Source organism: Hydra vulgaris, chromosome 02 (assembly GCF_038396675.1).
Source record: "Hydra vulgaris chromosome 02, alternate assembly HydraT2T_AEP".
Taxonomy (NCBI): Eukaryota; Metazoa; Cnidaria; class Hydrozoa; order Anthoathecata; family Hydridae; genus Hydra; species Hydra vulgaris.
The window spans coordinates 59,228,839-59,352,367 of record NC_088921.1 but is presented as its reverse complement, the minus strand read 5'-3'; the positions used below and the strand labels follow the sequence as shown (position 1 = coordinate 59,352,367).

Genomic DNA, 123,529 nt, shown 5'->3' with positions numbered 1-123,529 from the left:
TAATAATAACAATACATGCCATACCAAGATTTTGAATGTTTTCTTCGCTGAGCTGCTTTCAGAAGTTAATAAGCAAACCCCAAACTTATCAAGCAGAACTTTTAAAGTTCAATAGTTTCTTTGTGTATGTCAGTATCGTTAAACCCAAGTTCGACTACGAGCTTTGGTATTGAGTTGCATAGTTCGAGGATACTTTTCATCTCATAACAATTTTTAGATAAAATAAGTTATGTATGTCAAATTATACTTTCAATTTACACTTTTTTCATATATATATTAGATATATATATGCATTTAAGCAAATACATACTGACCATACCTATATAAATATACTTTTTTTAAATTTGGAATAAACGAATGTACTACTTTATATTTAAGAACTATATAATTAGTTTACCTTTAACATTTTGTTAACATGGTTACCAACAAAAATTTTCCCATGGTATGCTTGTCTTTGCGCTCCTAACAAATTAAGTACCTCGTCAAGTTAATTTACTAGTAGACCAAATAACATCTTTACATGGTCAGTTTCATTCATTATTTTCAATTCTGAGATCTATGAATATAAATATGGCGATTGATTCTCATATAAATACAAAATACAGATATAAATACAAAATAGCAAAACATAAAATGTTAAAAATGACATATCTATTAGGATCCGAGTAAAATGTATTGTTTATGATTTATATTTTTAGTGAACAATAAAGTTTAAAATGTTTACCTTTCCTTTTTTTTTCTCTTTAAAGTGAGTTATGCGTGGTTCAAATACTAGCTTCATATATTCTTCATTTAAAGGGTTAGATAATATGTGAGTTTCAAGTGCTTCTGTTATGATTATGTTACGTGTTTTATCTTAAAGATCCTGATTGCTTATCTGAAGTTGAAGAAAGGTTACGCATGTTAGTCGGTAAATAATTATTTAAAGCAAAGTACCTGATCAAGTGGCACATTAATTAACCTTTGGTCAATAACATTATCACATAACTTGGCAAACTTGGGATCTAAACCATGTTTTTTATATTTATATCGCTTTGTCTTGTGATGTGTAATCACAGAATAAAAATACGCGAATCTGTTTTTCCCTACATTTGATAATAGTTATATAGGTTCAAATTAATCCCAAAGAACATAAATAATTTAGTTTTAAATATTTTGATTATTTAGTTGGTTGTAACATACTCTTACCTCCAAATGGTATTTTGCAATAAACCGATTTCTGATTAAATCTTGACAGTGAAAACTTCAGATTTGTTTTACAATTACTTGCCTCAAATATGTTAAAGACAGTTGTGTTTGGTTTTGCATTAGGTTTCTCTACGTTCACTACTTGATAAAACATTTTGAACGAGCCACCTCCATGGTTACCTCCTATTTTTATATGGATTTCATTGCCTTTAATATTTTTGCTCAATAGTTAATTGTTGCTAAAATGTATTACAGAAGTAAAATTAAAATGGAGAACTGATTTTTTTCTTTATATTGAATGTGTGCCAAATAAATTTAGTTTGTTAAATATGGATAGTATATTAATAGTATTTTTTTGTAGTATTATTAGAAAGATATGATCAGAGGCGATTCTACAAATAAGATGAGGAGGGGGGAGGGTGGTGAAACCTTACATAAAAAAAAAAAAGATCCTAAAAACGAAAATTTATCCGACTAAATTGTATGAAATACCCGACTAGCCGACTAAGTTTGTAAAAAAACCGACTATAACTTGAAAATCACTTTCTATGGGGGTGGAACACCCCCTCCCCCGTAAAATTGTCTCTAAATATAATATAAGGGCAATTCCATGTGAAAACATCCAGGACATGAAACTCTATGTCTCAAATTTTGCTGATTTTTAAACCACTTAAAAGTTTTAGTAATTTATGAACAACCTGAAAATTTTATTGTCTAATTTCAATCGGTTCCTAAGATATTAAGTTTGCCTTCAACCAACAAAAATCCGTTTTTTAAAATGGTTTTGGTCCTTGTTTCTGTTAGATGTGTATTGGAAAGCTGAAACTTTGTACCTTAACATAATTTGGGCTAACGAATCCAAAATAACTTAAAATATTTAAAAACGAACATAGCACCTAAAATTTAAACGTTTATCACAATTTTACTGGGGCGAGTCCAATCACAAAAATGCTGATGTAGCTCAGTTGTTGCTTTTTTTTTAGAAGTTGTCATGAATAGTTAAGTTATAGTTATTACAAAGAATTGGAGAGCGTTCTTTTCCAAAACAAAAATAAAATATGATCAAATCTACTTAGATTTATTGCTTAAAAGACTGGTATTTTGATAAATCAAAAGAAAAAAAAAAGTGGCAGCTTGACAGTTTTGTAACTGAAACAGTTTTGGCTGGATCAAACTATTCTTTTAGTTGTTTACTCTGTTTCTATTTTCTTTGTAATTTTATAAAATCTTATCCTAAAAAATTATAGTTTCAAAAGGGAAGAATTATGTAAATGCAGATGTACATCGCAAATTTAGTTTTCTTTTTTCAGAAGTCGTATTAAATAGTTAAGTTCAGCGCTGGCAAGAACTTTTGACGCAGGAGCCGCATATAATTACTGACGTGTGTCGAAGAGCCGCAATAAGTATGTTGTTATGCCAACTTAAAAAAAAATTATTGGCGAGAATTTTTAGAACTTTTTAATGGAAATTGTACTTTTATAAATAAATTTAGTATGTGCAAAATTTATGTTTAGTATTTAGTTTTTGTGACAAAAAAGAATTTAAAAACTATTCTTTAAATGTAAACTTGGCTACATGAAATCTGATTCCATTTTATTCACACTAGAAAAGCATATGTAGAAAAAATTGAGAAAGCATCTCCAGATCATAAATTTTTTTTAAATTTACACAATTACAACAAACATAACTTTTCTTCTAAAGATAATTGGAAGCAAGATATAAAAGTCTAAAGAGTTAAATGTTTCTTTAAAAAAAATTATGCTAATTTATTTGAATTAAACTTGCTTATAACCACTTAATAGCCTAAGTTACTAGAAAATGCAAAATACCAAATAAATCACTACAAAAGTAAAACAAATTTTTCAATGATTTACAATTAAGTTCAAATTACTTTTATTTTTTACTATTGAAGAATGAGCTTTCATTATTAAAAGACCATTAGAATATTCTTCTTGCATAATAACTTGCATAATTCACTATACATTTATTAGGCACTAAGATTTTGAACACTACTGGTAAGTTTTAAAAAAATCTGGTTTCAAGCTTGTAGTTGATATTCTAAGCAACTCTAGCACATATTTTACTATAACACTACTTAGATTGGCACGATACTTTGATTTAACAAATTTCATTGTTGAAAATAAAGACTAACATGTGTATGTTATAATCATATATAAATGATTAAAAGTTTTTAAGATCTTTCTGAAATAGAACAATATTTTTTTGAAAACTAAAAATAGTTTGAGCAAGATCAAATGTATTTTTTTCTTTTCCCTGAAGTGACAAGTTCAGATTTTGTAAATGTTGCATTACATCAGTTAAAAATAAAAGTTAAAAATTTTAAGTCAAAAATTCACATCGTCAAAGGCTTCAAATGTCTTTTACTTTTCAAGCAAAAAAAATTTAATTGGTTCTAATAGTTCTAAAAACCTATAAAGAACGCCATTACTTGAAAGCTATCTTACAGCACAGTAAAATGACAAGTCACTTGGTCTGTCAGCAAGTTCCAATTCCCTAATGAAATTTTAAAACTGTCAGTGATTTTTTTCATTAGATCGAATATAGTTTACACTCTCCAGCACTAATTTAAAAATAATTGGAAAATTAAAATGTTTTGCTGCTAAATGTTTTCGATGAACCACACAATGAACTGAGATGAACTCTGGATACGTTGGATTACTTTTTAGTATACCAATAAGCCCAACATGTTTTCCAACCATTGCTGTTGCATCATCTGTAGCAACACTAACAAGCTTGTTCTTCGGAGCATTCACCAGAATAGTATCAAGGGCTTCTTTTAAATCACGAGTTGTGTCTTTTAGCTATACTAAATCTAGCAACTCTTATTTCACAAGTACATCTGATGTTACATATCTAATAAATATTGCCATTTGAGGTTTATCTTAAATATCTTTTGATTCATCCAATGCCAAATTGAATCCTTCACAATTTTTTAAGTCATTTAACAAATGCTGTTCAACTTCGACACTAATCTCAGATATTTTTCTTTCAGTTGTATGTCGAGAAACAAAAATATTTGAAATTAACCTTAGAACTTTGCTATTATTAGGATCTAAATCTGAGGTAAGAATGTTTACTTCTTGCAATAATCCAAGCTATAATAAAACTTGCTTCTGTAGTAATATATTTTTTTATTTTTATTTTATGTCTTATTATGAGCAAGTTCAGTATTGGAAATTAAACACATAGGCTTAATTTCTTTCTCAATAAATGCGTATTTTTCTGTCCAATCACGATGAAATAATCTGTTCTCATCCTCAATTTTTTGTTTCTTACTTTTATTGTGAAGTGCTTTATTGTCACCTTTTGCTATATTAAGGTGATCATACGTAGGTACGATCACCCTAATATAGCAAAAGGTTTGTGTACGCGTTAATATTAAAAAAAAGCAAATAAAATTCTTTTAAAAAATATTATTTGAAAGACTAATGATAAATGAATTTTCTAAATGAAAGATAAATGAATTTTCTAAATTACAATTAAAAAACAAAATGAATAAAATTCCAATAAACTTAACTATAAAACACCAATCTAAATGAATTTAATTCCCGTAAACATTAAAAAAAAAAACTTCATTTCCATTAGAGAAAGGAAAAAATTACTTCGAAAGATTTTTCAACTACAACAAAGAAAATGCGCTCGTTTTACGCAAATTTTGTTTGCCTTGCAATGTCTTTTTTCCCAAATTATTCTAAATAACGCTTTGCAATTTATTTTAATAAGAAGTTCATAAAAATCAGTGTTCATAAAAGTAAGTGTTCATGAAAAAGTAATTTAAAGTTTTTATAACTATTTATGCATCAAATTCAAAAAATGAATAGTAAGAAGAGAAGGTTAAACACGTTTAATGATAATTTAAAGAAAATGTTTCCTTTCTTAACGCAGATTAAAGATGAGCTCCTCAAATGTACTATTTATCAAACCCTATTTGATATTAGTAGTCGTGGACGGTCTACAATTGAAGATCATTGCAAATCTATCAAACGCAAAATGGTATTGGATGCTTCTATATCGTCAAACAAAATCACAAAGTTGATGAAGAGTCAGACCTTTGGTCAAATTGAAAAAATATTAGCCATTCAAGAAGGAACAACTGCATTCTACACAATCAAATATAACCACAGCTTTAGAAGTGTTGATTGTACATCAAAGCTAATTAATAAATTTTATAATCCAAGATTTGCTTGTGCGCGTACAATTATGTGAAGCAATAATTGTAAACCTGTTCAAGAAATATTGTGAAACTAACTCAGAAAATGCTTTATTAAAAGCATCATATGTGTCAATTCTTTCTGATGCATCAAACCATAAGGACGTTAAAATGTATCCAATTTTGGCTTGTTATTTTGATATTAAAGAGGGAGTGCAAATTCAGCTGATTAACATGGATTGTGTAAATGGAGAAATGAGATATTTTATCAGAAGTCTTTAAATGCATTAGAGCTAACAATATTTCTTCAAAAGTTTTGGTTGTTTCTGCAGACAGCACCAATACCAATTTCGGAGGTTTAAAACGAAACAATAATAACAATACTCACAAAAAGTTAATCGTTAAGCTAAACCATGAAATCATTGGTATCGCTCATATTTTATCAAATGGAATAAACACTGCATCTGATTGTTTATCTATTGATGTGGAGATAATTATTCCTCGAATTTATTTATTTTTGTACCATTTTACTGTTCGAGTTTCTAGTTTAGAAAATTTCTGCGATGAGGCCGGTGTGGAATATCAAAAATTATTAGGATTCTCAAAAGTTCGTTGGTTGGTTGGCCTTACTTCCAGCTATCGAAAGAGTGCTTAAGTTATACCAGCCACTAAAATCATACTTTTTAAGCTTAGAAAATTATCCTTAACTTTTATTTGACTTTTTCAATAACGAAAGAGTATTGTTTTTTGTTCACAGTCTAGCCAATGTTTTTTATAACACGGTAAAAAAAGTTGAGAAAGATGATATTTCTGCTGCTGAAGTTGCCGTAGTATTAAAGGATTTGAAAGACCAGATAAAATCTAGAAAAGAAGAAAAATTTCTACTTTTCATGGTAAGACAGCATTTGCAAGTTACCGAAGAAAGTAGTCATCATTTGAAAAACCAATTTCTGAAAGAAGTAGACATTTTTTACATTGTCTATCTAGAGTATATAGATGAGTGAACGCGTCACTTTAATCAGGTTGAAGTTTTTAAATGGTTTTTACTTAACTGTAAAATTGAATGGATTAAAATTATTGAAACTATAACTTTTTTGAAAAAATCAATAAAAATCACATTCGATGACAATGAATTTTTCGACGAAATTCGGAGAACTAATTTATATTGCACAAAAAAGTTTTCTTCTCGGTACTCACAGTCTGTTGAATGTGACAAGCGGTGGGTTGAAATTTTTTCTCATTTCAAAAATAATCACGTTCTTTTTAACAATTTGTTAAAACTGGTGGAAGCCGCTTTATGTTTGCCAGGAACAAACGCTTCCGTAGAGCGATTGTTTTCGATTACCAATGATATTTGGACGGAAGGGAAATCCTAACTTACAATGAAAACTTTAGCAGCTATTTTGTTCATTAAATTTAATTTAAGAAAATATAGCTGCTCAGAATTTGCAGAAAAATCGAAAAAGATGACATGTTGCTAAAAACAATTCATTCTTATGAAAAATATTTGTAAATTAAAAATGCAAATATTGTTTAATATTTTTTCCATAATTTAGTTTATTCACATGCTATTTTAAAATAAATAAACGAGTTTTCAGTAAAACCCATTTAAACCAGGCCAGTAGGCAGGGTGGGAGCGGAGGAGCCACGTGCTCCCCTGCGCTTTGTTCTGTTCGGCCACTAGAAAATTAAAATTAAACATAATTTACTTTATTTTTAGCCTCTTGAAAAAGTGCGAACCCTTTAAAGAAATGGTATTTAAATCAGGCTACGAGCCTGATTTAAATACCATTTGTATTTTATACATATCAAATTTATTCCTTGTACGGTATTTTTCAAATATGGTCACCTTAGCTATATCCATTTTTCAAACAATATGTCTTCCGGCTATTTATAATTCAAGTTTTTATTATCAGTAAATCAATAATACTTTTAAAAAGAGCCGCTATTTGACCATCCCTGGTTTAGTTGGAGTTATAACAAAGAATCAGATTGTGGTCTTTACTAAAACAGAAATTAAAACATCTTCAAATATACTAAATTTATTACTTATAAAACATTAGTTTCATATTTATCAAAATAAGACAAATAAACTTAAAAAACAAAGACTTCAAAACAAATAGAGCCGTTGGAAAAAAGTTCAAGAAACAAAAGTAATATGAAAAATTTAAAAATTTATTAGTTATAGTGTTATAATCATTCACATCAATGTTATATGTTCGCCCTAATTTTGTTGTTGGTTGATTACTGCAACCAAACTCAATAATGGTACTCAACAGATATTATCTCTCTGCGGCCAAGTGAAGTTTTGAGAAAGACCGTAAGGATGCATAAAATTAATTTGAATATCATTTGTAGCAATATTTATCTCTGTAACCATGCCTACCACCAAAAGGAATCGTACATGCATGCAACAAAATCATTTAGATTTGGTACAATTACAACACCAGACATTACTGCTTTTGAAAGTATAAATCTGTCAACACATTGTTGCTCACTCGTTTTTTCAAAACTAATTTCAAATTTTAAAATGGGTATGTAATGATGATAACTTCTGGTACCTGGAATAGTTTTGTCTGTTTCAAATTGCTCCTTTAGTTGCTGTCGCCTTGCAAAAGTATTTCTTTTGTATTTTTATGAAATACGATTTTGTTTATATAAGCGATGCAAAATTCAAGCATATCATCAACTGTCAGTATTTGGTTTTCTAACAGTCTTTGTAAACTTGCTCTGGCTGTTATTTTTTTTTTAATGGTACTTTTGCCATCACTAGTGGATTTTCCATGGTTGCAAAAAATACCCATTCAGCTGTAATTTCGAAATCTTCCCTATGGTGGCATAGATTTATAAAGTTTTTATAGTTTTTATAATGAGCAGAACATCCATTAGAGAAATAATAAATTTTATTGATAAGCAACTAAACCAACTAAACAAGATAACCAACTAAATGTTCTTTAATGTACTCTACAATTTTCTTTTGAAATTCATAAACAAAGCATGAATCATGATCATTGTTACTACTTTAAAAACAGAACGACTTATGCTGAAAATTTGTTTCAGAAATTTCTTAAAAATATATAACAACTGGATGTATTGTACATTGTTGTTTATTCTACATGTATTGTACATTGTTGTTATTTATTATATGATAACTTTGTATTTCATCCTGTATAACAAATTGATAGTTTGTACGTAACATTCCATTAGACAGCATTTACAAGCAATATCGAGTTTTGATGGTGAATACAAACACATACACAGTGTGTACAGTTTGGTCATACACTAATACGTCATTTTAGACGCAAGCTACAAAACTTTGAAAATTTCAAAATTAGGGTAGTTACTTTTAAAATCAATATAAAGTTCATGAAAGTTGATCAACAATAATCTTTTTTGTTGTGGAAACTATTAACCTTTACACAATTTTTTTTACCAGGCATAATTCTAGAATGTTCATCTTGTTGAAAAAAATCTTAAACCAAAGCTGTATGAAAGTCAGGTATCTTAGTATATAATATATATATATATATTATATACTAAGTAGTATAATATTTATTTAAATAATAATTATTTGTGTATATACAAAATATATATATATATATAAAAATATATATATATTATATACTATTACATATATATATATATATATATATATATATATATATATATATATATATATATATATATATATATATATATATATATATATATATATATTATATACTAATATATATTTATATACACATATAAACAATATTTATATGTAAATATAAATATACAGTACTGTATATTTATATACACATATAAATATTGTTTATATGTGTATATAAATATACAGTAGTATATAGTATATATATATAAATATGTAGTAGTATATAATATATATATATATTTATATATATATATTTTGTATATACACAAATAAGTATTATTTATATGTGTATACATATATATATATTATATATATACGTAAATATATATACGTAAATATATATATATATATATATATATATATATATATATATATATATATATATATATATATATATTAATGGATCAGAAAAATAGTCTACAATATTTTAAAAATTTTGGATATTTATTAGGTTTATAAAATGTTTTATGAAATAAATTTTGTCAATGAATCATTTTGGTCATCTTTCCACAACTCTAAGCTGTTTCTATATTTATAGAGAATTTCATTTAAAAAATACCCATTCCATAACAATTTTATTTTTTAATTCCATCTGGATTTGCACTTAGGATAATCAACATCAATGTACAAACCTGAGACAGAAATGGAAAGATTTATTTGTTGTAGAGACATCGCATTCAAAAATTTATATTTTGCAATTACTTTCCATTTTAAGATTATAGTCTGTTGGAATATAGAAAACAATTTCAGAATATTACACTATTTGATTTATAAAGACTTGTGAGGGGTTATCAATATTTGCATTGTACCCCATTTTATGAACAGTTTCAGTATTTTATAAACAGATGCAGTCCAGCCCTGTGGATTTTTCAAGAGTGTTTTTCCTTTAAGTTTTAGAAAAAAATTAGTATTAAGTTGATTTTGATGAGATTTCATAAACAATTTGAATAAAACTTTTGATTCTTCTGTAATTTTATCTTGGCTTTCGTTAATAAGCAATGGCTCATAATGAGCAGTAATTGGTTTAGCCTGAACTTTAGAAGCAAAGTAAAGCTCATTTTCATATGCAGCGTCTGTTTCATTACAGTCTCTGTTTCATCAATTTTTTTTTTTTTTTTTTTTTTTTTTTTTTGGTGCCCCAATAAGTCAAAACGGTATTTTCACAGAGCACCGCGGAAGTGCATTTAACCAGGAAGTTCACGCCTCCTTCCTTACCGTGACGCGAAAATATGTCCAGAGCTCGTTTCGAACCTGGATCTCCTGCTTATAAAGCAAGCGTTCTAACCACTGCGCCACGGCCGCACAATTTACCAACTAATAATTTTAAAAACAACAGCTTTCAATGCTAATTTATGTAAACTTTTTTTTATAACTTTTTTCTATAACTTAGCTGGGACCCAGCCTGGGTTGATAGAAGTATAAATTATTAGAAGTATATCTTGTTAATTTTAAATTTATTTTACTTTTAAAAATTGGAAAAGTATTTTTTGATACTGGTTAACAAAATTTGACACATTTTAACGCGCTAGTTCCAATATAGTGCGAGACTTTTTCTATTCACATAGTTTACTTGTACAAACTTCACACTATAACTTTTGCTTACTTTGCTTTAGCTCCAATGTTTTGCCTGTCGTTTTTTGCACACGCGCTTTAGAATGTAAACAAAGCAACCCGTCTATAGTTATCTATATTTACTCCCCAAGCACTTTCTACTCCTTCTTTTATTTTTGTGTAGGCTTTGACTAATTTTCTTTTTGCTGTTACAACTCGTTGATGCTTTGCGACTCTATGAACTTTAATTGGTGAGACTCCAATTGATATTAAAGAGTTGTCTAACTTTTGTTTATTGCAAGATTTACCTTTAACAAATGATACATCACCATCAATTTCACACTCCATTTCATTATCAGAAACTCCATCACAATTTGACAAAAACTGAATACATGAGCAACAAAATTTCCATCCTGGTTAACAGTCTAGATTTTTGGATTTAAGGTTACGAGCCATTTCAAGAGAAATGATTGTTTGACCTAAAATAAAATCATTTTTAATAAACATTATGCGCTGCTTCTAAATTTGAATATATGTATATATACATATATATATATATATATAAATATATAAATATATACATATATATATATATATATATATATATATATATATATATATATATATATATATATATATATATATATATATATATATATATATATATATATATTTATATATTTATATATATATATATATATAAATATATATATATATATATATGTATTATAAAAAGATCATCCCATGACCATTTCTTAGGCACGCATCTTTGTTGTGCGTTTGAAGAACAAATGACAATCTTGGTTTTCAACCACCTAAAACAATAATGGATTTGATTTTTCGGAACGTTTGTGAGTTTAACTCAATTCATTTTTTCTAGATTTTTATACAATAATTTCAATTTGTGTACCTAGATAATATTATCATATTAGCATAAGTACTGCTCATGTTAGCTTGTAAACTTATTATTTCTTCAGCAGATATTTTGGTTTTTGAAATATTTGAAATACTTAGAATAATTTCTTGTTCATTTTCATTGAACAATTTCAAAAGAGCAGTGGTTTGCGTAATCTTAGACCATATGCTTTCACCACAAGTTGTGCTTATATAATCGTTTAACTGTAATTGTTGTTTGCGAACTGTGCGTAAAGATGTTTCTTTACTTTCCTTATAGGCTTTTGTTGTTGATGTGAAGCATAAAGGCTAAAATACTATGTAATTAATGAACATTTTATATTTTATTATAGCTTATTAACATACAACTCAAAGAACTTTGTAATATCAATTTTATAATTCTCTGTTTTTACTAAAATAATCTTACCGTTGGTCCATCCATCTAAAATTATATTACATTGGTTATTGTTTGCAACATTTTTTGTCTAATAATATGAAGTGCAGCAGCATCCCTTGTGATAACACTTGTTTAATTTAATGCAAATTTATTTGATAGACTTATTTGTGATGATGATGCTGATAAGATTGAGGAAATTTGTATTACATTTTGACGAATATTTTGACGATTCATGAAGTTGTGACACTTGAAATAATCTACCACAACGTTGATTACATTCTTCTTAAATATAATTTATCATTTCAATGACATTGCTAGAAGAGGTTAATCCATCAATTGAAATTGAAAAGGAGCATTTAGGGTATTTTGTTTTAGATAATAGTTTATTGATAAGTGCACATACATGGTGCACTAAATGAATGCAAATAGTTTTTTAAAATAACTGGTTTATACATAACACCATTACAAATATAACAGACACAAAGATGTACATGTGGGTTGAAGTTTTGGTTAATATATTGCAGTTTCAGATTTAAAATTGGTAGAGTTTAAAGTTTAGCTTGTATGTTATTTATTGCTTGTCTAGTCCAAATTTGTTCATTGGCAATACTTAAGGCCTTCCCTTTACAGTTTTTTTAGGTTTCCTTCTTTTATTTTCTTTGAAGCAATTACATTCACATTTCTTGCAATTGCTGATCTAGGTTCTTAATTTAAGATTAGTACTTGAACCTTTTTCATTAGTATTTAAACCTTTTTCATTATTTTTCATTATTGAAAGCATCTGCAATATATCTTTTGTGGGTGCATCTTTGGGTCGTCCTTGTCGAATCGACGAGGACGACCTATTATATCGAATTGCACTTTTTTATAGAATTGCATTTTTTTATACGAATCAACATTATCGATTCGTATAAAATATTTTGTGAAACAATACATTTTCCAAAGCCATATTTAAATCAATTTAAATAATGGGATATCAATTATACATCTTTATAGCAAAACTTTAAGCTACTACTAGGAAGAAACGAAACGACTTAAATTCGAAGCTTGACGCCAACTTGCCCTTTCGATATGCGATTCGTGGAAACGAGATTGTGCGATTTAAAAAACAATTATAGAGAAAAAAATATAAAAGCGAAAAAAAGCGAAAATTTATCGTATTTATCCTGTATATATTTGAATGCCACTTCACTAAACAACAAGTTTGAGGAATTTAAAGTATTGTGTCACCTGAATGAACCAAACATAATCGGAGTAACGGAAACATGGTTTAGTGAAACTTCAATTACGTGTGTGGAAAATTTTTGCTTATATCGTAGCGACAGAAAAGATGGCCGCGTGGGCGGAGGAGTTTGTATTTACGTGAATAGCGAAATAACGTCTTATGAAGTAAATGAAAAATGGCTATTGACGACTGACTTAGAACAAATCTGGACTGTACTAGTTTTCGGGAACGACAAATATTTGGTAGGATGCATATACCGACCAAACGATGTGGTAGATATGGAACTGTTCAGAAATGTTTTCAGAACTGCAAGAGAATATGTGGACAAACGGGGTTTTAAAGATCTTTTAATAATGGGTGATTTTAATTTTCCGAAAATTGAATGGTCAGATGGAGCAGTTCATGCAATAAATTCCAGTGAACACTCGATAGAACATCATTTCTCGGAAATAATAAACGACGAATTTCTAATTCAGCACGTCGCGATACCTACTTTTCAACTAAACGAATCAACGTACGAGAATACATTGGATTTACTGTTCACAGTAAACGAACAAAGATTATTTCAAGTTGAGACAAATGCGGTATTAGGGAATATAAGCAAAGGACATCTTGTAATTTGCTTTAAATATGCACTCAATCACTATGAGACAAAAACTGTAGCTAGCAATCGGAAATATATTTTAAAAAAAGCTGACTTCGCAGGAATGAACAAATTTTTTACAAATACAGACTGGGTAAACATTTTTGATGCAATTAATGTCCAGGAGATGTACGACACGCTCATTTTTTATGTTAACGAAGCTTGTCAAAAATATATACCGTATCACAGCTCGAAAAACAGGACTCGTAAAGGAATTTTTTGGATTGACAATGAACTAAAAGAACTTGTGAAGAACAAAAGACGAATGAGACATTTAAACTGTTGCACAAATTGGAAAAACAAAAATATGGTAAACGAATACAAAGCATTGTGTAAAGCAGTTAAAATTGAAACGAGAAAAGCCAGAAAAAAATACGAACGCGAACTGGTCTACAAATCGATTAGAAACAAGAAGACGAAAATTTTCAAAACTCTTTCACTAGAGAGGGCGACCAAGTATTACCAGAATTTGGATCGAGATGTGGGGGTAAATATTTAGATTTTGACGAGAGTGCAATTAATTACAGTGACGTAGTAACAAGATTAAGCAAATTATCCATTGAGAAATCATGTGGAGTTGATCAATTGAGTACTATCATTTTAAAAAATTGCGCTGAAGGACTAGCAATGCCAATCACATTGATATTTATGTCTTCGATTGATAAGAGCGAACTACCTAAGCAATGGAAATTTGCGAACATTACCCCAATCTTTAAGAACAAAGGCAGTAAGGTAGAAGCGAATAATTATCGACCAGTATCACTTGTATTACAGTGACTTCAGTGCCGTGTAAAATTCTGGAGAGCATAATAAAAGACTCACTTTTGGCACATTTTACGAACAATAAATTTTTATCGAAGTGTCAACATGGATTTGTTAAATCTAGATCATGCACGACAAATCTCATGGAAACTGTGGATTATTTAACAGAAAATATCGCAATGAATCGTCCGGTAGATGTGGTTTATTTAGACTTTGCGAAAGCTTTCGACACAGTGCCGCACAAAAGACTCGTTTTAAAATTAAAAGCGTATGGAAATACAGGAAAGCTGCTAAAGTGGTTAGAGGAATTTTTAAAAGATAGAAAGCAACGCGTAGTCAACGGTGATACTGTTTCGAGCTGGTGCGATATCTACAGCGGAGTTTCGCAGGGATCAATAATTGGCCCGATATCGTTTGTTTTGTTTATAAATGACTTGCCGGATAGAATACAAAATGTAGCCAAGCTCTATACAGATGACACCAAAATAATGATCGATGTGAACTCAATAGAGAAAATAAACAGTCTTCAACGAGATATAAACAGTGCTTGGGACTGGTCTAAAGAATGGTTAGTGAAATTCAATAAAGAAAAATGCGAAATAATACATTATGGAAGTAACAATCCAAAACACGATTATTCTATGGATAATGTTGTCCTAGGACAAACTACTATTCAAAAAGATCTAGGCGTATTATTCTCAGCAAACATGAAATAGAGACAGCAAATTATATCTTGCAGCTCGAAGGCAAATAAAATGCTGGGAATGATTAAAAACACATTTGTGAAACTGGATGTGCAGACTCTTAAAGTCTTTGTTCGCCCAATAATTGAATTCGCGGTTCCAGTGTGGTCCCTTCAGCTTAAAGGAGAAATAGAACTGCTCGAGAAAGTTCAACACAGGGCTACGAGACTCAATCCGACTCTGGCAAAAATGAAATACGAGGAAAGACTGGAGATTCTTGGCCTCAGCCCATTATGTGAACGCAGACTTCGTGGAGATTTGATCCAGACTTATAAGTTATTAAATAAGATTGAAAATGTGGACTTTTTAAACGGTTTCAAGCCTAATGATTTTCAATTATCTAGAGGAAACGGTGTCAGGTTTGAACGCGAAAAAACAAAGTGCAACTTAAGACACTCATTTTTTACTAACAGAATAACAAAACCATGGAATAAACTACCTAAAGATGTAGTCAATGCAAAATCAGTAAACAGTTTTAAAGCACAATTAGACAATTGGCTCCTTTTAAATAAAATTAATACTGACACGGCTGTCTAAGTGTGTTATTAATACACACACTCGTCGTCTTCGGGCGGCTACAGCATCTACTACTACTACTACTACTACTACTACTACTACTACTACTACTACTACTACTACTACTACTACTACTACTACTACTACTACTACTACTACTACTACTACTACTACTACTTTTTTAGGATATGGTTAAGAAATAATTACTAAATAAAAAGGAAACAGCGATAAAAACGAAATAACGAAAGTGAACTTGGAGAAACTTTTTTATACTAATCTTATTGAAACTTAAAAAAATAATAATCCTTTTCTGTAATGGAAGTTGAAATTGATTTATTCTCGGAAAATATTTATTGTAAAGAGTACAAAACTTTATTTGTAAGATTATTCAAGTATTTTCTTTTGTTGTTGATTAAAAATAAAAAAATTAGAACTTTTAAACATAATTGAAGAAGTTGGAATTAATAATGTGAATTTTCAAGCTCTTTTTGAAGCTGAAGCAAAAGAAAAAAGATCATCAATGAAGAGCTGTCCAATGTGGAACTATCACAAAAAACTAGACTTTTTATTCTGAAATTTAGAGTAAAGCATACAAAGCATACTAGTAATTTTGTAAGACTAACTAAAGTAGATGTACTCTGTTTAGAGGGTGAGTTATTCAAGAATAAAAATGCTGAATCTAATTTAGCTTTAAAAGGCGAAAGACCAGAAAAAAAAATGGACAGAGTATTCATTAAGAACAAAAAGGAGGAAAGTTTCAAGGTAGTTTCAACTTTAATAGTAATTATTGTGTTTATTTTTAAAAACCTCTGATTTAAAAAAAAGTTAAATAAGAAAAATATGTAATAAAAATAAAGGTAAAGCAGGTTAGGCATGGATGGATCTTTACAAAGTATTTACTATCAAAGATTTGATGATACTGATCTTACCAGGGACGCCCAAAGCATTTTTTGGTTTTTGCGATAGCAAACTTCCAGACATGGAGCAAACTCCAAACATTAATATGTTTATACTTATGTCAAATAAGGATGCTTTGCAAAAAATTGCGATGATTGGAGCAACAAAAACACTTTTTTTTTGTTAAAAAAAAAGTGTTTTTGTTGCTCCAATCATCGCAACTTTAAAAAAAAAAACTATATATATATATACATATATATATATATATATATATATATATATATATATATATATATATATATATATATATATATATATATATATATATATATATATATATATATATATATATATATATATATAAACATATATATATATATATATATATATATATATATATATATATATATATATATATATCAGGTCTTGTTAAGAAGCGTTACGCAGCTTGCATTTTGCTTGCGAAAAGGCGATTTGCCTACGCGTTCAGCAGTTTTGCGCTACGCAAAAACTTTTAGAAACAAAAAGTCTTTTAGAGTCTCTAGTTGACAAAAAATACATACAACACCACCAACATACAACAACCTCCCCAGGAAAACCTCTTCTGGACAACCCTGATCAAGAATCTGAGATAAGACCTCATGTTCTTCATGAAGTATCTTAACCAGCTTAAAAAAAAAATAAAAGAAAAACTAGATTGTCCGTCAGCGATACAATAGGTTATGGAGGTGAATTGCCTTGACTCATTTTATTGGCAGATTCAACTCGGTTTTTATGGAATTTTAGGAAGTATTAGGAGACTATCGTTTGTAATCCAAGTTCTACCAGTAAAATCAAAATGATCTAATACGGGAACTGAATTTTTCAAAAACACATTCTCAGCTTTTCAGCACAAACCGTTTCTTAAGATACACTGTAAAACTTTACCGTGAAATTCACGGTACTATACCGTGAATAACACGGTATTTCACCGTGAACGCATTTTGCGGTACAATACCGTAATTATTACGGTATTTCGGCCGCGAACACAACTCTTAACTACTTCACGGTATACTATCGTAAAATTTTTAGACAAATTAAGTAAATTGGGTTGATATTTGAAATATTTGTATATGTCTAAATAATTGATCCTATAATTTACAAAATAATATTATTTGTTTCAAAGTCATTTCTTATTGCACTTGATTTTATGATATAGCTTATATGATATCAACGTGTTTGACATCAAATATAAAATTAAAGATTGAGTATATAAAACGTGTTTGATATCAAACACGTTGATATCAAACACCTGAAGATATCATTAACTTCAGCTATATCTTACTAAGACATAGCTGAAGTCCATGGTATCTTTAGGCTGAAGACTTCAGCCTGAAGATCACAGCTAGGTTATCTAGTTGTGTTTTATATCATACCTTATATCCTTTTAATCCTATAAATATTATAAATCCCAATAATTATTATATTATATGTATATTATATACATATAATATATTATATACAAAATATATATACCATTAGTATATATATTTTGTATATATAATTATGTATATATATATATATATATATATATATATATATATATATATATATATATATATATATATATATATATATATATATATATATATATATATATATATATATATATATATATATATATATATATATATATATCAGGCCTTGTTAAGAAGCGTTACGCAGCTCGCATTTTGCTTGCGAAAAGGCGATTTGCCTACGCGTTCAGCAGTTTTGCGCTACGCAAAAACTTATATCTTTTAGAATATTTAAATTACCTTTTGATTGTCGTTAAGTTGACGTAACGTAACGTTTATTCAGAAGAAATAAAGTCGTTAGTAAAAGCGTTTAACCGCAATTGTAAAGTAATAGATTTTTTGTTAAAGAAACAGTTTGTTTCATAATTTTTTTTGTTGTTGTTAAAAATTAGTTAAAAAAAATAAAGTCTTTTAAGTTTTATTTTAAGGAATTAAATATATAAATTCCTTTTAAATATTAAAATTATTTTTAGTCATAATAGTTTAAAAAATGCACGATTTATTTTGATGTAAATATTTTATTGATAAGATATTTTGTTTATGGTTAATTCAATAACGTAAAGTTTTAAAGACGTTCGTTTAATTTATGAAAATAAATTATGATCACGAATATGTTATCGGTAACTGATAAATAACAAAAAAAAAACTCTTTATTGTTTAAAAACGTTATTAAAAAGAGTTCACAAATTAAATAAGGCAAAATTTATTAACAGTTAATAAAATAACCAAAAACCAACTGTAAAATCATAAGAAAATAAACAAACATTATTTTACGTTTCATGAAAAAAATATTTTTTTTCAAAATAAAATTTAGTTCATATTTGAAAAAAATAATAAAAATGATTTTTTAAATAAGAACTTAGATTTTATTTGTAACTTTTGTTATAGTGAGAAAAAAACATACTTTTAGTATGATTTTTAACGCGTTAATAAAATAACTTTAATTACAATGTGGTACTTGAAAAGACGCTAGTGACGCAATATAACTTCTAACGATGCAAAATATTTTTGCTGAGTTGAGTTACTTATAAAATCGTTACGCGTTTTCGCTACGCAGCGAAATCTCGTAACAAGGCCTGATATATATATATATATATATATATATATATATATATATATATATATATATATATATATATATATATATATATATATATATATATATATATATATATATATATATATATATATATATATATATATATATATATATATATATATATATATATTTTTATATATATATGTATATATATATACATACATACATACATACATACATACATACATACATACATACATACATACATACATACATACATACATACATACATACATACATACATACATACATACATACATACATACATACATACATACATACATACATACATACATACATACATACATACATTCTTCCTGATGAACCTACTGATGGTGAAACACAGTGTTGAAGAAATCAAAAATTAGAGAAGTGTTTTTACTAAATTATTATTGCTCTGTTCTTTTAGAACATTGAGCACTCTGTTTGTAGATTGCACTAACATAATTTATATATATATATATATATATATATATATTCGGGCTGTCCAAAAAAATTTTTTTTTTCAGATTTGATTGCATAGTTGTTTATTTTGTGCCATTTGACATAGTAATTAACTGTGCAAAAAATCTTTCCAATCAGATAATGTTTAGGGGGTGCTCAATGACCATAAAGTTTTACGAAAAATGTGAAAAACATGGAAAAAGTAACAAAGTTCCACAAATTTCTAAAACCCGGTTAATTAGATTTTTCAGATTTGATCAGTTTTAATTATCTCTAAATATTAAATTTTGAATGCAAATTACAATCCACATCCACTTTAGACTGGTTTATTAGCAGAGAAATTAATGAAATAAAATACTGCAATACGACTAAAGTTCTGCGGTTTTTGTTATATCAGAATTTTTCCAAAATAAAACACTAGGATTTTTGACTCTTTGTCATTGATTAAAATACGAATTATAAACAAAAAAACATATGAGCAATTAACATTTAATTATCGTAATGTTATAGTTCGTGCAATGTTAATGCTAGCGAGGACTATAACTCTTCAGAGTACACTTTCTGGCATCTGGCACTCGCTTTCTGTGATCCTCAACCACCTGAATTAACCTCTGCATTTCAGATTCATTCCTTGTAATCGATTCATTAAACATCGACATTAAAGCCACAGATCGTTCGGCAGCATCATTTACTACTTTCAATGAATATACTAAATTTTTTCCTTCTTGGTATTCTGGGGAATCATTCCAGGTAGCTGGATCGTTGTTGAACAGAAAATCAATATCAACCTTCATTGACCGCAACGCACTTGCTGAAACTGATGTCACCAGCATGTCCAGAGATTTCTTCTCTAGACTTTCAATGTTCTTTAATTTGATCAACCTTTCAGACCAGTTCTCACCGTGAAATTTCATGTTGGAAATCATTTTTCGCTTCTCTTCCGTTTGAAGTTTGTTTGAAAACAAAGCTAGTGGGACCAATTCTGGTGAAAGGTACCACAAACGGTTTTGAAAGTTCTTGACTGCTGCTTCGGAAATCGTTTTATTCACAACTGCAAACTGCTTAAGTTGCTGAAACAGAAACAAGTCATTAACTGGAGCATCGCTGGCATTTGTGCATGATATCCAAGATTTTACATAAACCAGACTAGCAAATAAGCAAAATTCACAGAGATTTTTTTCCTATTTTGTGGTCAACTTGAACTCTTCACGAAATAAATAAATCTTAAAACAATAAATAACCTTGGCCATCCAGCGAGCCATGTGATAAGCACCAGGGATCTTGAAATGATAATTTTTCTCTTCTTGATCAGGCAGTTTTCCAAGTATTAACAGACAGAGATCCATGATTTCTTTGTAGTCATCCCTTGGCATTTTAACATGCAGGTTTTCTTTGAGGAATGCAATCACTTCATTTTGTAGTTCTTGCACCAGGGGTATTTTCATTCGAATGTCATCCAGAGGTTTAAAATTTCCTTGATTAACTTTGGACCAATATTGCTGAAATCTCTGGAAAAGAGGTATGTTGGGACCAGATGATGGTCCAAATAGTGATCCAAACACTCCTGCTACTATGATCTCATGAACATGGTGTCTGCAAGCGAAATATAACAAATTTCTACCTATATGTTTCTCTAGAACTACACATGCACCATTTTTGGAGCCAGTGTTAGAGGCTGTAGTATCAAAACTCATTCCAATAACATCACCAATTATGTCCCAGAAATTAAGCAGATGAATAACTGCTTTTGCTTGGGCTTCTCCAGTTCCAGCTGATAGTTTTGCTATTCCAAGTATTTTGTCAACATTGTGACCTGTCACACCTACAGATAGCCGGTCAACATTTGCTTTAGGGGCTGCAGAATTTGTACGATCTATCATCAGTTTGCCATCCCAGTGGACGATTAATGGTGGTTTGTCCAAATCGCAGAATTCAGTTCGAACAGTGGCTTCAATATTTGATCGATGATAGGTTCGTTTTCTACGGACTGTAGAACGTGACAATGATCCATCATCGAGGTTCTGTCCACCAGCCCTTACAATTGCTGCTGCTAGTATAGTAAATTTTGTGTCAGATAGATTAATTCTGTCTAATGTTGATGAAACATCAGGCGAGTCAAGAATTGTATCTAAGATACATTGTCGTTTTGGAGTACTTGCTAAACTTGATTCAGCTGACCCTGAAGAACTTGCTTTACTGACTTGTTGTCTGTAATAAACAGGGATTTCTATCTCAAAATCTCTATCAACCATTTTGTCATTATCAACAGCATCGTTATCGTTGTCATCACTATAACTTTCGTCATGTAAAGGTTCAATAACAGGAACTATTGCACTCGCACCAGATTGTCTTTGCTCTTCTTTTACCTTTCGTTCTCTCTCTGCTTGTTTCCTTGCTTCATTTCTTTCTTCTAATTTTGAAAGTTCTTTGTCCTCTCCAAACATCACCATTTTTCTCTGACATCTCTGATCCAATAAAAATTCTTTATCTTCTTCAATTCTGATCATGGTTTCAGCATCCTTGTGGGCAATGTCAAAAAGTAGGCCAATGGTGTCTGTAAATGATTTCTCTCTCGATTTCTGAGAATCTGACAATCTGGATTTTTTTTTTTTTATTAATTTAAATTCCTGGACTAAAGTTTTCAACTTTAAGACTACATTCGGATGAAATGCTGTCGGAATACGGGCTTTATTCCAAATAATAATCAGTTCATCAACAGTTGTTTTAAGACTTTCAGGCACTGACTTTTTGGTTGAATTAAGATGATAAAAAAATGTTTTTAAAACATCAGATGTTAAGGGAAGAACTTTATCTGGAAGATTTGGCTCTGGTTGTCCAATTAAAAAGATTTTGGTTTGAAGTCGTTTAGAGATAGCAACACGAGATGATGCTGCCATTTCAATGATAACTGAAATATTATGAGAAAATCAAAACTCAATACCATATTATACAAACTTATCATTCAGTTGTTGGTTTATGCAGCTGCAGCAATATATTATAATAATTATTACTAAAGAAATTAAATAAATATTTTCAAATTAGAAATTATTATTATCTGCACTTAATAACAAACAATACACTACCAGACTACCATGCTAGTTTTCTGTAATAGGTTACTAAGGTTAGGTACTATCAAAATATTAATACATTTGTTGTCAAACTGAAATTCCAAATAAAAATAATATTTATACTTGTAAACCTTTTTATTCTGTTTGAACAAATTCTAAATTGAGTTAAATAATAGTATTAAAATTATGAATACAAATTTTAACAAAATGATATAAACACAGTTGTTTTAAACACTAGCAGACATTTTTTAGTCTGGTGCCCTGATGACAGTTAATCTGCTGCACTTTAATTAATCTATATAGCACGCAATCAGACAATATTTCAGTGGAAAAAATCTAACTAACCAGGTTCTAGAAATTTTTGGAACTTTGGAACTTTTTACACGTTTTTGACGTTTTTCGTAAAACTTTATGGTCATTGAGCACCCCCTAAACATTATCTGATTGGAAAGATTTTTTCCACAGTCAATTACTATGTCAAATGGCACAAAATAAACAACTATGCATTCAAATCCGAGAAAAATTTTTTTTTCCTGTGTTCACATGAACAGCCCTAATATATATATATATATATATATATATATATATATATATATATATATATATATATATATATATATATATATATATATATATATATATATATATATATAGTTTATAAAAAAGATAATGTCTAAATTGGATTTAAAAGCATGCAACCATTGTGGCAAAAAAATGAAATCTTTGCTGAGTTATATGATTCATTATCAAAGCCATCGCAATTTAGCTAATATTCAGTTTCTTTGTTGCATTCAAAACTGCAGAATTATTTTCAAAACGTATTCAACTTTCAAATTGCATATAAGAAAAGAACATAATAAAAGTATTATTGAAAATAGACCAACAACAGAAATAAATAACATTTTCCAAAGTTTTAAATGTGATATTGCACTATGTAAAAAAGTATGTGCTGGACTATCTCAGTTTATCTTACATCTTAAATTGCATCTTGATTCACTTGACCGCGTTCATTGTCCTTACATGAATTGCAAAAGTTCGTACACTAATCGAAATTCATTTGCATCTCATATAACAAGACGACACAAGCAATGGGATTCAAGTTTTATCATGCCACTGTATGTTGTACATAGCTTAAATTATTCTAATTTAAACAACAATAAAGATGTTAACACCCTTGAACAAGAAAGCATTTCATGTGGATCTTTAGAACACTATGAAAATAAAGAGTTTCATGATTGTATTGATGATATTTCTTCTGAAAAATATTTGAAGGATCAAGCTCTCTTTTTTTTAAAATTGCAAGTAAAAAATATATTTCCAGCTTCTTGTGCTCAATCTATTTTTGATGAACTTATGGTAGTTAATAATTTGAGTACTCAATTCTCTGTTCAAAGTCTGACTTCTGCAATCTCGAATCAAAGCAGTGATATCTGTGAAAATATTTTAAGTGAATTTTCTAAGTCAGAACAAATAAAGATAAACAGTTTGTACGCTTTAAGTACTAATAAAAAAAGGAAAGCTTATTTTCATAAAAACATGAGTTACATATCTCCAATAGAATTTACTTTAGGTTTTGATGCCAATAAAAAATTTAGAACTGTTCATCATGTTCCAATAAAGGACTTGTTAAAAATGATGTACAATAAACACAGCAATGAACCTGGGTTTTGGGTAAAACATGAGGAAAATTTTGGTATATATTCAGACTTACTGAGTGGATCCCTAATTCAAGATATTGCAAAGTCTGATGATAAAATTTTATATCTTATTCTATATCAAGATTCTTTTGAAATTGTCAACCCAATTGGATCAGGAAGAAAAAAACATAAAATACTTGCGGTTTACTTAACATTAGCTAATATTCCATCACACAAGAGATATGCATCGGAGCAGCTACAGCTGGTACTTATGTGTAAAGATGCAGATTTAAAGTACTTTGGCCTCAGCAAAGTATTTGCACCAATTTTTTCTGAATTGGCAGAAATATCTGGTTTTGTTCCAGTTTCTGAAACACTGTGGACCAGAGTGACCGCCAGGTTAAGTTGTTCCCCAGGTCTGATTTTTCTTTTTCAATAGTTGGGTATACATTAGTAGACACCATTTATGACATTAAAAACTTCTGAGTGATTGGACAAAGTCAAAAAAAATTTGCTCAAAAATATTTATTTTTAGCCATAAAAATCTTAATAAATTAGGTGAAAACTCGGTTGAAAGTCCGCGAAATTATTAAATTGTATATACAATGGCGGACTGTTTACATAAAACGTGTGCTGTTTGTCTTACACAGTTCGGGAAAAAGTCATCTAAAATTCAAAAGATCACTCCAGCAATTGAAACAAAGATAAAAACTTTCGTCTGGAGTCAGTATAGTTTAGATGTAACCAACTATCCCAAGGTTATTTGTAACAATTGCCACAGAAACCTCTATGATCTCGACAAGAACAAGGTGGAGTACCTAGGGAACTGGATAGTGAAGATATCCAAAGTAAAATTCATGTTAATCTGTTTTTTTATGTATAATAATTATTATTAATTTCTAGTTAATACTTTGTTATATTTACAATCACACAGTTTCTTAACTAAAAATATAGAACAGATTTTTTTTAATACATGTTATTACAACATTTACTTAGTACATGTTATTAATACATATACATGTATTTAAAAATAATACATGTGTTATTAAAAAAACTTTCAGTTTTTCTATTGTATGCGTAGACTTAAAATGTATATAACTTTATATATTATATATACAGCACGATAAGTATATGTATATACATATACTTAGTTTAAGTATGACATGCATGGAAGTATTTGAGTATAATATGTATGTATGTAGACTACATACATACTACATACATACTACATATATACTATATTGTAGTATATAAATATTAGTTATACAAAACATGTATATAAGGTTGTATAAGATAAACAACTAATTACTATTTATTTATTAACTATTTATTTACTGTTTACGGTGTAAGCTTAAAATTTAATTATATAGTATATATAGTTAAACTTACATAGTGTATAGTAAAATACCATTTAGTATGCTAAAATAATATCACTTACTGATCAATATTTTTTCCATTATTTTAGATTGATAGATTGCATCTTAGAAGATCATCAAATATCAAAGACATTGTTGATGAAATCAGTGCTTCTAATGATTCTGAACATGCAAAGTCTTCCAGACTATGTTCAACATGCTTTGGCTTTGTAGGTTAGAATTTTATTATTATTGTTGTTTTATTTTTTCATATATATAATGCTTCATATATATAATGCTTCATATATATAATGCTTCACATAACAAAATTTATTGTACTTAATAAAATATTTAGTTAATTAAAAATTTTGTTCATTTGTTTTCAAACAAAAATATTTAGTGCAAGGAGTGGCTCATATCTGTACAGAGAGCAGAGCTGTGAACAATCTCATTGAAGCGGCAGAACAGCTTGGACCTAAATATTTAGAACGGGTAGCCTCAGGCAAGTATATTAAGCTGTTCTTTAATATAAATACATATTTAAAATTCCAAATAATAAACATATTTTATTTATGTATGTTGCCAGGTATACTTAAGCACAAGATGGAAGCTGAAAATATTTGTAGAGGACAGAAGTTTCAGTTGGCTACTCAAGGGTCTCCTTTGAACATTGTGGTTGGAACTCCTGACAAAAAAACTGACCGAATTGAGCTGAAACAGGTGTCCTTTGGTACTGTTATGGAGTTGGTTAAATCTCTTGAGCTTTCAAAAAATCAAACAAAGAATTTTTGTTCCAAATATAGATCTAGTATGGGAACTCAAACCTGTATTGAAGCGAACATCTTTGAAAAAATTGAAGCTCTCCATAACCGTATAGATGAATTTTACACTTCTAAAGAAGTAGGTTTTATGGATGGAGAAGAAGCCATTACTAGAACATTGGTTCATGTAAAAGATACATCTACATTTATACAGCACGTCATTACAGAAAGAGGAATAGATCCACATGACTCCATATTGAGAATAGCTATGGATTCAGGTCAGGGATTCCTTAAAGTTACTGTAAATGTGTTTAATCCCCTGGAAAAAACTTCTTCAGATTCAGAGCTAGATGATGCTGGAGTAAAAAGATCCTTTCTTATAGCAATTGTTGAGGGGGTTTCTGAAGCTAACGATAATCTTTGGAAGCTTATTGAGCCCCTGAATTTAAACGATGTAAAGTTTTACGTTGCATTTGATCTAAAATGTGCAAATTCAGTGTTTGGAATTAGTAGTCATGCTGGGAAATACAGTTGTTTATATTGTGAGGGATCCTGCACTCTTGAGCCTGGAATTAAACGAACACTTAGGTCATTGGATGATCATTATAACAACTTTACCCTTGACGGAAAGAAGAAGTCAAAAATGTCACACTTTAAAAATGTTACAAATCCAAGACTTTTGTACAAAGAGGAAGATCCTGAAACTCTTCTCGAAGAGTTGGTTCCTGTTCCTGAGCTCCATGTTCTAATGGGAATAGTAAATAAACTTGCAGTACTTCTAGTTAGTGTATGGCCTTTGTTTGAGAAGTGGTTACAATCAAACTACATCATGTTTCGAGGATACCAAGGCATAGGGCTTGACGGAAACAATGCAAGCAAGTTCCTGAAGTTGGTGGATATACTTGAAAGAGATATTATAAACAATGGAAAATATGACTTACTACCAATAGTAAACTGTGTTAGAAAGTTTAAATGCCTTCAAGCAGAAGCATTTGGTATGGTAGCAGGGGATAACATCAGCACTGCTGTTCTGGAGTTTAAAAAGTCCTATGCAGATTTGATTGAATACGTGCATGCCACATTTGAGGGTATCAAGCTCAGTGTTACATGGAAAGTTCACATAGCAGTATGTCATATACTTCCTTTTCTTCATTCTACTGACTGCGGCCTAGGAGTTTACTGTGAGCAAACAGGAGAAGCTATTCATCATGAATTCAAAAAAACATGGAATAGATACAAACGAAGAGTTAACCATATAGATTATGCAAAACGACTAAAATCCAGTGTTGTCGAGTTTGCATCAAAAAACATTAAATAAACTGAATAATTATATAATTTAATTTAATGTTTATAATTTCAAGTATATATTGTAAAGTATATTATTTATAGATTTAGACTTATATTATAACTAGTTAACATAAAGCTTTTTTACTTTGTGCTTTTATTTGTATAGGATAAGTTACACCTATTTTTTAATTTTTTTTTTTTAATTTTTTTTAGCACCCTAGAAGTTTTAAATGTTATAAATAGTGTCTTCCCAAAATGTTATAAATAGTGTCTTCCCAAAATGTTAGAAATAGTGTATACCCAACTATTGAAAAAAAAAATCAGACCTAGGGAACATTTTAATCTGGTGGTCACTCAGGTCCACAGTGATAAGTATAGCTATTTTTTGATTTTTTTGTCTCTTTTTTTTTTTGAAAATTCCAACACCCCAGAAGTTCTAAATGTTATAAATGGTGTCTACTAATGTATATCTAGCTATTGCAAAAAAAAAATTAGACCTGGGGAACAACTCAACCTGGCGGTCACTCTGGTCCACAGTGGAAAGTTTATCTATAAAAACAAAACTTCTATGCATACTAGCGGATAATTTAGGATCACATTCTATAGGAGGCTTTTGTGAAAATTTTAGCACAGTTTCACACTTTTGTCGATACTGTTTAGCAACACGTGCAGAGTTTGATTTTAACCCTCAATTCTGTGGACTAGATCGAACAGAATCAAGCCACAATAATAGCCTGTTTCAATTAGCTCAGAATAATGGTAACAATTTTGAAGGAATAAAATTTAATTCACCATTTAATGGTTTATGTGGATTTCATGTGTCTACAGGTTTGCCACCATGCTTAGCTCATGATATCTTCGAAGGCGTTGCTTCACGAGATATGTATTTATTTGTTAAATATTTTGTTAGTAAGCGATGGTTTTCATTTAACAACATCAACAGAAGAATTAACATGCAGAAATATTTTGAAGGAGATGCCTTGGATAAACCTTGTGAGATGAATAAAACTTCAAGTACTGAAAAGTTAAGTGGTCATGCAGTTCAAAACTGGGTGTTTTTGCGTTTGTTTCCCCTTTATATAGGAATTTACATTCTAGATTTTGAAGATCCTGTGTGGTTATTGTATTTAAGACTAAAAGAAATTGTTGAGATTATATGTTCACCTAAAATTGACATTCAACATATTGCTTATCTGCAGGTTTTAATAAATGGTTATTTGTCTTCTCGTAGAGAATTATTCTCTACTTCTAAACTATTACCAAAACATCATTATTTGTCCCACTATCCACAGCTAATTTTACATTACGGGCCTCTAATGCGAGTTTTCACTTTAAGGTTTGAACAAAAGCATTCTTACTTTAAAAAATGTGCCAGAAATTTTAACAATTACAAGCATGTATGTAAAACCTTAACAGAGACACACCAGTTGTTGCAATCATACAATAATTCAAGCATACCAAGTTCAAAAATTTATGCGGTCAATACATTTTCATTCAATGTCAAAAATTTTAGTTCTACCATTTCTGAGGCAATTATAACTACATGTGGACAACTGCCGGATACATTTTCTACCCATATTGTCTATCAAGGTACCCATTACAAAAAAGATTTATTCTTGATTTTTGACTTTACAAAGGATCACGAACTTCCTATTTTTGCAAGAATTTTGTTTCTTTTTTTTGATACACATGGAAACGAGTATGCTCTTATTAATGAGCAGAACACACAATTTGTGCATGAGCTTGGTATGTATGAGGTGTGTGGAGAAAATAATGAGATTCGATGTATAATGATTGCTTCTTTAATAGACTACCTTCCGCTACCATCTTACAAGCACTGCAATCGCTCTTTTATTTCCTTAAAACACTCTGTTTCATGCTCATCGAATAACCACAGGTTTACATAAATAATTTTTAAAAGTTATATATTTTATTTGGCAATATCATGATAAAAGATTTTATTTGTAAACTATTTTATTTATAGTATTTATGCAGTAAATGTGTGCAGTTTTTTTCAGAAATATTATTTAAAGAACCAGTCATAAGAACCAATCAAAAACAATAGTAGAGAGTATTATAAAAACGTTTTAAGAAAACTTTCTTTTTTAAGAATTTTGCTGCATAATTATATGTATAATGCCTTACTAAGAATTTTGTTAAATTTTTTAATATTTTGTTTTTTTGCTTAGTATAATTTAAAATGGAAGCAAGTATAATTTTTAATATTTTATATATATATTTTTAATTTAATTTTTTTTTTTTTTTGAATACTACATTTTGTGAATACTATATATATGTTTTTTAAATTTAATTAGTTGTAATCTTTTAAATTAAATAACCACATCAAACTCTGTAAAATTTACTTACAATATAATATTACTTTTATTATGATACTCTTATGATATACACATGTTATATATGATCTATTTTTTTAGATAATGGAGGTTATTAAATGTAATATTTTAAGAACACTGCCAAATATTGACGGATGTGTTTTAAACCAGGTTGTGAAAAATTTATGGGAAATAGGTGTTGAAAATGAAACAGATCTCTACCTGGTTAAAGTTGATGATTTGGTTTTGCTAAAACCCATCCAACAACGCAAACTCCTTGAATCTTGGGCAAAGGAAAGCTCTGGTAAAAAAGATTTATGATACTCAAAATAAATATTATTTTTATTATCATATACATTTATATATTTTTATTTATAATATTAATAAAATTTTATGCAGAACAATCCCAAAACTCTGTAGATTTTATTGTGGCCACACAATCCAGCATACAAATGGTGCCCACAGTTGAAGTGAAAAATAACTCAACTAATTCGAGTAAGTTATTAAAAAAAGTTGTTAATAAAATATTTAGTTAGTGTTCTTTATATATTTAATTGCTCTATTTTAAATATTGTGTCAATTTTGTCTAGTAATGAAGATTAAACATGTAAGTGCTGCTGATTGGTATTTGACATTTGTTTTACCTTGGGCCAAAATGTCTAAAGAGGTACAAGATATATTAGCAGCTGGAGAAAGACCTTCAACAGCACTTCAGTGTGCAATTATAAGAATTATTATAAATGATTTCCTTGCTGTTTGCCCAAAGCCATTAAAAAAACATTTAGATGTAATTGCATCTTCTATGGTTGCCAAATATCCTAAATCGTTTAAAGATGAGTATGGTACTACAGTGATTCACTACCAATCACTGTAGTACATGACAGTTAAATGTTATAACTAGTAAACCGTTATGACTATCTGCAGTGGCCAAACCGTGTTCCACCATTAATGAGTGTTTTAAATATGGAATCCCAAAAGGAACAATTATCAGTAGATGTTCGAAAAAGAAAAACTGGTAGTTATGGTTGCTTGAACCGAGAACCAGTTCTCAGTGTTTCAAACAGTCCTGAAGAACTCGAATACTCTTTGTAACAAACTGAAATAAATGAAAAGATGTTATTGAATGATTTGTTGATAAAATTCCCCAATTTATTTACAGTAAATTAAATTAATTTTATTTGAAAATAATATAACTTATATTATTACCCAGTATGTATTAATCTATATTACTACTAAATAGAGATTTTTTTATAGTATTTAATTAGATTTTTGTAGAAGTTTATTTTATTTAGTTTTGGTATATATATATATATATATATATATATATATATATATATATATATATATATATATATATATATATATATATATATATATATATATATATATATATATATATATATGTATATATATATATATATATATATATATATATATATATATATATATATATACATATATATATATTTAAATTGGTTTTTTCTATTTAGGTTGATGGTTTGCTACATCACTTTGATGTTTTGATGGGTGGAGTGAATGCTGGTGAACTTTTGATGAAAGCATTTTATGATGAAAAGTTATATTTATTTTTGCATAGTTGTGGAATAGCAGACCTTAAAGTAAAGAAGGTGATAATAAATTTAGATAAAGCAAAACATGAAACTTTGTCAGATTTAATGGCTTTGATTAGTTTTTTTAATAAAAAACTTGACGCACTCTTTATGTTTGTGGATGTATGTTAAAGATAGTAATCATTAATTTAAAATATATCCAATACATATTTTCAAGCAATTAATTGTGTTTCACTCATTTTATAATAACATGCAATGTAGTTACTAAAAGATATTTAGTAGTAAAAAAAATATGTTTAGGAGACAATGGATCAAACAGAATTGGTGCCAAGATCAAATTCTCCTCATCTATGTGTTTATGGTATGTTGAATTACAAATTCTAATATGTTTTAAGATTTTGAAAATAATTTTTAAAAAAAAGGTATGAGCTTGATCATTTTTATTTTTATATATTTAAAATGGATTTTTGTTAGGTCAACTTGCATTCTTTTTTTAGGGAATTCGCTATTTACAGCAAATCGATTCATGCTGGTAATTGATTGCATTGTTGTAGTTGATGGAATGAACAATTTCATCAAGTCATTTTTTTGTTTATTTGCGAGTTTTTATATTTTCAATATGCCATATCCAAAAGAAGCTTCATCAATATTAGAATTTTGTCAACGGTATATAATGCTTATATTATGTTTAATTAAATGTGTTTAATTTGTCTAAGGTTTACATAGTATTTGATGTTAATGATATTTATTGATGAGAATATTTTTAAACGTCAACTGCTTATACATATATTATTGACCGTTCTAGTGCATTTTACGGCATCAATCCTGAAAAAGGGAGCAAAGCAAGGCGAACGAAGAAGACTTCAGCAATAAGCAAAATTGTGCTGTCAATACTGCAGAAGTTTGCGAAATTTAATAATATTTGAATTTACCACGTTGCTAAACTTTTTAATATAACTTTGAAACAGTAATTTGTTATGTAGTTGTTTATATTTATTTGTAAATTTCAAAAGTTTTACAATGATGTCTTTTGTTTTATTTTTGTATTTAATACATTCTAAAACTCCTACTTACCGAATATAACTATTTATATAACGTCATATTGATATGTAAGAGATTTTAAATTTTCCTTTTATTTGAATTTAATTATATTCATTTAATTTATCTGAGTAACTATTTCTATTTAATAACATGTAAGTAATGTAAAACTGAAAAGATTTTTAAAAATATGACGTGTTTTTGTTGCGATTAGCATATAAACAAACATATGTTAATAGATATTTATAATTGAAGATACAATTTAAAAAAATGTAATTGAAATACAATTGAAATAAATGAAAAAATAAGACAAAATGAAACAGGCGAAACATTTTCGAAAATAGTAAAAATTTTGATTTAAGTTGTACAAAAAATATTTTACAACAAATGAGCAAGGCATTTCTGTAAATTAATCACGGTACTATACCGTAATTAACGCTGTTTCATTACAGAATAATCACGGTATTCTACCGTAAAATAACGGCGTTTTACCGAGATTTATTCACGGTGTTTTACCGTAAAATAATCACGGTACAATACCGGCACTTATGGGTAACGGTATAGTACCGTGATTTTCACGGTAAAGTTTTACAGTGTAGTCAAAGACCATTCGCATCACTATAACTCCATGAGAAATGATCCCTAAAACTACACTTTCAGCATTTATAACTTGAATTTTTACAAGAAACCTTGGTAGCTTGTAGGATAAACACGATGAAAGATTTTACCTAAAAATCCTTACAATAAAGCTAAAATTTCATAAAATATTGAGCTATCTATGACAAAATATAAAAAATAGAACACATCAATGATATACAATACGACCAGTTTTTAACCTTTAACTTCCAATTATAAATAATAAGAATGTTATAATTTAAAGGCTACTTATGACGACGTATGCTTTAACATGTGGTAGTGGTGTAGTGGTAAAGCGCTCGCTTCATAAGCGAGAGGTTCCAAATTCGATCCCCACCACGTCCCTGGTAGCACCGCGCTCAACTTGTTTCTCCGCGCAGCGGCCTTGTTCGTCGAGGTTCGTGTTTCGGATTTATAGAGTTGAGAGAGGGTTATAACCACTATTATGTAGCCTCCTCATCTGTAGTGGCCTTCTTGGCCTTGAGGAGGTGAATAAAAAAATAAAAAAAATAAAACTATGTTATTAAGTCTTTATAAAGTTGAATATTGTATCTTAAACTTGTGTGCATGTTGACTTATTCAGTTTTGTTTTATGTAACTTATAAAAATTAACGTTATATTAAATATTTGAATATAATAAATAAGACACTGCTCTAAATATATTAAACTTGTTAATCGCGAGGTTAGAATTATCTTGTATAATCAGGGCCGGACAACATGGGAAGGGGGGAGGGAGGGGTGAAACTTCTTCCCCAAATTTAAAATTTTATGTCATTAAAATGGAAGATTTTTGAGATTGTTGGTCGGTAAAGAAATTTGGCTTCTAAAATAAAAATTGTTATCGGTAAAATTAATTGGACAGTTACACTCCCTTCTCTATGTCTTCGTTGTTCGGTTCGGTTTTGCGTATAATATGGTGTCTCAAAAAAAAATTTTTTCGAAAAACAAAATGTGGAAAAGTTTAATCTTTATCATTATGTATTAGTAGCTTATAGTAAAAATTTCAGCCTCCCAAATCAACTCTAAGGTATAGATGGTGGTTTTAGACAATTTCTATGCAGTAGAATTTTTCCTGAATATTTTAAAGTTAATATAGATAGTTTTAAGTTTAAAACCTTCACAAAACACTGGTTTTGATTTAAAATATATCTAATAAAGTAAGGAAGATACAGATTTTGTGTGACAATTTTATTTCAGATAGTAGTTCTAAATTGAACTCTAAGTTGAAAAGCAACAAAAACGTAATGATAGTTGTGGTACTTATTAGATGTTCTGCAGGTACTTTCTTGGATACTTGCTGTCTGTTTTTATGGACAACCCAGAAAATAATAAATAAATATAAAAAGGCAGATTATTTTGTCAATAATTAAATAATCTAAGTATTAAAATTCCAAGTATTTGAAATTAATAGTTTAGTCTATTAAATAAAATGGTATGAAAATACTTTAAACAGTTTTACGAACATTATTGTATAGCATGCCCGTACATTGGATGGGGTAAGGAGTTGTTAGGTGTAAATTATTATGTGCTATTGCCTTTTTTTTGTAATTAAAAATGATATGTGTTTGCTATTCTAAATTGCAAAATTTTTCAAAAACGACCCCCTCCTCCTAACAATTTACACGCTACAGGTCTGTATAATAATGTTTGGTAATTACCTGGAGAGTATCCTGAAGTCTGTTCTCGTTATGCGTCCTTCCAATTAAGTCTTGGATCAGCTTTATGTGACGTTCTGCTCGATCGTTTACCACTGCAAGCTGATTTGCACAAGCAGAGAACTTGACAAATGACTTAGGGGCTCTCTTACTTTCGCAAGCCGTCATACCTTTCTCCATCCACAGCAAAAGCTCTTCCTTAGTGATTTTTAGGGAAAAAAAGAGAAGATAACTTTGCTCAGTGACAAAATTATCAAGAGATGACGTGGGAACAACAGCTGGCTGAATTCCAGGTTTCATGTCATGTTAAAATTACTTCTTCACTGATGTACTGATGTCAAAGTGAATCACTAGCTTTAAGCCTCTTAATTTTTCCATGTTCTGCTCTCGGATAATCTGGGCTTCTGACTCTACTTTAGTGTGTGCTTTCCTGATCAGTGTTGATCTTGAGATCTTCAACCCCGCCGTTAATACCGCCAGCTTTATAAAGAGATGTCAACAAACAGGTTCCCGATCAAATACCAATACCATATCTTGTCATGATTAGGATCCAATTGTTTAGGAGTTAATCCATACTTAGCTGAAGACTAAGTTTTACTTCCCCTGAAATCTTTTGGGTCTTTGTAGAAGGTATAAAAGCTTTGTCAGAGTCTGAAAGGCTATCACTGTCTGTGTACCATTAAACTTCAAACTCTCTTTGTTCTAGTTCTACCTTCCTTACATTCTTTTCTTCTTAATTTCTGAGCTTTTCATTTTGTGAGCGCATTTTTTCCTCCATTATTTTTATTTTCTCCAAAGCCAAACAAGCGGGATTTTATTAAAAATGTGAAACAAAACGTAGATCAAAGGAAATATTGACTGAAGACCTTTCTGGTAGATTCTGTTGAGCAAAAAAAAGTATTTGTTCGTTTCAGAACATCTAGTTGACGGATTTTTTAAATCAACTCCTCTTCTTTCGCATCATTTACGAAGAGATTTGCCAGGACTTTACATTTTTCTTTCTGATTAAGTCTTTATTTATCGCTAGAAGGAGATGGAGAACACCATATGAACGAAAACATATCCGTCGTCTTTTGAGCTGCATCCATTATCTGTATCTTATCTACTGAAGCAGCGTGTCAAAAGCAACATTAAATACGTTCACCTCAAAACTCTTTGATTCGTCTTCGTGGAAGTAGGCTGTGTTCATCGACTCGCCGTGAAATGTTTTCCTTTTCCTTGTCCTCTTCTTAACAAAATCATTTTAATATCCAAACGAAGCTAACCCAGATACAACCAGTTTCGCTTCTTGAAAGATTTGGGGCCAAGAAGAACGTAGTCAAGATCATCGATTAAAATCTTTAAAAACTTTGTCTTGTCATCCAAAAAAATGCTTTCTGACTGAAGGAGGCAGACATCGTTGATTCATAGGAGAGCCTTGAATCAGAAAGAATTTAAGACAATGAATTCAAATGATTGAGTCCACTTTTTGAGTTCCATAACTAAAGTCATTTCATGATCTTTTAAATCAAATTTTTCAAGAAGTTTCAAGGGCTTCAGTATTTCTTTTGGTCGTTTCAAAAATGGCCGGACAATCTCTATGCGCGCACTCCATCTTGTTTGGGACGTTTGGTGAAGGGACTGCCCAGTTGTCTCAGTCAAAATCTCCAGCGCATGGGGCCTACTATAAAAAAAGTTTAACAATGATTGGATGTTGCCAAAATAGTTCTTGACTACAGTAGAGGATTCTACAGAATGAACGCCAACTAGATTGAGATTCTGCGCACTGCAAGGCATGAACAGATTTAGAGGGTTTTTCTCGAGAATGATAGCCTGCTCTCTTTTGTATACACCAGACATGTTAGCCACGTTATCATAGCCCTGGCCCGTACAGTTCTTTAAATCAATTCGGCTTTGATCCAAAACGTCTATAATCAGCTTTGCGATGTCAGAACCCTTTTGTTTTTCTCCAGATTTTCTACCTTCAGAAAGCGCTCTTTTACTATCCATTGGTTGTCAGATCCAAGGCGGTCAAATCGAAGAATGAAAGTAATTTATTCCGTATGAGACACGTCTGGAGTTCAATCAACAAAAATGGAACAATAAAAGGCTGTGTGGGCCTCTTCGATAATAGCAGCAAAAACAGTTTCACCTCATACCATAATAAACTTATTGTGAGTTCTGCAGCACAAATAGTGCGCTTGCATTCTTGTTCCTTGATTTTGGCGTTAAGAAATTTGTTCTAGATGGAGCTGAAGTGTCTTATTGTGTTTCCCTTACAGCTTAAGGGTGGCTCGAAAATAACCATTATCTTACTCGTCCAGCATGTTTGATGAACCTACACAAACATTAACGTAATATTGAAATAAAGAATACGCCTAGATTAATATTCCAAGCTACATTAAAATTAATTTATGAACATAAACTGCTAACACAACTCGAAAACTTAGGTTTCTCGAAGCTAAATGGAGAGCAGCATCCAGGACGTAGAATAAAATTTTCAAGTTCTGAACCGATCCTGGACTGATTTTTCAAGGCTTCAAAGGCTAATTTCTAGACAATGTATTGATTTCTATGTTGAACATTACACTGGTGGCTTTTAATCTTTTCTCCTAGCTTTCGCCAATTATCTTTTATTCCACCATTCCACATCAAATGGTAAGACTGAAATCCAGGGCCAAAATTATGCTTTTGTTCAAAAATAGAGCAGGGAAAACAAGCAAAAGCTTTTGCAGTTCCATTCCAGATAAGCCAGTCTCTGTTAATCTTCTCTCTGTTAAGAGATGTTTCGTAAAAAACGGAGGCAGGAACTTTTTTGTTTGTCAGAATTTCTAGGAAAAAGTGCCGGATTTTGAGATGATCCATTTAGTATGACTAGATTGCGTTCGACTTTGGATAAAACTCTCTTTCACAAAGTGGGGTTGTTCCTAACTGCTTGATCACCCAATTGAATTGCCTTATGATCCTAAATTTAAAAAAGCGTTTGAGAACTTTGATATGTTTTTAATATCTGCAGATATTAAATGATATGTTTTTAGAATCTGCAGATATTAAATGATATTTTTTTAACATATGCAGGTTTTTCATAAAATAAGAATGCGTCCCAAACTCACGCGACTATCACCTTCTTCTTCAGAGACCGTTGAGAAATTTGAAGGGGAAGATGGCTTCTTTGGACTCAGGGTTCATCAACGCTGTTGGTAGCATGGTCCGCCTAAAAAAGAATTGTTATTATAATGAAATTATGAATATAAGATTGTGAATAAAAAAATAAAGCTATTAACCTATACCATGACTACTTGGTCGGACGTAGAGTTGAAAGATACCTTTATCTTTATGAACTTTATCGAAGCCTCGTCTTCCAGTGTACGTTTGCTCTTGTATTCTTTTACAACTTTTTCTACATCTTTTCTTCTGCCTTGGGACCCTAAATCATGCTTTCGAAAACTGGGCATTACGTTTTTACTCTAAGATGTGTTACTTATTTTTAAATATAATAAAAAAGTTTTTAATTTGTTTTGAAATCGAAATGAACTTTTTATATAGAATTTAATTCTCAAAGGAATTAAAGAGTAAATGAATTAATTGCAATTACACAATATCAAATTAATTGGAATAAATGTATTGAGAAAGAATATTTGAACTGTGTTGGAATGAGAGTAACTCAACTGCTTATGTAACATAACATTGAGAATGTTTTAAAACAAGCCTTTAGTTCGGATAAGTGTTACGTAATTCGAATTTTAACTACATTTAAATTGGAGCCATTGCAATCAGTTCCACGCAGAAAAAATAAAAATTGTGAAATTTCCATTTAACTTAACCTAAATTTCAATTTCATTTCATGTTATAAAATTCTAAAAATCTTACAAAATATTTAACAGAAAAAAAAAATCTTCTATTTTGTCTTAAATTTGTTTTTAAATGCAAATAATCTTTCTTTTTTTTTTTTTTTTTGCCGTTGGATAAATTTACAATAAATTCATACTTCATATATAAATTTAGGCCGGAGTAAGAAGAAGTCGTAAACTGTCTTATTACCGAGCCTCGTTTACAAATTGTCTGTCTAGCAAATATATACATAATCCGTTTTAAAATATATATAAATTTTGCAAAATGCTAAAAATGTCTTTAAAAGAACGTGAAACTATTGTATATTTCTACTGATTTAAAATAAAAGTAATATAAACATACATATGTATTAATGCCCACACGTTTTCTATATTAATGTTTAATAAGATATATTCATTTAGTGATTCTAACAACGTTTTTTTTCTATTTTGAATTAAATTTAGAATAATAAATATTTGAAGTCTGTTTTAATAAGTTCTAATTGTAATAAGAGTCTTTTAAATTCTGTTTTAAATTTCTCCAAAGAGTAGCGCTCTTTATGATTATTAAAAATTTAAATAAAATCTTTTATTGAGGGTCGCATGTAAAACACACCATGCTGTCAAAATACATATAGGAATTGAAAGATAAAAATATTGATAATTTTTTATTGAAATGGTCTAACCTTAAAACAGAACTTGCATATAATAATATTTCGAAAATATGCCTATGCCTTCACAAAAAATTTGAAATAATTAAACATCCGAACTAAGAATGTTTATTAAACAAAAAATTAGAATTGATTTCTAAATGCAGGCATGAAAATAAGTTTCTCCTAAAAAACTATAAAAACAAGTAAGCTTAATAAAATAATTATGTTAAATGTAACCTTTAAAAATATGTTTTTAAAAAAAAAAGCAGAAGTGCACAATTCTTTTATAATAGTGTCAACATTATCCACAAATGTGTGAAAATTTACAGTAGTTAAAATATTTATGACTTTCTGTAATTTAATTTTTGGTTTAAATTAAAGTTTATTAATTTGATTGTTCATTTCTGATAAGTCTTTATTGATGACAGTGGTAAAAATGAAAAAAGTTTGTTTAGTGGTATTCTGCTAGTTTATTATTGTTCTGTTCTTGTAAGAACATTGAGCATATTACCAAAAATATTTCTTTCCAAAAGTATTACAATTTGGGTCTCAAAAAAAGCGTAGTTTCATCGAAAATTTAAAAAGGTGAACTTTTTTTGCTAAAGCTACAGAAACTGCAGCTAAGGTATGGTCGGTCATAAGTAACATAAAAACTACTTAGTTTGTGCTAAATATGTTGAACCTTCCCAACTGCCACCAATACCAGAACAGGATTTAAAATGGCTTGCAAATCACGTGAGATAAAGTCAATAATACTTAAAGATTGTTAAGTGTGATGTTCGAAATTGCTGTAAACCTTGGCGAAGTTCCTGGAAAAATACTTTCCTCAACGTTTCTTAACATATATAGTTGTAATGTCTCATGCTGCTCAAGAAATTTTATTTGTAAGCCAAAGGTAACAAAAAATGACGGTAAACCTTATCTTCTCTAGGTTTGTTTGGAATATATATATGTTCAAAAATTTCATTGAAAGCTTCCTTTGATTTGTACTGTCCATCAATATCACAATAAAAAATTAAATAAAGAACATGCAAACATTTGTTACGCTTCTGGAGCAATTGTTAAGCGTCACTAATGCGTGATTGAGACATTATCAACACTTTTTCTGAGGAAAATAAAAATAACGATAAAAAATATGTTAGTTATCGGTTAGCCGTAAATGAAAGTAATTCAGATCAAACTCATGTCGTCGAAAACATACTTGATTGGATAAAATCACTGTTTGATTTTGATCAATAACAATATAGACTATAGACAATATGGATAAATTTGTTTAAAAAATACCAAAACGATGTTTTGAAACCCATGAAGGTAATAGTCTTTTCTTTAATTTGCGATTTTTTAACACTTTTTTTAACACGTTGCACTATGAGTCTAAATCACAAAAAAGTGGCCAAAAGTTGGTTTTAAAAGTTATTTCAATATTAATTTATATAATAAATTATAAAAAAATACTAAATTATTTTAATATTTTTTTTATAATTTAGAAAGTATATATACCCAATTACTGAAAAATATGTTTTGCAGAATTTTATTACAAGTTTTACGAGTTTGATCGAGTAACATTTAGCGCTATATAATTACAAAAAAATCCGAAAAAATTTCAAGAATTTTTTTTAATTTTTTAAAGTTATTTAATTTTTGCAATAAACAATATCGAAAAATTTTTTTAATTTTCTTTTCTTATGTTATTGTAATTACTGTTTTAACTAAAAAAAATCTCGATTGTGTTTTGATTTTGTGCCTTTGATTTTGTGTTTTTAAAGAAGAGTTTAAAACTTCAAGATGAGTATTTTAATAGTCACAAAAACTGAAAAAACTTTAAACCTACACTTTTCACCCCTTCTTAATTTCTACCACATTATTACGAATCTATTGGGTACAAAACAAATAATTTTTTAGCTGCTCGAATTTGTTCCACTTCGATTAAATGTTAATTATTTCTGAAAACACTAGATGAGCCGGGGGAGGGGTGAGTTAGAGAGAAAATTGAAATATGCAAAACTTCATTTTAGCATTTTTTTTTTAATATATATTATACATATAAAAAAAATTTATATATAAATATATATATATATATCAGGCCTTGTTACGAGATTTCGCTGCGTAGCGAAAACGCGTAACGATTTTCTAAGTAACTCAACTCAGCAAATATATTTTGCATCGTTAGAAGTTATATTGCGTCACTAGCGTCTTTTCAAGTACCACATTGTAATTAAAGTTATTTTATTAACGCGTTAAAAATCATACTAACAGTTTGTTTTTTTCTCACTATAACAAAAGTTACAAATAAAATCTAAGTTCTTATTTAAAAAATCATTTTTATTATTTTTTTCAAATATGAACTAAATTTTATTTTGAAAAAAAATATTTTTTTCATGAAACGTAAAATAATGTTTGTTTATTTTCTTATGATTTTACAGTTGGTTTTTGGTTATTTTATTAACTGTTAATAAATTTTGCCTTATTTAATTTGTGAACTCTTTTTAATAACGTTTTTAAACAATAAAGAGTTTTTTTTTTGTTATTTATCAGTTACCGATAACATATTCGTGATCATAATTTATTTTCATAAATTAAACGAACGTCTTTAAAACTTTACGTTATTGAATTAACCATAAACAAAATATCTTATCAATAAAATATTTACATCAAAATAAATCGTGCATTTTTTAAACTATTATGACTAAAAATAATTTTAATATTTAAAAGGAATTTATATATTTAATTCCTTAAAATAAAACTTAAAAGACTTTATTTTTTTTAACTAATTTTTAACAACAACAAAAAAAATTATGAAACAAACTGTTTCTTTAACAAAAAATCTATTACTTTACAATTGCGGTTAAACGCTTTTACTAACGACTTTATTTCTTCTGAATAAACGTTACGTTACGTCAACTTAACGACAATCAAAAGGTAATTTAAATATTCTAAAAGATATAAGTTTTTGCGTAGCGCAAAACTGCTGAACGCGTAGGCAAATCGACTTTTCGCAAGCAAAATGCGAGCTTCGTAACGCTTCTTAAGAAGGCCTGATATATATATATATATATACATATATATATATATATATATATATATATATATATATATATATATATATATATATATATATATATATATATATATATATATATACATAATTATATATACAAAATATATATACTAATGGTATATATATTTTGTATATAATATATTATATGTATATAATATACATATAATATAATAATTATTGGGATTTATAATATTTATAGGATTAAAAGGATATAAGGTATGATATAAAACACAACTAGATAACCTAGCTGTGATCTTCAGGCTGAAGTCTTCAGCCTAAAGATACCATGGACTTCAGCTATGTCTTAGTAAGATATAGCTGAAGTTAATGATATCTTCAGGTGTTTGATATCAACGTGTTTGATATCAAACACGTTTTATATACTCAATCTTTAATTTTATATTTGATGTCAAACACGTTGATATCATATAAGCTATATCATAAAATCAAGTGCAATAAGAAATGACTTTGAAACAAATAATATTATTTTGTAAATTATAGGATCAATTATTTAGACATATACAAATATTTCAAATATCAACCCAATTTACTTAATTTGTCTAAAAATTTTACGATAGTATACCGTGAAGTAGTTAAGAGTTGTGTTCGCGGCCGAAATACCGTAATAATTACGGTATTGTACCGCAAAATGCGTTCACGGTGAAATACCGTGTTATTCACGGTATAGTACCGTGAATTTCACGGTAAAGTTTTACAGTGTATCTTAAGAAACGGTTTGTGCTGAAAAGCTGAGAATGTGTTTTTGAAAAATTCAGTTCCCGTATTAGATCATTTTGATTTTACTGGTAGAACTTGGATTACAAACGATAGTCTCCTAATACTTCCTAAAATTCCATAAAAACCGAGTTGAATCTGCCAATAAAATGAGTCAAGGCAATTCACCTCCATAACCTATTGTATCGCTGACGGACAATCTAGTTTTTCTTTTATTTTTTTTTTAAGCTGGTTAAGATACTTCATGAAGAACATGAGGTCTTATCTCAGATTCTTGATCAGGGTTGTCCAGAAGAGGTTTTCCTGGGGAGGTTGTTGTATGTTGGTGGTGTTGTATGTATTTTTTGTCAACTAGAGACTCTAAAAAGAAAAAAAGAACCTCAATATTTGCAATTTGTCAACTAGAGTTCAAAACGTGCTAAATGTGTCAACTCAAATGCTTATATGACAGCTTTCAGGGGGGGGGGGGACGACTCCCTACACCCCCCGTTAGGAAAGGCCCTGTTCTTGATATATATTTTTTATTCTTCATTTTACAACCAGGCACATGTGTGCTACAAAAGCCATCATTTACATAAAAGTACAACTGGTATGCCAATTCTAATTTAATGGACATTGTTTTGCATATTGAATTAGCTATAAATTGGCCTTAAGTTCAGCAGAATCTGAACCGCTTGAACACATATTTTGGTAAGTGATACAAATTAATTATTTGTATCACATTTGTATACATATATATATATATATATATATATATATATATATATATATATATATATATATATATATATATATATATATATATATATATATATATATATATATATATATATATAACAATAATAAATTTTGAACTGAAAATCTTTTGTTTTGAGGACTTTGATTTAAATTTATTTTGATATTTTTCATTCGTTAATTAAAAATTTCACTTTAAAATGTATTTTGCTAAAATTATAAATACAACTTTTTAAGATTTTATTCAACTGAATTCGTGTCGTCATTTTCAGCATTCTGGTTGATTGCTACACTTTTTATGAGTTTTTTTAAGTAATGTGGAATGCTATAACCAAAAGCAAGAAAATCATTTTTAAACATGTTGTATAGTTTTTTTATTTCTAAAGATTTCAAACTCGTATAATGACTTTTCATGTCTGATGTTGAAATTGGCAGATACCGATCTCTTGAATTGTTGGGAAAAGAATATTTTTGGGAAATACCAGCGTTTTTAAATATTGTAGTGGCGTCTTCAAATAATGTTTCCATTTTTCCTAAGTAATTGTACTTAAAGTGACATGGAGAGCAGAGTTGCGTCATAAGACCCCAATGTTTGTCAAACTTTTTTCCTGATATAATATACCTGATAAACTCTCGAAATGTAACACCCTCCCCTTTTAAATACTGTTCTTCGGTCAGATTTTTCCGATATAAACGAAGTATCTCCGAACCGTATTTTATTTGATAATGTGGTGTGTAAGGATCTTGAAATTTATTTCTATAAGCTGACAACAATCTTTCAAATGGATGGCGACTTATTAAAAACGAATAGTAGTATTTCTTACGGAAAGCTTTTTGTGGGGCATCAAGAGTCGTAAAATTATCATAGTGAAGCTTATGAACCTAAAATAGAAATATACAAATCATAAAACTGCTTATGAAAAAAAAAATATTTAAAGCGTTGTTGTTACTATTTAAAGAACTTTTACTCAAAAAATTTGATATAATTTTTATTATTATAAGACAAAAGTCAAACTTTAACAACTTACTGCATTTTTTTCAACAGCCATCACTTGATTTAAATCCATTCTTCCGTCAAATAACTGAAACATTCTTTTCCAAGTTGTACAAGCAGCCTTAGGTATATAACAGTAAAGAAGGCTTTCTTTGTCAGAGTAGATCATGTGCTCGTCCATACTTTTATTTGAAAAATTATGCTTGCAAAATCTACGCAATTTCTTTTGTCTTTCCTCTTGTTGATCAAAAATATTTTTGGAACGCACCATTTCCTAAAAAATTTAATGCAGAATAGAATAAAAAAAGTACTTTTTCAAAGTTAACAAATAAACAGATATGTTAAAAACAGTAAGAAATTTTATGGAAAATAGTTATAATATAATTACGCAACCACAGAATATTTTATATCAACGGCACACAGTGACCAAAACCTACCAAAAAAAAAAAAAAAACCCTTACGCAATATGTTTTTTTATGCACACTTGGTCACAAAAATAATTTATGACAAAAAAAAAATATTGCATAATACAAAATTTTTTTTCTTTTTTTTCTTTTCTTTTGAAAAGATTTCTTTCATAAACCAGGGAATTTTATGGAAAAAGTCTAATAAAGTCACTACTTTAACATTATTGTTCGTCTTTGAACAAACGATTTTGTTTATTAGTTAAAAAGTTTTATGTCAATTTGAATTAAGACATTTAAAATTATGTATGAACACCCTTTTTTATAAATTAAACTTAATATGACAAAGATTAGGTAACAAGTAAGAAACATGGCCAGTATAACAAAGCAGTTTTTAAAGCTTAATTTTCAGATCAAATACCAAGCTTAAAAAGACGCATTAAATCAGTCAAAAATTTTGCAGAACAACAACTCTTGCATGTTGCAATAATTTATAAGTAAATAGTTGCTTATTAATCGCAGAATAAGTTACCTACTTACCAAACAAAAAACATTTTTTATTTTGTAAAAATTATAAATTTTAACTAGTTATATATTGCTAAAAATTGTAAGTTGTAACAAAAAGTCAGATTTTGAAAAAACTCATTTAGTCACTGTGTGGCTGTATATGCTGTATACCATAATGCTCCGGATTATTTCGTTTATTAAGCAATAATTTTACCTTAACGCAACCTATTGATAACAACTTTTTTATATCGTAGCGTAAATATTTATCTAAAAAAAAAAGTTTTTTTTTATACATTGTTTTTAATTATATTTTAAGCAAATTAATAAAATAAAATAAAAAGCAGAAATCGAGTTTGAAATAAACTACTCAAATTAGTAAATGCATTAAACTTACCAGTTAGATTAGTGTGTGGTGCGCGGTGGTGAATGGTACAATTAACCGAGCTATGCTGAATCAATACACTTACAAAACAAATATATAATATCCAAATTGATTTATATTCCATAGTTTTGTGAAATAATTTAATTAGTTTTTTGATTTTGAAGTTAATTTTTTTGAAATATATTAGTCTAAATAAAATTAAACACTTTACATTCTTCATTGCATTTCAACTACCGACAAATTAGTTTGTAAATAAATTACAATATTAACAAAATATCAAAAAGTTCGTTATAACATGAAAACAAAATAAGTTAAATTTTTTTTTCTTAACGTTTCGAAATTGTTTCGAAATCATTTTAACAATGTTTTACTTTTAAAATCGTAAAACATTTTATGACTTTAATTTACATCTAATTTTTATTTACAACGAAACAAAAATTTAAAAATAATTACAACGGAAATGACTTGCTTCCTTTGATAAAAATTAAAAGACTTTTTTTTTAACTTTACAAATAAAGAAAAGTTTACTTCCAATGGCAGCATATATATTTTTTCGTGTATCGTAGTTTTTTATAAGTTTTTGATTTATTCTTTATTTATTATAAAAATGATAAAACAATTAAATTTTTATTCAAATTTGTAATTTAGTACATAAAAAGACTATAATTTGTTAGCTATGGCACTGATTAGTTTGTTTGTAACAATCATAATATCAATAAAATAAAAAAAGTGTCAAAAACGAGTTCTTAACGATTGAATAATAATTATTAAAGAAAGTTATTTATAAGAATTGATGGCTGTAAAAATAAAATAAATTTGGGTTTTAAAAAAAAAAAAATTGTTTTATGCTCTATACCCTCAAAACAACTCTGAAGAGATGTGGTTTGGGTCGTCTATAAATTAAAATATTTGACAGTTGTTGCCATGGAGTAAGAAAAAAATATATATATATCATCAACATTTTTTCTCTCTAAAAAACATAATATATTCTTTAAAGTAACTTAAAGATAACATTAATTTTTAAATATTTACCGGTGTACTGTAAGAAGGTAAGATAAGATACAAATCTGTTGAGAACGTTCTATGTGAACTGGCATTTATTTTTTTGTTTCTTTGTTTGGTTGGTTGGTGTAACATCTGTCAAATATATTTAATATAAATTAAGTTGTTGAACAAACAACATTATATTTTTAAATCGTGTTAAAAATTCCAAATATTTTTACCAGAAAGTGACGATTTGCGGAAAGCATTAATTTTTTGTTTTTATTTATAAAAAAGTGCTGCAGAGTTGCATCAAATGCTTGTCAAGACATATGGCGATCATGCCCTATCAGATGCAACATGGAAAAGATGGTTAAAACGGTTCGGAGGTAATGGTTTTGATGAGAGAAATAAAAAACATGTTAGACCACCAAAAAAGTTTGAAAACGCCGTGAAAATACTTGTAAAAATTTTTTTTAAAGATACGAAAAAAAAAATCACTATTGCATCGATATTGGCGATGAAAAATCTTTTTATTCAGAATTCTTAAAAGAAAAATTTTTTTCTTTTAAGAATTCTGAACGAAACAATTATGGGTTAAACCGGAAAAATCATCAAGATCGACTGCGAAATCAGATCGATTTGGCGAATAGACAATTCTCTGTGTTTGGTGGGATCAAATCGGTGTTGTGTATCATAAGCTTCTAAAACCTAATGAAACTGTTAATACTAATCGCAATAAATGATCAATTTAAACCATGCATTGATCAGAAAACGACTAGAATGGCCCGAAGACACGGCCAAGTAATTTTGTTACACGATAATGCACCAGCACACAAAGCAAAACAGGTTCAGGATACTATCAAAGCACTTGGCTGGGAGCTACTACACCATCCGCCGTATTCACTAAACTTGGATCCTTCCGAATATCATTTGTTTTCATCAATAGGATTCGCATTGGCTGAGCAGGGCTTCGATTCCTACAAAAAGGTAAATATTTTTTGTCTGATTGGTTTGATTCCAAAGGCTAACATTTCTATTGGTGTGTTATCCACAATTTGCAAGAAAGGTGGTCAAAATGTATAGAAAGCAATGGTCAATACTTTGAAAAAAATATATACTAGCATTATTAGCTAATGTTAAATATTATATTTACGGAAAATCAAGAGGTTCGAGGTTCAATGCCAGCTCTGCCAAAATAAGGTATATTAGTAAAGAAGGAGGCGTGAACTTCCAAAACTTCTAAAAATGTCTTAACAATTTAATCCAAAAAAATGTTTTTGAGTTAACGATAAACCATATGGGAACAATAGAAATAAAAATTCTTATACAATCAAAAGTATATTTTACACACATGGAAAAATATATTAACGGCCTAAAAGCTGAACTGCTGCTTGGTTTGTAAACTACCATTCAAGCAAAACACCCCCTTCCCCCTCCCACCCTCCCTTGTACTACTCTGTATAATAAAAACCTCTAGAAACATCTGCAAAAGACTAACACTGATTTTTTAGGCACATTTTTAAACGAAAAATACATCCTAATGTTGATTGATCAAAGATCTAAATATCGGTTTGCTGAAGTAATAAATTCCAGAAACGTAAAAACTTTCATTTAAAAACTAGCGAATATTATAAATTTTTGAACAGCGGCCCTCCGTTTTATTCATACTTAGCTCAGTCGTTTAAAAAAATGTATGGAATCCATCATGATAACATTAATCCACGATGGCTGCAGAGAACTGGAGATTTAAAATGTTTTTACCAATCCATCACTAATATTGTTAATATTGATAAGTTTTTTCTTTAGAGACTTTACCAAAAAAGTTCAAAAATTTCTCCTTATAGCACAGCAAGTAAAGTATCAGAAGACTTGACTTGTCTACCTTCCGCAGACAATGAACTAACTGCCAACCAAAGTACAAGTTTACAACAAAAAAAATCAGATACAAGTTAAATGTTAACTGCTAAATGCAAAAAATATTTAACATGTTTTTGAAAGCAATTAAAGCAACCAAATAAATGAAAAATTAAAAAAATAGGAAAATTGTTGATTCAGAAACTGAAGAAGAAGAACAAATACAACTTGAGCCGATACAAATACAGAAAAACCAACGGCGGCTAAACATGCTCCTTAAAATAACTTTTACACAACTTTTTAACTTTTACATTAAATTTTACACAGAATAGTTTACATATCGAACTTTGGCGAAAGCAATAATATAAAATTAATTAACCTAACACGACAAACTTTACAAACATTTTATTGAAAATATTACACATATTTGGAATTGCAAAAAAAAAAAACAATATTCAAAAAAAAAAGGTTTTTTTTTTCACAATTCTACACATCTCTTTGATTTTACTTTTAGCAAAAATAGTAATATAAACTCAAATAACAGAACAAAAAAGATTTGACAAACATTGTTTTCAAAATCTTACACGTATCTTTGGTTTTAGGTGAGAACAAGGAAAATGTGTTATCGCAGTTAAATGTAGAAGGAGGACTACTTCCGTAGCGACTTCTCGATTGCAGTTTATTCAAGAAATACGGAGAATTTATTCTATAAATGCGGAAATTCCTAATGTATAAAGAGGTTGGGAGTAAACGTAATTGCGGAGTATAAAAAATACAATAGAAAGAAAAACTTAAATATTTATTAATAAAAAAGATTGAGTCACTGAAGCTAAACGATTTATCTTATATTATGACGTAGTTATTAAATGTACTTTAAAAGCTCTAATTTTGAGCATGAGTGAATGGCCGATCACTTTTCTTAACACAATAAAAGTGCACAAATTTTCTATATTTTTCACAAATTTTTGATTTATTGGTCATTTTGATTTGCTAGCGATAACAAAGTTGGTTTTAAATGAACAAAAGATTACTGGTGAATAGTTTTTAATAAAATTCATAAAACTACGTGGGTTTTTAATTTTATTTAAAATGAATGCTAAATATATAAAATATGTATGTACATGTTACAACAAATAAGTTAATACAAATTTGTAAAACGTCATTGATGACGTCATACTAAATACCCATCTGTGTTATTTTAGCATGATGTATGCGTACGAGTATGTAAGTATGCTTGTATGTATGTATGTATGTATGTATGTATGTATGTATGTATGTATGTATGTATGTATGTATGTATGTATGTATGTATGTATGTATGTATGTATGTATGTATGTATGTATGTATGTATGTATGTATGTATGTATGTATGTATGTATGTATGTATGTATGTATGTATGTATGTATGTATGTATGTATGTATGTATGTATGTATGTATGTATGTATGTATGTATGGATGTATGTATGTATGTATGTATGTATGTATGTATGTATGTATGTATGTATGTATGTATGTATGTATGTATGTATGTATGTATGTATGTATGTATGTATGTATGTATGTATGTATGTATGTATGTATGTATGTATGTATGTATGTATGTATGTATGTATGTTTGTTTGTTTGTATGTATGTATGTATGTATGTATGTATGTATGTATGTATGTATGTATGTATGTATGTATGAATGTATGAATGTATGTATGAATTTATTTATGTATGTATGAATGTATGTAAGAATGTATGTATGCATGTATCCATATATGTAAAATATACTTTAAAGTTTTATAACTCTTGTGAATAAATTTAGTTAACACACATAATACTAGTTGATGAACATTTATTATTCAAGACGCATTATTTAATTGTCAATCTCATAACAAACCTTTTAAATTGCTTTACCCGTTCCATTTACATAATCAATTATTTTAAATTTTTAAGATTCTATATTTTGTTTAAGATAACAAGAATTAAACTAGACTACAACACATAACCTTGTGTGTAACTAGACTACAACACATAACCTTTTGTGTAACTAGGCTACAACACGTAACCTCTTGTGTAACTAGACTACAACACATAACCTTTTGTGTAACTAGACTACAACACCCCAGCTAGCACGCATACATTGATAAAACGTTAGAACAATGTTGTGCGTTGCGTTGGCCCAACATCGACCGCCAACGTTGTTTTCATATCATTTTGGTTACAAATGCGACGTCACCAACAACCAAAAATCAACGTTGGTTCAACATTGTATTTTAAGTCGGCATTGCGTAATGTTTTACGTTGATTCAACGTTGTACTTTACGCTGGCACAACGTTGTATTTTATGTTAGAAAAACGTTGTATTTTAAGTTGATTCAACGTTTGTACAACTTTATATTTACCTTTTATTGGAGCTGAACTAATTTGTTTTATATTAAGCATATACATTTAAACATAAAAAATTTTATGTTTATACTCGTGTATAAGATATTATATGTTTATACTCGTGTATAGTTGTATATATGAATAAATGTATTTGTACATGTTTATTCGTATTTCCGCCATTTTGATGCTAAATTAACATTGCTTAATACATATGATTATACTTATTACGTCGCACCTGATTAAACAGATATTATTCATGTGTGCTTTGCATGTGGCTTGATATTTCATTACATAAAAAAGAGAAAAATATATAAGCAAATATATTTCCATGATGAACTGAAATATCTAAATGAAAAATTATTCTCATAACCCAGTGGGCACAGGACGTAAAAAAGACGTCTTTTAAACGTCTTTTGAACGTTCAAAAGACGTCTTATTTAGGTCCTGTGCCCACGGGGAAATTATACAAATGTATATTTGTATATTCGCCTATTCTCTATGCAAACGCAACGTTAATAAAATTAACGTTGCGTTTGCATAGAGCACTGTATAAAATCCAACGTTGTTCCAATGTATGTATATACATCAAAGCAACGTCGGGCTAATAACATTGGATCAACGTTGGGTTTAGATCGTAAAAAAAATCAAACTTTTGCCATTTTTTTACATGCATTGGATCAACGTTAATTTATATATATTGAATCAACGTTGGGTTATATACAATGGATCAACGTTGCGTTTAGATCGTAAAAACAATCAACTTTTTGCGATGTTTTTACATACATTAATTCAGCGTTGGTTTATACACATTAAATCAACATCGGTTTAATAACATTGGGTCAACGTTGGGTTTACATCGTAAAAACAATCAATTTTTCGCGATGTTTTTATATACGTTGAACCAATGTAAATGAGCCAGCTGTTTTTAATTCCGTCGATATTAATTTCATCGTTAAACAAATGACATTGAATCAACGTTGGTTTTGCATTGGAAAAATCAGCCGACGTTTGCGATTGTTTTACATACGCTGGCCCAACGTAAGTGTGCTAGCTGGGACATAACCTGGTCTGATTTAATTTTGACAGAGTGTGTTTTCCACTGTTTGAGTAAGTGTTTATTTTATTATAAATTTTTTACTTTTTTTTCAGTATTTATTTAACAAAACCCATTTATTAAGCTTTTATGTTTTTTTTTCTCGTTTGTAAATTAAATAAAAGCAAAATATTAAATTAAAAATTGAATCATAGATGCTTTGTTTTGATTTAAAACGTTTTAACTCGTTTTAAACATTTCAACTTACAAAAAAAAAGTAAAAAAATCAAAATGTGGAATTGAGGTATAACGTTAAAAGTTAACTTACGTTGCAAGTTGTAGATTCGTCTCTTGACTTGCATTGATATGTAATCATAAAGTCATCGCAAAAAAGAAAAAAAAATTTATGCTTGATATCTTTTTATGTTTAGGAGTTGTATATTTGCTTACGTAATATTAGCATGTTCGTTGTAGCAACTAACTAAAGTGTTATATTTAAAGGCTTAGTTAATGCATAAACCTTTGTGCATCGCGTCCTTTGTTTTTTATATCTGATAAAATACGTTCATTGAGTAAGCTATATATATTCAATAAAAAACACTGTCGCGATAGGTTTGATTATCAAAGTATGATTCTGACAAAATCTAAATATAACGCTTTTGAAACGATTTTTTAATTTTGAAGTTTTATAGAAAAAAAATATTTTAAAGCATTTTTGTAAATTAATTTCGAAAATTAAAAACGTTTCTAATAGCAATTTAAAAAAATAAAATGGATTTAAAAAAGCTAAGTTATAGTCATTTCCACAGCAACCAACGAGTTATTATAATAAGTTAGATAAAAAATATGGAAAACCATTGAAAATGAATTTTTGCAACCACAAATGCAATTAAAAGGTTTATTTAAACTTGCTCTGATATATCTCTGAATTCAATAAAATGGATCTAACGTTTTTCACATTAATGGATTACTATGTTTTAAGTAGAAAGCTGTGACGTTTTAAAAAGCCTACTCTGCTATTTATTAATAACTTTTTTATACTTCTATTTAATCTTAAATAATAAAACGTTTTTCTGACAGATAAGTGGTACATTTTTCTTATTACAATGTTAAAAATATAATGTCATATGACAAAAATAAAATGACAAAAAGTTGCCATATCACAACAAATAAAATAGCTTATTTTATTTGTTTTCACATGGCAACAGTGTCTTTTTATAGCGTTAAAACGTTTTTTAATAGCATTTATCTATAATTTGTTCACAATTTTAAAATTACATTTTAAAAAGTATATTATTATTGTTTGATTATATTGATTATCTACTTAGAAAACAAAATGTTGAAAAAAAAGCTGCAGAAACGCGTGACTTTATCTTCAACTTGCCATCAGACTAATAAATATTATGTTTATTAGGCGATGATAAAGATATTGATTAGTCTTATTACAAAATCAAGAATAAATAGCGTAGTGCTTGTACAACTTCTGAGAGAAAAAGTGATGACATATTATGACCGGCATATAATCAATGTAGTGTTTTCTTGATAATTAGAGAGCATTAGTGCTAAAACAAGCTTAAGTATAGTTTGTAAAAATACATATTCTATGTCTGGGATCAAATATATTTATCAACGATATAAAGGTGCAACGCTTCACGATGACATTTACAATTAATTTGTTTTCTTAATCTTTAATGATAAAGATTTGATAAATCCCTGTATTCTTTTTTGGGATGATGGTATTACTAAAATTAATGCTATCATTTATGATCGAATCAAAGCACATCATAACAACTCTGTCCACCTAAGCCATTACATCACCAGAAAGACTTTTTTTATCAACTCTTACCAAAGATAGTGACATTAATTAGGCGATTAAAGAAGCTTTAGAGTTTGAGGTAGCAAGAGGCGTGAAATTCTGCGCTGTTTTCTGGATGCAAAATTGTTTCTCTCATCATGAAACATGACATTTAGAGGTCAAATATATTTTTTATTATTGCAACAGGTCAAACTTCTGCTCTAAGAGAGTAAATAAACGACAATTTTCTTGGAGCTTGGAACTGAATAATTTCAAATCATATTAAAACAAAATGTTGCTCGTTGCCAAAAAGAAACGGGAACTTGGATGCCGACCCATTACATCTCATGAGAATCACAAAGTGAGTTTATATAGGAGTGTGCATCATTGGAGCAGTGTGCTCTTTTAAAGGAAGTTAGAGAAGCAGGATGCTTTACGGTCATTATGGATGGGACACCGGATGTGTCACTCAGAAAAAATCACTTTTATTCTTTGTTTTGTGCACTTTAGTTTCAACAAAAAAAGAACGCAGGAGGTAAAAGAACGCCTTATTTGTGTTAAAGACATGGAGAAAAAAAATTAAAGTGGATATTGCTAATCTGGTTTGTGATGTATTAATTATATAATTCTTGCTTTGCTAAATTGTCTTGACCAAGGTTACGCCAACAGCTCTAATGCGGGTTAAATTTATATTAAGGCTCAAGTTCAAGTTTCACAGAATAATCCATTAGCCTTATAAATTCCTTGTGGCGCTCATAACCTTAATTTTGCTGAAGTACATGCAATTTAATCTTGCGCTGAGATCAAAACTTATGGTAACATCCAAACTCTTACGTATTTTTCAGCTTCAGTATGGAAAATTTTGTGAAAAACTAAGTGGGAAATTTTGAAAGAATCGATAGGAATCTCTTTTTAAAAGCTTTCCGATATCAAGTGGTCAGCTTGGATTGCCACTATAAAAACAAAACAACCTCGAGAAATTATTTTTGCCCTCAATGTACCACTGAGGATTATGAACTTTCCGCTGACTTGCTATATCAAGCACATCCTTGATAAAGTTTTTAAAATCGTTTGAAACTACTGTACTTCTAAGCTTTCGGTACAAAACTCTCCAAGTTGTTGACAAAGTAAATCGTTTGTTTCAGTCAACTTCACTAACTATTGATATCGAAGTTATTTTCATTCAACAGCTAATTAGTTGATCTTGGCTGCATCCTTTCATCATTGATCGATAATTTTGCTGAAGCAAAAGATGTTGCTAGTTCTACTAGGCTTTTAAACTGATATTTTGATAAAACGAAAGAAATTAGAAAAACGATTACGATGAACCTGCAAATGCAGCTTTCCGCTGCATTTTATTTCAAAATTCAATCAAGATTTATCATTGTAAAGACTTCTTCCTCTGGTTGAAAAATTAGTAACCAGATTTTTTAGTAATAAAAGCTCGTTAATTAGTTTAAGTCTAAGCTAACGATACTTTATTGAAGAAATTGTGTACCTTAATCCTTTGAAAGAGGCTTCACGTTTTACTGTTGAAAACTTTTAGGCCTTTTCAACCAAATACATTCAAAGGGTCTACAGCATATTTTCCCATATTCCCATTAAAAAGAGAATCATTTTAAAAACGTTTGCATTTATACATATACACAATTGCATGGGCTTTTAATTTAAGTTATTTTTAAAATCATGCATACTTAAAGGAGCGCCTTCTAGATCCATTGCTTCCGGCGTCATGAAAACTCTCGGCGGCCATGTGTACCAAACATATATATACAATTCATAAAGAAGGCCAATAATGGCGTTTTTTAAAATTCGTAGTTTATAAAATATATTGCAGGCAATTTAACCACGCATTTAAAAAATGTATGCAAATCCATCCTTCCATTAGAAACTTTTCCAGTCTTATCGTATGTGTTTTACACCTTTACTATATGTTGCTGATAATTCTGTTTTTATGTCTTTAGTTATTTAAATATGAAAGTTACAACAACGGTGGAGTCACTCTCCTTTCCGAAACTTTTTTTCTGGGGATTGGGGAAAATAAGAGAAACATTTCACTTCAGGCCCCCAATTAAAATGATACTCGTAAATGGTCCACGTAAAAATGTTTTTAAGTGTTAAATTGAAAAAGTAGAAATACTTTTAATATTATAATAAATTAAAATGAAAAATATTTTTCATTTTAATTTATAATAATATTAAAAGTATTTCTTCTTTTCTTGCTGTTTTGTGTTTCTAATTTGCTGCTACTTTCAGATGTCACAATAGAAGATAAAAGATCTATTTTGTACATTGACATTTTGATTGGTTGTTTTGACCACAATAAAACGTTCTCGATTGGATTTACCATTTTTGTTGCTGTTTTTAAACTGAAACAAGCCAGTTTTTGTTGCCATTTTAGGTTTCTCTTTCCGCTGCAGTATTATAATCAGCCATTTCCACATCAGCTATAATATGCACATTACAACATAACAGCTTGGTGAAAGAATTTAAAAAAACTTTTTTACGTAATCAGATAAAATTATGGTTTTATTTGTCTTTGATTATAGATAAAGCTCTTTTCAAAATATTTATATAGCTATTATATATTATATAGCCAGTTATTTAAAATTGCCTTTTCAACCTAAATGATTCTAAACTGCTCTAAAACACTTGAAACATTGTGCGGTTTAATAAAAGTTATTTGAGAAGAAGCTAATAAAAGTACATTTAAAATGCTCTTTTCTGAATAAGTAATTGGAACGTCACATGCGTCACGTCACATGTGTCTTGTTGAACGTCACATGCAGTTGACTTCTAATATTTAAACAATAAGCATCGATTTACTATCATCGAATTATTAGCATAGGATGGAAAAGTTCCGGTCTTTTTAAAACCACTTTTAATATTATTTACCCTAAAAAGATCAACTAGGAATGAATTTAACTGTTAGTTACGTCGTAAAAATGCATAAAACTGACCTTTTTGGGACGATTGTTAGTGAAGTGTGTTTTCGTATTTTTGGAATTTAAATATTTTTATACAGTATTTAATAAATGTACTACAGACATGGCAAATTCCAATCTGGTACATGTTAGAAACTATTCAAATTAACTTTGTTTTAAATGAGTTTTCCTTTTACCAATTCATATTTGCAGTGTTGTACCATTATGAAAGTTTATTGTGTCTGGTAAGAAAATTCCAAACGTCCGGCAATGCTGCGTAAACAACCATACCTTTTTTAACAGCATCATTAGCATCACGTTAGTGACTACTTGTAAACGAAAGTCTTAATAAAGTTTTGACCTTATTTTTCTTATGTTATGTTAAGCTGTCTAATTATTTTGTCTTGTCATTTTTGAAAAATCTATCCAAAAATTTATCCCCCTCTGCCCCAAAAGTGAGAGCAACAAGTTAAGAATATAATTTTTTTTTACTACACTTAACTAATTTTATATTCATTGATAAAATTTGAATTTTATTTAGTAATCTCTTAGTGTTTAAAAACTATAACCATATAAAGTATGAACCCCCTATAATTTGAGAGAGTTACAAATTTTAAATGGTATATAGGGGAAAGGGGGCTGAATAGTACCACCTGAGGAAAAAAATTAATAAAAATAAAACTAAATGTAGGAAAAAGTTTATTTTTAGATAGAAACAAGCATTGATAAAACTAAAACAAACAATCATGATTTCAAGATGCAAATATTAAAATAAAGAACACACTTATAAAAACTAAAAATAAACAAGGTGGTACTAATTACCCAGATGAAGGTTCAAATAGTACCACTAGTGAGGCTAATAAGTACCAAAGGGTATGAAGAAAAAAAAGCTCAGCACTAATAATAAGTTATAAATAAAACAATAACCGAGCGTTAGCGAGGCTAAACCCGGGGATCAGTGGGCCGGAGGCCCCCAGCCGGGGGGCGGCCCCCAGACCCCCCAAGTAGGAGGGTCAGGGGGGCAGCTGCCCCTCAGAATTTTTTTTTTCAGTCTTGCTAATAAAAGGTCACAATCTAGGTATGTTTTTGAGCATTTTTTTAATAATTTTTTACCAACTGGTTAGGTACAGCTACACCCCTTTGGCCCAGACACCCATATATATGTAAACTGACAAAAGGTCTTGAATAATGACTTAAGAAAGCAATTGCTGAGCTGTAGGTATATTTACTATTGAGACAGTGGAGTACGTGTATCAAATTGATAATGTGTTCACCTCCAATAAAGGAAGAAAATACCAATAATATTGGTTTTTAAATGAAAAAATTAAAAAAATAAAAATAAACAATATTTCAAATACACAAAAATTCATTCTTTAACTCAATGTTTATTACTGTGCACTGACAAATTCTTAAGGTATTGTATTGTTGTTTTATCATGTAAATATTTTTTCATATGTTTTCCAGGATATAGATCATTGGGCGGTGACAATTTGGCAAAGGTCAAACAGAGAAGTGAAGTACATGTATGCCCTTAGTACAGTCTAACATTACAAAAGCACCAATAACAATATTTAAGTTATATTGGAATAGGATAGCATTTAGCAATATAAGCAAACATATATCATTTTTAGTATTGTTGATGGTGTCAAATATTTAGCTGAAGCTAGAATCTTCATATATTTTTCTTTTGAAAGTATAAAAAAAAAACAATAAATATGAATTGTAGCATAATTTATGTACTATTTAGTTAATCAATTAACTTTAAAATAGTTTTTTATATATTGACTTTTCTGGCCTTTTTTGAAGCAAACCTCTTGATCACTACTGTGAAATCTCTTGATCTAACTATGTCACTTTCAATGCATAATAAAGCCAAATCATTTAAGTTCATTTTTTATTTTAATTTTGTAAACGAATGAGCAATGCTGTAATTTTCTGCGGTAACGGAAGTGATCATAAAATAAAATAAAATAAAAAAAAATTTGATGTTTTAATGTTTGAGAACATTCAAGTTTATTTATGTTTCCATCTATGTCCGCACAACTATTAGTTTTTTAAATACACGCTAAAAAATTAACTTCGTGACATAAATTTTATAATCAAATAGGTTTTATAAGAGAGTGCTTTAAAATCATTCACTAATATAATTGTTTTTCCTTTAAAAGGTTTTTACATCAACGAATGTTTTAAAAGCATTCTCTTATAAAACCTATTTAATTAAAAAATTTATGTCACGAAGTTAATTTTTTTAACGTGTTTTTTAAAAACTGATAGTTGTGCGGACATAGATGGAAACATAAATAACTTGAATGTTCTCAAAACATCTTTATGCGGAAAGATAATTTAAAAAATATTTGCGAATACCAAAATTCCGCCAAATATACGAAGATAGAGATATAGTATATCTCTATTCATTTATTTATTCACAACGCCTCCGCAGCTCCCAATAAATTGATTTAAAAAAACTGAGAAACATAGGAATATTTATCTGGTTCCCTAAAAAAAAAAAAAAAAGTCACGGGCCTTAGGGCCTATTTTTTTTATAAGGGCCTGGGGCTGCAGCCCCATCCGCCCCCGCCTTAATACGGCCATGAATGTAACAAGGTATTATGTTTTCTTTGAATTCAAATAGTGAATGGCAACGTTATTTACACATAAAATATAAATAAATAAAACGTTTTTGTATTTTAATTTTATGCTTTTATTTATATTTTTTATTTGCATATTATTGTTTATTTTAAATTTCTTTTATTTGTATTTTTTTTAATATTTGTATTTTATTAAAAAAATGACTTTTGAAACCTACGATAAGTATCGATTTACGGAAGGTAAGGTGGCAACCACCTTAATTTCTAAAAATAAAATTTTAAAAACAAATAAAAATGAGAAGATTATTTAGTGATTATATTTAGATTATCAAATGAATAGTAAAATTTTTTATTATACCATTAGCGCGGCTAGATAGCATTATCAAGTGATGTTTTTTTTAAAATAAAGGGTCGTCCCTAATTTATGCAACGCAAAATTTAATATTTGTTAAATATACAAAACAAAAAGAATTAAAAGTTTTTGCTTTGATAAAAATTTAAAATTTTAATAAAATATTTAAATAGAAATTAAACCATTTGAATAAAAACCATATTAAACCATAAAATTAAAATTTAAAAAGTTCAAAGTAATTTGAAGACGTGTAAAAAATATTTTGGCATTGGACACAATGATGAGGTTTAAAATTAAGTTGTTTAGGATTCTTGAAAGTCTAAAATAAAATATTTCGATAGAACACGAATAAACTTTTTTTTAAAAGTTCTATTTTATTAAACATTCTGCTTTTCATGTTATTCATGTTTTTACAAGCGTGAATAACGATATTAACTAAAATTTTAGTAAACTTATATTTTAAAGTAAATTTATACTTTTTTTTTCATTATTTAATAACAGGTTTTGTAAACGTATTTTTAAAGCGGGTTTGCTAGGTTGTTATCTTCTATGTTTTTTATTAGGCATAGCCGACGACACGGGTTTCGAAGTGGAGGTGCACAATCGTCAATTTCTAAATAAAAGCCCGAATATCTTGAATTTTCTAAAATAAAATAAAAAAAAGGAAAAAGGTTCTCTAGAAAAAAAGTGGGAGAAGAAGGGTGGCACGTCCTCACCCGCGCCCCCTCCCTTCGTTGTTGTCGGCCCTGTTAAGTTTAGAGGGTTAAAGATAAATTTAACTTCTTTGTTAAGCTTTTGTTTTTATACTTGTAAATTCAATATTAGAAAAATTTGAGTCGAAATTGAAATGTAAGTGTTTTTTTATTTTAAAATTTTTCAACTTTTACTTAAAAAAAAGGTAAATCCAAAATGTGAATTAGGGTATCTTACAGATACTACCTAAAAGCTATACATGCTTCTTAAATGTGTTTTATATATTAAAGCAACATTGGATTTAAAGGATTTTTAAACAAAAATTATTTAAGAGGTTCCCTAATACTCTTCAACATTTAAGATATCCCTTATATTATATAAAAAACAGTTATTTACAATATTAGTTTTAGTCAACTTTTTTATTATTATTTCAATTTGCTCACATTTTACAATGTTATCCTTAAGATCTAATAAATATATATAAATACAATCTGGCAAGTAGAAGACAAAATATCTTATCATCAAGACTCTTCGTGAAATAGAGAAAAATATAATTTTACCAGTTCTAATATTATACAAAAGTGTGAATCTAAAAAGTTTAAAAAGAAATTAAAAAAAAGTTGAAAATTAAAAAGTTTGGGAAAAAAAGTTATAAAGTTTGCAAAAAAGAAAAAATCTTTTAAATAAAAAAAATAATTTATAAATTGGTACTTACACATACCGTAATATAAATTAAATATAAAAATAACGTATTGTATAACGTACTTAAAAAAATTTACAAATTGATGTATATAGACGGGTTGCAAATTACAATTTAAGCGTACGCGCGGTAGTTGTTAGACAAAAATATAAAATACACAAGAGCTTTATTTTTGATAAAAGTTCACCTAACCCAGTAATCGGGAACCTGCTGCTCTTTTGTTGAAGAAATGTGGCTCTCATATAGATTTACAATATTAAAAATTTTAACTTCTTTTTATTTTTACTTTTGTATTTTCTCAGTTTTTACGACGTAAAAACACGTAGAACTATCATAATGTGCCAAAAGTTTAAACATTTATTCTTAATAACATACTAAACAACAAAAACAAGTCAGATCTCAAAAAGTCCTCCTTTCGCCTTGATACACGCCCTGAGGCGCTTGGGGAATGCTTCAACCGCGGCGGACACCATATCATCGTCAAGAGTGGCCCATTCTTTATCGAGTGCTTGCCGTAGAGAGTTCAAATTTGGATGACAAACAGCTCCAACCTTGGCCTTTATAATTCCCCAAATGGAATAGTCGAAGGGATTAAGATCCGGGCTGTTTAGAGGCCACTCTTCTTGTGTGATGAAACCCGGAAAATTGGCTTTGCACCAATCCTGGACGACCGTTAGTTTGTGGGCTGTGGCGGAATCCTGTTGAAACGTCCAAAACCGCTGTCCGAATTGTGAATTGGTCCAAGTTAATACCTCTGTCGTCAAAATATCATCCAGGTAGTTTTGAGCTCTGATTTTCACTCTTTGATCGACAAAAACCAATGGCATCTTGCCGTCTCCTGTAATCGCTCCGAAAACCATCACTGCTTGGGGGTTAGCTGTCTTTGAAGCAATTCGACCTTCCTGGTTTGCTTCTTGAACGTTTCCAGCAATTATCCGGTCATTCTGATGGTTCTCGAACTGCTCGACAGTAAAAAGACACTCGTCCGTGAAGAGAATCGTCAAGGCGTTCGCCGGCTTCTTGAATCGCTTGAGAAGCTCCTTGCAACGGGCCAAACGAGTGGCTTTCATCCAATCAGTAAGTTCATGAGCTTTTTGAATTTTGTACGGGTATTTTCCGAGCTTTTTGTGGACGATTTGCCGAACTGAACCTTCCGAAATCCCTTCATCCTTGGGCATTTGTCTCATCGATCGTTTTGGGTTGTACCGAATCTTGTCGCGGATATTTTTGACAATTTTACCCGAAGCTGCAATTTTTGGTCTTCCAGAACGTCGACGATCATCAATGGAACCAGTTTCTTCAAGTCGCTTCAAGCAATCGTAAACCGTTCGCCGCGGAACATTCAGAAGACGAGCGATCTCCGATGCTTTCTTTTTCTCTTTAGCTAGCCTCTCGATTGCCGGCGGCAAATCTCTTGATTTCTTCATTGAATCTAAAAACTTCAATATTAAAACATATTCAAAGATTAGAGAAGAGCATAAATAATGCAGAAAAATAAACGGTATGCTTTAAAAAAAGGGAAATAACGTCGTTGCCAGAGGAGTGCGGGAACTTTTTACGCACCCTGTATATGCCTATTTGCCAATTTTTTCAAAAATGAAAAAGAAACATATCATTGATGTGATGGCGCTTCGAATGCAAAGTACAAAAGCAAAAATATATTTGAACAATTATTCGAGTTTATATTATATATAACAAACTTATTTTAAATATTATTTATTTTGACTTTCAATTATTCAAATATATTTTGTAATTGTAATTTAATTTTAGCTTTTTTGATATTTAAGGCTGGTAAGTTAATTATTATTTATTTTAGCTTTAGTATTCAAATATATTGTTTAATTTTTTTTTAACGCATTAAAACTGGAAGATCATAATGAGCACCAAAAAAAGAAAAGTTTCGGATGAAAATAGAAGTTTCAATTAACTATGGACTGAAAAATATGTAGTTATAGAAAGTGATGGTAATCCTCTATGTTTAATATGTTCTGTGAAACTTCAGAATAATAAATCAAGCAATGTTGAACGACATTTTGAAGGAAAACATAAAGAATTTGCCCAAAAATATCCCGAAGGTGAATGCAGAAAAAAAGTATTAAGGAATTGCAAAGAAAACAATTAATTCAACAAAATTGCTTTTCAAATTATATTCATTCCGGATCGACCACAACTGAAACAAGCTTCGCATTATCATTGCAAATTGCAAAAGCTGGTAAACCATTTGATGGTGAGTTTTTGAAGGATTGCATGTATACTGTTTCTGGAATTCTATATAATGATTTTAAAAACAAAGATTTAATACTATCAAAGATTAAAGATATACCACTCTCGGCTAGAACCGTGAAGGAACGAATTTTGAATATTGCAGAAGAGGTTTCAAACATGAAAATAGAAGATATTAAAACGGCTGAATTTTTGTCCCTGGCTATTGATGAATCTGTAGATGTCACTGATATATCTCAATGTTGCGTAATGGTCAAATACTTAACAGCTTCCGGTGTACAAGAGGAACTTCTTTAATTGTTGCCTGTGAAGGGACAAACGAGAGGGGAAGATATCGCAAAATCAGTTATGAAATGTTTGGAAACAAAAAATATAAACATTGAGCGTATAGTATCCGTTGCAACTGATGGAGCACCTGCTATGATTGCAAAAAACAAAGGCTTTATCAAACTATTTTCCAGTCATATTTCTCATGAAATTATTTCATTTCATTGTATCTTACATCAGGAAGCTTTGGTTGCAAAATCTTTAGGAGCATTACCACAGCTGAAAAATGTAATGGAAGTCATTGTGCCCATAGTAAATTTCATCCGAGCAAAATCGTTAAATCACAGAATCTTTACGGCATTGTTAGAAATGGATTTAATATAGAAAGAACTAGTTACATTCATAGCTGTACGTTGGTTGTCAAGAGAAAAAACTTTAAAACAATTTTCTGAATGCTTTAGTGAAATAACTAAAATTTTAGCTGTTAAAAATTATAATAAAGAACATTGTAAACTATTAAAGAATTCAGAATGGCTGCATAATTTTTACTTTTTTGCATGATATGACAGAACATTTTAATAAACTTAACCTGAAGATGCAAGGAAAAGGAAATATATCTGCCCAGCTGATTACTTTTTGTTCAAAAGTAATCAGCTCTTCCCTGGAAGAACTGATTACTTTTGAACAAAAATTACAATTATTCTTAGACGATATTTCAGGAGACCAATTTATATATTTTAATAATTTACGAAACTTCAGGATGAAAATAATTTCAGAAGCAGAAAAGGTTGATCCTAAACAATTTTTTGAGATAACAACTACAATTGTTCACCAATTTGCAAGCAGATTTCATGATTTCAGGAAATATCAGGAAACATTAAAACTTGTAATGCTGCCATTAAAATGCAATTTGACTTTGATGGATTTAAATGCATTTCCTGAAATAAATATTGTAGACTTACACTTAGAGCTCGTCGAGATTCGGAATAAAAGTATCTAGGTTGATAAATTTGAAGCAATGCTTGCACATATCGCCATCTATGAAGAAAACATGAAAGATACGCCACAGGATATCATATTCCAATGCTGGACTTCACTGCCAAATACTTATATAAATTCCAAAAAACTTGCTTTTGGTCTATTAACCATTTTTAATTCAACCTATAATTGTGAACAATTTTTTTCATCGATGAATTTTATTAAAAATAAATACCGAAGTAGGTTAACAGATGAAAGTACGCAGGCTCTACTACAGTTGCATTCAACGAAATATCAGCCAAATTTAACCAAATTATCAAAAAAAGTTCAAATCCAGAAATCACATTAAACTTCATTTCACCAATAATAATTGTTATTAACTATAGCTTTTTCTATCTTTTTAATATAATATGTGAATTTCATTTTATAATTTAAAGTTAATAAAATATTTTTTTAAGGCGTTATGGCTCTTAGGTTAAAAAAGGTTCCCGACCCATGACCTAACCTATGTCTTCTGACTTCAATTCTCTTGCTAATCCTGACAAAGAACTTTATTTTAGAAGTTGATATTAGAAAATAATGTTTTGTTTCCAGATCTTCATGGTATCGAGGAGAAATTTTGAAGAAATAATACTAGTTTGTTTCCTGAAGACTTCAGTGAAGTCAGTTATGGTGATATATATATATATATATATATATATAAATATATATATATATATATATATATATATATATATATATATATATATATATATATATATATATATATATATATATATATATATATATATATATATATATATATATATATATATATATATATATATATATATATATATATATATATATATATATATATATATATATATATATATATATATATATATATATATATATATATATATAGGCTAACCATAAGTCCATTTTTGACCGGAATAGTCCCGGTTTTATACCATTTGTCCCAGTGTCCCAACGGTTTTTGTTTTGTATTATTTTCGGGAAAAAAAAGGATTTTTTTTTCATTTTGTCCCGAGCAAAATCATAACTTTTAATTTTAAATAAATTGGAGACTTCGAAGTTTGTAATATTTTGATACTAATACAAATACTAACAATTACTTTCTAGGTCTGCCTTTTATCAGTCTAATTTTGAATCATCTTAAATAATAACAGTGAATAGTTTTTTCTCATAATTCTTTTGTTAGACTAAACAAATAATAAAAAAATATTTTGGTGTTATTTCTTTGCTTTAGATCCCTTCAGCAGTTGAGTAATGGAGCAACTTAGCTCTTCCTTTTTTATATATACTTTCATGAAACCTTGTTATAGGGTGCCATGCTTTATGAAGCACAAAAAAACACTTTCTCTCCCCTTCCTCCCTCTCTGGTCATTTATTTCAGCATTCTGCAAAACCTTTTCTCCCTCGCCTCCCTCTCCCTCCACACAAACACATACACCGATACCTCTTTCTAAACACCCCCTTCCTGAATAATCATAATAAAGTTTTATTATGATTATTCAGGATTATATTATAGTTATATTATATTGGAATTATATTAATTAGGACAATTTGTAATGATTAATTAGAAATAATAATTAATATAATGAAAATTTAAGTTTTTAATTACTTGTGTTTTAGATATGGATCAGCTTGCAGTCATATCGCAGTTCTACATTTTAAAGTTGAAACCTACATAAGACTTAAATTCAATAAAATTGTACAAGTTTACAATGTGAATGGAATCGATCTAAAAAGCATGTTAGTCCCACAGCATTAGCAAACTTTAATTTTTAGCTGCCCAAAAAAATAAAAATAAAAAAGAAGCCTTTACATAATCAACTATCCAAGAATGCTGATAAAAATTGTTGTTCTTATAAGCAATACGCTAGTAATTAGAATTCCAAATTTAGTGATATAAAAGCACTTTATGCAAGGACTTTATGCAGCTGTTTTTACAGCTATACAGATTTGTTGTTTTCTAGTGAAACTGATACAGCAGCAAAAATTGATGAAATGTGTATCTCAGAACCTTTGACATATTTATTCGAACCAGGTTAAACAAACAAAAGAAGTTTTTATAAAAAAGATAAACAATTATTTAAACTTTACAAAAAATGTTATAACCAAAAATCTTTTTACAGAAATAACGTGTGCGCAACGTTTTTCACAGTGTTGGAAAGAGTATAATGGTGGTAGGATTATTGTTCCTACTTTTATGAAGAATGTCATTTGTTAGAAAATGATAATAAAAGTTTAATTAACAAAATCCTGCAGCATAAATCTTTTGATGGAACAATAGCTACAAAGTATGAAACAGAAAATATTTTCAAATTATGTCAGAACAACATAATCAAAATAGAACACCCTTACTCCTATCACATACAAGATCAAATGTTAATATGTGATTTACCTTATTGTGAATTATTTGTATGGTCCGCTGATGAATTTTACTCCTACTGCTTCTCAAAGAATGAACCGTTTTGGGGCTGTCCATTAATTACGTCAACAAATTTTTAACGATTTTTACCTCCCCCCTCCCCCTTGTCAACAACTTGTCAAACTTTCAAAGACCCCCCTATAAAATTACGTCAACATTTAATTAACCCTCTCCCCAGCCTCCTTAAGAAAAAACATTTATTTTAAGTAGTAATTACTTTAGTAGTTTACAACTTAAAGAAAAATTTCTTTAATTTTCTAACATATTTTTACAAATAAACCCAAATCTTAAATCGTAGCCTCTACATCTTCCCATGGAGATGCCAAATGCTCCTCAATTGTTAGTATTGGCATAGGATCTGATTGAATAATTTTTTGGGGAACCAAAACACCAGACAAGTCAACATTTTCTTCATCTAGCCATTCTACACTTAGCATCTCTCCATAAGCAATAACTGCATGAGTTCTCTCTGTCTTTTGGCAGCCACTTGCATTGGACGAATTCTTTATTGTTGGGGTGCATGTAGCATTTGACTGGACCCAGACATACATTTTTGGTGTTGTTGAATGTGCTTCTTTAATATGGCTTGCAAAGCAATATAAACGTGACAGATTTTACAGATCCGTTCAAACAATGACAACTGAATAGATGGACAATATATATCATATGGAAGAGTTTAGAAAGCTTTTGCTGATCGAGGTTGTATATTTTCAACTTTGATAGACTGACTACAGAAAAGAGATTGAAATTTATCTAAGTTTATATCAAATATATCTGGTGCTTTAAGACCCTCAAACAGATGGTATGAGTTTGTGTCTAGATGCTACAATCCAGTTGTGATCAGGCAATGTATCGCGGTATTCAACGTGTATTAAAAGTGGAGTTTGCTTGTTAACTGCTGTTAATCCTATGGGGACTCTGGCTTTGTCATCTTGACTAATGAAGCATACTTCCCAACAAAGAAGCCACTTCCTTTAGGTGATTCAAAGTAGCTGTACAAAATCGATCATCAATGTGTTTTGAGTGTAAATCATTTTGTGCTCGAATTAATTTCACTGGTACAGTTGTGGCATGGCATTTGCCTTCCAATGATAAACTTCGTTTTGGCAGGAGCCGTGTATAAACAGCACTTATTTGAAAACCGTTAATATTTAATTGTTCTGTCAGTTCATCAAGATTAACACTACGATACACATTACTTTGTCTTTTTCCATGAGCAGCAGACCCATACAATGCAATCTCAACTATGGTTTTTAAAAGTAGCGGCTGATCTTCTTCAATTGTTGGTCGCCCAGCGGTCTGTCGGATCTTTAATTTACTGCTGATGTCAGAATTTTTAGCACAAATTTCCGCTAAAGTTTCTTTTTTCTTTTTTTGAAATATCTTTTGCTTTTCTTGTTCATATTTTTTCCTTTTGAGCTTTTTTTAAAAGCTCATCAACTTTAGATTTCTTTTCTTTTAGTTCCTTTTCCTGATCTGAACTTATAATACCACATTCTTTTTGTTTATACAAGCTAAATCGCTCTTGAAGATGCTTATCTGACTCTGTAATTCATCTTGTGCTTTTGCTTTGTATTTTTCAGATTTTTCTTTACAAGTAATACTAGATGGACCAGCTTCAAAATCGATTTATATGTGGTCTTGTTGAATGCTTTGTGTTTGTTGTTTCACAACTTGTAACATTTTTATTTTTGTTGCTACTTTTTTAGGAAGGACACTTCCAGTCTTCATTGAATGGCCTGCCGAAAAGGTATACAATGTTGCCTCATTTTTCTGTGCTAAGGCGGAATAACTACAAAAAAAATAGATTTGTCAACAACAAATCTATTTTTTTGGCAAATTGTCCTCTTTTTTCAATTTATTCCAAATTTTAGTAACTTCTCTTTGACAGTCTTGCTTACGCTTGTTGGGAAATGCCTTTATATATGCTTCATACAACGACTTGTGAAAGTTTGGTTTGTCTATTGTAAATCTAAAAAAAATATAATAATTCAAAAATTGATTTAGATTTTATTTAGTTCACATCTAAATCAATTGGTAATAAATTTGTTATTTAACACAAAAAAACAAAAATATAGACCTAGGCCTGTTTAACAATTATTTAATGGTTCTGAACATTCTAGACATGTAATGTATTAATAAGATATTAAATAAGTGATGAGACTGTCGAAAATTGTAAAAATGCTTGCCCATGTACTCGTCAAACGAATGGGCGGTTACCGGCAAAAAATAAACTTTATATAAAAGTTGTACCTGGAAAAAAAAACCATATAAATTAAATGGGTAGTTTTTTTTTTTAGATACAACTTTTATATAAAATTTATTTTTTCCTAAATTTTCATTAACATTAACAGTCGTCAAGTTAGTTTTTCTCAACCGTAATCGGGACTTAGATTTTAATGATGTTATTGGTTTAAAATTGTTCTTCTTTACTTATATCAAAACTTTATTTTGTTTTAAGTTCTCTTATTCACAAGTCCCAAAGATCATGCAAGATCTTCAAAATCTTCTTTCACATTATGCGAAGAAACTACGCTACAAACGCAGCCTAATTTTTTGTTTTGGGAGTAATAGAATAAAAAAAATAAAAAATTATTGACGTCAACTTTACTTGATCTCCTTGACTACCCCTTGTCAACAAATATCAAAAAAGTTCCCCCCTATTTTGTTGACGTAATTAATGGACAGCTCCTTTGTGAAGACATGCTTGTTTAGCTAAGTAATGTGTTTACTTTGAAAATTCTAGTTAATAACCAAGTTATTAACTAGAAATTGTTTTCCAAATACAGAATATTTAAGTTTACTGTTTATGTCAAAAAGACTATATACCAATGTAAACTTATAAAAAAAACTATATGCATACACACTATACATACACCTACAAATAGTTGATGTAGATACACCTATATATGTATCTTAATACACATATTAATAAGTGTATGAATAGGTTAACAGATAGGTGGTTAACAAATGTTTTTTTTTTGCTTGCCATTCCTTTTATCACGTCTTCTGCCATCCTTTAAGCCAATAGAAGACTGAAATTTTAATTTAGGCAAGTCTCTCAATCAAAAAATCCATTTTGATTTAGGCACAAGATGTTTTGGCGTCAAACCATAAAATTACTTGGCAAGCCTAATTTTATAAAAAGAATATCTAAATAAAATAATCAAAAACGAAAATGAATAAAGAATGGAGACAAAAACTTACTATGGAGGTTTTCACAAAAATATTGGCACCAGATGTCAGTGGTATCAATGAAAATGATCTGAAATCTAAAAAATTATAGTAACTTTAGTAATATTACAAAAATCTTATACTAACCTGTCTACAAACAATTTTTCTCAAATAAATAAAGTAACTAAAAAAAAGCACAACTTATTTGTTTTGCAAATTAAATTAAAAATTAAGCTAAATTAAAAAAGAGTTTTAGCTCTATTAACATATTATCATTCTAATGAACTCAATAAAATTATAAAAATTCTACCAAGAGTTTCCTACTTTTTTCTTTAGATATCAAGCGAACGCTATTAATATGAACACTTTCTTGTAATTAGTGTCAAATCTTATAGTAAGATGATTGTTTTTGAAAACCCATTCTAATGATTGCAGTTCCGATATAATGACGAGTTCACGAGTCATGTTCAACAGTACTACGATTGGGAATATTAGTAAAAATGGCACTAATATATTGCCCTATTTTCTATATTAGCAACAAAATGTTACCTGAGAAGACATTTCATAACAACATGTTATAAATTATCACTTTCATGTGTATTTTAATTTTCTGAAATTTTCAAATTTATAATCTTATCCCCCTATATCAGAAACATAATTTTTCAAGCAAAAAACTATTGTTATCTGTCTTAATACCAGCATTATATTTAAGTTTTATTTTCCTTTTTTTGAATATGCTTTTCATTTATCTTTAATAATTTTTTGTAGTCTTCAAATTACGAATACGCTCAATGTATTATTTTAAAACTACATTTTGTCCTTAAAGCTTTGATAATTTCTTCTTTTCGTTTAACAATTTTTAAATTAATGTCTCGCTTTAGTGTTCTCTGAAAGCTAACTGAGAAGACAAATAGGATAACGGTTTGTTTCCTAAGTTCAGTTCAGATATCCTAAAATATTTGAAGTCTGCAAACCTTAAAAAGTTTTTTGCCTATGTTATTAATCTTTTTGCAAGATGCAAATCCACACTGAAATTACAGACGACACTATTCGTCTAATTAAACATTGCATAAAAACTTTACTCTATTTTAATAACGAGACGTGGAAGAAAAAAACCACGCACGAGTGCTTTGATGTAACAATGGGAAGCTACGACGGAGCAGAAATTTGCGAGTTTGTAGGCTTATATATTTTAAATTCCCTAGCTAATATAGTTCATTTTAATCAATTAGGCCTGTACCGCGATGATGGCTTAATAATAATGCAAAAAAAAATCAGGGCCTCAACTTGACAAAATCAGAAAAAATATTATACAAATTTTCAAAAACACTGGCTTCCAAATTGAAATAAACATTAATTTAAAAATTGTGAATTTTCTTGATGTCACATTTAACCTCTCGGAAAATTCTTATAGGCTTTATAAAAAACATAATGATGAATTATCGTATATTAATATAAATTCGAATCATCCCCTTCAAATCTTAAAATAAATTCCTATTTCAATTAACAATAGACTAAATTATAACTTTTCTAATGAAAATATTTTTATCTCTCCCATACGCGTGTATGAAGATGCTCGTAAAAAAAGCGGACTTAAAAATTTCGAGCAAAAATTTGAAACAAAAATTGCAAAAAAGCGAAACAGAAATAGAAATATAATTTGGTTAAACCCTCCGTACAGCAAAAATGTTTCAACAAACATTGGAAAAGCGTTTTTAAAGTTAGTTGACAAACATTTCCCTCCCTCTAATAAATTGCACGAAATTTTTAACAGTAACACTATTAAGGTAAGCTATAGCTGTAAAAAAATATTGGAAGAATTATAAAAGGTCATAATTTTGTATTGATTAATAAAAATGAATTTCTCAAAGAAAAAAATACTGAAAATTACAACTGCAAGCAAAAACTTGACTTCCCTATGAATGGCAAATGCTTATCAAAAAATATTATTTACAAATGCATGGTTTCTCGCAAAACAACCCTGATAAACAATATATTGGCTTAACCGAGGGCAAATGGAAAAAACGTTATGCCAACAACAAACAATCTTTTAAACATAAAAATCTGAATTAATTTCTAAATGCAGACATGAAAATAAGTTCCTTTTAAAAAATTATAAAAACAAATTGACCAGTCTAAAATTTATCCTAATTTTAAAGAATTCTTTTCATGATTTTTTAATTATCTAATGTAGTTGATGCAACTTCTTGGTTGGAAAATACTACAGTTATTACATAATTAATTATAACAACTACCGACCTCCTGTGAAATAATTTTTCTATAATTTGAAATTTTTTTATGTTTAGACATTCTTCCTGATGAACCTACTGATGTTGAAACATAATGTTGAAGATAAAAGTTAGATAAGTGTTTTTATTAATTTATATATATATATATATATATATATATATATATATATATATATATATATATATATATATATATATATATATATAAATATATATATATATATATATATATATATATATATATATATATATATATATATATATATATATATATTATATATAATAAAGACACACACATAATGTCATAAAATGAGCCGAGTACAGTATTTTGTGGATGTTCCTCTAGCTGTAATAAGTTTTTTCACCCTCTTAGGCATCCCATCAATCTGTCTTGGACACATGTCATGTATTTCTGGATCATGTGTCCAAACCTCTATGAGCGCCTCAATCAACGCGACTTTTGTTGTTGGCTTTCTGTCGGCAATTCTCTTTATGACTATCATCCACAAGTTTTCAATCGGATTTATACCAGGTGAATTACCAGTCCATGGTAGGATAGGAACATCATTACGATTCAAAAAGTTTGTAACAGAGCGTGCCATATGACACGGTGCGCCGTCTTGTTGGAAGATGAAACCACCATCAGGAAAATGAATTAGAAGTTGAGGTAGAAGTTTTTTCTCCAATATGCTGATGTATTGATGTTGATCCATTCTACCTTCAACAATTCTAAGGGATCCTACACCATGAGAACTTATCATCGACCATACCATTACTGAGGTAGGATGCTTGACGGTCTACACTAGACATTGCGGTTGAAATTCTTCCCCAGAACGACTGCGCACGTACTGATCTTTATGATCCATGGCCCACTGCAACCGTCGCATTTGTTGAGGATTGGTCAAGAGAGGTTTTTTGCGTGGTCGACGTGCTACAAATCCATCATGTATAAGATATCTCCGAATACAACTTGTTGAAACATTGATCTGGTGCTCTGCAGCACACCCTGGAGCTGCTGGCTGGTCATTCTTCTTTTTTTTCCCGACAGTTTGCAAGCAGAACCCGTCTTGCACGTGGCTTCATGACTGGTTTTCTGCCTGAAGTGGAACGTCTTGGAGAGGACGTAAAACCAAAGTCCAATCGTTTCTTGATGGTAAAAACTGCTGTTTTACTTAGTCCGCATTTCTTGGCGATTTCTCGTTGTGAAAATGTTTTCAACGTTAATAATGCTTTAACTTTGCCTCGCTTTCTGGGACTAGGGTCAGCAACTTTACCCATATTTTGAAAATATAATCTGACAACAAAAAATTCTTAAATAATCGAAATTACATATTTAAAATTAGAAAAATATTAAACTGTATCACTATCAACAGCAATAATCTCACAAATATTCACTTAAAGGTCGTTTGAACATACATATTCACTTGTCCTCAACTTAGATTTCACAAGGCAAAATATACCAAATGTTCACTAAAACACATAACTCTACAATAAAAGTTAACAGACTCAAATTCAAATTAATAATTTCAATACTCAGTCATACCCACAAGATGTTGATGATAAAATAAAGCAGTGCTGCCACTTTTTTAGAATCTAAAAGTGGTATCAACTAATAAAAAAGCTTTATTTCTCGGTGGTCTTTATTTTTCAATACACTATATATATCTATATATATAAATATATCTATATATATATATATATATATATATATATATATATATATATATATATATATATATATATATATATATATATATATATATATATATATATATATATATATATATATATATATATCATATATATATATATACATATATATATATACATATATATATATATATATATATATATATATATATATATATATATATATATATATATATTTTTATACATATTTAAATTAAATAAAAACAATGCCAAATAAACAGAATAGTATTAGATTCTAGATCAATTTTATCTTTTTTTTTTAAGGTTGAGGGGAGGGCATATGCCCCTGCCATAAGTCAATGTAAACACCACTTGTATTCGTAAATTTTTTTATAACATAGTTTTATATTGTATACTAATTGAATTCATTTTAATAAAGATAAAAATACTTACAAAAACAAATTTTTTTGAACTAGGGTGTATCAAAACATCACCACCACACCTACCTCCAAAGTTAACATACGCTTCTAATATAATTTGATGGTTTAATATAAGTTTATAACAACTTTTTTGTATATTTAAATTACTTAGGTCTGGAAAAAAAAACTTTTTTCTGAAAAAAGTGTTTAATTTCATATGGTAAAGGTAGTGGTTTGTTGTCCCCTCTATCCCTGGTGGTTAGTGGTCAACAAAAATGTGTAGCCCACTCTTACAACTATCTTTGATATCAAGATATTTGTTTTTCAATAAGAATTGACAAAGTTATGACTAAAGTTAAGCTAAAAAAACTTAATTTTGACCACAGTTTCTTCAACAAATCCATATATCGAAAATCGGTACTTAAACCGTCATAACTTTTGAAGGAATTGTTTGATTTATTTAATTTTTTTACCTTTAAAATACTGCATTGATCCTCTTTCTAATGATTTATAACAGTATAATATATAAACAGTCTGAAATTTTTACTCAAGTACCTAACTAGAAGAAAGAGCAAAAAATAGAATGGTTTTAAACCGTCTGAATTTCTCAAACCTGTTCATTAGATTTTTTGTGTTAGCTCAAGAAAGTTAGATGTTCGGGTCGTTCGGGTCGTTCAGCTCGAATAAATGTGAATCTTAAGACTATTTTATACTTATTAACTTTTTATTGTTAAAGAAATTAATTGCACACACTGTTTGCCCTTGTTGCTTTTTTGGAAATTTGTTCATCAAAGATAACGTTGATTCTCGCATGAGCTTTTGTCATTTACTTAAGATGAAGTACAACTTTTCTAAAAGTTTTAGAACTTTACCAAGCTGCTTGCTGGTCATTCTTCTTTTTTTTTCGACAGTTTGCAAGCAGAACCCGTCTTGCACGTGGCGTCATGACTGGTTTTCTGCCTGAAGTGGAACGTCTTGGAGAGGACGTAAAACCAAAGTCCAATCGTTTCTTGATGGTAAAGATTGCAAGAAATAGATGCTGGTCATGAATCATCTTTATTAAAAAAAAGTTGATTTATAAAAAATTGCTTGGAGATGGAGATACATCTTTATTTAATAATGTAAAAGTAGCAGATCCTTTAAGAGTATGGTATTATACCTGTAACACTGGAACATGTTGGACATGTTCAAAAATAGTTAGGAACATATCTTAGAACAAAGCCCAGAAGATACTAATAAACCAATATCAGGCAGAGATAAAATCACAGAAAACTACATCAATTTAATGCAAAACTTTTATGGTCTTGCAATTAGGTCTAATGTGGGAAAAATGTATTCAATGAAAAAAGCGGTTTATGCCATATATTTCCCACTTCACTGATTTTCTTGATTCCTACACACGCCATCAATGTTGTTCTCATGGAAAATATAGCTGGTGTAAGTACTGGGTTCTAAATCAAAAGAATTACTTGCCCAAATCTACCATACCTCTGCGGATAAAATATTTAATTCTATCAATCATTATAAATTTACAATCAGATGAATTTTTATCGAAATGTTTACATGGAAATACACAAAATGCTAACGAGGCATTTCATGGACTTATTTGGGCTCGTGTACCAAAAAGAGTTTTTGTTTCCAAATCAGCACTGGAAATAGAAACATATGTAGCTATTTTAGTATATAATGATAGTGCAAAGGGTGTAATTAGTGTTTTAAGACGTTTTGGTTTTATATGGTGTGGTAAAGAAAATAGAAAAAAGATTTGTTAAATGAAGTGCAAGTCATCAGAAAAAGAAAAAAAAAGAAAAACTCTTAGAGCCATGAAAAAGGTCACCTAGATAAGGAGAAAGAATGTAATGACAGTTTTGTTTCAGGAGAATTTTAAACTAATATTGTATATAGTATATCAAGAATTTTTCAAAGCTGTTTATCTCAGTTCGCGTTTATTCGTTTTTGCTTAAACTTCAAAACACAGTTTCTTAAGTTAGCAATGTTCCTTTGATCTGAACTTTTTAGTGCTTGCTCTAAATACCTATAAAATTCAGTCAGTCAATTTTTTGATGTTTTAGAGAGTCAGACCTCTCTAAAACATTAAAAAATAAATAAAATATGAGGAATATGTACACAACTCATTATTTAGTTGGATAAGTCAAAAAATCATTCTGTTAAATGGAATAATATAGTGTTTAGGGTAAGTGTACACAATTTTAGGTCATTTGATAATGGCTAACTTACGATATTATGTTTTGAAATTTAGTACAAAAACGCATTTTTGATAGTTTTTCCGCCATTATGGTCATAATGCTAATTAAAAAAAAAAATTGTTTTGCTTATTTTTAATTTAAATCCTTTGAAAAGGATTTTAAGATTATCACAGAGCACCGCGGAATAGCCTTTAACCAGGAAGTTCTCATTCCTTACCAATGTTGCATAAGCCGGCTTTGAACCACAAATCTCTAGTTCTGAAGCCAAAACTCTAATCACAATGCCACAGCTGCTATAATCATCTCAAAAAAATGGTTGTTGTAATCATCTCATAAAATCATCAATAATAGAAAATAAAGATATATGCTTATCTCTTTTTATGATTCGGAGTTCCATATTTGCTTACGTAATTATAACATTTCAACTACCGTTTTTTTGAAATAATTGAGATTTGCACCAACCATAACATCGTTTAGTCCCGATCCATTTTTATAAATATTTTATTTATTGATATTTTAATAAAGAAGTAAAGTAAAACAGGTTAAAATGAAATATAAGATAAAATGAAATAGTTTTAACAATATTTATAACTTTTAGTTCAAATTAATTAATATATAAATTTTTAAACGAAAAAATGTAGAAGTGTTAAGATTTGAAGGGAATGCCTTAAAATTCTTGAAATCTTTAACCTTGAGGTGGTCAATACGGTAAAAAAAAAAATTAATGTGTTAAAAATACCTTAAATTTTTTGGCGAAGCTCTAACAAATCAAAATAACGAATGGTATCCGTTCAAAAATTTATAATAATGGATATGGTTTTATCAAATATTTATAATGAAACGATATGTAAAAGACACGAAGTTTTGTTGCACCAAAAAAATTAATTTTAATTTTAAAGTTTTAATTTTTAGTACTTAGGAACTAAAAATTATTTTATTTGACCACAGTTGTCTAAAAAGGGGCCCTAATTTCTCCGGAAACGACCCAAAAAGTCCCATGGAGGGGTGATTCTATAGGTTATGGTGATCAGTTCAAAACAAAAATTAAAATATTTTAATTACAGGAGAAAATTTCATTTAAAGTTTTTGTCTAATGTACGCTAGGAAACTTAATTTTCAAAATGCGTTTCCAATGCTAAAAGTAGCTAAAACGCCTTTAAACGAAAAGGAACCAAGCGCCATCTGTTTTAAAAAAATGGTTTTCTTTCTGTTTATTACAGTATACTAAATACAGTATTTCACTTTTTTCTTGATCTCTTCCTGGTTATTGACAACACTATAGTTAAAGCAGATTTTTTTTTACTATATAAATTTGACAATGCTCTACAAGATACCTTATTATATAATATTTTAATATCAAATGCTGCTGCCGTTACTCATTCGTGCGGGTTTGCACAGAACTCATGACAGCCATTACACCCGAGTATAAGAAAATATGAACGAAAATGTATGCAAATACTTAACTTATGTAAAATCAAATTATGTAATGTTAAAACAAATATCATGTTTTACAGTTTTATTTTTACTTTAAAATTCCATTACGGAAACATCTCCTTAGTTTTGATTTATAGCGTTTATTTGCCGTTTTTAAAGTCTTTTGTTTATTAAATAGTGTGAAAACATTCCCTGAACAATACGCTTTAGTGGCTCGCAACGTTCTGAAGTCAAATGCAGTGATTTAAATCCTTGCGTTTCCACATATATATTATTGAAATTATATTATATATTATAGCTGTACTGATTTTATATTGTATATTATACATAACATATAAACATATTATAAACTTTTTATTTTTGCTAATTCACCTCCCCAAGAACGAGATGGCCACTAAAGTTAAGGAGGCTATTTTAATTGTTGTTACAAACCTCTCTCAACTCTATAACTTTGAAACACGAACTTTGATAAACAAGTTAAGCGCGAAGAAACAAGTCTGCGCGAGAATCAAGTTGAGCGCGGTACTACAAAGGACGTGGTGACCGAGCTCGGAGCTTCTTGCTTATTCTATAATAAACAAAAGAGAGACAATTTTTTAAAAAGCCTAAAATTTCAATAAACGTCAAAACAGCGGTAGAAATTTCCTACGCATATGTCACGGTAGAAGTACCCAAGTTATTAATGGTTATTAGGTAATTAGTTAAGTCTGCGCGTTAAACACACATTAAAGAGACACGGTTTTTTTCGTATAGGAATAAAGATTTTACATTCTAAATTTTATTTTATTTAAAATTAATTAACGGGGTGAGGGTCCTTATTAGCTGCGGATGGTCTGGAAAAAAATTTAATAAAAATCTAGTAAAGAGAAAAATTATTGAAAGCGTCCCCTTTTTTTTAAAGAAGTTTACAATTTAAAACAAGAAGTTAGAAAATAAGAAAACACTAATCGTTAACTCAAAAGAAAGATTTGACAGATTTTTATTTTTTACCACTTACTGAAAATTTTTGAAATAATTATAGAAATAAGTATAGAAACAAGTAGAATAAACCATAACCCATATTGTATTGGTCATGGTAAGTTTATTATTTCACATATTTTTAAGTCTAATTAAAAATGTTTTTTAAACTTTTTAAAAAACATTTGGAATTAGACTTAAAAATATGCACTGATAGTAATTAATCAAGCCATTTTAAGTGGGTATTCTAAATATTATTTAGAATAGCCGCTTTGGGTACTAATGTCCGAACCGCTGATAAGTAGTGGCTCGCGCAACGACTACCAAAGCGTTTTAAATATTTTAAAGTTAGTTATGTTATAAATTATTTTTTTATTCATAACTCTAAAAGCTAGACAATTTGTATAGATTTTATACCGCTTACTAAAAAATATTGAAGTAAGAAATAAGTACAGAAATGGTCGGTGTAGAATAGTCTTAACAAGACCCATTTTTTACGGGTCCAGACAACTTTTACATAATAACAGTAAATTATTGTTGTTTTAAGTCATTTTTCAGTAAAAAAGTAGTTTATTTAAAACAAACAAGTTCTTAAATTCTTTTGAATCACAACAAGCAACTTGTAGTTTTGTTTTACTTTTGTCTATGTTTATAATTGAATCAGCAACCTTTTTGAAGTGAAAACATTTCTCCGAATAAAAGGAAATCCTTAAAAAACTTTAGATAATTTACAATGTAATGTGGAAATCATTATAAAAACATTTTTAAAATAGTTTACATTTTTTATATATTAGTGAAGAAAAATAAAGTATTGTTTATATAATACAAATATTGTTTATGTAATAATTATTTACAGAATTGTTTCTTGAAACCGATATTTTGAATAAAAAACAAAAATCGATATTTTAAACTTTTGTTCAGTTATGTAATACAAAAAATTGGTAAGATTTCTTAGTAAGATAACTTAGTAAGCAGTAAGATTATATTAAGTATTATAGTAAGTAATAGTAAGATTATATTAAGTATTATAGTAAGATTATATTATAGTAAATAATAGTAAGATTACTTAGTAAGTATTCTTACTAATAAGTAAGCAGTACTTAGTATAAAAAGTATATCAATTAATGAAATAAGAAAGATTCAATCACTAGCAGAAACAGTTATTAAAAACTGAGTGAGAATGAATACTGAAAAGTAGTATATATATATATATATATATATATATATATATATATATATATATATATATATATATATATATATATATATATGTATGTATGTATGTATGTACGTATATATATATGCATATATATATATATGTATGTATTTACATATGTGCATATATATATATATAAATATATATTTATATATAAATATATATTTATATATAAATATATATTTATATATAAATATATATGTATATATATAAATATATATATATATATATATATATATATATATATATATATATATATATATATATATATATATATATATATATATATATATATGTATGTATATATATATATATGTGCATATATATATATGTATATATATGTGCATATATATATATATATATATATATATATATATATATATATATATATATATATATATATATATATATATATATATATATATATATATATATATATATATATATACAACTCCTACAGTACTTTAATTTAAAAACAGTTTGTATGATCTTTACTCTTTATTACAAATAAAAAAATTTTAATTCAGAAATCATTGAACTTTTAAAAACTAATTTATTTTTATGTCTAAGGTTTTTATACTTCAAAAGCATTTTTTTTAGTTTTATTTGCGGTAGTGGTGTCGTGGTATGCAATGCGGTAGTGGTGTCGTGGTAGAGCGCTCGCTTTATAAGCGAGAGGTTCGGAGTTCGATCCCCACCACGTCCCTGGTAGTACCGCGCTCAACTTGTTTCTCCGCGCAGCGGCCTTGTTCGTCAAGGTTTGTGTTTCGGAATTATAGAGTTGAGAGAGGGTTATAACCACAAGTAGCCTCCTCATCTGAAGTGGCCTTATCGGCCTTGGGGAGGTGAAGTAACAAAAAAAAAAAATTTGTTTTAACTCACTTTTGTTTTTAATATAATGTCAGAAATACGAACAAAGGGTCTGTTTAAATAATACGTGACACTTTTTTTAGCGTTTTCAGAGCTCCCTCTTTTCCCCTTTGCGACATGACATTTTGTCGCATTTTGGAAAACACCTCCCCTTCCTCTGTGACAAAGACAAAAATTTCTGCTTAAGAGCTAAATTTTTTCCCAAATTGGACTTTGACCTACAAGTATTAAAGTTTCATGTTCTTCAATAATTATTGAAGGCCAGTTGAGGTCAGAGGTATCAACAAAAGGTTAGAGGTAGCAAACAAAAGCAAACAAGCTGCTTAATTTTGAATGCAGGTAGATATGCATGCACCAAGCCTTTAATTAAAAAAATTAATGTTTTAAATGTTTATGAACTAAACATCTATCAAAGTCTGATATTTATGTTTAAAACTCATAACAACATGCTTCCGACATATTTTTAGCCTCATTTCACCTTAATTAATCACAAATATTCAACAAGATATTCCATGGGCAATTTTCTTATCCCTACAACATCCCTTAAAAATCAGACTTCTGAATTATATGTCGAGGACCACGTTTGTGGAACTATATCCTGAATAAAGTCATGAAAAACATAACTTCAATTGAACTATTTAAAAGAACAGTTAAACGATATTTATTAAATTTAAACAATAAAAACATTCTTTTGCATTTTTAAAAACTTGTAATATGTACAAAATTTGTAATATGTATAAAACTTATATAACGTATATTTTAGGAACTTAAAACGTAAAACTTTATTGAAATTTTCACGAACAAAGGAGCAGGTTGATAAGACGCATTGTCTTCTACTTGCTCCTGTCAGAATATAAAGATTTAATTTTAAATTTTTACAAAAAACCTTGTAAAATGATTGCTTATTGACGAAATATATATATAACGGGTGATGCGGAAGTTATCGGACAAATCCTAATTTCATTATTTGAGCATAATAATTAGTTTTGTGGTTTTATGCGTAGGCATAAACGTTCTATTAAATATAAACTTTATTACTTGAAACACAATTATTTAAAATGTGGTTAAATGCAGCTGAACGAGAATCTTTTCGAAAGCGACTAAAAATGTTTTTTGTAAATAAACCTAATATAAAAAAAAAAAAATCGTAAATCATTTTGAAAAGGAAGGATTTGCTCGAAGTACAATATATGATAACCTAAAAAGAATTTAAACTGTTCAATCGTTTTCTGATAGAAAGCACCCTGGTCGTCCGACATCCTGGACTAGAGAAAAGGAAGCCAAATTAACGAGACTTGTCAACAATCGAAAAGGGGTCAGTCAAAGAAAAATAGGTATTACATTCGGTGTAAATCAATCAACAATTGGTCGTCAGTTAAAAAAAATGAACATTAAATATAGAAAACGTGAAAAGACTCCAAAATACACTATAGAACAACAAATAAAGACAAAGAAATGAAGCAGGAAACTAGTTAACCAACTCTATAACACAAAATCGCTTCTAGCCATCGATGACGAAAAATACTTTTGTTTTGCAGGGGACAACTTGCCTGGAAATTCTGGATACTACAAAAACAACAAAAAGACATGCTCGGAAAGTGTTCGTTTTATAGGAAAAGAAAAATTTCCAAAAAAATTATTAATGTGGATAGCCATATCTGACCGTGGTATGTCCGAGCCATTGTTTCGCACTTCCAAGGCTGTAGCGATTAATTCATTAATCTCAATTTAAAGAATCTAAAGATTCTCTAAATTGGATGGACCAATATGTCTATTACGTTGATAAAGAATCCAATCCCCCAAATGTGCCTCAGGCACAACCAATTGAAAATTTTTGGGGACATTTGGCACAGAAGGTTTACGAGGGAGATTGGCAAGCTTCAACAGAGCAAGTTTTGATTGATCGCATTAAACTAAAACTACAAGAAATTGATTTAAACTTTTTACAGTCGCATATGAAAGGCGTCAGAGCAAAATTGAGATCAATTGCAGATGGTGGTGTTTTTTCATATAAAAAATAATATATTTTTATTAAAAGATAAACGCTTTATTTAAAAAAAATATAATAGTAGTTTGTTTTTTTATTTATAAATAAGTTATTGATGTTTTTATTTTGTCCGATAACTTCCGCATCACCCGTTATATATATATGTATATTATATATATATATATATATATATATATATATATATATATATATATATATATATATATATATATATATATATATATATATATATATACATATATATATACATATATATATATTTATTTATATATATATATATATATATATATATATATATATATATATATATATATATATATATATATATATATATATATATATATATATATATATATATATATATATATATAATAACATTGTCCTGATCATACTACTCAATTATTTCTTTATCTGAATTTAAAAAGATACTCTTGAGTTCAGATAAACATTGAACAACTAGGCGGTGAGTTTTGAATATTTGAATACCATTCAATAATCAAATACTCGAGCAAACTGTTGTACAAAAATAGGCCACAATTGACACAAATTTTTAGTTTATGATGGGTATTAAACTATAGGCAAGTACAAAGAATCTGTTTTATATTTTGTACTTGCCTATAGTTTCAAACCCATCAATGACTTTACTGGACCAAAGTTGTGCAAGGACTTCACAAGATTAGCAAAACTTGTTTTCTCCTTAACTTTTGTCTGTTGTTTCTCCTCTTGATTTAAAATGGTTTACAAAATAAATAAATAGATGTATAATACTTGCTAGGTCATGACTTAGCGAAGCAAATCTTCTCTCTGCCCTGTTAAAGATACTTCTGCTAGGAGCATTGGTGGCCACAAACATGTCATCAGAATCATGCTCTTTGAAATATATAACAATAAATAGCTTTTTATTTTTTATTTTTTATTTTTTTTTTGTAACTAAATAAGTCAGACAAAATAATTGCAATAGAGTGACACAAAACATTAAATGTAGTAACAATAATAACATTGAAAATAATAGTATAGCAAAACTTAAAAAATAACTTATTGATCCGATGGCGATCAAGAATAATATCGATATTTAAAGATCTAGTTTTAAGCAACTATTAATATTCAAACTTTTAGTCTCATTATATAAATATTGTTAAAAATAAATAAAATATGAGTTTTAATGGTAATATAAATCGATTTTAAAGAATCGATTAATTTAATAAATGATTAGCATGACTGCAAAAGAGGATTAAACAAGAATTTTTTAAGATTTGTTATTTTTACAAAGATTATGAAAAGCTTGAACTATTAGGTGTCTTTCAATTTTAGAAGTTAAGTGGATCCAAAGTTTTGCATTTTTTGTGCTGGAAAACAGATGATTTTTTGACAAAACGTCCGTTAGAAACGTATGAAAAGTTGGCTCTGAAATGTATGGTTTGGTGTGAAATGGCAGCAAAATATAATAAGAAACATTAATAATCAAGCGCTAAAATCAAAACAAACAATACGCAAAGGAAAAAAAAAGCATAATATACATCTACTCAAAAATCTTTAAAAAAACCAATTCTTCAAGAAAACATAAATAAATATTTGAATAGAAGGAAAGGCTACACTTGCTTTTTTCACAGGGAATCTTTTTTAAAATTTTTTTTTTTTTTAAACAGACCTTAAAGTTTTTAAACGCTGAGAACTAAGAAGTTATGTATAAATGTTGAAAGATTTCCCATTCCTTTAGGTTCCTCACCCCTTTTTTAATCTATTTGGAAATTTTCAAACCAATGGTATTCCTTAGTACCAAAGCACATCAATGCTTTGGTACTTAGGAATCCTTAGCTATCAAAACTTATTTTGAGAAAACGTTACCGCGGCATGTTTTTTTTTTATCAAAAGTGGTCTAAAGACATGAATAAGGTGAAGCCATTGAAACTTAGTACTTTCTATACATAGTTGAAAAGAAGTTGAGTCAATCTAATTGATGCAAAAAACCTCAAGGTTTTAGCTTAAATTTTTCAATAAACTATTTGTGTCTAAATACCCCAAGTTGTTAATATTTATGATTTAGGTTAGATGCTTCATTTCTATTTCTTCTTCTTACTTTTAGATTAAGAGAATCATGAAAAATAAAAAAATATTTTTGTTCTTGAAAGTTACCTCTTATCTGTAATACGTTTTACTGATTTTTATTGTTTTCGTGGAAATGGCTTTTCTCCTGGCTTCTTTGTGTAAGATCTTTTTATTCTTTGTCCTCTTTTGGACAGAGTCTGATTAGAAACCATCACGTGCGCACACCAGAGACAACCAAATGTGCTTCATTAATGAAGTTGGGTCCAGAAGATCGCATTCTGGTAAGATCCTCAATAATAGTCTTTATAAGCTTCATCCCTAATATAAGAAGATGTTTTCTGATTGAAGAAAGACACTGGTAAAGTTTATTGTTTTATGAGCTTTGAAATGAAAAGTTATTGAGTTGATAAACTTAAGTAACTGAATCCAATTCGCAAGAAACAAACGGCTTCACAGCCTCGATATATGCACTCCATCAGGTTTGTGGTGTTTGATGAAAAGAAAAACCAGTCGTTTTATCGAATTTTTTAACGGCTAGTGCTTCCAGTAAAAAGATTGTAAGCCAACTAAACCCAGCTTAAATGCTTTTTCCATTTCACGGAAGATTCACCGGAATGAATTCTAAAAAGATTAAAACTATGAACATTGCATGGTATGGAGATTGCTTGTGAAATCTTCTGAAGTATGATTGGTTGTACTCTTTTGTGCACATTTGAATTGATATCATGCTGAACAGCTAACATCTAGTGAGCTTATTGGGTAACCATATTTATGTTTTAAAATAAGTAGCTTAACGAATGAAATTATCAATGAATCTATTTTAATAAAACTTAAATTAAACAAAAAAAAAGATATAATCGTATTGTTCATCTTCTGATTATGCGCCCGGGTACAAAGTACTGAGTAACCCCCTTTTTTCCCTACGTTATCGCAGTGGCTCTGGGTATAATTATATATAAATTCAATGACAATTTTTTAATTGAAAAATAAAATAAACTGATTTTACACTTATAGTATATTTTAATTGTTAAGATTAAATTATGAGTTTTAATTTTGTTTCTTTTAAATCCAGGAAACATGCTATAGCGGAATTTCAATGGACCTATATAGGCATTTTGAGCCGTCTACTGTAGTTTTGCTCATCGGTTATTTAGTGGACCATTAGTGACAACCGCCAAAAGTGGCTAGCCGATAACTAGCCACTAATGACATGTCAGAAAGTTATTGGCTAGTCATTAATAGCGGCTGCCACTAATAGTTCACTAACTAATTAGCAAAACTCCAATAAACCTCTCAAAAATTCCCATATAGGTCTACTGCAAATCCACTAAAACAATGTTTGCTGGGTATTTACTTTATATAATATGTTTTTTTTTTTTTTTATTTCTTTAGCTTTACCTTCATCATTGCAAATTGGTAGGTTAAATTTATGCACTATACAATTTTTATTTCAACTTAAAAAATACTTTATACAAATTTAAACATGTCGACTTTTTAATTTTTTTTCTTATTTCCTATATTTTTTGGTTCTATCATTAACCGTATTTGGTTTAACTGTCAAACTATGGTTTTATATTAGTAAATTTTCTTCTATAAAAAACATACTTAAGTTAAAAATAGAAAACATATAAGGTTTATATATTTTTTTAATTCTGATTCACTCCCAACAAGGCTGCAAGCTACCACTATTAAGTTGAAAGTTACAAGGAAAAAAAGGATAGAGTTAAAGAGCGAGGCAACAATTGACAGAAGACTTGAAAAGTTCTAGATTGTATGAGTTAAGAAAACATGAAGCTTTATAGATTGTATGAGTTAAGAAAACATGAAGATTTCTAGATTGTATTAAGAAAACATGAAGATGAGAGAGAGTTCAAAAGGGTTAAAGTGCCGGGAAAAAATTAGACGAACTAAAGTTTTTTAGAGCATGCAAGGACAGATATAGTAAAAGGATGAGGCTTTTCTGAATGACAAGTCAAGCGTGAATAAGTTTTGGTAGATGGAACTAGTAATGATAGCCCTTTTGAGCTATTATTATAATGATAGCAACTTGATCCAATCTTTATAAAGATAGCTCTTTACGACAATGCAACTTTACGACGGTTGGAGAGAGGCTTAAGTTTGAAAGATAGAGCAGGTCCAACTTTGTTTACAATGCGTTTTTGTACTTTGTCTACAAGAGAAAGGGAATCGTTAGAAGAACCAACCCAAATATGAAAACATTATTCCATACAGGAATGAATAAGAGATGTAGCAACTGCGCCTCCTCGTTAGAAAACTCGCTCAGAACTAGCAGATAATGCCTGAAAAATAAATTGACTTTAATAATTTGTTTAAGTTTAAATCAACATAAAAAGAGAATAAATGGCCAAAGTTCAAATGACCAAAGTCTGAATGGCCAAAGTTCGTTAATTCATATTATATAATAACATATGTTTATAACCGAATAATATACAATAAATAAATGATACAGAAAACAGCGTAAATTCAACAATAGTGTTACACTATGTGTAGGAGTTGTGACAGTTTGTCTGATTTGAATAGTATCACTATTAGTGTTCCAAGAATAAATCATAAGTATGCTTTCCTAGCTTTTTGATCAGAAAATATCTTAATAGGCGATCCGTTAAAAACAATGTCAATGACAATCTTAATGAGTGATCCTTTTTCCTTGTAGCGACAAACTAGGGTCATTTGATTAATGTGACCATCATCACAATTGGAATAAAAAAAAACTTGAACTGATTTATACCAGGAATTATTTTTTTCAGCACTTGGTGTTTCAAAAGTTCCCCCAACTCTTTATAATTTGTGGATGACAGATAGTTCTTATGCCCACAGACACAGTTTTTAAATTGTGGGAGGGGACATAAGAACTATCTGTGGACATAATCTCATCCGATTGCTGCTTCATAAATTTAACATACTCAGTGAGTAACTTTAGTATTTTCAAGTAATTAAAGTATAAAGATGAATTATTGTCTCATGTTAACTACCAAATGCTAAACTACGTTCACAACACTTGTGGTTTTACGCCGGAAAGAATCTCTTTTTGTAATTAAATTAGTTAATTTTGGTAAAAAGTTAAAAACATAAGTATAAAAACGGAATTATGAATATTAGACCACAGGCAATCTAGTTGTATCAATCAGTTTTTCTAGTGCAGTCATGAGTTCTAGCCGTTTTACAAACTATTGTGCGTTTTAAGGTATATAAACTGATGGTTAAAATTTCTCAACTGGTAAATGCGCAGTTTTTTTTTTCAGATATAGCTCTTTTAAATTTTTAATTTTCAATCTTATCTTGTGTTTCGATTCCTTTACGCCTTTTTTTTTCTAGTTGATTTAATGTTTGTGTATCTTACAGAAGACCATAAACATAGACATAAATTGTAAAAACCATTAAAAATTGTGTTCCATAAATTACTCAACAATAGTTTGAATTCCATAAACAAAATGTCAGCAGAGTGACAAACTTTGTACCGGTTTTTTAGTTTAAGCGGGAATCATTGGCGTATTGAATAAGTTTACACAATGCAAATTTATGTATAAAACAAGCCAATTTGTTTGCATAAGGAAAAAATGACCAGAATGACCAGTAGAAAAAGCGACAGTTATCATCCCATTTGTAACAGTAATAATTATTAAAAGAACCCACACATATTACCAGAAATTTGTATAATATGTTATAAAGCAAAAAATTACTTAAACAAAATTTAACATAATACTTAAACAAGGTAAAATTATCTCATACATGTATGTGTGTATGTATATATATATATATATATATATATATATATATATATATATATATATATATATATATATATATATATATATATATATATATATATATATATATATATATATATATATATATATATATATATATATATATATATATATATATATATTATATATATATATATATATATATATATATATATATATATATATATATATATATATATATATATATATATATATATATATATATATATATATATTTGTTAGTACACGTTTTTAATCCAAATTGGTCGTGCATTCATCATCATCATTCTTTATCATAACTTAAGCAGTACATAACATAGCTAAATATTTTGTTTGTTACTATTCATAATTAACATATTATTCGGAACTAAATAATAATAAATTTCTATAAAATGCTATTAAAATGGTTTGTGCAACTTCTAAGTTTTGCGGAAATAAAAGAACACTGATTCTACTGCTGACGACGATGTTTACGATGATGGTGTTGATGATTATGACAAATACGAAGCAGTCTTATTAGAAGACTTGTATTACAATAAATCAAATTATATTAGCAAAAAGTTTTAATCTCTTATGCTATTAAATAACTTAAGATGCTTTTTTGTTGAGAAATAGATTGTAAAATATTATTGTACTTCTAAATCGACGATAAATCGATTAAGTCGATATTTTTTACACGATAACAACACGTTAATACGATACCTTTGATTAATACTTTTTTTTTTTTTAAAAAATTTTTTTACTTTGTAAACGCAAAAAATCGAAAAAAAAGTCAAGAACTGCGGGCCTTTGAGTTAAGAAATTTTTATTTCAGAAATTTCGCAACCTAAAATGCTCATTTACATTGGAATTTTTTAGATCTCACGACTGCACCACGAAAGTTAACTTTAAAGCATCTTTTTTAATTATGGCCGCCGGTCTATTTGAATAAAACACGCTAATTGTTAACTTTGAAAATAGAGATTTTATTTAATAATGGCTAAACTGACTGAACTTTAAATAATGGCCACATAATTTCTTCGTGTAACTTTAAAAACTAATGACTACACAAAATCTTCATAAAAGTTTTAATTAATTTCAAATTTATTTTATTATAGCAAGGGAATATATTAGACTGGAGGGAGATCGAAGTTAAAATACGTCATTTCTCAAGGAACAGTCCTAGTAGTAACATAGTTTTCTATTAAACACCGCGTAGTTAGCATAATTAAAGTAAGCCGATGACATTCCATTTTTAACAAAAATTGTCCAATGATATTCTTTCAAAACGTTATAAGCAATTGAAGTTTTTAAAGGATGGAAATTTAAAAAATTCGTAAACAATTTTAGAGTTAGTTTATTGTTACTTTTTTGCTGTGCATTTTGAACAATTAATAATAAATTTCTAGATTAGAATTTAATTAACAAATTTCAAGATAAGAATTGGAAATTTTTTTGCCGGATTTACAAAAAGGTGTTTTATATCTCTATATTTAGAATATAGCGATTTGTTCCAGCAAGAATACTACAACACAAAATAAAATCCTGGAGAGATATAATAAGTTCCTTGCCAAAAAAATGTTCTTTAAGAACGTAGCAAACCTATAGCTAAACGGCGAAGCAAAAAACAAGGTTTAACCAAGTAATAAGGATTGTCTAAAACTTGGATATTTATACCGAGTATCGAGGTATTCAAAAAACAATTACTTTACGTAGATCATGATTTTTTTTGTGATTACTACTTGATAGTTGGAACAATAAAACTTATCCAGCCTACTTTTAAGAGAGTAATCCACTTTGATTACTGCTCACCAAGGTTACAAACTACAATTCAAAATCTTCCTTTTTCAACTCAAAGACGCCATTTTGACTTACTGCTGGAATAATTATACAACAAAGACTGTTCTGCGATGTTAAACGACTATTGGCCTTGTTCACCCTTTATTCTATTATACCTCCATGATCAAGGCCGCCGAGAGCCGTCACGCCGCCTAGGACAGCAACCCTGATTGACGCCCTTATTTATCAAAATTTCTCTATATTATAGCTGAAGGACCTTTTTTTTTTCTTTAGGTACTTCTTTTCATTTGGTGCCCCTCGGATATCTGCCGCCCGGGACAAACTGTCTCTTTCGCTCCTTCCCCTTCCTTTATGGCGGCCCTGTCCTTGATTATAGGGAATGCAACATTTCATCACTCAGTACTGCTTCTTGCACGTAAAAAATAGAAGTAAAATTTCAACATTATTATTATTATCATTATTATTATTGTTATTATTGTTATTATTATTATTGTTATTATTATTATTGTTATTATTATTATTATTATTATTATTATTATTATTATTATTAAATTTTATTTCGCTGATTAAACAATATTACAATTTTTCATATAATCATGTAAAAAATAAATAACATCGTAAACATAAAAACCTTGATAAAAAACGTTTTTAATTTTTTTTATAACATCTAATAAAGAAGCTCTAGGTTTAAATTATTTTGCATATAAAAATTTTTAAGGGGTCCCTCAAGACCCTCGAATATTTAATGGGTCACTAATATTTTTAAAAAAAAAGTTTATCAAAAATATGTCAACCTGGTACTCATATAAAGCGAAATTATATAAAAATTTCAAAAATAATATTTACTTCGAAAAAAAGTTGTTATTTATGGTTTTATTACATTAAAAATTACGTTTTTTAACAAAAAATGAAAAAAATGAAAAATATTTTTTATTCAAAAAATTTTTTAACCTAGTGTTTTTGTATGAGGTAGAACACATTTAGGGGGTGAGAGCAGATTATTTTCAAAAATGTTGTTTTTTGGGACACCCTAATATATATATATATATATATATATATATATATATATATATATATATATATATATATATATATATATATATATATATATATATATATATATACATATACTGTTATAATCACTCTAATATATATATATATATATATATATATATATATATATATATATATATATATATATATATATATATATATACTGTTATAATCAGTCACGGTCTCAAAGAAGGTAAGGACGATGCGTTTATCATCACAAACTTTTCATAGAGCCCTCATTAAAAAAAAAGCTTTAATTTTTAAAGTAAAATAAAAATTCAATAAATCAAAACTCTTTTTTTTTTTTTAGTGTAAAAAATTGAAAACAAAAAATATTAAAACATATATAAAAATATTAAAAAAAAAGAAGAAGAAAAAAAGCTAAAAATCTTAAAACAAATACTGTAAACTGTAATATATATGTCAGGAATTAAGAAGATGCATTTTAGTTTGCCGTTTAAACAGTGAAATGCCTTTTAGGTCTTTAATATTTTTATTTTGGAAATGATTCCATATTGAAGGACCACGGTTTGTAATTGGAAAACTTGACTGCTGTCATTTAATCACAGCAAAGCAACACACTGCAAAGCAAATTAAATAAAACGTGTTAAGAAAAACACTTTATGTCATATGAAGAACCTTAATGAAACTGGCTTCTCTGGTAATCAAGACAAGCTGCACAATATTTGCAAAGTAAACAACCTTTAAATTTGGTTGGCAACAATGGAGAAATCAATAGTATGGTCGAAAATTGCATAAATGCTGCTGTTAATCATCTTGCGCCATAATTTATTATTAAATCAAAAAAATCTAGTACAACGGTTGGTACTAAATGTGGATGGATGGAAGATATGCAATCTGTGCGGCGGCACACTGGAGAACGCATTTCCACCATTAAAAAGGTTTAAAGTAATTAGTTAAATTTTTAGATTTATCAATTAGTCATTTAATTAAATAAATCTAATTTTAGTAATGAATTTGTCAAAAACAAACAAGTCAAAACTAAAAGTTGTTAATACGTTTGAAGCACTGTCATCTCAACCGGAGAATTTGCCATCTCCACACGGCTATCTAAAACCAAAGCCTTCTAACCGTGTGATCCGTAAGGAAAACTAGAGGGTGATTAGTTCATAAGATTTTGCAAAAGTTTGTTTGTGCAGTCTATGCAGACTTTCTGAAGAGCGACTTTCTATAAAAATCAGAAAGAGCTCAATAGTGACCCTCTTCAAAATCGCGAATTTGCTATTCATACTAGAAGCTTAATTCCAAAACTTTTTTAAAAAATATCAATCGATTCTTTTTTTTTCTTTTTTGTTATTTAGGTGCCCCAAGAAGACCGAACGGTCTTGTGACAGAGTACCGCAGAAGTGCATTTAACCCGGAAGTTCACGCCTCCTTCCTTACCGTGACGCGAAAATATTTCCAAAGCTCGTTTCGAACCTGGATCTCCTACTTTTTAAGCAAGCGTTCCAATCGCTGCGCCACGGCCGGTTCTTTAGATATTCGATGTCAAAGTTTGACTAAACTTTTAGAAATATTGACCAAATGGTGTCAAAGGCATTTTTTGAACTCAAAAAAAAACAAACAAAGTAAATACTTTACAACAAGTATTCCACTTGATTATTGTTTTTTGGTTAGTTCAGACAAAAATTAATAAAATTGGTAAAGGGAATTTTTTCTGTCTAAATATCATGCTTCAAAATACGCGATTTTTTTTATTATTTTCGATCTTTGTTTTTATTCGAAGCCGCAATTATCCCACAGTTTTTTTTTAGTTATTACAAATCTTTATCTAGTTTAGTCCCTAAAAGTGTAAAAACACCTATGGGGAAGCAAAGGCAATGCGAAAGAAATAAAAAAGCATGGAAAAAACCTTCAGAAAAAATTTTATTCAGAATATATTGCACCTAGTCAACCAGAAAAGTTTATAAAAGTCCTTGAAGGTGATGAAAATGCCAAAACAGAAATTCCAGATGAAATTGAAAAACTTGTAGAAATGTATAAAAACAGTGGCGCCACAAGTCAACTAGTAATTTTGGCATTTATTGATCTTAATAAATACACAAAGCAATTTTTATGCAACACATTTAAGTGCACAAAATATAAAATAGGACTTGCCAGAAAAAGGAAAGGCTTACAAAAAGATTTTGTACCACAAAAAAATTTATTTACAAGAAGTAGAATTTTGATTCCAAAATGTGAACATTCTTTAGATTTCATCTTTTTAAGTGGACCATTACAAGACGTTTCTCATAGTATTTCCAAAAAAAGTATGACAGTGGTGATGTTGAAACTGTAGCTAGTGCCATTTTAACAGCAAAAAACAGTCACACGATTGCTTTATATAGGGAAAGTTGTAAAGAAATTGCGTACGAGTCTTTGTCCAACTCAAGTTTAATGCGGATACTAAATGGAAAATTATTTGCTACTTACTAAATTATTTGCTACTAATTGTCCTACTAATTACTTAACCGACACAAAAAAATGTACTGTTTACAGATTACCAGAAGATTCAGAAGAACGCAAAAAGTGACTACATGCTATTCCAAGAAGCAACATTCCTGATAGCAAATATACTACTGTTTGTTCTAAACATTGGCCTTTAAATTTCAAAAAAACAAATGTTTATGGTAAGGAACAACCCTCTTCTCTTCCATCTATACTTCATTGTGTTAAGTCCAGCCTTGTATCAACTGCACTACCAAAGTCAAGGACTACAGCCTTAGCAACTTCCAATGCAAGAAATGTGCAACTGATCAACTTAAAACATTTACAGCCTTGGACAATTTGAATTATAATGATGCGGTTAGTATTTACCCAAAAAAAAAAACCAAAAGATTTACTAAAATTAATAGTTGTATATAAATGTGATAAAAAAAAAATTAATCTTAGAAAACTGTTTGAAAATAATCTTATAAAACTGTTTGAAAAAATAATTTTATTGACTTTTTTATCTTTTTTTTCATTAGATTTATACTCAATCTTTCTTCTAATCAAAAATATGAGGGGTATCATCGTAGATGCTTATGTTATATTATAAGTTTGTCAAAAAACCATTTAACTATTTTAAAGAAATGGTCGAATTTGGTTGAAGCTATAAAGTATTTGATTAATGTCGAATTACCGAGAAAAAAACAAGTTCTAATAGAAAGTTTATCTTCTATGAAACTTATAGAAAACTTACAGATTGCCACTACTGTTGGCAATCTGTAAGTTTGCTAAATATATTTAGCTCAGATATAAACTCCGATCTAAGACAGATATAACGAATGGTGGTTCTTATTCACTCTACTCAAGGGTTTTTGAATGTGTTTTCTTGGTAGTGGCTATGCAACTCTTCCTGTTATCTCTAAAAAAGGTGCAGCTCTTAAACAAAGTTTAATAGTTCTAAGGTAGGTTGGTAGTAAGGTTTCCCAAACTCTGTGGTAGCTCTCAGAGAAACTGATTCTATCAACAGCTGTAAAATATCTTATTTTTAACAGTGGTTTGCTGTTATTATTTACTTTGTAAAGACTCCAATAGTCACATGCTTGGCCTCAGTATACGATTCCGTATCAATTCGTGTATTTGTTGAAAAGTTACGTTTGAATCCTCTGATTATTCCTTTATGTGCTTTTTTTTAGCTCCACTTTATTCGTCAATTTTCTTTCTGTTCTTGATTGTTCTTTATCTTCCCAAAATTGCACTCCTTTTGACCAAACTCTTTCTGTTTATTATTTCTTATTTTTATTTATTTATAATTTTAATGCTCACCACAATGAATGGCTTGGTTCTAGTACCACTGACCTTGCTCACTCAAAGTTCAAAGTTTTTATCTTTCTTAATATCTTACAAAAATAATTAATATTATGGCTTGTTTTTCAGACAACTCTAAACACTTCACTCTATGATTTGTGTCATATTTCTGACCCTAGCTTGGGCTCAGTTTCTAGTTGTTTTTCGTTAGATGGTTAAGATCATACTACGATTTAAACCAAGTCTCGTAATTCTTCCACACCAGGTTTAACCTATCATTTCATTTCTTACTACATTTTTAAGACTAAATAAAAATTTTCTTGTGAAAATGAAATGGCTTTACTTGTGATGGCCCATGGGCTGATGTCTTTGTTTTTATCTGACCCTTTTCTCTGGTTTTAAGTCAAAACTTGCTCTACCCCACGGGTTTCGCCTTGTTCTGCAGTTACTATTTCTAATTGTAATAATTATTCTAATATCGTTTTTTTTCATAGAACTTTCTAGAGAACAAAATATTTTTTATTATTGCAAGAAATTGATGCTAAAAGGTACGGTGCATTCTGGGAAGGTACAGTCTGACGCTAAGTTTTATTAGTCAGAAGTTAATTTTTAAAGACTTTTGAAAAGTCTTTGAAAATGTCGGTAATAAAAGTTTAACATTCTAACTTTCATACATGGATTTGATCATATTAGCTCTTCCAAGATTAAGACAGAACAAATTAAAAATAAGTTTTCCCCTATTACCGTGTATTACAAGCAGTGCTGGAATAAGGGAGGGGGGAGGGTGTTAGGAACGTTTAGCCCCAGGCCCTGCAATTTTAGGGGCCCCCAAATAGTTTTGCGAAATTTTTTATTTTTATTTTTTTTTTTCAGTCGTTTTTTACACTGTAGCACACAATAAAGGCCAACAAAAAAAATGGCCCTGGGCCCCGAAAAGTTTTAATTCGTCACTGACTACAAGTTTCCATCCTTGGTATTGTATCTATATTAATGATCTTTCTACCCAGCTAGCACACATACGTTGATAAAACGTTAGAACAATGTTGTGCGTTGCGTTGGCCCAACATCAACCGCCAACGTTTTTTTATATCATTTTGGTTGCAAATGTGACGTCGCCAACTACCAAAAAACATCGTTGGTTCAACGTTGTATTTTAAGTCGTCATTGCGTAATGTTTTACGCTGATTCTACGTCGTATTTTAGGTTGGCCAAACGTTGTATTTTAAGTTAATTTAACGTTATATTTTACGTTTGCACAACATTATATTTAACTTTTATCGGAGTGAAATATATTTGCTTTGCTTATCGCCATTACATTTTAACATTAGTATTATACATTGATACGCATACATAGTTGTATGTATGCACTTATGCTTACATATTTTCACCATTTTGTTAAGTTAACATTGCTGGAGACAAATTTTTATAATTACCGTAGTGCATCTGATTAAAGAGACATTATTCATGTTTGTTTTGCTTGTGGCTTGATTTATAATGTAAAAAAGAGAAAGTTATATTACCAAAATATACTTGCATAATCAACTGAAATATTTGAATGAAAAATAATTCTTATAAATTATACAAATTTATATTTGTATATCTGCCTTTTCTCGATCAAACACAACGTTGACCCACTGTTTAAAATCAAACGTTGTTCCAATGTATATGGATCAACGTTGATTCAATGTATATAATCCAACGTTAATTGACACACTTTGGATTAACGTTACGTTGATCTCCATACATTGAATCAACGTTGGGTTTAGATCGGAAAACAACCAACTTTTGCGAAGTTTTTACGTACGTTGGACCAATGTAATTTTGCTAACTATTTTTCATCACGTTGTTACACAAGGTTTTCATAAATATAAATGCAAAAAAATCAACATTGGATCAACAATGTATTTGCATCGGAGATGCAACCGACGTTTGCTATGTATTTACATACGTTGGCCCAACGTAAATGTGCTAGCTGGGTATTAATCTTACCTTTTACCTCTAAACTTGCCGATGACGCAACTATATACCTCAAATTTACTTTAATAGTAGGAATTTAGGATAAGATTGAAAAGCTTTTAGGTGGTTTGCGGAATGGCGGACGCTTTTTTTTAACGGAAAAGTAGGAAAAAAGAAAAATTAATAAAAGAAATAAATAAAATTGATTGTATTTAAAATTTTGCAATACATTACTGTAAGTTCTATAGTAGAAATTTTTCCAAGTTTTTTAATTGGATTGCGAATTTGTACCCACTTTACCAGTTTTTGTAGCAGGTGCCGAAAGATCATTTTCCAAGTTGAAGCTTATAAAAACATTCTTATGTTCTATATTTAGTCAGTATTACTTTTCTGGTTTAGCTATAATTCTATTGAAAATCGACTTATTCGAGACTTGGATTATTCAGATTTAGTTAGATGGGTTCGCTTCCGTGAAAGCTGAAAAATTAAACTTGTGAACTATTTTTACTTAGATTTTATTTCATAAATAACAGTTCAGTTGCATATGTAATGTACTTTATTATAACAAGTTACTTTTTTTATTCACTTCGAGTTTATTTGTACCTTGACTCTCGGCGTTTTAGCTCAATGAAATTTTTTTGTTTATATATAGTATTATGTGTTCTTTTGAAGTAGATATAATACAAACGTATGGCCTCGCATTTCTATGTTTGTCATGGGTCTCGAACATCTTAATGCCGCACCATGCCTTAGAGAAGCAATAAAATAGCAAAAACCCTCAATTTTAAATTATAAATTATTTCTTTAAAAACCTTTTTATCGTATTCTCAGGCTTATATATTATTGAAATTGAATTAAGTGTTAAGTAAGGCTTTCAGTGTGTGTAATGGTAGAAAAGATTAAATTCCGCGAATACTGAGACATTTTTGTTTGTATTTCAGAATAATGTTAAGGTCTCTAAAACATAATAAATTATGTTTTAGAGAAATTAATAAAAGTATAATTAATAAGTATAAGTACAACTAAACAAAGTCGACTGCTAGTGTTTGTCATTTAAAACTTTTGGGAACTACACCTCTCTTCTGTTGGAGGTCATTATTTGAGAGTGACCTTATTAAGGAGCGCTTGCTAGGATAGACGTCATGACTATTAAATGAATTAAGAGCAACTATTTTTTATAAAAAACTTTAAATTTGTTTTTTATAAAAGATACGTCATAAAAAGCGGTTAGGACCAGGTGTTTTACCTTATTTTCTAATTTTAAAATACTTTTGTTGTAAGACAGTGGAATCTGGTAAACATTAAAAAACTTCGATAGATTAATGAACTTAAATAGAAATGTCTACAATTACGGATTTTACTGTTTTTTGCAAAAACAAAAAAAAAACTGTGGGTAAATATTTATGGGTTGTTGTGATCTGAAAAAAAAGCAACTTAGTATGAACAATATCAAACTTTCGAACTTTGAAAAAATTAGTTGCTTAAGGGGTTTGGTATTAAGAGAGTGTGAGGTAGATTAAATACTGATTTGTTTTTCATCTATTACAGTTTATTTTTAATTTATTAAAAACAACAAAAGGTTAGAATGTAAGATTTTTAGAATGAGGCTTTTTTAATGACAAAATTATTAGTTTAAAGTATTAGTTGAGAAACAAATTGGTTATTTGATTTGCTTTAAAAATAACTTTAAAAAACAATTATTATAACAATGGCGGAGAATAATATTTTGAAACTTTTTACTATATTTAGTCGAGAAAATAATTTTAACAAATGACATTGACGGACATAAATTTTTTTTACGTCCGTCAATGTCATTTCAATGTCATTTTCATCAGTATCAAGTGGTTGTGGTTTCCTTCTATATAGATTGCAAATGCCAGTTGCAATTCTCTCTTTATTAAAATCAAACTTTTTTATCACGCTTCTTTGAAAACATAAACCAAGAAAATTTTCTGCAATCACCGTGAGTTTTTGCTAAATTAGATAACTTTTTCATAAATACAATCAAAAAAGTCAATTTGTTTGCTTACATTATTGGAGTTCACAATCAATAGAATAAAACTGGTTAAACCAACAAAACAAATGGGAGGAAATTAATTAAAGTATTAAGATAATACTTTAATTAATTTCCTTAATCATCAAATAAAATCTAAATTGTCAATAAGTATGATAAGTGTCATTAATTTAGATAATTATTTCCTTTAAAGGAAAAAATTATGTAAGAATTATGTTAGACTTAATTAAAAGAAGAAAGTAACTAATCAATTTATAAAAATTACCTAAAACTAAATTAGTAGTTTTATCACTATATAAAAAAATACGAATTTTTTCAACGTCAAATTTTAATTTTTTTTAAAGAAGGAATAAAAAGTTCGACAAAGCTTTAAAGGTATTTTAGTTGAAGATATTTGCAAGATTTAAGGCTTCGAAAAATTTTTTTCAATGACTTTCAACAGTAGAAACTTATTTTGAAAAATAAGTTTTTTGGTGTAATTAGGCAAAAACTTTAATTGCAATTAACTCTTGCAGGCATAATCAAAAGATTTTATCATTTGTTTTAAAGTAATATACGTAAATATAACAATTATATTTATGATTATTATAAATATATAGTTTAATAAACTATATATTAAATATAAATTATATTTATAAGTTGTTAAATTTTTTTTTCGGTGGTTATTATAGTGATATCAAAAGTCTTTACGGCCTAATCATAAGATCATTATAATAAAAAATAATAATAATAAAAAGTCCTCAAAACTAAAATTTACCCGGCTGGATAGTGTCTAATACCCGACTAACCGACTATTTTCCTAAAAAAACCAACTATAACTTTAAAATCACCTTCTTTTTTTTTTTAAGGAGGAGGGAGGGGGGGGGAGTGGGAGGGGAACTTCCCCTATACCCCCCGTAAAATCGCCTCTGGCCCTAAACACACTTGGCAATATCAATGCCCGGGTTTTGAAAGCAGCATATGATTTGAACAACTTTTATTCATAATCTTCGATTTATCAACTCTTTTTGTTCATTTAGTTAAATGTTTTTAGCGCAGAACGTTCGTTCTGTATACAAGTTTACAAAATATATGTTATTCATTTATCAATAACTATATTAGTTAATGCATTATTGTTTGGGCAAGCGCGCTCTCCTCAGCTCTAAAAAATATATATGTTAAGCAAAAGTTGAATTCAATGCAATGTAAATATGTAGTCCATGGCAAACCGTTACTCAAGGAAATCGACGCTTTTAATGTTTATAAGTTAAATATTTTCCAAATTTTTGGTTTCAAAATAACATACTTCAAAAAATCAATTATCTATCAATGATCACAAACATTTAACACGGCACTCTACTCATTACTTTAATATTTCTAGAACATCACTCAAAACAACTTTTTTATATCATCCCGAGAACCTCGACATTTTTTTTTAATTGAATTTAATTATTGAGAAAGAAATGAAAAATATAACATACTATAATTTCTACTTTTAAAATTACATTAAAACAGCATTTACTTGATTAATGTGACTTGAACATACTTTTATTTGTCTAAAAAATCTCCTTAATAATATTATCTCCTTAATAAAATTAATTTTGCATTATTAAATTAGTATAGTTATAGCAGCTGTGTAGAATTTTTAGCAGGACCGACAATACCAGGGGGTCGGGGGGCCGTGTCCCTCCTTCCCTTTTTTTTAAAGGAAAATCTGGATATAGAGGACTTTTTTAACCCATTGGTGATTGTGTCCCCTCCCCCCTCCCACTTCGAAACCCGTGTCGTCGGCCCTGTTGAGATGTTTATGTCAAATAAGAATGTTTTGCAAAAAATTGTGGTGATTGAAACCTGGGAACAAAAATATCCCAAAAAGTTTGTTCAAAAATAACGGCCATGTAAAATTTACCCCCTTCCCCCAATATGATGAGGCTGTAAATTTTTTCTGTTTAGAGTTTAAACAATGTTTAAAAGTGTCGCCCACGCTACTCATTACGATATTGACTTTGTTATTGACATTGATACATTATAGATTTTGTTAATGACATTGATATGTTGCCATGTTTATTATACTTCTATAATGAAACGAAAATGATTTTAGTATCGAAAAAAATTCACAACTTGCTGTACCAAAGAGGCTTGAAGATAAGACTTTAGTCTTTGACTTGTACACGTCATTTCTATATATATTTTTTATGACTTAAACATGTAGAGCAATTTTATTGACCAAACAAATAAATTTAAAAGAATTGCCCGGACAAAGTTTCAAAGTAAGACCTTTTAAACTTATTAAAAAATCAATTGAAAAAAAGTTTCTTATGCATCTAAAAACCCAGACTGGCTACTTATAGCATATTGCTCAAATTTCACACTTTTCAATTTTCTCAATTTTCATTCTTAAAAATGACTTAAAATTAGCACTTTCGTTTTTATCGCAGCAAAATTTTCTGAAGTATTTTTTTAAATCGTTGGCGTGTGAAATAAAATTTAAGCAATGTTATTATTTTCGCCGCCGTATTTTTGTTTTAATAAATATTTATTTTGTTCAACGATTTTAAAGCAAAGATTTTTTAAATTTTAGTACAACGAAAAGGTTATACTTAATATGAATTTGATGATAAACTTCATGCTATAAGATCATAAGATTGCTGCCAAAATTTTATATTGAAGCTTTTATTGCTGATACTTTGTTACTATTAAACTAACCATAAAAAAATTTAGCTGTATAAATGTCTAGAAAATTAATACTATTTGTTTAAAAAGGCTGTAAAAGTTAAATGCATTTGACTAAGTTCTCTGAAATTACAATTATAGTCTTGATTTAATACTTATTTATCTAAATCGTGATAGCAAAGGCTACCATGATTTTTTAAGGCTCTTGAAATTAAAAAAAAAAAAAAATTTACATTAGGAAATTCTGATGAGTCAAATATTGAAATTATAATGGGTTCAGTTTGGAAGCGTATTCAACGTGTTGGTAAAAAAGCAGCAAAGTTTCAATTTTTTGTACAATTACAATCAGTGACTTTGGAGTGCAAGAAAGATAATAAATGGTAGACTCTTTAAAAAACTTTTTAAAAATTTATATCAAAACTTTATTTATATTATGACCCATGTTTTTATACAACTATTTAAAATATTTTTTGCACAGGACACCAACAAAGTTACTAGTATTGTTTCAGAGAGGAGCAAATCGACGCAAGTACTCAAGACCATTTAATTTTCAACCCGGCATTGCTAAACCACATCGAGGAGTAATGGTATGGGTAGAACCTGAAGAGCTTGATATAGTTTGTACACTCTTTAAGGTATCAAGTTATAATATATTTTAAATATATTTTTGTCAACTTCAAAAAAGTAGTGCACTAAAATTTATATGTTTTGTAACTAATATTTAATATGTAAGTAAAAGAAGATTATTAGTATTAGAAGGTTAAAGAATTGCTCTTGTGTCATAGAGCCACAGTAGTCAATTAAATGCAGATCATGCACTGACAAAAAATTACAAATGGAAGTTTATTATGCACTAGTAGACAAGTGGCAGAACTTTCATTTCACAATCAAATTTGAAATTTGATTGTGAGATGAAAGTTTACTCTCTTCAACTCTGAAAGTACTACACTTAATATGTTTCACACCACAGTGCCCTTATTTAAATGGATTGTGTTTTAAAGTTTAGGGTTGAGAGAAACTTTTTAAATAAATTAGGAAGAAAAAAAATCTTCTCGACAGTAGTGTCTCTGGCGTCTATAGTATCTCTTGAGCCTTGGGGAGGTGAATTTAATAATAATAATAAAAAGTTTCTAATCTGTTTTGTTCATGTTGTTATTTATATGGAGCTAAATTGTTTATGGAGCTAAATTGTTTAAAACGAACAGGGTTGCCATCAAATTAGGGGATTTTTGAAAGTCAGGTAAGTTTAGATACAATCAAGAAAAATCATGGGAAAAAGATTGACTTAATTAAGACTAAGGGAAATTCAGGGAATTTTTTCATTTTGTACTATTTTATTTTAATGTTTTAAAATCTTTTATTGTAAATAATATTCCTTTTTTAGGTCATTAATTAAATAATCATATAGCTTGAAAGATTGTTTAAATATAATAATATTTGATCATTATAAAAAAAAAAAAATTCTGGTCATTTATTAACATTTTAAACCAAACAAAAAAGTTATGCATAACATTTATAATGGTTTAGGTGGAACAATTATTAATGTTTTAAATGAATTTATATGGTACTTTTTTGTGTATAATAGCTGAAACGTGAAGATTTTCAAAGTTCTTTGAACCATATTCTATTTTCATTCTCTTTTTTTAGAATAAACAAAAATTTAAAAAAATTTTAAGTAGCAACATATTTCAATAAAGAATGGTTAAATGATCTATTATTTAAAAAATGGCTGGTAAATCGCACAGATAAAAAGTCAGCCAAGTGCAAAATATGCTTTATTCAATTTAACTTTGTCAAATATAAGTTTGAAAGCTGTGATAAGTCACATGGAGGGGCAAAAAAGTATTTAGAAGTCAAAGCCAGTATCTTGCTTCTTTAGGCCTGCACAGTCTACATCCGATAGCAAACAGTTTGTTTATTAGATCAATCTGATAAAACTTATTCAGAAATCTATTCTATTTTGCATGCAGTTCAATTTCTAAATCCTATGAGATGAGTAGACTAAAACTTGGTTATGTTATTAGATTTAGTTTAGGACATTATGTTTATACATTATAGTTTTGGACATTATTTTCAACAAAAAGTAGACTTTTAACAAGATATATAAAGAAGTCCTTTTTTTTACGGTTTCGTTTGATGAAAGTCTGAATGATTTTTTTAAAATTGTCAAATGGGTCTAAATATTAGGTTTTAGAATAGCAATCTAAATAGCATTGAACCCAGATACTTAAACTAAATTTTTGGATAACCTTACCACAAAAAATTTACTTAAAAGTATGACCACATATTTTGCAACAATTAATAGCATAAGTCTGACAAAATTGTGTCCAGATAATCCAAGTGTGAACTGGTTACTTTTTGATATTATTGACAAGCAGTGTAAGTAACAAGAGCTAACTAAACTTAAAAGTCCTAAAATTTGGGAGTTACAATCTCCATGTAAGCCATGGTGTTTTTAAAACTGTTTTTTATCAAGGAAGTTAATGGAAGCTTCATGCAACCCTTTCTGATTTTTCTGCCAGAATAGCTGATTATGTAACTGTCACTGAATAAAAAAACTTTTCTTATGCATTTTGATCAACACCCAGGGTCAATGACCATAAAGTAGCAGAGAGGTTATGTTTAATTTGGGTGAATATTGTAAAAATGACAAAGTATTAGAAAGTTCTTTCTAAAAGTAAACAACTTGAATGCAAGAGTTTTAATCTAGTCTTAAAGGAAGCTAAAGATGAAAAAAAAACTTACACTAATTTTTTTATAAAATTTTAATTTTTTTAGTTACATTGCTATTTCGTTGCAGAAAATCTTAGTGACATATCAGACAGACGTCTGAAGTTGATTCCATTTCTTTTTAAAAGCTTAATGGGTTTGAAACAGGATTTTAGAAATTGACATTGTTAATGGCAGACAACTTTGACTATTTGGTTTTACTGAAAAGGAGAACTTTCTACTTTTAAAATCAATGACAATTGGATTTGCTGTAGAATGTAATGTTATGGAATTGATGAGAAAAGATTTGTTATCTCAAGATGTGATCAATAAATTTATGAAAGATTGTCAGTTTTTATTTAGATTCTTGAAAAAATATTCAAAAGAAGTTTAAATTGATCTTCTTTTCTCGAAGCAATTAATTGCATCAGTCTAGAGTTAATCTTATCACACACAAAAAGAAGCTGATCTTCTTCAACAGATTAAATCTTTACTTCATCTGGTTCTTTCCTTATGCATATCTCTTTAAATAAATGTGATCTTGTTTTCAAACAATTATTGAAGTTGTTAGAAAAAAGCTCTTCTAATATTTTACCAGCATTTAAAAAATTTTGCTCTGGAAATTGTTTAAACCAATTCAGCCCTCATAATTAGGGTTGGCATTCAGCAATGTTGGCCTAACTACCGGCCTGACAGTGTCTGAGATCGGCAATTTTTTTGTTGTTTCGTTTTTTTAATTGTCAGTAAAATGATTAAAATTAATACCTAATAAAAGTTGCAAAATGTTGCGTTTGTTTTTCAGATGTCTATATTTAAAAGAAAAGTTAATGATCTCGACATTTGTTTTTTTGTCTATTTAATGCTAAATGTTTGTACATTTGTTGATTTCTTGAACCTTAATTTTAATATTTTGTGCTGACCTTATACCAACCTAAAATGCATTTCTTAATTTTGAGGGCTGCCAATTTTATTTTAAAACTATCGAAAATGGTATAAAATAAAAGGTTTTGTTGAAAGTTTTGATACTTATTTTTATGTTTGGGCATGGGTAATAGGGTGACAAAAAAAAAAAGTGCTCAAAATTGGACTCTCAACCCTTTATTGTGTTCCTTTTAACTAAAAAATAAACTGTGCAAAAAATTATTATGATATTTTGATATCAAGGGGTTGCTCAATGAACTTGATATGATCAGATTTTAGGGTCAACAGAAAATAAAAATGAATGTATTTTAATTTTTTTTTGGATACAAAGTTTTATTTTTTTAATTAAAATTTAATGTTTATTTTAATCAGATTTTGATACTAATTGTTTACTTGTTTTCACTGGTTAATTGTTCACTTGTTTTCATTAATGTCTTCACAATTGTGGACTTTCACATATCTGAAATTCAATGTCGATGTTCTTCCACAGTTTGTAAAACATATTCCAATTGAGTTTCATCTTTTGTCAAGATTTTTATGTAATCTGAAACAAGTTTCACCCCTCTTTCAGTTGTGTCATTCACAACTTTCATAGAATTAACAATTTTGTATGCTTCCTGGTATTCGGTTACTGTACTCCATGTGTCTAGGCAATGATCCTTCATAAATGTCCAGTTTATTCCAAGCACTTCAAATACATATTTTAATCTATTTGTTACAAATTTGTCTAAGTTCATTTTTACAATTATATCCATTAATATTTTACCTTCAAGCCTTTTTACCTGTTTTTTTTAAACTGGTTTTTCAAGTGCAATCAACATTTTTTCTTTAGTTTGGTATCATCATTGCTAAAACATCATTGCTAAAAAAAGAGAGACTCACAAGTTCTTTAGTTAAATACCATAAATGTCCTGCAATGACTTTTATGACAGATTCAGCAACGTCTTTGTCAAATACTTTGAAATTATCCAACTTCTTAATCAGTGTCAGGTCATTGTGAGGAGCAGATGAAGAGGTGGGAGCCCGAAACCAGTGTTCCATGTAAATCACAATTGAAAAAATTGAAAATCGTAGAAGATTCTTCTCTTCATTCTTTGTTAAATGAAATTGATGTCGAAACAAGTATATTTTAATTGAGTAGAGTGTTTTTACCATCTATCGTGCTTGGTGCATAGCACCAGGAGTATGAAAGGTTATTCCGCCTTGACCTGGAATTGGACCCGCCTTGACCTGCAAAAATTCTTTGTAATCATTGTGAGGTTGTTTTGTTCCTAGTAGTGTATTTACAGCAAATTCTATTGCTGATGGTACAAGTGAACCATACACTTTAAGATCTGCATCAGTTAAGAGCCAAGGTTCAGAATTGAATTTACTCCACTAATCATGAAATCGTAGAAAAAACTTGACCTCTGGACTAGAAGATACTCCAAAGCAAGTCTTGTAAACATGGGATAAAATCACTTCATGAACATGGTGTCGACAGGCTGTGTATAATAAAGACTTTCCAATTAATTTTTCCAGCAAGGTACAAGCACCTGAATGTATACCTGTGTTGTTTGAAGTAGTATCAAAACAGAATGCTTCAATTTTATAATGAAATGTTCCAATCTTTTAAAGCTTGTTCTGTTGCATTACTCATTTGTTCACTGGTGCATCTATCTAGTTTTGGGACTGGCAACAGTTTTTCTACATCATATCCTGTCACTAATATAGGCAGTTGATCCACTTCATCTCTGCTGTTCAAATAAGGTATCAATTTTCCATCCCAATAATTAGTTAATGGAACTTCTGGCTTGAATTATAAAATGATTCTTTTTGCAACTTCTTTATGATTTCAATACGTGCACATTGAAGAGATTCATATGATGTTGAAACATGTTCAATATTAGCACCTAACCCTTGACAAATTGTAGACAAAACCAAGGAACTAGAACGATTCGGAATTTTCAAACGATCAAGAGTTATATAAAATGCTGGAATAATCACTTTCTTATTTATTTGTTTCTTCCCTCTATTTCAGTTTTTTTTGCTATTGATGGAACAAAGTCATCTACTTCATTATTAGTACCCTGAGAGGAGTCTGATTCTGTCAAAACTGGGTCTGTGACTGTTGAACACGTTTTTTTTCTTTTCTATTTTTTTCTTTTCTATTTTCTTTTGTTTATATTTCTTCTGTCTAAAATATGCTGTTCCTGTTTGAACAATTCACAATCAACTGAAATCATGTAGCCTTTTCTTCCTTCACTTTGAAGTGTAAGAATGTCTTGTCTTCTTCTATTATGATTAATTTTAAAGCATCTTCAAGCAATATCAAATAGTTCTTTGATTTCTTGAGAAAAAATTTCTTCATTTTTTTGCTGAGTTTCTGTTTTGTGGATTTATTCTTTTTCAGCTTTCCGTATTTCTCAACAAGTTTTTTAACATGTGTTATAACATGATAACGCTGCTTTGTCAGAACTCTAGCTCTTTGCCAAAAGTCTAGAACCAGATCTGTCACTTTCTCTTACATTGTTGTTATTTTTAAAGAAAAAATAAGTTTCAGAAACTTGCCTTTTAGATGGTAACTTTTGTGCTGTGATGTAGCTTGACCAACAAAATTTTTCCAAATGGCACGAAGAGAAGAAATTGGCACGTGCTAAATCTTTGTAAGTTCATTGAACGACATTCTACCTGATTTGAGGCCAAATAAAAATGCCTTTCTCTCAGCAGAAATTAAAACACGCCTTCTTTTCTCCTTTACAACAAAATACTTCAGGTGCCATTGGTGCAGCTTCGGCAGCAATCAAAATTTGACAAGCTTCCATTTCTAAAAATATTTTTTTCAATAGTTAGTTGGGGGAACATGAAACCTTAATATATATCTATTTATATACATTTAAATGGACATATATTAAGGTATGTATATAAATGTACACAGATTATGTATATTTCTTAAGATTTTTGCTTTTATTAAAGTAAATGAGTATTTAAAATAGGAAATATTCTTATGAAGACTGATGATTCATACAAACTTGTACATATATAAATTATAGTATTTTTCAAAAGGAATTTAAATTTGCTATTAACTAATTCCAAATAGTAAATGGGTTAATATTTGACCGGGGCCAAGGCCAGGTTAGGCAAAATATAGCTGAGGTCAGGGCCAGGTTTGTGACCAGGGCTGCATAAACATTTATGCATCCTGAAGTATATTTTTTTAATTCAAAATTCATGTTATATATTTGCATATATAAACATTGTTATGATCAACATGATCATTATAATCATCATTATTACCATGATAATGATGATGATGAAGATCACTATCATCATTATCATCATTATCATGATCATCATCATCAACAGCATAAAAAAGGTAGGCTAAAACCTGATAATGATGATCATGATGATGATGATGATGATGATCAATATCATGATAATCATCATCATTATCATTATCATTATCCTCTTTTATGCTGTTTCTCTTATATAAATTTTTTTCTTAAAGCTCATTCATACAATATGTAAGGCACTCACTTAAAGTTTTCTTATTTCTACCACTACCATTTTCTACTAAAGCTGGTACCTCTCTACATGCTGATACCTAAATTACTTTAATCTTTTCTAACAAAAGTTATTCAGTGCGACTTTTATTTTTAATCTGTCTAAGATTATGCCTCCTTTTCTTGTCTTGCTAGAGTCACACCACATATCCATCTGATCGTCTTCTCCTTCGGCAAATACTACGCCATAAAAATACTAAAGTTTGTATAACAATGAATGGATATTGTATGCCAGCATCTAAATAAATAGCAAACATATATGTTATATCCATAATATGTATGCCTAAAGTGCATGTTGGAAGCACAAAGCCCATCTCAGAAGCTTTTATTTCTTCTGAAATAAAAGTTGTGAAGCTTTTATTACTTCTCTTTAATTTTAAATCAAGCCTCATTCTACTCCAGATTTTTCACCATCTTGAGCAGTTGCTTTATTAGACATTAATCTTTTTTTTTTCATCTTTTTTACAAGAAAATCTCTCTTTAGAACAAATGCATTTTTATTATTGCAAGAAGTTAATGTAAAAAAGTCCTGTCTGATGTTAAGCTCTGTTATTTTCAGTTTACAAAATCTTGTATCTTATCTTAGATGTTAGGTTCTAGAGACTTTTGGTTTGTCTTTAACAGTAACTAAAGTAAGTCTAACATTTAATTTCTAATTCATGGGTCTTCTCCCCAGAATAAAGCAGAGTTTTTTGCAAAGAAATCTTACTCTAATTTGACTCTTGAATCTAATGGCCACTCTCTTCCTGCTAGATAAACAGATAAACACATTCTTAAACAACAAAATCACTATGGCTCCTAATGCTAAAGTTAGTTCTCAATTAAACATTTCTCCAGCTTGTGCTCCAGAATAGATTTCCATCATAGTCTTAAAAAAGTGTTCTCCAGAATTCCCTTTAATTTTTGCTAAATTTTTAAAAAGTGCCTAATAATTGGTTCCAATTTTTTAAAACTCTTTGACCCCTCCAACTATCCTGTGATTAGCCCTCACTCTGTTATTAGTTTCTTTATATAAAGGTTTTGAGGTTATGAAACTATTTCTTTCTAACTGCAGTAGTAAAGTTATTCTTGAAGGCCTACCCCCTTCTTTATTTCAAGTAACTTTAAGGCTATTACAAGGTTCTATCTTTGCTCCTGTATTGTTTTTATCTATAATAACGATCTTCATGAAACATGAAGTGGCTCTTTTTACTGACGACTCAACTTTATACTCTTGTCTTGACAAGAGTATAAAGTTGAGTCGTCAGTAAATAGAGCCAAATCTTCACTTTTTAATTGCTTTAAATCTTCACTTTTTAATTGCTTAGAACAAGCAGCCGGTTTTGAATCTGATCTTTATTCTTTAACAACCTATGGCTTGCAGTGGCTTATGGATTTAAATTCTAGAGTTAAAATCCACAATTTTTGTTAGACAACAAAACTCATTTATTTACTGCAAAAAAATATTTCATTATCGTTGGCATTTGACGAATAAATAAAATTGATGAATAATAATCCACTTACTCTCAGACAAAGTCTAAAAGCGCATTATAAATGTAATTAGACCTGCTTTATCTGCCAAGCTTGAGCCACTCTCCCATTGTTGTAAGGTTGCATCTCTTTCTTTTTTCTACTAATACAATCATGGTCAATGCTCAAATGAGCTATCCTCTCTATAACGATAAACCAATACTCATTCTTGCTTGGCTTTTTATTCAGCAAGTTGCATCTTTTTACTGTATCTGTCCCTTCATGCCATAAAAACTTTTATTAATCCAGTTTTTTTCCTTAAACATAAATAAAAACCTTATAACTCTTACCCATCTTCATGTTTTTCTTTTTTATAAAATTTTTTAAGTCTTTAGTTATATGTTTCCTAGTATTTTAACTTATTCTCTATTTTAAAGTAACTCATAACTTAATAATGGTTGCTTGCGATCTTGTTGGAAGTAAATTAGAGTTTAAAAATATATAAATGTATGGCAGTATTTAATAAATAGTAAATGGTAAGCATATAATTGTAATATATAAAGTATTATGAATTTTTTTCTAGCCTCGGCTATCAACCCTTGCTAAATCTTTTAATTTTGAAGGGGCTCTGGCCGGGTTTGCAAAAAGTCTTATTTTTAGCAGGGGTCAGGGCCCCAGTCACTTACTAATTCCGAATCATCAGTTTGAATTCATTAATCGAATAAAAAGCGCCATTTTATAAAAAAAAGCGCAAAAAAAAAGCTTCACTATTTTTTGTCCCACACTGTATATATTGCATATTTTAACGTAATGCATTGCTTTGTGCATCACAGAAAAATGTTGTTGATAACAAATAAATTGTATTGAGCTTTTCACTCTTTTATTACCATTAATTTAAAAGATTAGCTATGCATTTTTTTTGTCTCTTTACATCAACATCAAGTCTATTGTTTTTTCTTACATTCTACGTAAAGAGGTTATAATTAATTAGTGAAAATTTTTGGCTTTAAAGTTTTGTATAATAAAGTTTTAAAATAAAGTTTTATAACATATGCTAAAATTATTTTTATATATTATATATATTTTTAGACATTTTTCTTGCATTTACTTACATTGTTTTCAAGCGATATTTGATGTTTATAAGTGATGAAGTGTTTATTATCTTTAAGATAATAAATAAGAATTTATTTTGCAGTATGTAACTTGCATTTTAATCTTTTTTTTTTTTTTTTTTATAGCTTTTTTTATTAAACTAATTTAAATATAAATACAGTTTGCACAGCTTCTTTTTTTCTTTTTTTTTTTCGGTCTAAATGCATGTTTTTCCTTTAAAGAATTTTATGGTTGTTATTTTAAAATGATTATGAGCTGACTGAATTTTGTGTTTTAAACTAGTTATTTTACTTTTATTAATTATATTATTTTATTATAATATTTTTTCCCTTGATTGATAATCGTATATTTTTTTCTTTTATATTTAAATGACTTTTTTTTTTTTTGTTGGTTTTGATTTGATATTTATGTCACATCAAGAATGTGTATTTAGGTCACATCAAAAATGCATAACTTAAAATGCATTTCAATTTTATGATTTACATAAAACTATTGCTTTTTTATTTTTAGGAAGATAAGCAAGGATCCTTATTTGAACCAAAAGAATGGACATTTATCATACTTGATGTTAGTTATTTTATATATTTGCTTTATATATTTACTTTTTATATTTGTTTATTTTAATAAACTCTCTCTCTTTCTCTCTCACTCTTTTGGAGAAACATCTATTTAAATTAAGTTATTTTTAGAAACACCCTTTTATATATATATATATATATATATATATATATATATATATATATATATATATATATTTAAATAGTGTTACCTTATTTAGGAATCTTCTGGACGAAGAAAGCCTTTAGCCCAAGGTTCAATTGATATGGCTAAATTTTACAGCATTGAACCCTCATCCAAACAAATGACCATAAAAATGAAATCTTGCAGTAGTAAAATTTCTCAAGCGCAAATTGACATTGGACTTTCCTGTATTTTCTTAAGAGAAGGAAAAGCAACGTAATTAAATATATAGTTATATATTTTCCATTATATGTATATATATATATATATATATATATATATATATATATGTATATATATATATATATATATATATATATATATATATATATATATATATATATATATATATATATATATATATATATATATATATATATATATATATATATATATATATATATATATATGTATATATATATATATATATATATATATATATATATATATGTATATATATATATATATATATATATATATATATATATATATATATATATATATATATATATATATATATATATAAAATCTAGAAGTGTTTGAGGTTGGCAAACTATCGCCAACCTGGTTTTTATGTTTTATAAATATATATATATATATAGATATGTATATATTAGGGTGTTCCTTATTTTTCAAAGTTTTTATTTTCGTGCGCATAGATCTGAGTTTTGTTCATTTGCTTCTAAAACACTCGAAAATAAATTTTTACCTTATTTGGTGTATGAAAACCCGTGCCAACTTGCATTAAGTCATCTTCTTACAAGTTGTGCAGTAGTTGTGCTTACTTGTGTCATTTGTTAAAAAGGGGATATGCTTGAAGCAGTTTTTACAAATATGCAAAACTGATAATTTAAATTAGATAATTATTATCTTGGTAGTTTGATAATAATTGAAAATAGAAAACAGTAATAATTATCAATTGTAAACAGATAGTTATTATGAATTTTGTGACTTTGTAAAAACCGCTTTAAGCAAATCCGCACTTTTAGAAAACCGTGATTCAGTTATTCTTGTGATTAACACATATTGTTTACATTTAAGAAATGACAGTAGAATTAAGAAGCATACTTCTTTAAAAAAATCAAAAATTAATTGCATAAAAAAATTTTTTCTTAGTGATGGGAATTATCAAATAACAGACACAAAGTTACCGTCTAACTGTCAAGTTCTTGCAGTACTTCTTAACATTTGCGAAGTTAAATTGACTGTTAGTGAAAGCACGAATCTTGTCATTCAAAAGTGTATTGTATTTTGGGAAAAAGTTAGAATCCCTACCAGAGCTATACCTAACTGTATAAGAAAATTTGTAGATCTTCACCATGCTTGGAAAGAGTTGGAAAAAAATTCCAAAAAACAAACAAGATGTTTGCAAGCGCAATGATGAGAACTTTCAAAACAATTAAGATAATTTATTCGATATAGCATATGTTGATGCTTTAGAATGAATAAAAACAGAATATTTATATTTATAAATTATATATATAAATTATATTTATAGAAGAATATTTATACAAAAACAAAGAGAACCAGGGTGTCCAGGATGTTTTGCAGTAGTAGAAAAAAAAAATTAAAAAAGAAGAAAAGGCAAGACAGAAAATTAAAAGAAGAAAAAAAAAGTACACAAGCAAATGTATTTCTGAAGTTTATTTTCATCTCCTACTACACAAGATTTTATACAAATGCAAGAACATCACAATCAACACACCAGCATTGACGAAAGCCTTGAGGAAACTTTACCATCAACCTCTCAAATGTTAAGTTCTGAAACTAATACAAAAAGTGGAAGGAAAAAATTTATCACGCCCAAGTTAACAGCTTTAGATAGTCAATTTAGAAGTTTTTAATGTCAATTAGGCATAAGGGATTCTGTCTATACTTTTTTATACTATACTATTGTCTATACTTTAGGCTGTAGTAGAAGCACTAGATATGAGCTGTAATGATTTTCTGATAAACAAATCATCCATTCAACCCATTCGCAGACAAAGTAGAAAAGATAGCGTGGAATCTATAAAATCAGATTTTAAGAAAAATATGCCTGAAATAGTGACTGTTCACTAGAATGGGAAATTATTACCTGGAATGGACGTAAGAAGTTCTTCATTTAATAATCGAGAACTGCAAAAAACTATTGTACGTGACAATTATCGGAAACTGATTGAACTATCTGTTATTTTCTTAGGTTATTTTCAAAATAAATTATAGTTTTGACACTCTTTAATGATGAAGTTAATGATCAAATCAAGGGAAACATTGTAGTGAACTTACAAAGAGAAAGTTTGCTTATTCTGGGAAGAGATACATTTGACAGAAGATATGTTACCATACAAATAATTAGTATTTGTATGGTAAGTAGGAATATATAGAAATATTTTCTATACTGTTTTCACTAAACTAATAATAATACTGCCATATTAATTGTTGCAGGAAAATTATTATATGATTTTGTGTCAGTCAAGAGCACAAAGTTATTTTCTTGATTAAAAATTAATGAGAATTTCCTTTAGAGATTCCTTTCAATGTGGGATGAAGATTTTGCCTATATAGAGGAAAAAAGAAAAATATCCTTCCTGATCTGTAATTTAATATTCTTTTAAAAGCTGTTTTATAAAAGTTTTTCAATTGATTTAGCATAACAGGAAGGGTTAAAAATAGAAATTTTAAAAATATTCAGAATTCTCTCAGCATGCGTTAATGTTGTTGTACGAAGATAAAATTTTGTATTTAAGTAAGTCTAGGTAGTTTGAAAAGAAATAAGGGGTATGCATTTTGATACCAAAAAAAAAATTTACCCATATAGGACACCCTAACATATATATATATATATATATATATATATATATATATATATATATATATATATATATATATATATATATAGTGTGTGTGTGTGTGTGTATATATATATATATATATATATATATATATATATATATATACACACACACACATATGCGTATATATATGTGTGTATATATATATAGTAAATGTACAACACCTTATCTTTATTTAAGAGATGTGGGTTTTTTTATTCCCCAAATGGGTACAGATTTACAACTTTATAAATATTGCTGATACCATAACAAAAACCAAGTTCAGTATTGTTTAATTTGAAGATTCAATCAACAACAATTTTATTTTAAATTTACTTTACTTTACTTTAATTAAATAAAGCTATAAATGTTTGTGTAAATAAAAGTTTATTTGAATAGAAAAACTTTGATGAAAAAGTATATCAAAATTAATGTGATTTTTTTTATTTTAAATAATGTTTTAAATCAAATACTAAAATGTTAGATTTATTCTTAACACTTTGTTCATTTGTTCTAACACTTTGAACTTAGAACATAAGTTAAATCAGGTAAATTTTTAAAGGTTAAACAGGTAATTTGTGGAATAAATTGTAAAAATATTCAGAACTTTGGGAATTATTGTTTCACTTCCAACCATAGATTGCTGTGGTATAAGTTAGTACTGTTTTAATAACCAATTTAAATTAATGCTATTTTTTAATTAGAGATGAAGATATGCTCAGTGTAGCAAGCATGATGAGTTTAAATGAAGCAGAAAATTTTAATTTTGATGTTGACCATCATGTACCAAGTTTATTAAATAGCAGCTTAAGGAGAAGTGGAAAATGGAGCAAGCGTTCAAGCACAAAATCTAACTCTAGACCTGGTTCATTGATTGGCGACTCAAGTATTTAAATTTTTTTAAAATTAAATCTGATTTATAACTTATTTGTATAATAAATAATAAATATATTAATAAAATTAATCTATTTTTATTTATGTAATTCACAGAGTAATGTGTCATATATATCATGAAGTGTTTTTATAAGTTTAATTATTTTGAGATTTTTTTATCAGATTCATCTGTATATCTTAGCTGTGATAGTGGTTGTGTTTCAAATGTTTCAAATGCTTCTTCTGAAGTTTTTTTCACACCTAAAAAGTGTCCAAGGTAATTAATAAAATTTATAAAAATATATTGTATAAAATTTCTTTCATACTTATATTATTTCCCAAATAAAAAATATAGGTTATATAAATTTAAATAAGGTTTAGATAAAGGTTTTTATACATAACGTTAAAAATATGGAAACTATTAACTCTCATAAAAAAAAAACCAAAAAAACTTTTTACTAAGTTGCATTACTAGTTTACAAAATCTATTAGAACAATGACATTTTCACTAACAAGATCTGGTATCTAATCAAAATTTTCTAAACTAAAAGACCTAAAGTTCCATAATCTTCTAATGTTTTAAAGTCATCTTTTTGTATTTGATTTCCTCCTAAATAAACTCCCAAATTAATTTCTTCATTAAAACAAATTAAATACATAAACATTGCCCCAAAAATACAGAAGATGGTGAGCAATACTTTCCTTTTTATAATACAATTAAATATTGTATAAGTTTTAAAACACCAATGTAAAAAATAAATATGCTATGAATAAAATACATAATATATTATCTATATGCTTATCTAACTCCAAATGGAACCAGTATATTTCTGCAATAAGAAAAAGGTCTAAGCTATCTAAAAGAGAAAAAGAAGAAACTGAGTATAAGCTTGAGTTAACAAGTTATAAAACAAGCAACTAAGTCAATAGAGAGATAAACAGGATCAATGATACCTATTCAGTGTGATAATCAATAGTAACAACATTGGAAGATGGATAAGGATGAAGGGCTTGATTAATTCGAACAATAAATAACAAAATGACATTTGATTAAAGTGTTCTAAACAAAAGCCATACAAGATACATTAGTCACTCAAACCTGATTTTACAACAAAAAGTTATTTGCTATGTAAGTATATGCTCCGGTCAAGCAAGTGACAATTGTTTTTTTTGTTTTTTTTTTAATGAAAGAAATCAAACCTGAGACTCAAAATCGAAACAAAAGCACTTACAGGATTAGTCTTGATTAGTCAAGATTAGTTATAAGATAAAACATCCAAATTTAAATTTCACAAACATCAAGTAGACTTGGTTATTTTTGCATTAGGTAAAGTTCTACCATTAAAACATCACTTTAAAGACAATGAATATTTGGAAAAGATTAAAGTAATTTAGGTGTTATGATTTTTTTATGTTTAATATTTTTGCTTAACCATCATTCAAGTTATTAAAATATACTAAACTTAATTATAGCTTCTACTAGGCACTAACCAATAAGCTATATTGTTAGATCCTGTTAATCAACCCAAAGTTGTAACAACTATGGACACCACAAGATGTTTAGTTAGTAAAAATATTTTATAACTATTGATGGAATCAACTTTGAGAGCTACCACAGAACAATTTGAGAGCTACCACAGAGTTTGGGAAACCTTAATATCAGTTATTCTCAGGGCTTGTTATAGTTATGTAGTTAAAGTGACAAAGAGTTGCATGCATAAATATAAGTAGAGTTGCATGCATAAATATCAGAAGAGTTGCATACATAAATATCAGAAGAGTTTCATACATAAATATCAGAAGAGTTGCATACTTAAATATCAAAAGAGTTGCATAGCCATACAAAGAAGGCACTATAAGCTATTATGATTTAATTTAAGAAGATCTTGCATATTATTATCATTGACATGAAACAACGTGACGAAGGTTTGCATCTAACCTTTTAGATGGAATAATAATATTAGTCTTTGTCTAAGAGGTCTTTTACCAGACCGTAGCCAGGTGCAATTTACATCTGTCCAAGATGAATATTTCTATTAAGAAATCATATTAAGCCTTCACTTAACCAAGAGGCTCAAAAGTAACATGGTTTTAAGCATTAAAATTTGTTAAAAGTTTAAAAAATTTTAATAAAGAAAAAGATAATGATTTTGTTGCTTTTTCTTTTCTTTAATTATTTTTTCTAATTTATTAGTTCAAACAGTCCATCGACAAAACATTCAACACCAAATCAAAGTCCTAAAGAAACTGATAAAGTAATTCTATTTGCTTTACACATTATTTATTTATATTTTACCAGTCTATAAAGTATAAAAGTTGTAATTATATATTTTTTTAATATTATTTTTTATTTTAATTATTAATTTTTTTTCATAAAACCATGGTTGCTTGTTTTTTACAATTTGGAAAATAATTATTTAATTAAAATATATATATTTTTAACTATTTGCTATTGTTATTTTAGAATAAAAAAAATGGACCAGATTCAGAGTTGCTAAGTATTTTATTTTAAAAAATATATAAATACTATATAAATACATCATTATAGTAATATTTATGCTTGATTAAAATATAATAGGTTTCTTTTTTATATAAGATTATCATCATCATCATCATCATCATCATCATCATCATCATCATCATCATCATCATCATCATCATCATCATCATCATCATCATCACCTTTACTATCATCATTTTTATCATTATTTTCATCATTGTCATTATCATTTTCATCATAATTATCATCATCAGTGGTATTTTTATTTTTTAATCACAATTATTTAATTTTTATATATTTTTTATTTATATTAATATATTTTTATTTATCTGTATATTTTTCATAACTTCAATGAAAATTTTTACACTTTACATAGAATGGTCTCAGCAAGTTACAGCAAACTACAAAGATGTCCATGTCACAGATATGACAACCTCATGGCAAAATGGATTGGCTTTTTGTGCCATATTACATCATTATCATCCAGAACTAGTGTATGGTTTTTCAATTTTTTTTTACAATATTTATTTTTATTTTTTAAAATCATATTCCATTTTATCTAAAGAGTTTTACAAAAGTTTCAAAGAAAAGTTGAAAAACTTTTAAAAAGTATAAAGGTTAAAAAAGTTTTAATGAAAAGTTATAAATAGTTTTAAAAAAAAGTTTATTATTTTATTAACAAATTTTTTCTTCAGCCAATCATTAATCCTTTTCTACCTATTGTCAATCAAATATTGTAAATATTTACACAATGAACAATTTGGTTATTAACAAGAAATGTTTACATTGCAAATATTTTTTACTTTTTTTTTTTTTTTACTAAATTGTAAATAACTTGTTAATAGCATACACATGTTCATAAATATTACTTGAAAACCTATTTGAAAAAATATTTGAAAGCTTATTTGAAAACACCTAACAATTTCAATACTTATATTTTTATTTTGAAAGAAAAAAAAATTATCTAATATTACTTCTATTATTATAAATTTATTATTATTATGAAATTTTCTTTAATATTTTCTTTTTTTATATATATATTATTATTTATTATTTCTGCGGAGAATTAATTACATAATTATAAATAAACTACAGACAAGATGTTATGTTAATCTTTATAAAAATTATTTTCCATTGTCCAATTTGCATTATTTACTTTGTATAAGCATAATTCTATTTTGTATCAGCTGTAGTCATTCATTTTTTCAACTGTATCAGATTATTATCAAATACAACCACTTTATTTAAAAACAGCTAATTTTTATATTTATATTTTTTTGTTAAGTTTAAAATATTTTTATTATTGTCCTTCTAGACTAATCCATTTTTAAGCTGGTTATCTTGGTTTAATTAATCCACTTAAAATATTTTGCTGTTTTTAATTATTGTTTTTATGCTACTATATTTGTTGTCAAATGACATGTGATTTATTAACAATATCTATTATTGTTATTATTATTATATTATATTTTTGTTTATAGCTATCTACTCTGTTAAGAAATTTTAAAATTGTGTTTTTGTTATGTCATGTTAATGCGATCTTCAAATTTCTTTTAAATTTTTTGATAGTATAAAGTTCTTAATTAATCCAATTATGCACTATATTGTGTTTTGTTAAGTTTTCATATTTTTCATGTTGTCCAACAAATCTTTTATGGAAAGGAGAAGTATTTTATATATAAGTATTTTATAACGGTTTTTTGCTTTTTGTTTGCTTTTGTCAGTAAAAAAAATATTTGAAAGAAAGTTTATTTTTAAAGTTCATGCTTTGTTTGTAGAGATTTTTCAAGTTTATCACCACAAAATATTTCATACAATAACAAGTTGGTATGTTTTTAAATTTTTCTAATTGACTTCTAAATTAAAAGTTTGTTTTGAAAAATGTATAGCTTTTTTTTTTAAAACATTTTGTTATTACCTTAACTATGCTCAAAAAAGCCAAAACACAATAACTTGAAAAATTGTTGTAACATTTACAGTAGTTCTGCACAGTTACACATGATTTTTTTGCAATTTCATTTTACACAGTAACTCTTGCCTATATTTGTAAACTATATTTGTAAAACCAAAACATAGAAAACACAGCTTTTTCAAAAACAATTTCATCTTCTTATTTTGTATTATAACTAGTAAAATATATTTTATTAAATATATTTAAAACCATCTACTTTTACACATGGATATACTGTGTTGGTTATTTCGATATATTATTATAATTATTATGATTGTTAGAATTATTATAACTGTTATGGTTAATATAGTTATAATTGTTATAGTTATTATAATTAGGCATTTGATGGTTTTGAATATCTTGGGATCCCTAAGATTCTTGATCACAATGATATGGTAAGAACAAATACTCCAGACAAATTAACTGTGATGACATATGTCCATCAAATAAAAGAACATTTTGAAAATAAAACCAAATCAAGCATTTGCTCATTAGTTTCTCAGTATAAGTTTATCACTCACGACGAAGATATGTTTCCAACTCTATCTTTCAACACTCGATCAACACAAAAAGCAGATCAAAAAAAAAAGAAGCAATCAAAAAAATCTAAAACAGATGTCTCTCTGAGGAAAGCTGAAATCGATAGCGTAACAGATGAACATGAAGTTAATTCTATTTTTGAGCAATTAAGACTTTCTGAAAGTCGCATGGAAGTTCAAAAAATAACTAAGCAAATGAATGAGTTCCAGGCTCCGAGACCTAATCTATGTAAAAATATATCTGAAAGTATTGATGAAGATGAAGCTCTTAATTCTGTTATCGGTGATAATGTGAAATCTGAAGAAATGGTAATTTACTTTTAATATTTAGTTTTCATATAATTCTATATAATATAAGCTAAATTTTCTGTTATTCTCATTGTAATTTTATTCATTTTGTTTAATAATGTATTTTTATTCAATTGTCATTTTGCTCTTTTTGCTTTTATTAAACATATTTTTTATTTTTGTTTATCAGTATTTAATAAAGAATTTTACGCTTTATTTTTATGCTTTATTGTTTATGTGCTTTGTCTATTTTTGCTTTTCTATTAGTCTTTATTTTTGTCTAGACTAAATTTGCTTTGTTTAAAAATTGATTTTCATTTATCATTATTTAATTTTGTTATTAGTATTTTGTTCTGTTATGAATTATTTCTTGAAATTTAAAAATATTTATGTTACAGACAAATTACAAAATATTTTTATGTATTTGAATGATCACTCACATAACTAACTATTAATTTTTACTGTTGTTATGACAATCATAAAGTTGGACTTTTTCAGTAGTTCAAGACCATTATTTGAAAGATCACTTATATAGGTATACAGGGTGTTCCCAAACTAATTATTACAAAGTCTAAAAAACTTAATATATTTTTTGTTTTGTTTTATAAAATAAAAAACTTTTTGAAAATCTCAAAACCTCTAAAGATTTTTATTTTGTTCTTCTTTTGTCTCAACATTAACATTATAGTACATTTATAAGCAAAATTTTCTATAAAATTTACCAATTACGGACAAAAATATGGTGTAAGCTTTGTGGCATATGATACCAGGGGCATACCAGATACCAGTTTTACATACTGCTCAGCTGTTTTATGACAGTATTTTCTTAAAAGTGAAGAGTCATTTATCATACTATCACCAAGTTGAAGAATTTCTACAGTCTTCTTTGCATTTTATTTTATTTTATTTTTATATTGTTCTTATTTCAATATTGTAAAAAAAAAGGTTAAATAAAAAATTTCTTTCTTTCTAAACTGTTGCCTGTTTATAAATTTTTTGGTTAGTTGATATATCAAACCAAATTTTTGAATGTAATGTTTGTTTTTAAGAATGGTTTAAAGAATCAATAGTTACTGCATATTACTTATATTAGGTATATATTACCAATTACTAATATCTTGTTACTGCAATTATATTATGTATATATTACTAATTACTAATATCTGCAATTATATTATGTATATGAGTGGCTAATGGCTGAATATTTATTTTCTGAGAAAAATTATTAACAGTTTATAATATTTGTTTCGGAAGAAATTGTTTCTTAGCAACATAAACATTATATACAGGATCGAGTTTGTAACCTTTACTAACATTCTTTATCAAATGTTGGTACTCAAAATT

General features: G+C 28.5%; 8 protein-coding genes across 14 annotated transcripts in view; 6 read left to right on the top strand and 2 right to left on the bottom strand.

The window, feature by feature from the left end:
* Window positions 1–12,924: 12,924 nt before the first annotated feature.
* Window positions 12,925–14,220, top strand: LOC136076187 (uncharacterized). The gene has a single exon (XM_065789660.1). The coding sequence runs from the start codon at window positions 12,925–12,927 to the stop codon at window positions 14,218–14,220; it is 1,296 nt and encodes a 431-aa protein (XP_065645732.1).
* A 3,433-nt stretch (window positions 14,221–17,653) lies between these two features.
* Window positions 17,654–32,771, top strand: LOC136077066 (uncharacterized). Its single transcript, XM_065791548.1, has 8 exons — window positions 17,654–17,687; window positions 30,282–30,483; window positions 30,579–30,674; window positions 30,770–31,337; window positions 31,670–31,807; window positions 32,051–32,111; window positions 32,248–32,416; window positions 32,556–32,771. Exons 2-4 carry the CDS (start codon window positions 30,285–30,287, stop codon window positions 31,051–31,053), a joined length of 579 nt encoding a protein of 192 aa, XP_065647620.1. The 5' UTR covers window positions 17,654–17,687; window positions 30,282–30,284; the 3' UTR covers window positions 31,054–31,337; window positions 31,670–31,807; window positions 32,051–32,111; window positions 32,248–32,416; window positions 32,556–32,771.
* LOC136077065 (uncharacterized) lies at window positions 24,817–27,990 on the top strand. 2 transcript variants are annotated; one of them, XM_065791547.1, is made up of 4 exons: window positions 24,819–25,291; window positions 25,909–26,032; window positions 26,199–26,300; window positions 26,385–27,990. In XM_065791547.1, the coding sequence occupies exons 1-4, from the start codon at window positions 25,049–25,051 to the stop codon at window positions 27,875–27,877; spliced, it is 1,962 nt and encodes a 653-aa protein (XP_065647619.1). In that variant the 5' UTR covers window positions 24,819–25,048; the 3' UTR covers window positions 27,878–27,990. The 2 variants fall into 2 exon arrangements, with proteins under 2 accessions (XP_065647618.1, XP_065647619.1); XM_065791546.1 differs by having other exon boundaries at window positions 24,817–25,291; window positions 26,199–27,990.
* LOC136076186 (uncharacterized) lies at window positions 28,296–29,753 on the top strand. Its single transcript, XM_065789659.1, has one exon. It carries the CDS (start codon window positions 28,296–28,298, stop codon window positions 29,751–29,753), a length of 1,458 nt encoding a protein of 485 aa, XP_065645731.1.
* Window positions 32,772–44,250: 11,479 nt separating the features above from the next.
* LOC101239409 (carbohydrate sulfotransferase 11) lies at window positions 44,251–53,116 on the bottom strand. Of its 3 annotated transcripts, XM_065791543.1 has the most exons (6): window positions 52,932–53,077; window positions 47,389–47,493; window positions 46,369–46,544; window positions 46,189–46,241; window positions 45,098–45,337; window positions 44,251–44,951 (listed from the first exon to the last, which is right to left on the bottom strand). In XM_065791543.1, the coding sequence occupies exons 2-6, from the start codon at window positions 47,451–47,453 to the stop codon at window positions 44,310–44,312; spliced, it is 1,176 nt and encodes a 391-aa protein (XP_065647615.1). In that variant the 5' UTR covers window positions 47,454–47,493; window positions 52,932–53,077; the 3' UTR covers window positions 44,251–44,309. The 3 variants fall into 3 exon arrangements, with proteins under 3 accessions (XP_065647615.1, XP_065647616.1, XP_065647617.1); XM_065791544.1 differs by lacking the exon at window positions 47,389–47,493 and having other exon boundaries at window positions 52,932–53,116; XM_065791545.1 differs by lacking the exons at window positions 47,389–47,493; window positions 52,932–53,077 and adding an exon at window positions 49,779–49,864.
* An 8,931-nt stretch (window positions 53,117–62,047) lies between these two features.
* Window positions 62,048–63,082, bottom strand: LOC136076185 (uncharacterized). The gene has a single exon (XM_065789658.1). It carries the CDS (start codon window positions 63,080–63,082, stop codon window positions 62,048–62,050), a length of 1,035 nt encoding a protein of 344 aa, XP_065645730.1.
* A 1,144-nt stretch (window positions 63,083–64,226) lies between these two features.
* LOC136076184 (uncharacterized) lies at window positions 64,227–67,181 on the top strand. Its single transcript, XM_065789657.1, has 4 exons — window positions 64,227–64,457; window positions 66,687–66,694; window positions 66,762–66,881; window positions 67,034–67,181. The coding sequence occupies exons 1-4, from the start codon at window positions 64,227–64,229 to the stop codon at window positions 67,179–67,181; spliced, it is 507 nt and encodes a 168-aa protein (XP_065645729.1).
* Window positions 67,182–102,104: 34,923 nt separating this feature from the next.
* LOC100198081 (EH domain-binding protein 1) overlaps window positions 102,105–123,529 on the top strand; it is a 50,995-nt gene continuing 29,570 nt past the window's right edge. For 2 of the 4 annotated variants that reach the window (XM_065791539.1, XM_065791541.1), the window contains exons 1-12: window positions 102,588–102,666; window positions 102,985–103,126; window positions 103,225–103,381; window positions 112,991–113,047; window positions 113,259–113,437; window positions 116,739–116,920; window positions 117,091–117,184; window positions 119,102–119,162; window positions 119,372–119,405; window positions 119,784–119,901; window positions 121,186–121,234; window positions 121,697–122,206. In XM_065791539.1, the coding sequence (XP_065647611.1) occupies window positions 103,017–103,126; window positions 103,225–103,381; window positions 112,991–113,047; window positions 113,259–113,437; window positions 116,739–116,920; window positions 117,091–117,184; window positions 119,102–119,162; window positions 119,372–119,405; window positions 119,784–119,901; window positions 121,186–121,234; window positions 121,697–122,206 (1,551 nt within the window). In that variant the 5' untranslated portion in view covers window positions 102,588–102,666; window positions 102,985–103,016. Of the gene's footprint in view, window positions 102,344–102,587; window positions 102,667–102,984; window positions 103,127–103,224; window positions 103,382–112,990; window positions 113,048–113,258; window positions 113,438–116,738; window positions 116,921–117,090; window positions 117,185–119,101; window positions 119,163–119,371; window positions 119,406–119,783; window positions 119,902–121,185; window positions 121,235–121,696; window positions 122,207–123,529 lie in introns of those variants that run through there. The other 2 variants (XM_065791542.1, XM_065791540.1) reach the window with 2 other exon arrangements.

Coding starts and splice junctions, on each gene's coding strand:
- LOC136076187 (XM_065789660.1), top strand. CDS start 12,925: ATGCGATTCGTGGAAACGAGATTGTGCGATTTAAAAAACAATTATAGA.
- LOC136077065 (XM_065791546.1), top strand. CDS start 25,049: ATGGCGGACTGTTTACATAAAACGTGTGCTGTTTGTCTTACACAGTTC. Junction 25,292..25,908: donor GGATAGTGAAGATATCCAAA/GTAAAATTCATG, acceptor CCATTATTTTAG/ATTGATAGATTGCATCTTAG. Junction 26,033..26,198: donor AACATGCTTTGGCTTTGTAG/GTTAGAATTTTA, acceptor AAAAATATTTAG/TGCAAGGAGTGGCTCATATC.
- LOC136076186 (XM_065789659.1), top strand. CDS start 28,296: ATGGTGTCTACTAATGTATATCTAGCTATTGCAAAAAAAAAATTAGAC.
- LOC136077066 (XM_065791548.1), top strand. CDS start 30,285: ATGGAGGTTATTAAATGTAATATTTTAAGAACACTGCCAAATATTGAC. Junction 30,484..30,578: donor TTGGGCAAAGGAAAGCTCTG/GTAAAAAAGATT, acceptor AATTTTATGCAG/AACAATCCCAAAACTCTGTA. Junction 30,675..30,769: donor AAATAACTCAACTAATTCGA/GTAAGTTATTAA, acceptor AATTTTGTCTAG/TAATGAAGATTAAACATGTA.
- LOC101239409 (XM_065791543.1), bottom strand. CDS start 47,453: ATGCCAGTTCACATAGAACGTTCTCAACAGATTTGTATCTTATCTTAC. Junction 45,338..46,188: donor TATCAATAGGTTGCGTTAAG/GTAAAATTATTG, acceptor TAAATTTTTTAG/GAAATGGTGCGTTCCAAAAA. Junction 44,952..45,097: donor TGGCTGTTGAAAAAAATGCA/GTAAGTTGTTAA, acceptor TTTCTATTTTAG/GTTCATAAGCTTCACTATGA.
- LOC136076185 (XM_065789658.1), bottom strand. CDS start 63,082: ATGAAGAAATCAAGAGATTTGCCGCCGGCAATCGAGAGGCTAGCTAAA.
- LOC136076184 (XM_065789657.1), top strand. CDS start 64,227: ATGAAATGTTTGGAAACAAAAAATATAAACATTGAGCGTATAGTATCC. Junction 66,882..67,033: donor GGAATCGATCTAAAAAGCAT/GTTAGTCCCACA, acceptor TTCCAAATTTAG/TGATATAAAAGCACTTTATG.